This window comes from Peromyscus eremicus, chromosome 13 (genome assembly GCF_949786415.1).
Source record: "Peromyscus eremicus chromosome 13, PerEre_H2_v1, whole genome shotgun sequence".
Lineage (NCBI taxonomy): Eukaryota > Metazoa > Chordata > Mammalia > Rodentia > Cricetidae > Peromyscus > Peromyscus eremicus.
This window is the reverse complement of record NC_081429.1, coordinates 5,329,461-5,473,639: the sequence shown is the minus strand read 5'-3', so window position 1 is coordinate 5,473,639 and position 144,179 is coordinate 5,329,461. Positions and strand designations below refer to the sequence as shown.

Sequence of the window (144,179 nt, the reverse complement as noted above, 5' to 3'; positions counted from 1 at the left end):
CCTCAGAGGAAGAGAGAACAGACAGACAGAAAGAAAGGCATCTTCCACAGAGAACAGAACCAGGAGGGACTGGAAGGACTAACCGGCCAGGAAAAAGATTAGAGAATGGAGTCTAGAGACAGCCAAGGAAGAGAGGGAGGAGCTTAGAGGAGGGGAAGGACAGAGAGGGAGGAGCTTAGGGGAAGGGAAGGACAGAGAGGGAGGAGCTTAGGGGAGGGGAAGGACAGAGAGGGAGGAGCTTAGGGGAGGGGAAGGACAGAGAGGGAGGAGCTTAGGGGAGGGGAAGGGCAGAGAGGGAGGAGCTTAGGGGAGGGGAAGGGCAGAGAGGGAGGAGCTTAGGGGAGGGGAAGGGCAGAGAGGGAGGAGCTTAGGGGAGGGGAAGGACAGAGAGGGAGGAGCTTAGGGGAGGGGAAGGACAGAGAGGGAGGAGCTTAGGGGAGGGGAAGGACAGAGAGGGAGGAGCTTAGGGGAGGGGAAGGACAGAGAGGGAGGAGCTTAGGGGAGGGGAAGGGCAGAAGATGGAGGACATCAAGAGGCCCTTGGAAAAGCCCAGAAGGACTTAGCAGACAGCGGAGAAAATCCTGCAGTCCCAGAGGAGACGCAATCAAGTGAGAAGTGTGCTGTTTATAGCAAGCAGGCTCTGTTAGAAAGTACGTGTAATTAAGAAGCCAAAATGTGAATAAAATGCCAGTAGACAAGATCAGATATATATTTTTTTGAGCTGAGGACCGAACCCAGGGTCTTGTGCTTGCTAGGCAAGGGCTCTACCACTGAGCTAAATCCCCAACCCCAAGATCAGATATTTTTATCTACAAGTGTGATCCAATTTTTTCTTGAATACCAGTGATCAGTTTCCAAACACTGTCAAGGTTTTGGAAAAAAAAAAAAAACACTGAGAACTGAAAAATTCACCGTTTATATTAGGCAGGTTTTATTCCCAAGAAAATGTCAAAGAACAAATAAATAAAAGGAAAACATTTTCATCTATCAGTTTGACTCACTGGTATTTTACAAATACTACTTAGCATTTTCTATACATTGCTGAGGTTAAAAACAAAACAAAACAAAATCAAATGAAGCAAAACATTGGCCGGGCGGTGGTGGCGCATGCCTTTAATTCCAGCCCTTGGGAGACAGAGACAAGCAGATCTCTGTGAGTTCGAGGCCAGCCTGGTCTACAGAGCGAGCTCCAGGACAAGCACCAAAACTACACAGAGAAACCCTGTCTCGAAAAAACAAAAAACAAAAAACAAAAACAAAAACAAAGTGAGTTCTGGGTCAGCCAGGACTGTTACACAGAGAAACTCCATCTCGGAAAACAAAACAAACAAACAAAACAAAGAACACACATACACATATACGTATGCATACGATGTGTGCACACACATATGATGCATATTGGAAGATTCTGTCAATCATAAGTTTGGAAAAAACTGTCAGCATTTGTACTGAACACAGACAGATTTCATTTTCTTAATTTTCTTTGACAGTACAGTACACCATCTATTTACACAGCCCCTCCATTGTATTTTTATTGATCATATCAATATTGAAGGTGATCGGTAAGTACACCGTCTATTTACACAGCCCCTCCACTGTATTTTTATTGATCATATTAATATTGAAGGTGATTGGTAAGTAGTTTCACACAGGCAAAGGGGACACTTGAAGGTTCTCTGCAGACACCAGGACATTTTATATAAGGGAATGGAGCCTCACAGGTTTAGGCATCCGAGTGGGAGAGGCCCTAAGGGCCAAATCCTGAACAGGCAGGCAGGTCTGAAGTCTGCAGGGCAGGCCACAGGCTGCAGACTACAAATCCCAGCAGGCTTTGCTCTTATAGTCCCCAGTCCTTTGGCTGTTAGCAGGTAGATTCTCTTCCTCTTTGTGGGACCTTAGGGACCTCAGATTTCCCTCAAGGCCTCCAGCTGAGTGGATGAGACATCCCCTCCACCTGGAGGGCCAGCTGCTCTCTTCAAAGCAACTGGTTTCTGTATTGATCATATCAAAAAGGACCTCCCCAACCCTGAGAGGATGTTTGATCAGGCACTTGGGCACAGGTCAAGCCAAGATGTTATACAAAATTAGCCTACACTTAGAAGCATGTCACTTTATGATATTGGTGTGTGTGTGTGTGTGTGTGTGTGTGTGTATATGTGTGTGTGTGTGCAGGTGGTATGTATGTGTGTGTGTGTGTGTGTGTTCAGGTGGTATGTATGTATGTGTGTGTGTGTGTGTATGTGTGTGTGTAGGTGGTGTGTGTGTGTGCAGGTGGTGTGTGTGTGTGTGTGTGCAGGTGGTATGTATGTGTGTGTGTGTGTGCAGGTGGTATGTATGTGTGTGTGTGTGTGTGCAGGTGGTATGTATGTGTGTGTGTGTGCAGGTGGTGTGTGTGTGTGTGTGTGTGTGTGTGTGTGTGTGTGTGCAGGTGGTATGTATGTATGTGTGTATACACATGGAGGACTGACATGAGCACTCAGGGTCTTCCTTCATTGCTCTCCTCATTTGTTTGAAACAAGGTCTCTCACTGAGCCTGGAACTCACCAATTCAATTAGACTGGCTGGCCAGTGAGCCCCAGGGATCCTCCCACCTCCAGCTCCCCAGCACTTGGATTGTAAGTGCACACTGCCATACCCCCTTTTTTCCTCACATGGGTCCTGGGAATCTGAACTCGGATCCCCATGGCAAGTATTTTACCAACTAAGCCATCTCCCTAGCACTGCTCCATGATGTCTTTGATTCAATGTGCCCCATGCCTTGTTGTTGGTTGTTTTTACTCTTTGGGGGGCCTGCCACCCAGCTCCCAAATAATTCACACATAAGGTTTATCCTTAATTGTAAATACCCGGCCTTTGCTTGGCTTGTCTCTAGCCAGCTTTTCTTAACTTTAAATTATCCAGTCTCTCTTGGGCCTTGGGGCTTTTGTCTTTCACTATTCCTGTATATCTTTCCTTTCCTTCTCACTCTGTGTCTGGCTGGGTAGCTGGGTGGCTGGCTCCTGAAGTCCTCCTCTTGTTCTCTCTCCTTCCTTCTCCCCTCCCACATTTCTCCTTCTATATCTTCTCTCTGCCTGACAGCCCCACTTATCCTTTCTCCTGCCTCACCATTGGACATTCAGCTCTTTATTAGACCGTCAAGTATTTTAGACAGGCACAGTAACACAGCTTCACAGAGTTAAACAAATGCAACATAAATAAAGCTAACACACCTTAAAATAATATTCCCCAACAATATCTTCTGTCTGAATGTTTACATTTTTCACCCTTAGGAGGAAAGGCGTTTGGGAAGTGCCAGAGCAGGTGGGCTTAGGGTAAGCATCTCTCAGCCACAGGCCCCTGGATCTATTTCAAGAGACTGCAAAGCCTTCATTAGCATTTTTTATCTTGCATGCCGTAAGATCTGCCTCCTCTAGGGAACAAAGGCCATCTTAGTGTTATTAAGGTCACAAATCTACGCTGGTGACAGAACTGAAATGGCATCTTCCTCTCAAAGGGCCTTCTGGGCTCCTGGCTTCAGAGCATGCCGCGGCCACTCTGCGGTTTGCATGGCTGGTGATACAGGCAATCCTCTCTTAGTGTCACTCTTGTGGGCTTCTCCCCTGGAAATCTGAGGAACCCCCAGGGAGGAATGCTTCGTGGAGAGACTGGAAGATACCAGAGACCTGACCTCACACCCAACCATCTACTGGCCAGGCCAGCTCTGTCCCAGGGTCTCTTCAGCAGGAAGCAGCCATTGCCCAGTGCTGTGTGGATCCTCTGTCATTCTTAAGCACCAGGATTGTAGCTTCAATGTGAAAAGGCCCCCACAGGCTCCTGTGTTTGATCACTTGGTTCCCAGCAGGTGGCGCTGTTTGGGGAAGTTGTGGAACCTTTAGGAGGTGAGGTGTAATCTTCTACAGGAAGTGAGTCACTGGAGGTGGGACTTCAGGTTTTGTAGTCCGGCCCTACTTCTATCTGCTCTCTGCTTCCTAACACAGATGCCATGTGACCAGCTTCCTCCACCCCCTGTTGGCATGCCTTCCCCACTGTGATGGACTGTGTCTCCTCAAACTGTGAGCCAAATAAACCCTTTCTCCTTCAGCTGCTTCTGGTCAGGTACTTGGCCAAAGCAACAAGAAAAATAAGTAATATGGTGTCTTAGTGAGGGTTTCTATTGCTGCAGCGAAACACCATGACCAAAGAACAAGTTGGGGAGGAAAGGGTTTATTAGGCTTACACTTCAGCATTGCTGTTCATCACTGAAAGAAGTCAGGACAGGAACTCAAACAGGGCGGGATCCTGGAGGCAGGAATGGATGCAGAGACCATGGAGGGGTGCTGCTTACTGGCTTGCTTCCTTGGCTTGCTCAGCCTGCTTTCTTACAGAACCCAGGACCAGAAGCCCAGGGATGGCGCCACCCACCATGGGCTGGGCCCTCCCTTATTGATCACTAAATGAGAAAATGACTTTACAGCTGGATCTCAAGGGGGCCTTTCCTCAGCTGAGGCTCCTTCCTCTGATGACTCTAGCTTGTGTAAAGTTGACACACAAAACCACTCAGTACACACGGTGATTCTAAATTTATATTAAACCAGCCTAAATTACTAAGAGGAGCTCTCCTGGTGATTATTCCTAGATCTTGGGAAAAGCCATTTTATCTGGAAATCTTCAGGGCTGTGACCCTCTTGCCTGTCTCAAGCTGGGCTTCCTTCCATGGTTCTATCCTGGGGAATAAGAAAGACAGTAGTTGCTCTCATCTGCTACTTCAGCCCTAACACCACTGCAAACCTTATAAAATCCTCACTGGAGGGCTGGAGGCCTGGCCCAAGTGGTAGTGTTCTGGGTCTGAGGTCGCTCAGATACTCACCATGACCATAAATAAATTTTAATAAGAAGGGGCTTTTTATTTAAGATACTGGCACCCAGGCTGATTGGGACCAGCTCTGCACCTGAGAGCACTCCCAAGATGCAGCCCCTCGCCATATCAGTTCAAGGCTTATAAAGTCAAAAAACCCACAAGATTACAGGTATTCTGTCTATGTGTAGGCAGGGTCAGAATTTAACATACATGTCCTAGTCATTGAGCAGAGGAAGCAAGTTTGATTACAAAAGCAGAAACAGCAGTTAGTTTTATGACCTATTGTCTTGCAAGAACAACAAATTTTACAAGAGCAGTTAATTTAAGAATAGCCTTGAGTGTCTGGGAAAAAGGGAAGTGGGCTGACTGCTGGGGTATAGCCTGTACAAAAGTCAGCGGCCTGTGTGTTAGGGCCATTTTTTTCTTCTTTTTCTTTTTGGTCTCTCAAGAATAGTACATCTAAATTTTAAATGTAATATTAACCTTCACAGTAAACTGCTTTCTGCCTGGATATGAGACCTGAGCTCAGATCTGTAGCACCCATGTAAGAAACGCAATGGAACGTGAGCGCCTCCTCTCCTGCCACTGGGGAGACAGAGACAAGATGGTCCCCGAGGCTTGATGGCCAGCCAGGCTAGTCAATCAGCAAGCTTCAGATTCATTGAGAGACCCTGTCTCAAAACAAAAGGCAGAGAACATGGCAGAAGACACTTGACATCATCCTCTGGCCTCCACATACATGTGCATGTACATGGACGAACACACACACACACACACACACACACACACACACACACACACACACATAGAGAAAGAAAAAATATATTTAAACAAATCATTTGATGAAGGAGCCAACATGTGGAAATCAGCGAGTGTTTATTGTTTACTTGTTATAAAATAAATATCAAATGTTTTATGCTGTCTTAATCACTTTTTTTATTATTGTTGGCTACAGAATGGCTACACAAGGCTGAAGAGGCTGTGACGGAGTTCAAGGAAGCTTGTAGGAGAGGCAGACACGGGAGCTGACAGGATGGCAAAGAGAATGTCTGCGGAAGAGGGCGCTGGGTCAGAGGATGAACTGGAGACACCTCTGTAGCATGAAGCCACGGGACACGGGCTTCATCCGAGTCTCAGGTTTTAGCTGAGGTGCAGAGGTAAGATATGGAGTCTTGGAAGCCACAAAGAAAGGACAGGACTAGATCCAGACAAACAGACAACAGGGGACAGACAATGCATTTGAGTTAGCCTCTGGAAGGGCCGGATGTTTTCTGCCTCTTGGCACCTTGCCATACCCACCAGATACAGATGACAGGTCAGGGGGGCCGTAGTCGTGAGTGTTGAGTGTCCTCTTCTTCATGGGGCCAGGTGAGGGGGCAGCCCCTGGTCAGCTCTGGGGACTGGGTTTCCTGGTGGGATTTTAATCCACCCATGGGCCATATGGGCCCAGTTTCCTCTGAAGTGTTTATAGAGCGGCCCTTTTTCTACTTTTAGGCATAAGTTACTTGTTAGTGTCTCATGGGTGGCACTGGACATATGGTGGTGTTGGTGTGCCCACCAAGGCAGAGTCGTCTTGCCTGTCAAGAAGAGGGAGTTCAGCTGTTAAGGGTGCTTGTTGCTCTTGCAGAGGACCTGGGTTCAGTTCCTTGCACCCCCCATGATGGCTCACAAACATCTGTAAATCCAGTTCCAAGGATCAAATTCCCTCTTCTGGTGCCTGTAAGGGAAGCAGGCATGCATGAGTTGCATGCACACACAGGCAGGCAAAACAGTCAAACACAAAATAAAAAGAAATAATTTTTTAATGGAGTCAAAAGCTGCACACGCCAGGCATGATGGCACACACCTTTAATCCTAGCACTGAGGAGGCAGAGGCAGTGGATTTCTTGTGAGCTCCAGGCCAGCCTGGTCTACATGAGACCCTATCTTTAAAACAAAACAAAAAACAAACAAAACAAAACAAACTCTGCATGGAAAATGGGGCTTCTCAGGGAGGCACACCACCCTACAAAAGCACCCTTTGGCACACTATGGTGTAGCTTAGGGCAGGCACAGTGAGCTATACGTCTCTACTTTTCGTACAACAGAGCCAAAATTTTATAGAAAAGGTTAAACAAAAGCTAGGAAGTATTCGTTGATTAAAGATGTCAACACTGTGGGAAATCTCTTTCTGGGAGGCAAGTTCCTCCTGCTGCTGGCACCAGGGGCAAAGCCCTTCTCTACCCCCAGCATGGGATTCCTGGGGAAATTTTAATTCTTTGGGCCCTTTGTTTCCATAGCCTGATAGATGAGGGGATGTTACAATGGGATCCTGGGGAAAGTTTAGTTCTTTGGGACAGTTTGTCTGGAGAGCCTGAGGAGGTCACAGGGGCAGCTCTGTTTCCTCATTTCTGCTGGGGCCTGGGTGGGAGTTTCCAGGAAGCTGCCCTAAGGGTTCTTAAATTTAACCAGACCCCTCTGTCAAGTCCGCTTCCTCTTCTCCAGGCCTCACTCTCTTGATCTTGACGACATTAGCCCTGTCCGAGATGCCAAGCTGGCCATCTTTGTCCTCCTTGTACCCAAGTCAGAGAGTTCCCTTTAGAGCCAGTCCCCAACAAAACATTTTGATAATCTGAACATTTCCCCCAACCCTTCTCTGAACCGGAATGCCATCTAGGGCCAGTTTAAACAAGTGTACTATTCATAAAACTCAATAGTAATAGTTCCCTAATGTCCTTGGGGCCTGAGACAACTCCACAGAGGAAGAACTATCCAGTGTGTGTGTGTGTGTGTGTGTGTGTGTGTAGATAGATATGGCACAGTCATTTGAAAAGGTGAAGATAGTTTAAAAAAATAAACCTTTTAATCATTTTAAAAACATCTTCGTAACACCCCAGACAGAACAATATCTGAAAAGCTGTTGTTTTAAATGACTGCAAGCTGACCAAGTGCTGAGACGTCTGTGCTGACTTAATGATGCCTACGCCTGAATGTCCCTTCCATAGGCTGGGGAATGAGCCACTAGGTGACAGTATATGTAATTCAGGCTCCTGCTAACCTTAATATTTGTCTTTTCTTCATTTTAACAGAAACATTGCCTATGCTGCTACAGTCAACGCTGTGATCCAGTCCTTTCTGTGGATGGTAACCACAGCCATGCTGGACTGCTAGGGCCATTGAGGTTCCCAGCTTGTTCTGCACAAGATTCATCTTTAAGAAACCCCAATCAAACAACTAAAACGATCAAGGCCTGTCTTGAATTGAACCAGAAATCCACACATGTTAATTAACATGGTAAGAAGTTTCCATAAACGAGATTAGCATAAAATAAAGAAAATGTCCCAGTTTTATCATTGAAACTACTGCTGCTTGCATGCTTTTCACGGCTCCTTGAAGCTACTTGGAGCTGGATATGGTGGCACTCACAGGAGATGCCACTATGTGGGGGACTGAGGCAGGAGGATTGTGAGCCACCTTGGCCTGAATAGTGAGTTTGAGGCCAATGCGGGCTGTATTGCAAGACCCTGTCTCAAAAATCAAATCAGAACCAGATAGCAGTGCCAGAATTTTCTAGAGAAATGGCAGAATTGATTGTCGCTTTGCACATGTTCTCCCGGGACCCTAGATCCATGTACACAACCTTAAGGTGATCCAAGCAGGCCACCGAGGTGGCCCAACTGGAAAGGACACTTGCTGGGAAGCCTGAGTCTGATGTCCAGGACCTACAGGATGGAAGGAGAGCCTAACACCTCAGAGCTGTACTCTGACCTCCACAGGACAACTGTGGCATGGATGTACCCCCTGCCAACAAAAATGAAATATAATAATAATAAAAAAAAAAAACCCAAACCAAAATCCTTTACAGTGGCACCAACAGCTTACCATTGAAAAGTGCTTTTTAGACACCAGAGGCGGGTGCCACGAGCGGCCTGTTCCTTTCCGGGATTTTCTGGATTCACGAATGGGAAATGGGTGCTGAGCTCTGTAAAGAGGAGTTTAATAAACAGACTGTTTCGAAGCGTCTCCTTTCCAAATACTCCCAGCACGTGCAGCTGAACAGCCTTCAAACCTTATCAGCTCTGGGGAGCCTCCAGTCTCAAGGCCACACAGCTTTGTGGAGGAGCCTTTCTTTGGGACCAGTGCAGTAGCATTCCCGGGGGAGAGGTTTAGCGTTAGGGCCACTCTGTGCTGGAGTCCATGTGGGCTTTGCCATGTTTCGTGGGAGGTGGTGTTTATAATGATTTTGATATTCTAAAGCTTGTTCAAGGGCAGAGTCCTTCTGTCTACATGAAAGACAGAACCAATTGGCAGCATTGCTGAGAACAAGATGTTTGGGGAGTTCTTTCTGGATGGGAGTGGAGTTATTTGGAGGTCCGGTCCTTAACCAAAGAAACACACACCGATATGGCGCTTCTGGGCCAGCAGGGGGCGATCGATTTCCAGCTAAACAGTGGCTGACCACAGCAGGTATGAAAGGACGGCACTGTGATCTTGGAGAGGTGTGTGTGTGTGTGTGTGTGTGTGTGTGTGTGTGTGTGTGTGTGTGTGTGTGTTTCACTGTCCAAATATTGGCTCAAATCTAAGTCACATTGCAACCCTGCCTGACAGAGTTGCAGCTGCCTGAGACACCCTGCTGAGCGACACAGCAAGAACACCGGGTCCTTGCTGAACTCCAGTCCCCAAAGCCTGGGCAGCTCCAGGAAGGGGTGCTGGGAGATCAAGCTGGAGAATCCTAGGGCGATCAGGGGCCCACAGTGGACCCTCCCTGGGGTTTTTCCTGGAGATACAGGAGAAAAGCATTTTTAAAACTTCCATTTGGAGCCAGAGAGGTGGCTCAGCAGTTAAGAGCACCTGTTTTTATTTTATTATTATCTCATAGATTACATCCCAACCACAGTTCCCCCTCCCCCCCTGCACCTAGTCTCTCCCCCATCTCCCCTCTCCCTCAGATCCATGCCCCCTCTGTCTTCCCTCAGAAAAGAGCAGACGTCCCAGGGATGTCAACCAAACATGACATAAAATGCTACAATAAGACCAGGCATCCATCAGCGCATCAAGGCTGGACAAGGCAACCCAGGAGGAGGAAAAGGGTCCCATAAGTAGGTAAAAGAGTCAACGACCACCCTGCCCCCCCACTGTAACCCCCCCCCACACACACACACACTGCTAGGTGTTGTGGAATATTTTAACCAGGCAAAGATGTGTTACATTTGTTTATACTGAAGAATATCACTTTAACGGTGTAAAGATGTGTTACTTTTGTTTATGCTGCATTTGTTTACTCATGTAAAGATGTGTTGCATTTGTTGTGCCTTGCCTGCCTAAGGCACCTGATTGGTCTAATGAAGAGCTGAATGGCCAATAGCAAGGCAGGAAGAAAAAGAATAGTCAGGGCTAGCAGGCAGAGAGAACAAATAGGAAGAGAAATCTAGGCTGGGGAAAAGGAAGGATGAGAGAAGCAGAGAGCAGACGCCCAGAAGCCAGGTAGCCACCAACCAGTCATATACAGAGACAGCAAGAAAGTAAGAAAAACCAAAAAGCCCCAGGGCAAAACAGGGTAATTTAAGCTAAAAGAGCTAGCCAGAATTATGCCTCAGTTAGGCTGAGCATTCGAAACTAAAAATAAGTCTCCCTGTCATGATTTGGGAGCTGACCCAAAAGAAAAAGCCTGGTACAGTTAGGAATCCCACAAGAACACGAAGCTTCTCAGCCATAACATATAAGCAGAGGATATAGGTCAGACCCCTACAGGCTCTCTAATCTTTGCGAGCCCCTATGGGTCCTGGTCAATTGATTCTGTGGTTCATGCTCTCTTGGTAGCCCTGACCCCTCTGGTTCCTCCAATCCTTCCTCCCTCTCCTCCACAGGACTCCTGGAAGGAGCGCCTGTGTTTACAGAGGACTCGGGTTTAGTTCCCAGCACCCACATGGTAGCTCATAACCATCTTTAACTCCAGTTCTAGGGGATCTGACTCCAACTTTGGCCTCAGTGGGCCCTGCACAAAGGTGGTATGCAGACATACATATGGTCAAAACACTCATACACATAAAATAAACATACATACATACATACATACATACATACATACATACATATGTTTTTTAATCCTCCATGTTGCTGGGGGTCCAGTTCAGTGTAGAATGCTTACCTAGCATTCTCAAGGCTTCACATTTGATCTTTAGCACTAGAGGGAAAAAAAAAAGAAAAACCTCCATATTCTCTTTCTTTCTTTCTTTCTTTCTTTCTTTCTTTCTTTCTTTCTTTCTCTCTCTCTCTCTCTCTCTCTTTCTTTTTTTCTTTTTTTCTTTCTTTCTTTCTTTCTTTCTTTCTTTCTTTCTTTCTTTCTTTCTTTCTTTCTTTCTTTCTTTTTTTCAAGACAAGGTTTCTCTGTGTAGCCCTTGCCATCCTGGAACTCTCTCTGTAAAGCAGGCTGGACTCGAACTCACAGAGATCCCCCTCTCTGTGCCTCCCAAGTGCTTGGATTAAAGGCGTGCACCACCATCACCTAGCTTGAAAACCTCCATTTTAATCAGAGGGGAGGGCAATTGAGAGCGGGATGTTGTATTTGGGGTTTAGAGTCCAGGCCAAAGTTTACCTGTTCTAGAAGGATGATCCAAAAAACCTCTAGAACAAGATGGTCCTCGAGTCACATGAAAGAGCCTGGGTCCTGAGCCTGGGGGTTCCCCCAGAGTCACCCACCAGCAGTTGTCCTATCTGAATCGTCAGTTATCATCACTCTTGAGTTGTGGAGTCCTTATTAAGTAAAGCAGGGGTTACTCAAACACAGCACTGTGAGGCCAGGACAACTGGGTCTTTACCTGAGACAACTGTTGGCTGATTAGAAGGTGGGCAGTGGTTGAAGCCACATCCTGTGAGAGATGGGTTAGTTAGATATGAGATCTCCTCACACAACTGAGGGGCGCACACAACTGGAAGCCTAGAAGGTGTTTGTTTCTATAGTTTTCTATTTAATACTTTTGAACCTCAGCCAACCATGGTTCACTGAAACCCCAGAAAGAAAAACTTCCGGTCCATGTGAGGCTGTTGTACCGTCACCTTATTTGACAAGTGAGGACACCAAGTCCATAGACTTGGTTACACTGTCCAGGTGACATTAGAGCTCAGACCCAACCACATCCTGCTACCCAGCCATACTCTGAATGCTGGTAGGCAATGACCAGGAAATGGACAACAACCACAAGCCAACGAGGACAAAGGCCTCAGTTTCTGGGGGTAAAAGGCTAAATGTGGAGCTGACAACACACAGTCTCCATCAGCCCTTCCTAAAACAAACTCTGGCCTGAGCTGAAAACATCTACCCAGTAGCTTTGACCTCTGGGAACCACCCAGCCACCCTTCAGTTTGTGGCCCCTCCTCTGATCTGGCCTTTCCCAGGAGCACCATGGGAATTCTTTAGTCTCCGTGGTCCTGCAGGTTGGGCTGGGCATACTCGTGGCATGATGGCCTGGTCTTGTCACCACCCACAAGTTAGTTTTAATGTCAGTATTTTAGGTGAGGCCATCGGGCTGTGCAGGCGTCAAGTACGCCCTTGAGGCTTCCCTTGTTCAGCTCCAGAGCATGTGACAGCCAACATCACAAATCTCATAGTCCCAGGGGTCAGTGTCACAACCCCCTGGAAGCCGGGGCAGAAGCTTTGTGGGTGCCAAGGAGGAACTCTGTTCCCATTGGCCACTCATGCTCTTTCCCCTTTTCTGGGTTCCCTCCAGCGGCAGCCGGTGGGTCTCACCTCTGCTCCTCATTCTGCTCCATTTTTATCTGCGGTATCTTATCACTGCAGCCAGGAAGGCTTTATGCCTCTAAGGGTGACCAGCTTAGGCTCACCTCCCTATTTTAAATTCTGTCATCTCAAATGCACTCACCAAATTCCTTTTGCCATGAAACATCCCATAGTCACAGGTCTTGGGGACCACAGTGGGGACACCAGCGGGCAGGGGTGAGGTGAAGAGTTTATGGATACTGATGACAGATGATGAAATAATGTTATTTCTAAAGTGATCAAGACCTATAAAATCTCCCCATTTTCCCCGAGAGCCTTTTTCTCTAAATAGATTCCAGCCGCACGAGGAGAGGGATGGTGGGATGTGTGTTTGGGGGATGGGGGTGTAGGGTTGGGCCACAACTGATTTTCACCGTCTTCTCTTTTGGATCGGGCTTACTTCACAGGCAAGTTTCATTTGTTCAAAGCACTGTTCTACGAATGTCACCTTCTCCATGGAGACCACCCATTTCTCATCATCAACAGCTGCCCCTCCTCTACCCGCCCACTCCCACTGCTATTTGGAGTTGAAAGCTGTTCATTTTCATGAAATTCACATCCTTGAGGTGTGGGTGGGTGCTGCTTAATTCTTTCATTGGAGACTGATTTTATTTAGAAATCACTTAAAGGAGTCATTAAAAATGCAAAAACGGGCAGTTTAGGACCTCTGGGAATCTTGAAACGTTGCTTAGATATCTGGGTGTTGTGGCGGCACATACCTCTACTCTCAACCTTTGGGAGGTAGAGGCAGAAGGATCAGTTCCACCCTTAGTGGGGTCAAGGCCACCCTGCGCTGCATGAGATTTTTGTCTCAAAAACAAAACAAAACAGAACATCAACCAGTGCAAAGAACAGAAAGAGAAAGAGAAGAAAGAAACATTTCTTAGAAGAGGGTCTAGCTCCTTATTTCTAACGAGCTGTGGGGCCCAAATGCAAATGTTAGCATCTTCAGGGGCCAGACCTCCAATGAGATATTGGATTTGAAACATCGCCACCCTATGGCAAGGGAAGGAAGTGCACCTGTGGTGTCACTGGACTGGGTCCCTGAGTGCTTAGCTGCTATGCTCACATTTCATGTGTACAGTACGAGCTATTTGGGGTGTTGGGATCCCCCAAATATGTATCCTTCAAAAAATGGTTAAAAGAAGGAAAAGCTAGGAAGACTCTCAAAAGTCTAGTAAGTAGATGGACGGTTTGTGGAGGAGCAATACCCTTGGGCAAGCAAGCAGCTGTTAACACAGGAAAGAGGAGTGTATTGGATTCCCATAGTTTAAGTAGCTGAGCGAGGGACCCAGGCTGATACCTCTGCAGAGCCACTGTCTGGGGCTGGCCTGCAGGTGACATGTTCTTCTGGCTGCTGCCAGTGCCCTGGGGCCGCACCATCTCCTGGTCATAGACCGCTTCCTCGGGAGTACGCTTAGTGTACATTCTTCCTTTTCCCCCAGTGACTGCCAGCTTCACCCAGCCCCACCCCTGAGCAAAGCCCGGATCCCCAGGGGCCCAGCCTCAGTGGGACTGGTTGAATCTTTTATCTTCAGTTTCAGAAAGTCAGGTCCCAAGTCCTACTGTATGTGACATCCTTTCCCGCTACTTAAAATGTCTTGATTAGATCTTACAAGATCTTATTAGATCTTAGGTCTTATCAATCTGCAGCAAACAGAGAAGAAGCCTGGCTGGAGGCAAACTCTCCACCACAGACACTTCCTGCTCAGAGGACCCACTCTGGAAAACTCTTGGGTGAAGCACCTGGTCTCCAGAGAGGACCTGGTCTTAGGAGTCTTCTAGGAGACACACATCCAGGTGGCAATGTCTCCGAGAACAGAATGGGACCCTTGATTTTTCCTGCTTTGAAGCCAGGTGAGGGCTCCCCTGAAGCTGCAGAACTTTCTCCTAGGTCCACTCTTAGCTCCTACAGAACTTTCTTGAGGCCCAGGCATGTGGCCGACCTTCTGATGACACCATGGAGCTGTGGCTCTTCAAGGCCCCCTAGACACTGCATCTTACAAAATTAACCTGATCTGGGAATGGTGCTCTTTGCTTTGCCCCTCAATTGTCGAGGAGAAGGCACTCAACACCACGTGTCTGCTGTGACAGAGTACTCTGGGACCCCCTAGAGTCTGCTAATACACCATTCATTTCTTTTAAGATTTACTATTTCATGAGTATGATTCTTTTTTTTTAATGTGTGTGGGTGTGTTTGCCTACATGTATGTTTCTCCTTGGTGCCCACAGAGACCAGAAGGGGGAGTCAGATTCCTTGGAGCTGGAGTTATAGGTGGTTGTGAGCTGCCACGTGGGTGTTGGGATTAAACCTGGGTTATCTGAAAGAACAGACAGTGCTCTTAACCATTAAATGATCTCTCCAGCCCTCCTGTATACATGCATGTTTGAGTGCATGTGTGTATGAAAGTGTGTGTGTGTGCGTGTGTGTGTGTGTGTGTGTGTGTGTGCGCGCGCGCGCGTGTGAGTGTGCGTGTGCGTGTGCGTGTGCGTGTGCAGTGCTGGCAGAGGCCAGAAGAGGCCACCAGATCCCTCAGAGCTGGGGTTAGGGATGGTTGTGAGAAGTGCTGGAAGCCAACTGGAGTCCTCCATAAGAGCAGTAAGCGCTCTTAACCAGGGAGCCATCTCTCCAACCCCTCCATTTACTTTCAACAATATTTTTTTTTGTGGTGCAATCTTTACGTGATTTCTGATTTAAAAAAAAAAAAAAATTGTTTTTGGTGGAGAATCCGTAAAGACTTTGGCTTTTAGCGGCCCCACAGCTCTCCGGATCGATCTCTCTCATCCAGACATGAGGCAGACTCCTCTTTGAAGCTGGCTTTGCTAAGCATATTTACCCTCCTTCAGGAACGGCATGCTTGGAATGTGATTTCACCTTATCAGCCTCCTCCCCAGCTGCCCAGGCAGTAGAGGCTGAAGGGTTCCAGAAACTTTTCAAAGCCTTTCTAATGCCGCACTTGCCGGTAGCCCGCCCACCGTTCTTCTGGCTCAACCTGTTGCTTCTGGGTCCCTCCTCCCTGGAGTGACCTCTGGCCTCCTTCAAGGCTGAATGCCCTGGGGGTGGGGGAGGGAGCATACGAATCAAAGTGATTCTAGAAACTTCTTTGTGTACTTTGTTGTTTCGAAAATTCCGTGGTGAAAGACTATGGAGGTCAGCTTTTAATTAATGAAAACCCACCCCGGGGGGCCAAACTGTGGGATTAAGTCAATAAGAAGTTCCAAATCCAGGAAGCAGATGTTCTGAGGTTCGTTTATTTATTTAGCATGGACATGTGTGGGGCCAGTGATCTGGCCGCATAAGTGCTCTTACAAGACCGGAAATCCTTCCCAAGGAATTTTACACTCGAGAAGCCCCCTTTCCTGCCTTCTAGTTTCCAAGACTGTGCTTTGAAGCTTAGCACCTGGCTGGTTCCCTCTGCAACTCAAGGGCTTGGTCATCTGACCTTGAGCCCATGATCCCCTTGTTAGACAGCCTCCCTGACATCAGAGAGGGTGATAAATTACCTCCATACACTTTTGCCTGGACTATTGCGTTGTCTTTAAGAAGAAAAGGTACTTTATTCCAAGAAAATGACTGTGCACTGAGGACTGAGGTACCCTTCCACTGTGAACTAGCCCCAGGTAAATTATTTTATCAGTGTAATAAATAATGATTTTCGAAGGCTTAAGGGATTGGGAGGGAGTCTCGGGGCTCAGTTCACAGAGCGTGCTTTTTGCTTTTGCAGATCTGGATTTACAAAATGAAACTGATTCTCTGGCTGCCTCAGGGGCCAATGCTTTGGTTAATTTAATTTTCTGGATACATAAAGCTAATCCAGAGGTTTGTTTCCGCTCCTGCAGTTGAAAAATCTTTGCTCAGTGTGACTGCTGGAAACGTGGACTACTTACTCCTTTTCTGACGAAGAATGTGTGGGTAGCCCTGACAGGAATGTTTGTTAAGCTGATCAGGAGGGATTGAAGGACCAGTGTGATAAAGGCATTCTAGGGGGTCTGCGTAGCCCACAATGGACTCCTTAAACTGCCTTTTAAACTAAGGTAGGTGCTGGCTTCTTGTGCAAAGTGATCAGTCCTCTGGCTCTGCAGGGATGTCACCTGGCTCCACTGAGTGGAAAAATTGGGGACTTTCTTCTAGATATTGGGAACTAAACACAAGATGTCAGTTTCTCCTCAGGGCTGAGATCATAACACCTAAACTTGGGATCTGGCATGGGCCCCTTCTTATTTCATTTCATCTATTTATTTACATTTTGTATTCTTTTCGGGATTAGGGATTGAACCTAGGGCACGGAGAATTTGAAGCAAGCACTGTATCACTGAGCAGTGCCCCGCCTCTCTGTCTCAGTTAAGTTTTCTATTGCTATGACCAAAAGCAATGTGGGGAGAAAAAGATTTATTTCAGCTTACAGCTTGTAGTTCATCATCCAGGGAAATCAGGCCAGGAACTGAAGCAGAGGCCGTGGAGGGGTGCTGCTTACTGGCTTGTTCCTGGTGGTTTGCTCAGTGTGCTTATATAACTCAGGACCACCTGCCCAGAGCTGGTACCGCCCACAGAGAACTGGTCCCTCCCATTTCAGTTGTCAGTCAAAACCTACATCCCAGCTTGCCAACAGGCTAATATGGTAGAGGCATTTTCTCAGTGGATCTTCCCTCTTCCAAAATGACTCTAGCTTATGTCAAGTTGACATAAAACTAGCCAGCACACTCTTTCTTCCCTTTTTAAAAATCTCAAGATGGGGTCTCCAGAGACTGTCCAGGCTGGCCTTGAACTCGCCCTGAAACCTGGGCTGGTTTTGAACTCATGATCCTCCTCTTATCTAGCTTCCCAGATTGCTAGGGTGACAGGCCTGAACCGCCAGGCTGGCAGTCCACATTCCATATACTAGATAGACGATGGAACAGAAGAAGCCTGTCTGTGAAAGAGTCTCTAGAAAGAAGAATTCAAAATGGAAGCGCTTTGGTTGAGGCAGTTAACCACGGAATCAGGAAGCCATCAGGCACACCCACCCAGAAGCAAGCTCACCACTGCTGACATTCCCCCATGCCCCTCCCATGCACTTCCACCCACCAAGTGAGCCCGAGGCTAAGCCATCCCCAAGCCCTTCTTCACAGCTTAACTTCAAATTCCTGACTAATGGATGATGTCATTGCCAACCCCTTTGAGGTTCAAAGCTAAACACAGGGCGTCCTTTTCTAGGCTGCTGGAGCCTGTGTTTTCCTAGACTGCAACCCTAATTAGCCCCCAATAAAAGCAACGCTCTTTGTTTTTGAGTGGGTGGATTTTCCCTTTTCTGCATCTGCTTTGGGTGTCAGGTCTAAGATGACATCTCTGACCAGCCCCCTACCCTAAAGCTTCTCTCCTCTTCTTCTTTCATCTGAAAGGCTCCTGTTTGATATTTAAGCCCATGAGCTGCTTGATTGGTTGTATGTGGTATGAGGCGCAGGGCTGATTTTTTTTTTTTTTTTGGTCCATAGATACTCACAGTTGCTCTGTGCTGGCTGACTTTTGATAATCAATCCAGCCTTCCCTGTGATTTATTTCATTTTTGTATTTTGCTTCCTCAGGAGCCCCAGGCTAGCCTGAGGGTTTGACGCCACAGAGCAAAAGCATGTTTGGGTCGTGTAACTCGGTACAGCCTTCCTGCTGTTTTTCCTCCCAGCTCCTCTGGCAGAGTTGAGAGGACAAAGTGAAGGCGTGTTTGAGAAAGAAATGGACAGTTGCAAGTCCACAGAGCTGATGGGGGAGGCATTTAGGAACAGGCTACGTTTGCATGTGTCCAGGGTTGGGACAGCGTGGGATCGAGTCCCACACAGGGAGAGTACAGCCCTTTGTGGCTCTGGCATATTTTCCGCTGAGGTGCTTTCCAGCACAGGCTGCCTCCCCTACAAAATACTGATCTGGTTAGTCACATATCCCTTACCACATAAATCACCCAACACTTTATTTATGCTCAGAGGGACAGGTAACAAAGTAAAAACAAAGATATTCATTTCATTTTTTTTTCTTTATTTTTATTTTGAGACAGAGTCTCTTTATGTAGCCCGGGCTGGCATGGAACTCACTATATAGAGTAGACTAGCCTTGAATTCAGAGAAATCCACCTGCCACTGCCTCCCAAGTGCTGAGGTTAAAGGTATGCACCATCATGCCCAGATACTAAATTTCTTTATGATACATTATTAGTAAGTGTGTGATGTGTACAACTACGCCTGTATGTCTTAATATCTGGGGTCACACAAAAATTTCCTGGGTAGAGAAGTGGGTTGGGAAGGGTGATGAGCAGAAAAAGCAGAGGCCCGCCCGATAATAGCTGCTCTGGCTTGGGCAGCTGAACTCCACATAGTTACTGCAAAATCCGAGGAGCTCCGGCAAGTCTTGAACCAGAAGTAACACACAGCGCATCACCGTGACTTTCTCTAGGACGCACGCTCCGTTTCAGTGCGCTGTCCGGAACTCACAGGCCTCTTATTTCATGTGGTCCTCAGTACCATCCCAGAAGGCCAGCAACCCTGTCTGAACGGCACAAGAAACAAAAGCCAGCAATTAAAAAAGTTGCTGCAGAGGTCCTGAGGTCACATACGATTCCCTCCTCCAGGGCCAGCAGCCTCCTTGTGGCCTGGGGGAGGAGAAAGGGGCCACAGGATGACATCAAGTAACCCACCTGGGAAGTGTGCATGGGCGGGTCTCCAGCCACAAGAGAGTAGCAAAGAATCCTGGGAGATAAGTGCCGGGCTCCGCTGGGCCTGGAGGACCCTTGCTGTGGTGGACAAACGAGAGTTCATGCCACCAATGGTGACACTGTTAGTGTTAATAAAGGTAGGCTTCCCCACCCCCTTGAGCAATCAGAAGTTCAGAAGTGGCTCCCACCAGCTTTCCATCCTCACCTGAAGAGTGGCTGCCCTTGATGAAATGTGACTGTCTGAGGTCTCTCCTTTTTGTTAATTGGTACCATTTCACAAAGACGGCCTGCCTCTCTACCCTGTCTAAGGTAATGCTTTACAGTTGTGCACACATTCAAATTGCCCCACATGTAGCCAGCAGGAGCCCTTTCCTGCCAGCTGTAGCATGAACCTTAACAGTTCTTATTAATAAAATCAAACCTGGAGCCAGGTTTGATTGGGGTGAATGCTGGAAGATCAGAGAAGCAGAACAAGCCACAGCTTCCTCACCTCGCTAGTTCCTCAGCTGATCCGGTTTCCTCAGACTGGAAGCCTCTGTGTCCTCATCCAAATGGGTCTCAGCTGAACTGCTGCTCAAAAGCCTAAAAGCTTAACCAGCCTAGTTCCTGGTCCTCACGCCTTATATATCTTTCTGCTTCCAGCCATCCTTCCTGGGATTAAAGGTGTGAGTCACCATGTCTGGCTGTTTCCAGTGTAACCTTGAACTCACAGAGATCCAGAGGATCTCTGCCTTTGGAATGCTAGGCGTGTGCTACCACTGCCTAACCTCTATGTTTAATATTGTGGCTGTTCTGTTCTCTGACCCCAGATAAGTTTACTAGGGTGCACAATATTTTGGGGAACACAATATCACCACAGCCAGCCATTCTTGCGTGGTTCCACATCACCTTTGGGCACATCCTTATTCTGAGACCGGAAGACACTTCAAGCTGACTTTGTCACATCTCTTGAGTTGGTCTGGATCTGTCACGCCTCCTGTGGTAGAGACTGGTGTTTAGAACTCAGACTCCAGGTGCCTGTCTGGTATCACTGGGGAGACGAGAACTGCATTTTTACTATGTGTCTACCTGGTGATGTCCTTACCTCCTCCAACCCAGTTCCTGTGGGATCTTCCTCACATCTCCACACCCCCAGTTCATTTCTCTCCCCCATCCTGACATTTCCCAACGCCTGTAGATGTATGCAGTCACCCGTTCTTACAACGGCAGCATACAACAAGCCACTCTACTGCTCCTGAAAACAAAGACATCGAGCAATACTCAACATGTCTTTGCAGCTCCCTTTTCTTAAGATTTATCTCTCTGAGAAGAGTCCAGAGGAAACCTCAAAAGCCTGTTGAATTGCTTATGTGCCTGTGGGGTGATACCAATACAACAGAAAGCTACCTCTCTCCACCCCATCTGCTTCTGATCAAAAGAAAATAAGTAAATACGAAGCAACAAATAAATAAAAATGGAAGAAAGTGTCTTTGCAGAAAGCATGTGGAGAGCTTCGAAAAGACGGGGGCTGTTTCCCAGGACATTAGGATAGAGATTTAGTTTCAGCTGGCGAGATAGATGCAATGTAAACTTCCAGAGTGCAAATTCTTGGATTTTTCTTCACTGTTCTTCTAAGCAGTCTTAAGAAAGAGTGGAGGTGAACCCTGAGATAGGTTCTGGGTGAACTGAGGAAGTAAAAATGTTGTCTGGTAAAGGGGCGGTGGAACACCTCGTGAGTTCAATAGACCAAAATACAAAAGGAACACTGAGTGTCCCGATTGAGTGTGTTGAGGGCTGAGGCCTTGCTTGACAAATGGCGGGGCTTTGGGGGAAGTGAAGGACTATTGAGGCTCTCTCTCTCTCTCTCTCTCTCTCTCTCTCTCTCTCTCTCTCTCTCTCTCTCTCTGTGTGTGTGTGTGTGTGTGTGTGTGTGTGTGTGTGTGTATGTGTGTGTGCAGGTACCCTCAGAGGCCAGAAAAGGGTGTTAGATCACACTTGAACAGAAATTCTAGGTGGTATGAGCCACCCAATGTGAGTGCTGAGATACGAATTTTGGTCCTCTCGTGGAGTGATGGAAACTAGGCGGTGTGTTTGGTCAGAGGAACTGGATCACCGGGATATGTGTTAGGGGTGTGTTTTTTTATCCTAGCCAGTTCTGTCACTGTTTGTCTCCAAGCTGAGTTGCTTTGCTCTACCATGGCCTCCTGGCCCTGGAGCTCTGACTCACCATGGCAGGTCCAGAAACAAGAGCAAGAGATCATGGATTGAAACCTTTAAGACCATGAGTCAAAACAAATCCTTCTCCCTTAAGTTGTTCTCAGATACTTTATCACGGTGATGGAAAGTACTAGACCCCGGGTATGGGTATGTTTTCTGTTGCTGTAACAAAGTTCCTGAGGCTAGGTACTTTACAGAAAACAGGCTTATTTGGCTCACTGTTCTGAAGTTTCCAGAGCAGAGTGACAGCATCTGGTTGGCTATGGCAGGGCCATAGCAGATGGCCTCATGACAGATGGTCCCGTGGTTGTGGGAATATGTTTGGAAAAGGGATTCAGGGCAGGTGCCAAACTTGATTATATCAACCATTTTCTCCAGAACTAATCCAGTTCAACAGACAGACTTAATCCATTCATGAAGCTAGAGAGGCCATGACCTAATTACCTTTCAATGGTTCCCATGTCTTAAATGTTTCACCACTGAAGCCCCCACACAGGAAGAAGCCCGAAGCACCTAGCCTCTCAGGGACATATATCCAAATGATGCCAAAGCCAGTGTCCCCAAGCATTTTAAAGTGGTGACTACAGGCACTGTGCCTGTTGAGGGGGGCTGTCAGAAGCTTCCAGGCTTTGGCTATTTCTCTCTGGGATGGTTGTCATTATCCCATGCGGACTCTGCAGCTGTGTGTGGTTGGCAAATTATTGTGACCCAAGTTCGGCAGCCACTGGGTTGCCACTTCAATCTCGGTTTTCCCCAAATGTAATAACACACAAGATCAATTAACATTATGTGAATCCCACTATTGTAAAAAGATCTTAGTTTAAATTATGTGTGTCTGTGCACGTGAGTGTTAGTATCTTTGGAGGTCAGAAGGATAGGATCCCCTGGAGCTGGAGTTACAGGTAGCTGGGAGCCACCTGACATGGGTCCTCTGTTGGAGCAGTACATGCTCTTAAGTGCTAATGAGCCATCTCTCCAGACCCAAGTTTCACCATTTTCAAACACCGTAAGATTTCTTTAATTGAGATTCAAATAATGCTACCTCCTCCCTGAGCAGTGGCTGTGTTTAAAGCTGATTGGGCAACAAAATGAAAACATCTGAGCTAAAGTGTCTCTCCAGCTCTGTAAACAGCCTGTGTCCTGTGGATTCAGTCTGGTGCCCCTGCACCCCCCTGCTTCTTGAACCTACCTAGCAAGGCCGCTATTCATCATCTCGTGTTTCCTTGGAAACCATTGATAAGATTTCAAAACACTTCAAAACAATATAACTGTTCTCTGGAGATGTTTCCATGGTTGCTGAGAAAACATGGTTCTCTTTTTGGCTGCAGGAGGGGAAAGAATGGAGACTCCCACGCCACAAGCAAAACTGGATCTCCAAGACAAGCTCCCCTCAGGGGATGTGGACCCTCAGGTAGGCCCAGTGTTGCAAAGTGGAGTTCAGCCTCTGCCCTCTTTTTGCTTAATGTACAGGACCAAAGGCTGTGCCCTCATTTTCCACTTCCTCCAATACAACTAAAGACAGAAACTTTGGGGAAACACGTGGCCTTGCAGTGTGTAGACAGAAACTTGGGTTTCTGTCTCTGCCTAACTTCTCTGTCTCTGTCTCTCTGTCTCTGTCTCTTTTGTCTCTCTCTGTCTCTGTCTCTCTCTGTCTCTGTCTCTGTCTCTCTGCCTCTCTCTCTCTGTCTCCCTCTCTCTCTCTCTGTCTCCCTCTCTCCTTCTGCCCTACTCCAGTCTATGTCTTGTAGTTATCCAAGATCAAGGAGAAAATGAGCAAAGACTTGAAGAACTGCAGGCCCAGGACTTTGGATTGGGCTCCTGCAATTCCTCTGTCTTAGTTAGGGTAACTATTGCTGCAATGAAACACCATGACCAAAAAAGTAAGTTGGGGAGAAAGGGGTTTATTTGGCTCACACTTCCACATTGTAGTCCATCACTGAAGGAAGTCAGGACAGGAACTAACATGGAGTAGGAATCTAGAGGCAGGAACTGATGCAGAGGCTGGGGAGGGCTGCTTGCTAGTTTGCCCCCCATGGCTTGCTCAGCCTGCTTTCTTATACAACCCAGGATAGCACTGCCCACAATAGGCTGGACCCTCCCCCATTGATCACTAATACAGGCTTCACTACAGCCCGATGTTACGGAGGCATTTTCTTAATTGAGGTTCCTTCCTCTCAGATGACTTTAGCTTGTCTCAAGTTGACATAAAACTAGCCAGCACACCCTCCAAATGAAAAGATGCATCCTGTGTGCACATGTGCGTGTTTGAAAGATGAGCAGGTATGGGGCCGGTGTCTCAGGGCACACATGGAACCCATACTTCTCTTATTTCATATGTTGTCTTTTGAGGCTGAGCCTCATAGGAATATAGCACCCTAGCAGATAGTGAGGCTTCTCTGCATGGGGGAGGAGGGTAATTCTCACTCCAAGGAGGGAGGCTTGTGTGACACTTCATCATCTTCCATTTTGCCCCCTCACAAAGTCTGTCCCGAAATTCTCCCTTCCCTATACCAACCTCTACCCCATCAGACTGTTTTCATGGAGCAAACTAGAGACCAAGATGCAGTACAAAGGCCTCATAAGGAGGAAGCTGCATCACGGAGGAATCTCCTGGGATGACGACAAGGTACCGAGAAACACCAGCTCACAACAAATGAACAAGCCAGACAACAAACAAACAATGTAATTTCTCAGCTACGAAGTATCAGCAAAGATGTGTTATAATTCTGAGGAAATTAGATGACAAATTGATGGGAAGCTAAGTAATAGATGGATCAGGCTGGCCACCTCTCGTTTATCTTAGCAGCCTCACTGCTGTGCTTGGATATGACTTACACCCCCTCGGGTCTCCAGAGTGGTACTGTGGGGGGATGGGCTTACACCGAGGCCTTTAGGTCACTGGGGTATGAGGACTCTCTTGTGCAACCCCAACGGTGGTTCTTCAAAGAATCATGTCATAAAAGCTTCTCCAATACCCTGCGCCCCCCCCCCCCAACTCCTGTTCCAGAAATGACCACTTGCTTCCACCATGATGTAGATTCACCAGGGGATAGACCAATAGAACCGCCAGTCTTGGATTTCAAAGCTCTGAAACCATGAGCTAAATAAACCCTACTTCTTCGTAATTAGCCTGAGTCAGGGATTTTGTTACAGTGACAAAAAGCTGGTTAGCACACCTATGAAAGGTGAGAAATCCTGAATTCATGGCTCCTGACAGCTGCAGGACTGTGAGGCACAGCCCGAGCCCACAGGCCTTTCTAGATCCAACCCTCTGCCACAGGACATAAGAGGACGAGACAAGCCTGAGATCATCCCCAGCCACTCAACCAGCCAAATCCAGGAGTTGCAGAGTCAATGGGGACAATCAGGAAAAATGAACAGAGGTGGGTTGTTAGAGAGTGTTAAGGAACTGCTGCTAATCTCTTAGCTGTGACAACAGTATTGTGTGTATGGAGCCTTTAATCACTTATTAGTTAGAAGTAAGTCCTTAGATTTTTTTTTTTTAATAAGATGAACAGACATCATTTGTCTTAAATGTTCCAAGCAAATGAAAATCAGTTTTAGAAAAACAGAGGAGATGGAAAGAGTAGAATGTGGATGACCGTTGGAGTGGGGTATGGTACTGGGAATTCTTTATAGTCTACACTTTTGTGTACATTTCTATGGGTTTTTTTCCTATTAAAAGGTAAAAATAATAGTCCTCCTGGGCAAAGGTTCAGCTTTACCTGCTGAGCCATATCACCAGCCTGAGCTTTTTACTTTCGATATAATGTTTTCCTCAGTTTATTCCTGGTGTTTTATGGTGTTTGTGGTGCCATAAACAGGATCTGTTTTTTAACTTTCTAATGGCTTGCCACTACCCATAAGATGATGGGCCTTTCAGCAAATTAACCTAATACCAAGCAGCTTTGAGATACTCACTCTTGAGGTCTAGTAATTGATTTAATAAATTCCCTGGGATGTGCCCCGCAAAGAAGTCTATCACTTGAGAATAACAGCAGCTTGCCTGCTGCCTGCTTACCTTCCTCCTTTCTCTGGTTTTTCTTTTTTATAAAGTTTTTTAAAATTTTAATTCTGTTATTATGATTAATTGTGCATGCATGCATGTGTGCAATGTGTGTGTGTGTGTGTGTGTGTGTGTGTGTGTTCATGCTGTGGTGTGTGTGCATGTGCATGTGTGCATGTGTGTGTGTACATGTGTATGTATGCTCATGCTGTGGTGTATGTGCGGAGGCCAGAGGACAGCTTTACGGAGCTGACTTTCTCCTTCCACCTTGAGTTCTAGGGATTTACCCACAGACATCTCTCTGGATATATATATCCAGATATCTCTCTCTATATATCCTTGCCTTGTTTCCAATCCCAGGAGGACAACTCAGTCTTTTCTTTAAGTTTGATGCTCATTTTCACAGGGATCTTTTTCACTGATTTGAAGAATATTCCACTGTTTCCAGTATTGAGTGTTCTCCTCGGCAGCTGATGTCAAATTTTGTCAGATCCTTCTGTTGTGGCTGTTGACATTTCCCCTTATCTTGCATAGCTAATCCATTGCTCTGCAGATCTCCAAACAGTATGGTAACTGTATATTCCTTTTTAAACATTTTTAATTTTATTTTTTTGCCTATGAGTGTTTTGCCTGCATGTATGTCTGTGTACCATGTGCACACATGGTGCCCAGAGGTGCCAGAAGAGGGCTTCAGGTCCCCTGGTGCTGGAGTTAGAGATGGTTGTGAGCCACCATGTGGGTGCTGGGCATAAACTCAAATCCTCTGCAGGAGCAACAAGTGCTCTTAACCTCTGCACCACCTCTCCAGCCCCCAGCTGTATGTTCTAGACATAACTCCTACCTGAATGGTGGTTGTCTTAATTTCTCTGGTCAGTTCTAAGTCCCTTCTTTACCCCCTTGACAGTGTTTCACTATGTAACCCTGGCTGGCCTGGAACTCAAAGAAATCTGCCTGCTTCTGCCTCCTGAGTGTAGGGATTAAAGGCAGGTACCACCATACCGGGATGCTTTTAAGTTAGTTTTTTTTTTTTTTAAATCACCTACTTTCATTATTGTCATATAAACACATAACAGAATTTTCCCAAGGACCTGCCCTGAGAAAATCCCTCCCAGGGTCCTGGCAAAGACACTACGTCTGGCAGGGTGGGGGTTATCTGAGGGAAAAGAATCTATGTACACCTGCTCTTTCACCCATTTAATTTATTTCTCTAAGACAAAATTCTATCTACAGAGCTTCAGCTCCATCCTCACATTCAGCTTTTCTCTGTACCTGCTGGGCCTGCCCTGTCATGGTCCTAAGTAAGCTCCTATGCTTTTGACCTCATCTTCGTTCTCTGTTCCTTCATCCTCCATCTTTCCTTCCTTGCTCCTTACCCCTGCTCTGAGAAAACTCTACAAAAGATCCGCCTTATCATCTACAGAATCTCTGCCTTTTTCTCTTCTCTCAGGCCACGCAGCTCTGTCTACCCTCTATAGAAACTGCCTTGTTCTAGTAGGTCTGAGAAGCTTAACTGTTTGCCGTATGGCCTAGTAGTATATGGGCACACAAGAATTTCATTGCAGAAGACAGCTGATATATATTAATAAACTAAATAACACCAAATATTCCTTGATAAATGGCTTCCTCTTGAAGGACTCCTTGGTCAGTCAAGGTATCGCTTATTACATACAGCTGAATCTCTATAATATATTCTTGTAGCTCAATGCAACCATAGACAGAGTCACAAGGGTTTGATGTAAGTGTAGCTACAGAGGTAAGAATGGCCCAGATGCAGTCTGGCATTTGTAGGCTTTGATACTATTTTTGTTGTTTTTCACGATTGAGAGCCATTGTGTTTCTTGGCTGTGTTTCATTTGAGAGCATCTCAGCCATCATCTCCTCAGAGACTTCCCTGCCCACCTCCCACAGAGTCCTCTCGCCGGCTTTGTTTGTGTGTGCACTGGACTGCTCAGCCCTGTTCGACGGCTCACTAAAACAGTTTCCCCTGCCTGGTCTCCATTTGGGTCACTCCTCTCTATCTTTAAGCTCGTTAATCTTTTCTTCCCTGGCATCCACTCTGACTATAAAGTCATCAATTTCTGTTTCAAGCACTGTGTTTTCTTGCTCCCACAGTTCCCTTGAGTCTGTTTCCTGTTCTAATTCTATCCTCCCTTCTCCTACTTTTCAATTCATTTCTTACTGTTGTTCTCCACAGAATTCCTTTTTAAAAGATTTATTTACTTTATTTTATGTCTGTATGGGTGTTTTGTATGCATGCATGTGTCTGTATCATGTGAATGCAGTGCCAGAGGAGGCCAGAAGAGGGTGTCTTGTCCTCTGGAACTGGAGTTACAGACAGTTGTAAGCCTGATGTGGGTGCTGAGAATTGAACTCAGGTCCTCTAGAAGAACAAGTGCTCTCAACCATTGAGCCATCTCTCCAGCCCCATAACAGCTGTTTTTAAAGTCTTTCTCTGCAAAATCCACACTTGCTCCATCATTTATTTCTTTCCTAGTCATGTGAGATGCTTAGTGTTAACTGTCAACCTGACAGACTCTAGGATCACCTGGGAGCCAGGCCTCAGGGCATGCCTGTAGGGGATCTTCTTGATCACATTCACTGAGGTGGGAAGACCTGCCCACTGTGGGTGGCACCACCATTCCCTAGGCTTGGGATCCGAGACTGTATAAAGTAGAGAAACCAAGCTGGCATTAGCAAGCATTTATTACTCTCCTCAAATGGCCGACTTAAGGTGACCAGCTGCTTCAATTCCTGCCACCTCGACCTCCCTCAAATTCCCTTCAGACAGTGAGGTAGCACAAACCCTTTGTTATGTTGCTTGTGACTGGTCATTTTTTATCGCAGTAACAGGAAAAGAAAATGAGGCTATCTGTTCCTGTAGCTCTGTATCACCTTCTCTCCCCTCCTCAGGTTGGATGCAGGACATTGTGAACTGGACAATGTTGAGGGTCTACCTTCTGTTGTCTTCCTTTAGGTAGTGACTCAGCATTTGTAGCTGGCGTTAAACTGTTTTTGAATCAGGCTGATCTAGTTGAGACTCGTCTTAACATTTCTCAGGGTAGGTGTAGCACAGCCTTAGCCCCTGGCATGGTCCCTGCCTGTGACTAAGGTAGAACCTTCTGAACTGTTTACTGAATGCCCTGACTGCTTGGTGAGGTCTTCTGCCTGGCTGGGCAGAACCCTGTGTTCTAGCAACTGTCCAAATACTGACTGCCACAGAGTTCTTCCTTTCCCAGGTAGATCCTGGGCTGTTCAGCACAGTGACGATGCGGCCCAAGTACCTGCGGGCCCATAAAGCCCTTTGCTTTGACAAAGTTGAGCCATAAAGCTGCAGGTAGCAATGTCAGACTCTTGCAATTTTCCATACCAAACCAGACATTCAGCGCTGGGGTATGAGATTTTATATAATATAAAATATAATATGATGGCTGTTTTGATCCTCTAAGCAGCTGTACGCATTGCTGCTACCGTTGCTTTAAAGGACATTAATAATATAAACAGAAGACTGCAGGGACAGCTCAGCAGTTAAGAGCACTGACTGCTCGGCCAGGCTCAGGGGCCACACAGCAGCCCACAACCACCTCTAACACCAGTTCCAGGGGGTCCAGATGCTCTCTTCTGGCCTCTGCGGACACTACACACATGTAGTACCTAAACATACATGCAGGCAAAACATCCATACGCATAACAATTTAAAATGATGAAAGAGGTGAAGAGGTGAAGAGGGCTGGCTGAGTTCTCTGGAAGAGGACACTCTCCGGCCAGTCAGCACTGGCTGTGGCCAGTTCTTTGCATTAGCACAGTGGTTCTCAACCTGTGGGTCAAGACCCCACGGGGGGGGGGAGCTGGCCCTTTTCACCAGGGTCAGAAAACACAGATATTTACATTATGATTTTAACAGTAGCAAAATTACAGTTGTGAAGTAGCAATGAAAATTATTTTATGGTTGGGGTCACCACAGCACGAGGAAGGGTTTTAAAGGGTCGCAGCATTAGGAAGGTTGAGAACCGCTGCTTTAGAATATAACCACTGTTCAGGCCTCTCAGTGCAGACAGCCCAGACGTGTCTTCTTCCATCCTCTCTCACTCCTTTCTCCTGTCTTTCCTTCCACTTCCCTTTCTTCCTATTCACACCCTGCCCAATGCCATGTTTAGTGCGCCCGCCCCTGCCCCTTCAACTGGCCACCAGAGATGTGATGGGTAGCAGAGCCAGACAGAACCCCACCCAGAGTCTTCTGGGGACACAATTTAAGGCGACAGTCCTTGTGTTAAGAGACAAAAACCGGAAAATGAGGTCACTTCCCATGGAGCTAGGAGGGTTTTACAAGCAGAGTTGACCAAGGCCGAGGCCGGCGAGGTACCCTAGGGAGCTGTAGGAGAAGTCACCCACAGGAGGGTGGGAGTAGATGGAAGAGGAGCCATCTCCGTGGAGGTGACTGCCTCCTTCTGCCTTCAGGGTGGAGTCTGAGGCCCAAGAATGGCTTCCGGAATTGGTGTTCTCAGCTCTCAACTGTGACTCTTGTGGCTTCACCGGGTCCCCAAGGAGGCCCTGCTCTGGAAGAGGCATACAGGATGACAGACATGCCTTTGACTCCTGTGTTATTTGATAACAGATTCAGGACACTTCTTACTGAGTGGCTGGAGTCGCTCCAGGCACCATACCGGACTGCATGTAGGCCGACTTCCACAGAGGCGCGAGGACCCTTACACAGCCCATCTAACCTTTGATGCAGCCCCATCAGACTCTTTAAGCTTCACAAGTCGTTGGTGGAAAGCCTAGCATATTCTAAAGACTCACACTACATGAAATATACCTTCTTTAAGATAGAGCTGCGATAAAGATTTGTGTGAGAGAGATCCGGATTCCAATTCACCCTCAGAGCCTCAATGAAAGGCTGACAAGCCCCAGAGTTACAGCTCTTCAGAAGCGCACAGCTGTTCCCTTGGCTGTGCAGAAAACGTAGATCAAAAGTACTTTGGGTGATTTAAAAAATACTGTCTTGTGCAGCCATGAAAGGGATGCTGGGTCTGAAACTATTCTCTAATAATTTCTAATGAAAGATGAGCCAGGAGTCATGCATTTTGAGTTTCTTCTCTCAGAAACAGAGGAAATTTTACTGTTTTTTTTTTTTTAGACTATTTTTCCAAAGATAAGCGCAATAATTTTTCCCTGGTACGTTATAGCCTAGGCTGGATGATCTCCAGTGTGCTCAGGACAGGCATTATATTGTAATAAGGGGACATTTGAAGGCTGCAGTGTCCAGCTATATCTCTTTAAGACTAAAGATCTTCCAATTAAGATTCTGTAGTTAGTGTAAAGAACATGGAAGGGAGACGGGGAGAATGCTTTTAAGTTCATGTTTTAAATAGTTTAGCCAGGCCTGCTGGCACGAGATTGTAATCCCAGCCCTCAAGAGGCTGAGGCAGAAGGATGGTTGAGAGTCAAGGATGCCTGAGGCTATAAAAACAGAAAATTTCTGTTGAAATGTCTATTAGTTAACAGTTTCTTGGTCTTTGGGAAATTGTCACATTAGACAAATTTCCCCAGAAAATATCCCTAAAACCTTCTTCAGAGAGTGGCCCAGCAGAGAAGTTCACAGGCAGTTTGTGTCTGAGGTGACGGAATCGCCAGGATCTCAAGAGGCAGGCTGCTGTCACAAAGAGAGGCTGCAGTGGGAGCTGAGAGCATCATGGGGACAGGAAGCAGCCTCCCTCACAGACTGATGTTAAGGAGGGGCTTGTGCCGATGTCCTGTGTGCCTTAGACACCTGTTCAGTCGCTTGGAGAGTTTTCCCAGCTGCCCTACTGCCAGGGAGGGGGCCTTCTTCTTGTTAGGAGACAATCCAGCATATGTTCTGGGACCCTGGGGGTACCCAGTAAAGGACTTGAAGAAAGACCACCTGGCTCTCCGTGCCCTAAAGAACATGAGCAGAGCGAGGTCTGCCTGGGGATGCGTTTTTGGAGCTGTTTGTTGATAGCAAAGACAGGCTGTGCCCAAGACTGGGACTTTGGCTGCCTGCTAACGGACCGAGCACATTTGGTTATTGTATATGTTCTTCTCTTGTGTCTTGTGTTTTTGTTTTTAATACATTTTGGGACTGGCAAGATGACAGGTAAAGGCACTTGTCACCAAGCCTGACAACCTGGCTTTGATCCCTGGAATCCACGTGCTAGAAGGAGAGAGCAGACTCCTGAAAATTGTCCTGTGTTCTTCATGTCTGTGATGTGGCACAAGCTCTCTAGGTTAATTAATTAAAAAATTTAAAATACACATTTATATCTAAAAAGTCTTTTTTCCCCATTTGTGTACTAGGCAGGGGGGAGCTTGCCTATAGATGCAGCACTCAGGGAAGCTGAGGCAGGAGGATTGCTTAAGCTCAGAAGATGGAGACCAGCCTGGGTAACACAGTGACATGCCATCTCAAACAAATAAATAAATAAACAAGTAAATAGACATGGAATAAAATAAAAGTAAAAAACGCATTTTGCTTTCGTTGGGAATCCCTTAGGATGTCTCAGGTGCCTCTTTCCTTTTTGTATGAACTGGACAGGAACAGTTAAAAGTCACGTATTATTCTCAACAGTCACGAGTGAAAACCTGAGTTCTGACCTCTGGCCAAACATGTGACCTCTTTTCTCTCCTGGTTGGCCAGGGAAGCCGATTTGTCCTGCTGTCCCCTGCCCCCCTGCTCTTTCCTTCCACACATGCATAATCCCTAGTAGTTTGTGGTGACATTCGGAACCTACGCTCCTGCCTGAGAGGCTCTGAAGACCCCAGCTTCCCACTGCATGGCCCTGTCAGCAGCGATGCCACAGGGCCTCGGCAGAGCCTCTGTGGCACAGTCCTTGCTTCCTTGGGAAGGACAGATGGGGCTCCTGTCTGGAGGTGCTCAGCCACCTCCACCATGGAAGGAAGCCATAGCCTGTGAATGAATGAGCATGTGGGGAGAAACAGAAGGCTGGTCCCTTAATCCAGACCACTCACCCTCAGAGACAACCAGTTAGTTGAGAAAAATGAGTCCTTTCATTCACACAGCTGCTCTGGGTACCAGTGCCATCCTGACAGCTGGCAGAGGGTGTTCTCCATGGGCAGGGGACACAGATGTAAGGCTGGAAAGTCAGGGGTGCAGGTGGACTCAGCCATCATGAACCCCAGATGCTTCCAGCTGCTTCTAACTTCAGCTGGCAGTACGACCAGGAGACGGTAGCCTTTCTCCCAACACCTCTGCCTCTTCCCCAGACCTCAGCTAGCAGCTAAGTTTTGTGGACGTTGAATCTGTTTGTGTCTCTAAAAAGCTGTGAGTATCCTCAGAAGACAGAGACCAATGTAACATAAAATTTAACATAAAATACATGCACCATTTGGGGTTTTGCAGACCCCTGAAAGCCATGCATGGGCCCTAGATAGGGGAATAAAAAACCTTGTTCTAGGCGAATACACTTGATTTTGATTATCTGTGGATAGCTGCCCGCTTGGTTGATTAGCAGCATGTAAATTAGATACTTTGATTTTTAATTTTGCAAATTGGGGTATTCGTTCTATTTCCTGGGTACTTACAGCCAATTCCAAATTGCTGTCATTTCATAAATTACTATCTGCCATATCTGTAGGATTAGGGAAATAGCATTGGCTCAGAGTGAGACACTAAGGAGCACAAAGGAGGTACAAAGGAGGCTGGCTCCCCTCAAGATGCTGGTCTCTCACCAGGGCCGAGTACCGCAGAGGCCCAGGGCCCTTGTGTTCCTTTTCATATAAGCGGGAATTATACACTTACCGCTGGATTAGTTCCTCTACTGCATCTTAGTGAACATTGACCCCACACCCCTTCCCTTGTCATGGCCAAACTGTTCTGTGGCACAAATGTGCTACAGCCAATTTTCTTGCCCAGTTGTGGGTGGATGGCACACTCCCCAAGTCCTAGGAAGTCCCCTCAGCTCAGGCAGCCTTATGGTTGTCTCCTTGTCAGCCACCAGAGTGTGTGAAGAGGCATTAAATCTGCCCCACCAGAGGAAATTAAAGTCAAAAAGCTGGAGGCCTGGAGAGATGCCTGAGCGGTTAAGAGTGCTTGTTACTCTTGCAGAGGACTGATGTTTGATTCTCAGCACCCCTATGATGGCTCACAACTGTCCGTAACTCCAGGTCCAGGGGATCCAATGCCCTCTTCCGACCTCTCTCAGCCCCAGGCACACGTGTGGTGCTCAGGCACACATGCAGGCAAAACACAGTAAAATAAATAAATAAATAAAAAATTAAAATAAAAAAGCCTATGGTAAACCCTTCTTTGGGGCTGAACTAGATGATTCAGTAAGTAAAGGTTCTCACTGTATAAGTCTGGCAACCTGGGTTTGATTCCCAGGAGCCCACATAATGGTGGTGCATGTGTGAGCGCACACACACCCCAATAATAAATAGAAACTTAAAACCCTTCTCTGCTCACCCTTCACATGAAGCATGCCAAAGCTGGATGTTGCCATTTGCCATCTACCTTGCCTTTACCTTTGCATGAAGTACTGCTTGCGTGTGTGTGCCTGTGTGTGTCGTCTGTGTGTTTGTATGTGTGCGTCTGTGTGCCTGTGTATGTGTGCATGTGCCTGTGTGTGTTGTCTGTGTGTTTGTGTGTGTGTCTGTGTCTATGTGCCTGTGTGCCTGTGTGTGTGTGCTTGTGTGTATGCCTGTGTGTGTGCCTGTGTGTGCTGTCTGTGTGTTTGTGTGTGTGTCATCTGTGTGTGGTGTGTCTGTGTGCCTGTGTGTGTGTGCTTGTGTGTGCTTGTGTGTATGCCTGTGTGTGTGCCTGTGTGTTTATGTGTGTGTCTCTGTGTGTGGTGTGTCTGTGTGTTGTCTGTCTGTTTGTGTGTGCCTGTGTGTTTATGTGTGTGTCTCTGTGTGTGGTGTGTCTGTGTGTTGTCTATCTGTTTGTGTGTGTGCCTGTGTGTTTATGTGTGTGTGTGTCTCTCTGTGTGTGGTGTGTCTGTGTGCCTGTGTGTGTGTGCATGTGTCTGTGTGTCTGTGTGCACATGTGTGTGTGCACATGTGTGGATGTGTCTTGAGGTTGGTGTTAGGTGCCTTCCTCTGTCACTTTCCACCTCCCACCTTCAGGCAGGGTCTTTCAGTTGAACCCAGGGCTCAGCCTTTGTGCTAGCCAGCTTGCTCCAGGTATTCCCTGTCTCCACATCCTTTGAAGGGAGAGGCCAGGTGAGCAGCCATGCCCTCCCAGCTTTTTATGGGAGCACTGGAGAGCCAACTCCAGTCTTCCGGCTTGTGTGGGAAGCACTTTGCTCAGTGGGCAATCTCTTTAAGCCAAGGGCTTCTGAGTCACCAAAAACCACGGCCTGAGCACGCTGGCTGTGGTGGTTTGAATAAGAATGGCCCCTGCAGGCTCATATATTCGAATGTCTAGTCACCAGGGAGTGGAACTGTTTGAAAGGATTGCAAGGATTAGGAGGTGTGGCATTGTTGGAGGAAGCTGATCTGCGGGTGGGCTGTGAGGTTTCCAAAGCCTAAGCCAGGCCCAGTATCTCTCTCTCTCTGCCTGCAGATCAGGATGTAGAACTCTCAGCTCCTTCTCCAGCACCACGTCTGCCTGTGTGCCACCATGCTCCCTGCCATGATGACAATGGACTAAACCTCTGAAATGGTAAGCAAGCTCCCAATTAAATGCTTCCTTTTATAAGAGTTACCATGGTCATGGTGTCTCTTCACAGCAATAGAACAAACAGTGACTGAGCACTGAGAAAGGAATGCAGCATGCTGTGAGAGACAGGCTGTCCACGTTTGAACTTCATACTTTCTAGCTCTGTGAGCTTGGGAAAATTGCTTAGCCTCTCTGTTTCCTTTTTTTTTTTTTTTTTTAAAGATTTATTTATTTATTATGTATACAGTGCTCTGCTTGCATGAATCCCTGCAGGCCAGAAGAGGGCATCAGATCTCATTACAGATGGCTGTGAGCCACCATGTGGTTGCTGGGAACTGAACTCAGGTCCTCTGGAAGAGCAGCCAGTGCTCTTAACCTCTGAGCCATCTCTCCAGCCCTCCTTTCTTATATATGAAACATGGACAATAATTGTGCCTACCATACAGGACATTGTTAGGATCCAATCAGCTAATGTCTCTGAAGTGCCATGGCCAAGGATGGGCGTTAAGTAAATGCTAAGCAAGTTTTTATTAGTCTGGGTGCCTGTGAATAAAACTCAGAGGGGTGTAGGGGAGAATGTAGAAGAAAGTGCAGGTATGTCCCGGCAGTCAGCCTGCTTGGCACACTGTGCTTCTAAATAAGAAGCGTGGCACACCGTGCCCCTGACGTTGGAACACTGAATTCTGAAATAGTGTAAGTGGCTGGTAGCTGGCCTGAGGATGAGTCTGCACTCTGCACGTCTCCCTTAATGTGTTTCTTCCACATAGAGACCCTGGTGGGAGGAGCGCTCACTGTCCAGTCCGAGGTAATGTGCTCACCAATGACAGTCAATAGACATCCACTACATAAGTGGTTGCTCATGTGAAATAAGGAGGATGCTGGTCCTCTAAACCATCTCTGGAGTGGTTTATCTATCCTTGCTCTTTACCAACCCACGGGCATTGCTGTCTTGTCGGGGGATGCCCTTCTGAAGCAAGTGTGTTGCCCACAGTAAGAAGCCAGCTTGCCTTGATTCGTCCTGCAGAGCTGCATAGACCAGTTCCTCCCTGAAACCGAAGGCCTGCTGAGCCTTCCCCACTGTGGGCAAGTCCTTCCTCCTCAGAGGACTGGTCCACATCCCTTTCTAGACCTGTACAGCTGCGCACACCAGGAATCTAGTGAGAGGCCTCTGTTCCCGAAAATAGCCTGTCTCTCAGTCTCGTGTTCACACCCTGAGGTGGCCTCTCTCCTCCCCTGGCTTGGCTGGACGTTCACTGTGCTGATGGGAGTCACCGGCAAAGAGGATAAAGGCCCTGTTGCCAAGCACTGGGGCCATCTCTCCCTCATGTGGGGGCAGCCCCCGAGGCACGGTTATGTAGTTTGTATCAGAGGAAACTCCCAGAAAACAATGTCCTGGGTGTAATTAAAGCTCAGAGGCGGTGGCTGTAAGTGGCACAGGGAGAGAGGGCTGCAAGAGCTGTGGCTGAACCAGGAATCACAACAGAGCGCGTTTCCCACTCCCACCTAGAAATGCGCTCTTTAGCCTGCTTTTCCACCCAGGGTCTTAGTCCTGAGTTAGAACCAAACCTGTCCTCACACCTCAGTGCTCCTAAGAATGGGATGGAAAGCTTGCCCAGTGCAGATCCCTGCCCCCAGACTCCAACGTCATTGCTTCTTCTCATGTACCTCCTTGTGGGTCTAATGGCCATCCGTGATCGGCACTGCTCCATTAACAAGAAAGATAACGGTCTTGGTTGGAGTCCCTTTGTCTTCTCCAGGTTACCAGACCGGTGCCCAAATCTGACTCCTCCCACAGCGGTGAGAAGAAGCCATCATAATTATATTTTATGTATTTATATATAGCCGGAGACCTGTTGTCATCTGAATGTCTAGCAAAGTAAGATCAGATATTGTAAGCGGATTTTGTTTGCTTTTGAGACGGGGTCTCTGGATGTAGCCCTGGCTGTCCTAGAACTCCTACCACACTAGCCTTGAACTTCCAGACATCCACGCGCCCCTGCCTTCCAGAGTGCTGGGATTAAATCCTCGTGTCTGGCCTTATATGCAGGCCTTTTGTAAGTATTTAAACAGTGCAAAGAGAGGTAGTGTGTGCTGACTGCATCTTGAAGACAATCCTGTCAATAACTGCAGAAAAAGGCTGTCTGTTTGAAGCACCACATGAGCGCAAGGCAAAGCTCACCACTTGGACCATCTCAAAGTCACCCAGCAATATTTCAAGCAGAATTCTGGAATACCCTGCATGCGTGACACAACTGAGTTCCTTTGATTAGTGTCACTTTCTGGTTTTGATTTTGAGACCTTTTGTATCTGAAGTATCCATTCTCCATCAACAGGCTCGTCAGGGTGCTAAGGGGGCATCTCCGCCGGAGACCCTCCCTCTAGCAAGCCTTGGGTTCTCGGGAAAAGATGCACTCTCTTGATTTTCTTGAAAAACAAGGAAACCCGAAGAGCAACTGCCTGCACACACATGGTCCTGTGGTCTCCATCGTCCCTGAGGCTTCATGGTCATGGTCACCATCAGGCCTCATTTGGCACCAGAGAAAAACAGCTATGATTAATGTACTGGCTAGTTTTATGCCAACCTAACACAAGCTAGAGTCGTTTTGGAAGAAGAAACCTCAAAGGAGAAAATGCTTCTGCTGGATTGGCCTGTGGGGAATTTTCTTGATTGATGATTGTTGTGGGAGGGCCCAGCCCACTGTGGGCGGTGTCTTACAAAGCAGGCTGAACAAACCGTGAGGAGCAGTCTCGTAAGCAGCACCCCTCAGTGGCCTGTGCATCAGCTCCTGCCTCTGGGTTACTACCCTGCTTGAGTTCCTGCTCTGACTTTGAAACTGGAGAGCTTTTTCATGTGAAATATCCATTCTCAACCAACAGGCTGGTCAAAGTGCTAAGGGACACCTGGGCTGGAGGTCCTTCCTCTCGCAAGCCTCAGGCTCTTAGTAAACTATTCATTCTCTTGTTTTTCTTGAAAAACAGTGAAACTTGAAGAGCAACCACCTGCACATATGTGGTCTTTGGTCTCCATTGTCTCTGCCTTGATTTCCCTCAGCAGAGAACTGTTACCTGGATGTGTAAACAGAATAAACCCTTTCCTCCCCAAGTTTGTCCTTGGTCATGGTGCTTTATCACAGCAATAGGAACCCTAACTAAAACAACGGACAAGGGAAGATGTAACAAAAGGCCTCTGTCAGTTCTGCAAAAGATGCTAGAGGCTTCATGCAGAACACATTTACTCTTGTTTTGGTAGCTCAGGATACTGTGCACATAGCAGAGTGAAGCTAGCCATCAGAACATATCTATGTATTTTGTACAGATCTAATATTTGAGAAACGATAGTGTCTCCCATGGCCTGGAAATCATCCATAAATCCCCAGGTCTGTGTGAATTATTTTTTAACTAGGTCAAGTACTCCGGAGTCTGTGGCACACATTCATCACCTCTTCTGCCTTCAATTTCTCAATTCATCTGTCACATGGAGAATGTGATAATTAGGGTTACATACAGGTGTTGTAAAAATGCCTCAGAGAAGGGTAGTCTGATCTTCTTAAGTTTTTAATGCATAATTACATTCCTAGGAATTCACTGGCTGTGCGAAGAATCCGCCTCCATAAAACACTTTGATTCTCGTGCACAGGGGTTCGAAGAATCCGCCTCCATAAAACACTTTGATTCTCGTGCACAGGGGTTCGTGTGTAGACGTCAATGTCACCAGTTGTGAGGCTGACTTCTCAGTGTGGGCTTCACCGCAAATTTATCCTGTATCGTTTTTTTTTTCCAATCAGGAATGAAACAGGAAAAGGACTAAGTTCTCTAGCTCTCTTTTTTTTCATAGACAAGAAAACAGGCAGCCATGCTGGGGTTGCTAGGCAACTACCTGCGCTCCCACCCCACCCCACCCCATCTCTTGATTGTTTGGATATGAGGGGTCAACACTCAGAGAGGGTTTGGCCACTCAGAGCGGACCTGAGTCGCAGGGGCTTACCAGAGTAATCACACCTGCTGTTCACACCCCCAAAGGATGATCTGCACCCTGGGTGTGAGCTGATTTTGCACTAGGAGTGCAGAAAACCATGTGGGTGTGTGAAAACTAAAGCAAACACTTGCTATCCCAGCCTGCGAACCTCAGGTGTGCTGAGCATATGCAGTATTACAGCGGAAAGACCAGGGAACCAAGACAAGTAGACACAGAACTTTTTAGAAACTGTCTAGTTATCCGCACCCCCCCCCCACACACACAACTTACACCTGTTTAACAAAACAAAAAGCACCACCAGGTGTACCCAAAGGTCTCTGGGCATGATAAGATTTTTATTTTATTTTATTCATTGATAAGATTAATTAGATTTATACATCAGTATCTAGCCTCACTCTTCCTCAGAGCAGTTGCCTGCTGTGACTGTTCAATCATCCAAGAACTGACCACATGTGTTTTTAGACTCACAATGTGGGTCGCACCAAGTTTCTGTGGAACAGAGGCAAAAAGGCTGTGGAAAACGAAGGAAGGGACTTTCGCCTGGAAAGGGCACCACGGAAGATGCCCTCAGAGGAGCCTGACCAGCAGGGCTGAGCTGGAAGCCCACAATCCACAGGCGACCCTAGTGGCAAGGGCTGACTCACACTGGACCTCCTGAAAGGACACCCCCTCGTCCAGTGTTAAATAGCCAGGAAATGTCTGTAACTGTCCTCGTGAGGAATGTATTTCTCTGGCAGGCCTGCCGTGCACTGGGAAAAACTGTAAATTGCCACAGTCTCGTGTGACACCATGGCAGAGTCGCCTCACCCCTGTTGGGAAGCCAGACACTTCTGCCAATTCACTTGCCTGCTCCTACGATTTCTGGCTTCCAAATCAGAGCTCCACACAGTGGAAGCTGGGAAGGAGGATGTATTTAGCTGCAAGGGAAGCCGAGAATCTGTTTTGAGGGTTCCAGATAGAACATAGTGTTTGCAAGATGCAAGGCATACATACAGCCGGCATGATCCAGACCGTGGAGAGTTGAATGAGAGGCTCAGGGAGCCATCAAGAACCAGTTGTGCTCACGTCCCTCCTGATGATCACAATCCAAATCTTGAAAGATGTGTGATGCCTGCCCCCAGCCAGCCTTCCCCATTGCTGGGTAAGGCATCAAAACAACTGCCATTACTGCCACCCACTGTCAACCAACATCAGTCCCCAGATAAAAGGCACGCCATCACCAAAAATAAACAAACAAAAGGCTGCATCTCAGGATGAGGGCCAATTTGCCAAAATTGTGTTTCAGTGAAAATTACAGTGTGATGTCCAAACTCTCTCATTTTATGTGCGCAGGTGGAAGTCACTCTGTGCCACCAACTCCTGTGCTGGAGACAAGGGAGCAAAAAGAGACAGAGGAACACAGATTGATTTTCAGAAGGACCATTCTGTTAGAGAATGAGCTGAGGGGACAGGGCTAGGGTGACAGCCACAGGGAAGATGTGGTAGCTGAGAGAGAGTAGAAAGAATAGTAGCTGATTTTGAAGCTTAACAGCCACTGTAGTAGTAGTGACAAGAGAGTCCTGCCTGCACGCTACTTCCTACGTAGGGTTACTGGCTTTCCTTCGGGTCTAAAGTCTTCCAGCTTTGCTGCCTTCAGTCTTTCAAAGTGGAGCTGAAATTCCATATACATGATGCCCCTAGTATTTATATCTCAGCCGGATTTCCTCCCCAGCCACTGCCTCTGGCCTTGCTGTCCCCGCTTTCCAGGAAACTCTGCATTGATGCTGGGACCTTGCCACTCTTTCAGAGGCCCACAGCTGTCTGTCTAATGGAGCGAAGATGGAGTGGATTCTCCTCCCACATCCTCTGTGGCTCTCCTGTTCCCGAGCCTCTCTGCCCAAACCAGGTCCTCCTTTCATAGCCCCATGGCTGCCTCTTCCTGTGCGCAGATGCTGGGCATCTGCATCTGATGTGGGAGGCTGTTCACCACTTCCAGATGTTCATCTGGCGGACTTTACTCTTTGGGGGACAGCTATGACAAAATACTGAAGACTTCCTCACAATTCTGGAGACTGGAAGTTGAAGGTTAAGGAGAAGATCTTGTCTCTGCTTCCAGGATGGAGCCAGGAGTACTGTGTCCTGCAGAGGAGAAGAACACTGTTTCCACAGGCTGAGGACAGAGGAGCAAGGGAGCTGAATGGTATGTGGGGAGCTCTCATGATCCAGCACTTCTTAAAGATGATTAATACCATCACATTGGCCATTATAGTTCACATCTATTTTTTATTTATTATATTTATTATTTTTAATCGTGCGTGCGTGCGTGCGTGCGTGCGTGCGTGCGCGTGCGTGCGTGCATGCGTGCGTGTGTATGTGTGTGTGTGTGTGTGTGTGTGTGTGTGTGTGTGTGTAGGTGCCCATGGAGTGCAGAAGAGGACACCAGATCCCCTGGAACTGAAGTTACAGCTGTTCATGAGCTGCCTGATGTGGGTGCTGGGAACTGAACTTGGGTCCTTTGCAAAAGCAATATTCATTCTTAACCAGAAGGCCATCTCTTCAGCACCATACCCAAATTAAAAAACAAAACAAAACAAAACATTTTTTTGAGATGGGGTTTCATTATTTATCCCACACCAGCCTCAGGTCCATGATTCCCTCTCCTCAGCTTTCTGAACACCAAAATCATGGGCACGGACCACAGCTCTTGGCTGACTGTTTGACATTTGAGCAATGCCTTCAAACCACAGCGTGTCACACCTGGTTTCCACTTGGCCATTTACTGACTTGTTTTTTGGCGTGTGTTCAATGTGCACGCATGTATGTGTATGTGTGTGAATTTGGGCATGTGTTTATTTTGTGCTCACATGCATGAACTCAGGTCATCAGGCCTGATGGCAAGTGCCTTTCCTGAGATATATTGATGGCACCATTTTTTAAGTTCCCTCAGAACTGTTTAAAATATTATTTTTTTTATCGCGTGTGTATGTTCCCTGTGTGGGTATGTGTGTTTACACACCAGCAGTGTGCCGGTGCCTGCGGAGGGCAGAACAGGGTGTTGGATTCCGTGGAACTAGAGTTACAGGCAGTTGTGAGCAGCCGTGTGGGTGCTGGGAACTGAACCCTGGTCCTCTGGAAGAACAGCCAGTGCACTAACCACTGAGTCAACTCTCCAGCCCCACCTTGAAACTTCTTTGACCCAGAGGTTTAAATGGTATATTGTCATTTCCAAGCATTTGGAGTTCTTTTACAGGTGACTTTTGCATAGTTACCTCTTAGTATCTGCAGGGGGCTGGCTCCAGGATCTGATGACACTCAGACCCAGGTCTCTTCTGCATAATGGACCAGTAATCCTAGTTGCTCAAGAAACTGGGCCAGGAGGATCAGAACCTCAAGGCCAGCTTGGATAATTTAGTGATACCCTGTCTCAAAACAAAAAGGCCTAGGGAGGGGCCAATGAGTTGCCTCAGTGAGTAAAGGTGCTTGCTGTCATGCCTGATGATCTGAGTTCGATCCCTTGGACCCACATAGTGGAAAGAAAGACCCAAATTCTCCAAGTTGTCTTTTGACGTCCACACTTAAGCCACAGTAGATATCTCCACTGACAAGGAACCCCCCCCCCCCATATACAACACACACACACACACACACGCACACGCACACGCACACGCACACGCACACGCACACGCACACACACACACACACACACACACACACACACACTGTCTTAGTTAGGGTTTTTATTGCCATGAAGAGACACCATGACCATGGCAACTCTTAGAAAGAAAAACTTTCATTCGGGTGGCTGGCATGCCGTTCAGAGATTCAGTCCATTATCATGACAGGGAGCATGGCATGGCATCGTGCAGGCAGACGCGGTGCTGGAGTAGCTGAGAGTGCTACATCTTGCAACAGGAAGTCAACCGACTGTCACACTGAGGGAAGCTTGAGCAAGGAGACCTCAAAACCCACCCCTACAATGACATACTTCCTGCAACAAGGCCACACCTCTTAATAGTGCCCCTGCCTTTGGGGGCCTTTTTCTTTCAAACCACCACACACACACACACACACACACACACACACACACACACACACACACACCAAAAGCTGGAAGGACTTGGAGAATTTTCACCATAACGTAGTTTGTGTGAAAGCTGGGTGTGGCGGTGCACACTGTCAATCCCAACAGCTGACGGTAGAGGCAAGAAGATCAGGTGAGCCCAGGGATTTCCTGCCTACATAGTGAGTTCGAGGCCAGCCTGGGGTACATGAGAGCCTGTCTCAAGAGAAAGATGTTTGAGATAAACACTTAACTGCTTCAACAACGCAGTGCAGACATTTACCAAAACCGCATGGTATTCTCTTTCTTTTTAATTTCTAAAATTACATTTATCTATTTTGTCGTGTGTGCCCATGGGGGTGGGTGTGTTTAGAGCCATCACTTTTCCTCACACAGCGCCTCCTCAGAGGCCTACCCCCTCTATTCTTGCCCTGGGTTGGGGTCTCTCTGTCCAGCGCTGGCTTCTTTCTGACCTGACCCTGGATATTGATCTGATAGACTGCCGGCTCCCTACCAGCTTGTGGGCTCCCTGGGGACAGCACACCCCTTGGGTCTAGAGCAGTACCTAGCAAATGGCAAAGGTTACTCAGTGCCCGTCACTAAAGCACCTCTCCCTTTAGATCCCTCAGGAGAGCCCTCTGCCTTAAGTCTCCTCCCTGGGCTCCCCCACACCTCCTCTCTTTCCTGCTTCTCTGTGGAGAGGCCTCTTCAGTGGGCTCCTCCCACCCTCTGCCTTCTCTGTCTGCTCTGATGACAGCAACCTTTGAACTTCGCTCCTGTGTAAGATCTTCCCCCAAAGTTCTGACTGTCCCCTGCCGGGACGCCCTTGACTCCTGTGTTGGTGACAGGCACCGTTCGACACATACGGACTCCATCTACCCTCAGAGCTCACAGGACCGTATGATGCTCTCTGAGAAGTTCTTGGCTGCCTTCTGAAATGAAAAATACACTCAACACTACTCACACACACATATGTAGATACACACATAAAATATAGATATGTATGTACACTTAAAAATATAGATATTTTTAAGACAAATCAATTAAAATGGAAAATTAAGAAAAATGACTTTAGATACTTAAAATGTCACCTTGCACACTAACTAATTTCTTTAGGTCTTCCTCTCTCTCCTATTAAGCAGAATATTAAATTAGATTTATCAAAAATTTAAAAATATCATCCTTCCTAGCCTGGAGCAAGAAAAAAATACTAAGGTAAGAGATTTTAAAATGAAGCGAATAGCTAATATGTGGGAGGCTGGCTTCTTTAGAATGAGTGGGGTTTTTTGATTATGAGGGGGAAATTGCATTTTTATTTTCACTATCTTCTGCATTTCCGTGAAGAGTTTATATAGGCAAGAAACTAATGTTTTGGATACTCCAGGGAATTCTCAGACTTTTATGGCTGTGAATGTTTTTGTAGATGTCTAAATGCTTATCACTACGTTGAGAGTCTGGTGGGATGCGACCCTCCATTATTTCGTGTCTGATTGGATAAAGTCTCCAGCAGTGTATTGTCTAGCGTGGATGAGACCTTTCATTACTGTTTGGAATGTCTGATTAGGTGAGACCTTCCTTCACCAGTGTGTTGAGTGTCTGGTGCTGTCGAGACTTCCATCATTGTGTGTCTGGTTGGGTAGACCAACCACTGGGTGTTGCTGGGTATGGTTCTGAGACCTCCAATCACCGTGGTTAGCGTCTGGTGTAGATGCATGCTCTCACTAGGTGGTGCTATTTAATGGATAAAGAAGCATGCTTAAACTCCTCGATTGTAATCTTTGGTACTTACATGTAAAGAACGCCTTTCTTTGTTCTCCTAGGTTTTCTTTTATGCATTTATATAATTCTGAGGCGTCTCTTGCCTTCATCAAATCGTCAAAGGTTCCATGGCACAAAGAGCTAATTGAGTTCCTTTCAAGCCAGTTTACAAAACATCGAATTTTGTGACAGCATCAGGTACAGAATGAAAATGTTTCCTTTGTGCGACTCTTCTTGGGATGCACTTCGCCGAGTTCCATTCCTGCAAGGTTTTTTGACCTCTTTGGATCTGAGCCGTTCTGATGCATTTATGATTCAGGTTTCCACTTGCTTTTACGCTGGTGGTAAACATAGCGTGAAGCCCCAGTTATCCACTCCAACACCACATCCACCTCAGCTTAAAGTGCATTTCTGCTGTAGATAGAATGACTCCCTCGCGCAACGAACATCCTGGGGTTCAGAGATGGCCAGGCTGCTTCCGTCAGGAGTCAGTGTGTGACGCAGCCAGGTGGAAGGGAAGGGGGAGGCTGGGCAGCAAGGAGCCCTGCCAGTCAGGGGTCCCAGCTATGGGCAGAGGAATGCAGGAAGGGCAAAGCCTTGGCTCCACAGGGAATTCAAGGATGACCTGGGCAAGTTAGCCTGACTCATCTCAAAAAGTGAAGAGAGAGAGCAGAGATATTAGCTCAGTGGTAGAGTGCTCAGGCCTAGCATGTGTGAGGGTCTAGGTTTGATCTCAGTAACTCCCCCAAACAAGGAAGACTTCTGTGTTCCATTGGGGAGGACAGAGGTAGTAGGAAGTGTAGAGGAAGAGGATTTGGAGGATTTGGAGGAGAGGGGGGATGGGGATGGAGGTGAGAGCTAAGATCTCACTTCTGGCCACACTGCGTGGCTTGTAGGACCTGGTGAGAACTAGTCAGGAAGGTCCTATGACCAAGTTTGAGTCTGGGTGCTGTGGCCAGGTGGTAAGTACTTGAAATGGGTGAGAAAGAATTTCAAAAGAAATGACTCAGTGCGCATCGCACCGGAGGTGACAGTGGCAGCTGGGGAGAGGCCAAAGCAAGAATTTACTCTGAGCCCGTGGTGGCGCACGCCTTTAATCCCAGCGCTTGGGAGGCAGAGGCAGCTAGATCTCTGTGAGTTCGAAGCCATCCTGGTTTACAGAGCGAGATCTAGAACAGGCACCAAAACTACACAGAGTGAGTTCCAGAACAGCCGGAGCCGTTATACAGAGAAACCCTGTCTTGAAATATCACTACCCCTCAACTACCACCACTAAAAAAAAAAAAAAAAATTTCCACAGTAAAACTCATTTTTTTCTTCTTGGAAATCAGAGCCTATTTTTAAAGAAGCTTTATTATTTTATTTGTAATTGTGCATGTGTGTAGATATGTGTGTGTGAATGCAAGAGCCCATAGAGGCCAAAAGTGTTAGATTCCCTAGAGCTGGAGTTACAGGTAGCAGCAGTGAGCGGCCCAATTTGGGTGCTGGGAAGTGAACAAGAGCAGTTCATACTCTTAGGAACTGAGGATCTCTCCAGCAACCCCACCCACACTGCTTTGTTGTTGTTTTGTTTTTTTGAGACAGGGTTTTACCATGTAGACCAGGCTGGCCTTGAACTCAGAGACTCACCTGCCTCTGCCTCCCAGGTGCTGTAATTAAAGGTGTGTGCGATCATGCCTGATGCCTAATTTTTACATCTTCTCTGCTTAGTGTTCGGTCCCAGAGGACACCGGTTTCCAAACTGTGTGTCAACAGCTGAACTAAAACACTGCTTTTCACCGAGCAGCTTGGAAGGAGGGAGACGGCATGCTGGGTGGTACGGGTGTCCAAAAGCTGAACTGAGTTGAAGTCCTGCTGCCTGGGAGTTAGGTGAATTAGAGTTAGTATAGATGAAACCACATTAGATTATTGTGGGACCTAAATCCAGCGATTGGTGTCCTAATAAGCGCGAATGGACTAGTTAGGTCATTCAGTACCTTCATTTTAGACTTCTGGCCTCCATAATGGCGAGAGAATGCACTTTTCAAGTTCAGCTGATTGTTATGGCTGCTCTGGGATAAAACCCTACTTCTGGGCTTGGGGGGGCAGGGGCATGGTTCTGTAGCACAGCACCTGCCTGGCATAATAAAGGCCCTGGTAATTCCCTTGCTTAGCACTAGGAGAAAAATCCATTTTCCTATTAGCCATGTGTAATGGGTAAGTTATGGGGCCATATCTTCAACTACAAAATAAGTGAGTAGTCAGCAAATCATCCTAAAATAGGAACAGGGTTCTCTGAGCTCATGAATTAGGCGTTGACGTCCAGGACCAACTGATCCTGCTGCTATGGAGCCTGCGGAAACCAACATCTACAGTAAGGAATGCATACAAGAGGCCATTCACCTCATGGCCAAGTACAAAAGCAAGAGGAAGAATCTGTTCCCTGACTCACACCAAGGGCACACTCCCAGTAACCTAGCCTCCCCACCTCTTAAAGGTCCCACCCCCAATAGTGCCCGGCTGGAGACTAAGCCTTAAACTCCAGGGCCTCAGGGGGACACTCAGGGTCCAGAATGAACATAGGTGTAGAAGGTGGAGGGGGCTGAGCTCACAGGGGACTCTGGCCCATTTGACAAGCCAAGGCTGTACAGACTAGGCCTCCCATCCTGTCTGTGCTGCCCAGGTGTCAATGCTATAGACACTGTACCCAGGTCTGTCCTGTCTTTGGTCCAGCTGGCTCCTATTCAGCCTGTCGATTGATTACAGTCTCTCAAGCAGGCTCCCCATGGGCCAGGCTCCTCCCCACCTCCTCCAGCTGGAGTTGGTCCCCCAGGCAGTACCGACACTTCTTCCTCAAATTTTTTCTGACAACAGGAAGGGTATACCCAGAGGAGGCCACTGCTTGCTCCCATCAGGAGGCCCAGGAAGATGCCCAGCACATCTGGAAACTGCTGGGTCTTGAACTCCGTGTTGGGGGATGGTGGTAGTAGTTCCAGGTGGTAGAGACCAGGAACAAGGAGAGACATAGACACCTGCCTGCTTCCTTTGGGTGCCCTGGGTGACACTGACTTCCATTTGGTTGTCATGAATGATCTACCCACTCAAGAGCAATAAAATTAACAGCAAGAGAAAAAAAAATCCCCTACTCTAACTGCCACCCTGTCACTCAGGGTGACAGACAGGAACCTAGTCACTGACTGATCTTTATGCTGGGTTTCATTTAAAGTCTGGCTAGGCACAGAAAGACACATCCACACACACTAACCAGTTAAAATATCCAGGTAAAATTTACTGCAACTTTTGAAGAATTTCATTTGTGTGCTATAAGACTTGTTGCATAGGAAACTATTCAAAGCCCCTGAGGAAAAAATATCCGTGGTTTAAGGTGCAACTGGTTTTGTTTCTTCTTTGGGGAAAAAGGTAAAGAGCTGTTCTCTGGGTAAAACGGAGGTGCAGAATGACGGGCTTGTCAGTGCCGATGGGGATTCGTGGGACCTGGTTCTTGTGGCGTTAATACCTACTGTTTACTTTTAAGTCTGTTGGTCTGCAGTGTCTGAGTCGGAAGCCAGGGGACATTTCAGCTCAATGTGGGGTTGGTACACTGGTCACAAACGAAGTCATTAACTGTGCCAGGAAGGCAGATGGAGGGCAGCCCCCAGGGTCTGGAACTGCCCCTGGAGACAGACAGCCTGAGTCCCGCCCACTGCCAGGCTTACTTAACCGCTGATCTTTCTGGCATGAGTTCTACTTCCTGCTTCCTCCCCAAATGCCACCGCTACTGTGTGACCCACCACCCTGAAGCTGAATACAGTCCTCTGCAAACACCCACCTTTCCACAGGGCATCACTTAGGGAAATCTTCCCCGTGCTAATATTTATGCTGTTGGATAACCAGTTAGTTCCCATTCCTAAGGAGATGGAGCGCCCCAGGGAGGAGAAGGTTAAATGTGAGAGATGAAGTGTGGAGTTTGGCAATGGCAGACGGCACCTCGGCACGCCAGCATGTGACATAGCCTGAAAGGTGACCACGGTGATGGGCACAGGAAGAGTCATGGCCACCAGGGCTCTGGCTGGGTGGTGCGGCTTTCCTCCCACCTACTACCGAGGCAGAGCCACACTGAGGGAGACAGCATTCAGTGCCCGGCGTGGCAGGGACCACCTTATCCTCAAGGGAGCACTGTTCTTCTGAATGGTGACCGCATACACCCAGGGTGACAGGGACCCCAACTCCAGTGATTTCTTATTTGTTGGCAGAATCTCAATGGCACTGAGCTGCCACATGGGGGCTTTGCTGCTCACAAAGCACACAGACCAACAGATCCTGTGGTTGGCCACTGAGGACAGCAAGGTAGGAGAAGAAAGGAAAGATAGGACTTGGGCCTCCCCAGGGTCCACCTACTGAAAGCCACCAGGCCCATGGACTTGCCGCCTCACAGGCGACAAGTGGAAAATGTCCGCATGGAGCAAACTCCTTCCCACTCTGAGTGTCGAAATGCAAAGTGTGCCTGGGCCTCAGAAACACCGGTGGCCTTTAAATATCTATATACACCTGGAACATAATTTAAAAAGGCCTTTAAAGAACATAAAAACCTCAACGGCGTTTGCCTTTACTAAGGAGATTTTTTTTTTAAAATAACTTTTACAGTCCATTAAAAAATTAGATACCACCTTTCTTATGTCCTGTCTAGTCTTTTGTTAAAAAAGTGATTTTAAATTTAAACATACATTTCAACAAATAGAAAGTAACACGATTGGCAACAACCATAAGTAGAAAGTCCCTGGGACCTGCCCCTGGATCCAGGGGAGGGGCAGAGAGTCAAAGGTCCTCAGTCCCTCCTGGGCGTGGCTGGCAGATGGGCCTCCACCTGAGCAGCCATTCCCCCCCTGCACCACCCGGTGATGGCTCGGCCCCCACTGTGGACAGACGATGGTGGGGGGGGTCCAGCTCTGGTGAGCCGTCCAGCAGGGTCCCCCGACTCAGATCACAAAGTCATCATGGTCCGAGGGGCTGAAGGCTGCTGCCCTCAGGATGTCCAGCGAATTCACCAGGATCAGGGTCCCCGTGAGGTGCTTCCAGCGCCTGGTGATGGGGTTCTTCATCTTGTCCAGGCCTATGTGCAGCTCCTGGATGACATCTCGGTAGCTGTCCCCAATCTGGTGGCTCCAGGTGAGTAAGAAGTCATAGGCGGGTTTCCACATGGCCTGGGTGATGGAGTTACCAAAAAGAGAAAGCAAGGTCAGAGGACAGCTAGCTCCGTCAGTCAGTCAGTCAGTCAGCCCTATGACACTCACGTTACAGTCACAGCAGCACTGGAGCCAGCTGCTCTGGTCAGCCTACCGTGGGGAAACGGTAGTGTGCTCGTGATTCTGAGCTATGGAACAGAACCTCTCCTTCCTTACAGCACCCAATTTCACCTGTGCTGCCGTGTGCTAGAAACTGATCATGCAAAGAAAGAACACCTTCATGCTTGGGACTTCCCTGTCTTGTGAGTTTGAATCAGCTTCCAGGAACACACCACAGTCACCCTCCGGACCCACCTTGGCCTAAGTTAGGTAACACAGCAGCCATTCAGCCAATACAGGGAGCTTCCCCCGCCCCCTGGTTCTGTTGATACATTTATTGACCTTACAAGAGGCAATTTTAAAGTAAAATTAGCAAGGGAGGGCAGCCACCCTTCCCAGCTTGTGGCACAGCGGCCCTGATAACTTCTCCCGCAGGTTCTCAAGGCAGGATCCTTGCCCTCCTAGAGTGCTAGAAAGTTCAGCGTTTATGACTGTACCCCACGGGTCCCAGGAACTGAGGGACAAAGTAAGTAAGTAACCAAGGGGTTGGAGCCCCACTTACCTCACTGTCCACCACCCCATTCCTGTCTCGGTGGGGAGACTCATACGCATCCATCTGTTGCTTGGAGACCTTGGCCAGCTTCTCAGCCAGTTCCCTCCAGCGCTGGGCCACCTCAACAGCGGTGGTCAGGAGCACAAAGTCCTGGATGAGTCTGACCACCAGGCCCTGACAGTCCATTTTCAGCAAAGCCTGGGAAGATGAAGCAGAGTGTGAGGCCAGGGTAGGCTCGGCTTTTGGGGGAGGTCAACCTGCAGGTGATGCTCTTTACGCCATGAGTTCAGTGCCTATGCAGTGTCCAGGGCCCTTACCTAGCACGCTAGTACCATCCATGCACAAGAGGAAAGAGATGGGCTGACAGGGCGTATGGGCTGGCACCATCTCTAAAACTCATGTTCAGGACCCCAGAGAGTGACCTAGCTCGGAAAGAGGCCTCTTCAGATGTACCATGACAAGTAAGGCCATGGCAGGCCACCATGGCTAATGTCCTTACAAGAGCCACCCACTTACGGAGCAGGGCTGAACTGATATTTTCTCCCGAGGGAAGGTGAGTGGTGCTCCCAGCCAGGGGAAGACCTAGCTCAAGCTGGCCAAGCACATCTGTTGTGCAGATAGCAACACACACTGGTAGACACGGAGCAGCTAAGTCCAGAGCCCCTCAGCCAGAGACGGCAGAGGCAGAGGCAGGCCCCGGCTTCTGGAGGCTCTTTCCATGCTGCTGGGCACACGGCCCCAGGAGCTAAACCAAACACAGTGTCATTTCAACTACTTAAGGGATTTCACAAAGTGGCTGGTTATAATTTGGATTTTGGTATCTGGAAAGAAACTTTAGTTTTTAAGAAAGCTAAATATGTGTTTATGTGGCAGAAAAAAAGGCATGATCATGTATGTAGTCACGTGTGTGTGGGAGTGGGTGTCAGGTTTAAGCTTTGTTTGATGTGCTGTGAGCTTAGGGATAAACTGAGGAAGGAAGGGTCCCCTCAGCTCTATGTGTTGTCCTGGATGAGAATGTGAATGAGCACAGGGTTTAACAGTGAGTCACTCAGTCATAGCAAACAAACCCTGGTGTCTGTGCACTTGGCTGCCTGGCCCTGAGGTGGCCTCGGGTTCTAGGTAACAGCGTGCGTCAAAATCACCTGCTTTGGATTCAAGTCACTCTTGGCAGGAGTCAGCTAATCCGTTCTCTCCCCAGGGGCCCCAGGCATAGACTACAAAGGTCCTGGGACATTCAGGCCACTCTGGCCTCTGATGGGCCACTGCTGACCAGGAGAGCACATGGCCAGGTCCAGGGCAGCTGGGGGTCCATTTCTGGGAGTGCTGATGTCAGGAACGAAGGTGTCGCATCTCTCCTGCGCTCCACTCAGCTTCCTCACACCACTTCTACTAAGCCCAGCACTGGCTCTGTCTGTTACCCAGCTGCTCATACCACACAGTGTTTGAGCGCTTTCTCCAAAAGGGTGAACTTTGGATACATGTAAGTTCTAGCAATGGGAAGTACACCTCAGGATTCCAGCTCTGGGGATTCCCAACCCTTGTGTAGATAGCTTACTGAGGTATACACAGGCGTACTGGAAAATACTGAAGGAAATAAAACACAATCCGGATTTCAGATAGAATCCTGCTAATACAAGCGAAGGGACAGACTTAAATTGTGGCTTGTAAGTTACATGTTTTCTGTCCCAACTTCACGGCTGGGATGGGGGTGGGGGGGGGGAGGGGGGTGGGGGAAGGGGGAGAAAGACACTGCCTAAAGGCAGTCTTCTAGTTTCATTCCTGTTGCTGTGATAAACACCCCGAGCAAAAGCCACATGGGAGGAAAGGGGTCTTCCAACTCCAGGTTACTGCCCATCACTGAGTTGGGAAGTCAAGGGAAGAGCTCAGCTGGCTAGCGACACCACACAGTCAACAGCAGAGAGAAACAGATGTGCTCATCCTGTCTGCTTGCTTCTCTCTACCGTTTTACACAGTTGGGGTCCCGTGCCTAGAGAATGGCACCACCCACAGTGGGCTGGGTCTTCCAATCAAGACCGTCCCCTGCAGACACGGTCAGGCCAACCTGATCTAAACAATTCTTCAGTTGAAAATCTCTTTATAGGTAATTTTAGGTTATGGTAAGCTGATTTTAAAATTAACCATCACAGCCACTGTAGACAACCGGCAGGTAAAGGGACATGGCCGCGTCTCTATTTACAGTGACAGGTGGCCAGTAACAGGCTGTGTGGCGCTAACCTGTTTTTACAAGCGCTTAGGAAAATACAGTAAGCTAGTATTTGGGCTTTTGCTGTTGTGGCAGCTCTCTCTCTGTGGTCTCCTGGCCTGTGAGATAAGGCGGGTCTTCTCCTGACCCATTCTGAGCCCCCTTGCCATCCTTCCAGTCTAGACTCTTCTGTCTTCTTGCTGGCCGGCCACTTTGATGTCTTGGGGCACCTCGATCCACTCCCCTCCTAGAGACACAACTGCCTTCCTGGCTTGCACCCTACAAACCCACCCCCTTCTTTCTCATGCAAACTCCTCCAAAGGGCCCACTGTAGCCCACGTTCTGTAAGTCCCACGCTGTGACCCAGGGGACTATTGGAGGCTTGGTTCTTGTGGTAGCTCTAGGACCACAAGAGACAGCCGGGAGGGGCTTTCACGGTCTTCCCAGTGTTTTAGTGAGGCTACCATGGTTGTTTCTAAAAATCTCTTTTGCTCTTTCATTTCCAGCCAATGACTTCTCCCTCCCCACAGGAACAGAGACCACAGGGCCCATTCAGGGTGGGGTCCTCAAAACGGGAAACAGCGTGTTCCACCAATGGTGTGCTGTCTGGGACTGAAGAGACGGCTCGGTAGCTGAGAACATTGTGGCTCTGTCACGAAGAGCAGACTTCAGATCCCAGCACCCACATCAGGTCGCTTGCAAACGCCTGTCACTCCATCTCCGATGAATCTGAAGCCCTCCTTTGGCCTCCAGGGGTGCCAGGGCATGTGTGTGAGTGAGTGTGTGAACACACACACACACACACACACACACACACACACACATACACACACACACACACACACACACACACACACACACAGACACACCCCAAAAAAACAAATCTTTTTTTTTTTTAAGTGTATTGACTTAAATTAAAAAGCATATTACTGGATTAAACCCATCACCGTCCCTAAAGAGCTGGTTCCGTGGGGTCCTGCCTATGACTCTTTTCTCCCCAGGCCACTTCAAACTCATGCTCGTGAGACGACAGTACCTCAGATTTAGAAGGTGCACATGGGCCTGCAGTCAAATCCTTCCCCTCACTCAGCGTTTCTGTAAGTCACAGACTATACATGACCATGTGTTTCCTCCTGAGCTTTCAAATACACTTAGAAAATTCTCCTTCCATGGCCCACACAGTACAACAGAAGACGCACCAGGATTCCAAGCCCTCAAAAACAGAACACATTCTGCATTCCCTCCCCTTCAGGACCCCTCCCTCACTCTGCACACATCCACACCAAACCCCAGGCTACAAATCAAGTCCTCCACCCCTGCAGGCACTGGGCCAACGGCTTCAGGGACAGTGCACGTCTCCTGTCACCCTGCAGCCAGCTGACCCAAAGCGACACTCGCTATCTGTGTATCCAACGGTACTTTCTGCTCTCTGGAAAGAGCCTGTGAGTATGACAGACAGGTTTTACAGAGGGTCTCGAACTTCAGTGGTCATCAAAACCGTCAGTGCCTCCAATCAAATAAGGAAAGGTACCAGAGAGCAGGCTGTCCCAGAAAAGCCAACTGTGGAACAGCCACCATAGAACCTACCCATTGTCAAAGGGACACAAGAGGCCCTCAGTGGCATAGGCTGCTAGATCTTGTCACACACAGGGAGAGAATGGACGGCAGCAGAGAAAGAAACAATAGTGTGACCTCTGAGAGCACAGAAGACTCAGATCTTCTGAGCTCAGGCCATTGCTCACACATCCATTCATTCATTCACTCACTCATTCATTCATTCATTCACCTTCTCTCTCTCCCCACTTCCTCCCCATCCCCCATCTCTCCCTCCCTCTCTCCCCCTCCCTCTTCCATGGTCTCCTCCAAGCCCTCCTTCCACCATGGAGTGTAGATCTAATGGAGGACAGTAATAAGAAGCAAGTGTGCCCCAATCCTGACTCGAGCAAGCACTGTGGAGATCCAGGAGCACAAGCTTGCTTCATCAAGGGCAGGAAGCGACATCGGAATGGGCATCTGAGAGAATGCATCACCAGGAGCTCTGGGCAGGAGGGACACCAGCTGTGGGACACGGCAAGCGGGGACAGCTGGTGCATGCAGGACACAGAGAAAAGCCCATAGGCAGAGGCATCTGCCACAGGCCTGAGGTGCAGGGGAGGAGCCCAGTGGCCATGGAGAGGAGCCCCTAGACCTTCGTGAGACCCTTCCCTTCCAATCTGCACAGTCTCAAACCTCCCCACTTCCTCTAGCTATAGTTGCCAGAGCAGGGATGTTGATGGCACAAAGGCAGTTTGCAAACAGAAGGGGGCGCTGGTCTACCCGTGTCCTGCTAGGTGAGGCAGGGGAAAGCTGGGGCCAAGGCTAGAAGAAACCTCACTGACCCTCGGTCGGTCAGGAATCCATGAAAACGAAGCAGGTTGCCGATGCTGGGGTTAGCCAGCTGTGGGTTTTTGAAGTTTGGCCAGCCATTAAAATTCAGCTATTCAGGAGGCAATGCCCGAGATAGCTGGGGAGAACAGAACACGGAGGAACTTGTTTTCTTTTTTAATTACAAAACTGCCTTTGCCCCGGGGCCAACTCTCAGCCAAGGTCCAACTGCATCTCCTCCAGGCAGGAAGGCAGAGGGGACCCAGAGGTACACAGGACCCTCCTGACCCCTCCCATGGACCAAAGAAACAAAACTCCTCTCCAAACTTGCCATGCTGAGTAAGAACCTGACTGTGAACAGTAAATAGGAAATGGGCATAAAGCCTCCATTCATGATGTTTGCCCACAGAGGAAGGAGCTGAGCCTGGTCCAGGTAAGCGTCCTTCAGCAGTGGGAGGGACACTCCATGGAAGGGACAAACCACGTGGTTTACGTTCCACGGAAGCACCTGATTCTGCAGTCAATGAAGTATGCTGACGGAGGGTTCCCAGGAAACACGTGCCCCTGCCCTGGGGAGCTCCAGTCAGCCAGGGAGGCCAAGGCGAGCGGGCTCTCCATGACCTTCAGGAGATCTGTTTCACACGGTGACAGCTGAGGGGAGAGACCTGTTGACCCCTGTGGGTGACCTACATGCAGAGCCCACATCGTCCCACTCACTTCTGTCTTCTTTCCCAGTGAAACGGCCACCAAGGCCTATTGGGGCCTAACTGTCAAGGGCCCTCATAATTCACACTGCAATTCACACTGTCATCTCCCTTTCTGGGGAGCCTCAGGCCTGTCGGTCCCATGCTGTGGGACAGCATGTCACCACGGGCCACATTCAAAGGGTCTCAAGTCTTGCTGTTCCTCAGAGATGCTGGACGATGATACAGAGGGGGCAGGTGGGGATGGGATGTGGAATAGGAACCAAAGAGCTGGGGACAGGAGGGACAGGAGTCAGGAAGAGGTCACCAAGGGTTTCTATTGGCAACAGTGATCACCAGAACCACACAGCTGGGGTGGGTTGCCTGCAGGAAACCATGGGGCTGTTCCACTGCCTTATCCTCCAAAGCCCAGGTTGCTGGAAGAACCGGAAGGCCTCAAAAAATGCTCCTAGCTGGCCTGTGGTCAGTGTGCCTCAGAACCAAACATTGAACTTCTCTTTCCCAAGCATTTTTTAGAATGCCTGTTCGTTTTATACCAGCCAAGAGCCCCCGTGGACTCAAATGAACCTCAGGCAGGAAGCAGGTATCGCAGTAGAGACAGATGTCAGAGGCGCCAGGTAATACAGAGCAAGAACTCACATCAAAGCAGACCAGGCTTTGGGACAGAAGGCTTTTGCCACTAAGTCCCAGAGCTTGCTGCAGACCCAAGGACACACGGGTCCCCTCCAAAGATGCAAACAGAGGCTTCTGGATCACAGCCCTGCTGCCTTCTCCCCTCGGTGTCCTGGTTTGCTTCATTGCTGTGATAAACCTCATGACCGAAAGCAACCCCCCCACCGCCCCCAGGGGGAGGGGGAAGGGAGAAAGGGTTTATTTGGCTTACACATCCCGATCACAGTCATCACTGAAGGAAGTCAGGGCAGGAACTCAAGCGGAAGCAGAGCTGGGAACCACAGAGGAGCGCTGCTTATGGGCTTGCTCAGTCGGCTTTCTCATACAACCCAGGACAAACGGACGGGAGGAGCGCTCCCCACAGTGGGCTGGGCCCTCCCACATCAATCATTAATCAAGGAAATGCCCCACAGACTTGCTTGAAGCCAATCTGACAGGGGCGATTTCTCAATTGAGGCTCCCTCTTGCTGGGGGACTCTATTTGGTGTCAAGTTGGCAAAAACTAATCAGTGAACACAGGTCCACCCAAGACCACAGAGAGGCTCATCAATGTAGAAGAGGGGAGAGACACCTTCCTTGGGGTTCCTTAAGTACTGGACAGCTACCCTTCCAATACTGCCCCCTGTGAGCTGGCCCGATCTGACCCACGATCCGATCCACGCTTGTCTGCCTCAGGAAGCTCACCCCAGGCTTGGGCATCCACCGAGCACTCACCATCACCAGCTCCTTCTGGAAGGACTTCCGGTCCTTGTTGTCAGGGTTGTTACAGTCTTCCTTCAGCTTCTCCAGAACCGACGCCACCCGCTCCGCCTCGCTGTCCAGCTCTGCCCGGCAGAAGAAGGTGAGCGGCAGGTTCCCGTAACCCAGGGCGTCGGCGAAGGCCCGCCAGCTGCTGATGTTCTCCATCAGCAAGGTCCGCACGGAGGCGTAGATGTAGGTGAGGAACTTGCAGGGCCGGAGGATCTGCTCCAGCAGCACCGACGTGCTCAGCTCAGGTCCCGAGAACAGGCTGGGCCGGGCCTTGCCCACCACCAGCACGTTCTTGGTGTGCACCAAGCCCACCTTGCCCTGATAGTAGCCGATGTACCACTCCTTGGTCCACAGCTGTCCCTTGAGGCGGATGCGCTCCTCACTGAGCAGGGCCACGGCATCCCCCTTCTTGTACTCCAGCAGGTAATGGCTCTTGTTCTGCCGCACCACGGTCTTCAGCAGCTTGCCGAACTTGAGACTAGACACGGGGCGGTCCTGAAACGTCGGGTATTTGGTGGTGACAACGAACGGGGACAAGATGATCTTCCCGACCTCGTTCTTCTTAAGGAACCTCCTCTGCCCAGATGGTTTAATGGCGCTTTTGGGGGGTGGCTGCGGTGTCTGGACACAGAACTGGGTGAGGATGGTGTCCTGATCGTCCTTGACCTGTACCCTCAGCGTGAAGTCGGACAGCTCGTTGGGGTTCTGGGAGATGACGGAGTAGATAAGACGACTCACCTTCCCGAGTTTCATCTGGAAGCCTCTCACCACCTTGGCTTGCTCGCTGGCCTTGACCTCATAGTTGGTCATATTAGAGAACATACACACTTTGAGATCCTGGGGTCTGGACAAGACGAACTGGTGCTTGCCCCAGAGCTGTAGGGCCACCGGGGCAGGACCGGGAGCCTGCCGAGTAACCTCGCTGACCAAGAGGGTCTTGGGGGCACAATCATGTCCAAAAATGGTCACCACTGTCTTGAAGGATGGATGGATGTGTTTGGGACCATACAGACCCACAGTGACCCTCTTATTGATGAAATCCCACACGGTGGAAGGGTAGAGGATGTTGGGGCCCTGGGCAACAATAGCTAGGTACATGCAGGGTTCTAGGTTGTCCAGCTGTACCTGTATCGTGTCCCCATAGCTGTAGGCGAGGGGGATGGGGACATAAGGCCCCTCCTTTGAGTCACTTCTCAGGCACTGCAGGACCACTGTACTTTTGCTGAAGATGTCGGCCTTCACCTCAGCAGAGACCTTCATCTCCAGGATGATGAAGGTACTCACCTCTAGGTTGCTCAGCTTCACCTCTACCACGGGGCTGATGCTGCTGGATCTATCACTGTTGAGCTCCAGTGGAGGGTCCAGCAGGGCTTTCATGGAGATCTGCTGTGTCTCCCCAGGGCCTACATGGCCCTCGGGCACGTGGATGCTGATGTTGGTGTCAGGGAGCTGCACGGAGCCCCCGGAACTATCCAGCTTGCACACGATATTTGTTTCCACTGCTTGGGTCTGGCCCCAACCTGGGCTTTGGCCGAGCAGATCCAAGTCATGGCAGGATCGGGCCAGCTTCCGGTGATTCAGCCAGGCGGTTCGGAAATCTTCTCGGCTTTGAAACTGTTCTGGGGCAGGTGACTTCAAGCCTGTGAAGAAACTGGATGTCGTGGGAGCATCCGATTTGGCTTGTAGGACGGAGAGTTCCGAAAGGCTGTAGGAACGCTTACTTCTGAAGAAGGGATTGTCCCGCTTAACCGGCTGCTCCATGTGGAGTCCATTGGTGGCTGGGAGCTCGTCAAAGATGTTGCCGGTGCTGTTGGTGGTTGCTGAGCTGGATTCAGTGAAGGAAGATGTGCCCGTATCAAAGAGGAGCAAATCCACAGTGCTCTTGGGGTTTAGCTCATCCATGCTGGGTTGTGCGTTCCCGTTTAGAAATGGGTTCGTTCGGACTCCATTCCAGAAAGGGTTGTTACTATAGGGTCTGCCAGATTCTTTCTGGTCATCTGTCCAGCCTCCTAGCAGATCCAGTTCCTTGGCGACTTCCTCAGGGCTATCTGGGAGATTGTCGATCATGCCACTGTCACTCAGGGTAGAATTCCGGTAGTTGAGTGGCTGCACGTAAGAGGAAGGGATGTAGCCCATCTCGGTGGTGTTGTGGGCATACCACCACTCTCCGCCAGACGTGTCCAAGACGTAGAGGTGGTCGCCCTTGGAGAACTTCAGGGTGGTGAAGTTGTTTGGGCAATAGTCTTTGATCGCAATTACCTCCTTTGCGTTTCCAAAAGGCGTGGGGTTGTCTACCAGCAAGGCACTGGGGGAAGGCACTGCACAAAACACAGAGAGAGAGAGAGAGAGCGTGAGGCCAGGCCTACAGGCCCAGGAGACGCTTCCAAACTGAGGGTAGGGTGGGGGGATGATGGGTGGGATGGGCTAGAAATGGATGGTGCCATGATGTACCATCCCAGTTGGGTGACTACCAACCCAGCCAGGAAACAATAGAAACTATCTGGGTACAGATTCATGTGAGCCCCACGTAGCCCATGCAATGACTCAGGAGTGCTCAGGTGCTCTGCCACTCAGCCACTTTCCAATTCAACCTTCTGAATGAGGCAAAGGACCCAGAAGAATGTCCCGAAAACCATCATAGAAAGGCAGATCACATGATAGGAAATGGACATGTACCTGTGTTCTGAACACCTCATTTTGATAAATTTTTTTTTTTATCTGATTTCTGACCAGGACTGTCACTATTATGAAAGGGAGGACAAATGTAACATGCTGGAGAGCATACTGAGACTATGGGCTAGGCAGTGGCCCAGGGATGCTACAGGTGAGGCAGTGGCCCAGGGATGCTATGGCCTAGGCAGTGGCCCAGGGATGCTATGGCCTAGGCAGTGGCCCGGGGATGCTATGGCCTAGGCAGTGGCCCAGGGATGCTATGGCCTAGGCAGTGGCCCGGGGATGCTATGGCCTAGGCAGTGGCCCAGGGATGCTACAGGTGAGGCAGTGGCCCAGGGATGCTATGGCCTAGGCAGTGGCCCAGGGATGCTATGGCCTAGGCAGTGGCCCGGGGATGCTATGGCCTAGGCAGTGGCCTGGGGATGCTATGGCCTAGGCAGTGGCCCGGGGATGCTATGGGCTAGGCAGTGGCCCGGGGATGCTATGGGCTAGGCAGTGGCATGCTGCATGTATGACTGAGAATGAGGAACCCTCAGATTCCAGCGACAGATCACTGAGTCTTTGTTCTCTTTTGGTATGGAAGACAGAAAAAGAGGGGCAGGTCTTTGACAACCAGGACTAGTTCAGTTTCAAAATCCAACCTATTCCTCACTCCTCTTCAGCTGACAGTGATGTGTGCGTGTGTTGAACCATTTTAAATATTATTTGACGCACAGAACCCCCACACCTTGATAATCGGAGGTTTGTCTAGCCATGCATTGTATTACTACCCAATAATTATTTGAACACAGCTTGAAAAGCCATCACTTTAAAAACAAATCAGGGTAAAGCATGATTCTCCCCATCACATCACGCCTGTGAGTACCACAGACAACACCTGGAACACACAAAGTAAGTCATCTAAGCAGAGTGTGTGCTTGGAAAAATAATGGATGTGTTCACATGAGCCAGCCCTCGGTGAGACGATTGTCAAGGGAGAGAGCATTCTCTCCTTGATGGAGGCAGACATGGTACATCCCCTGGGCAAGCCCTCCAGCACGGCCTTGCTTAGTCTGTAGACATCGGGTCTCTGTAGCAAACAGAAAGAAACATTCTTTCCTTTTAAATGAAATTAAACTGTGCATGCTTGCACGAGTGTACACACACATACACACTGGTGTGCACGGCATGGATGTGGAGGACGGTCACATTTAGGACTAGGTTCTCTCCTTCCACTGTGAGATCCAGAAATTGATTTCACGTCCTCAGGCTTAAGGAACAAGCTCTCTTATCCACAGAACCATCTTGCCAGCTCAAATAAAAACTTTTTCTAAAACCAAGTGTACACAGGAACAAGCAAAAGGACTAAAAACTTCCCAGCTAAACCCACCTGACAGATGCTCAATACAGGATGAAGCCCACGGCCACTGGGCCATCATCTATCACACTGGCGGCACAGACACCATTTCCTGCCAGGTTCCTTTCTCTCTGAAAGGGGAGCTCAAAGTCTGTCTCCCTGGCCAGGCTTGGGAAGCAGACAAGGAATCGCTTCACTTACATTCACAGCTGGCAGAGGTGCTCTTGGCTTCCTCGGGCCCTGGAACCCGCCCTCCCACTCCTTTGGAAGGATGCGAAGCCCCGCTGCGGTGCCCGCTGCTGCTGGCTGGCCAGACCTACGCTGAATCACCTTTTGGAGCCATGTAAGCATGGGGCCCCCTATTCTTCCCCATGGAGAAAAGGCATCTTTCTTAGTAGGCTGTGGTGAGGTCTGATGGTGTACCGTCTGAAGTCAGGAATGTAAGGAGAGAGCATCAGGTGTAGAGTCCCAGGAGGCATCCTCCTTGTGCCTGAGGCAAATGTGGCCGGAGACAGGGGACTCACGCAGTTGGGCTTCAGTACACTTAGCTCACACCTGTTGCCTTTCCCTACGACTGACTCCTCATGTATCATCAAACCTGCCTAGAAACATTCAAGTTTAGCCTTGAATTTGGGGTCTTCACTTCCTTTCAAAAGACTCCCGTGTCATGATAGCATACATGCAATCAGTCTGTGTACATTCTGCTTGTTAATCTGTCTTTGTTAAAGAGGCCACGTCCGCAAGGGTGGAGGTCTTCATCCCTCAGAGGTATGGTACGTGCCGCAGGAGCCTGGCACACAGTAAGTGGGCAGGGGACGTTCATGAGCTCACAGTCACACGTTGGGACTAGAACCACCGAATCAAGGTGCTGGCTGAGGCGTCACAATTCCCCGGCCTGTGGCCTTCTGCCACCAAATCACAACAGTGAGAAAATTTCTGGTGAAGGCACCTAAGCAAAGGGAGGGTGGGGTTCGGCTCACAGTTTGAGGGAAGCATGGTAGAGATCGCAGGGCTAGCAGAGTGTGAGGAGGATGGTCTGCCATCAGGAAGCAGGGAGAGATGAATGTTGGGGCTCGGCTGGCTTCCTCCTTTTCTCCTGCATTATCCAGTCCCTGGGACGAGGCTCCTCACATTTAACTCAATTAACCCAGTCTAGGAACTGCCTCCCTGGCTAAATCTGTCTCCTAGGTTGAGTCTTGACTCTGTCAAGCTGGAAATATTAACCATCACACAAATCCTGCCACTGGAAGGACGGGGATGAATAAAGACCCGGCAGGGACAGGCCAGCTTCCTCTCTGGAGGTGTGCTAGGTGAGTGCTGCAGGTCACAGGCAAAGGACAGGCGAGCAGGACGGGAGTTCACCGTTCCACATGAAGATGCGAAATCACACAAAGCCCTCAGGCTGAAGAGCCCCCACCCCAGGGAAACAATAACTGCATAACCCTGGGTGGCCACGCCGAGAGATGCCACTGGACAAGAAGAGTATGAGCCAGAGAGGGCTAGGCCCTGGCAAGGCTCCTGTTCTTCCTAACTTCTGGCGGTTTCCTCTCTCCCTGAGGTGTGGGGCAAGGCTGCTCTGGAATAAGTGTCTTAATCCCCTCACTGACAATAAGCAGAGACTTGGGGAGCTTAGGTGGGACTGTTGGCGTTCTGGCCAGCTCAGAGCTTTCCCTGACTTTTCATCTGGGAGGAAGTCTTTCCTTGATGTGTCAAGAAGGGGTACAGACAGGAGGGCAGGTCACACTGTGCTTCTGAGGACTTGTTCTGAACCCCAAGAAGCTCTGGAGGAAAAGTGGGGAAAGGAAAGGTGAGCCGGGCAGGGTTAGAAGTCACAGAAGCCCTGCTCCCCCACATCTGTGGCCAGTCATGTCCTCTAGTCACAGAACACACATTTTCTTCCCCGATGCATATACTAGAAATAAAAGCAAAACCAAATAACCAAAATAAGAAATCCCCCCAAACCAAAACACAAGTGAAAATTAAATATCGTGTGCCAGCCATTAAAACCTTGTCGAAATTCCTCCAAAGTCATTTGCTGTTGTGTTCCCTTCAAATAATTAATTCCCTTACAGCAATATTTTCAGCTTTAAGAAAAGCCAAAGCACTGGAGATGCTTTGTATACAGTCTGAAACACAGCCACACAAATTATCATTTTCGGTTTAGCAGGCTGAAGAATCAGAATGGTTTTACTTAACATTCTGCGCGCCCTTCTTCCAGGAGATGTGACAATATATTTCACTTGAAGATCTGTCTCCTCCAAGGGGCAGCAGTCTTCCATCCCTTGGGGATCCACCATGGTGGAGTGTGTCATCAATTCCCTTCAGGAGGACAAGTCTACATCATCTCCTCAACTGCTGACACCAAGCATGGGGAGGGAACAAGAGGGGGCGGGGACAGAGATCTACCTCACCAAATCTTCATCGAATCTGCTCCTAATGAGATATGGGGAGTACTGTCCAGACTGACAACCACCTTGGTTAGAACACAAAGAAAAATATTCCCTGGGTGTTTGCAACCTCAGGGTTCTGAACAGTACATTTTCTATCCCCTGGCCTAAGATTTTGTGCAAGCAGTAGAGGAGTCTGCAGTGGGGGCTGAGACAAGACCCACGTGCCCTCTGATGCACACAGTCAGAAAGCGAATGTGATGCTGCCGACTGGGGTAGTCCAGCATCGAGGCCCAGGGATCACCTGTGCAGACCAGACTAAGACTCCTCAGTCCTGCGTGACTTCGGATTCTCAGACCCCCTCTCTGAACCACACTGGCTCTGCAAGCTCTTTATGCTTGTTTGCTTTCGGGTCATTACTGTTACTTTTAAGCCCTCAGCTCTCATGTCTGTGTTTTGAGCATAAACCACACAGGTTCTGCTCACCTTTTCTAGCCCCACCCGCCCATCCCCTGCTCCCCAAAGCTAGAAATAAGAACATGTTGCCCATTACCCGACTGCAAAAAAAAAAAAAAAAAAAAATTCTCTTATTTATAGCAACACCCACTAACTCTGTTGCTATAACACCTTCCAGTTCGTTCCCTTTCTTTTAAAGAACACGTGTAATGGAGCTCAGGACTGCACGCATAAGCCAGGGCCGGGGAGCAGGTGACTGATACAAAGGATGAAGACACAGGGGCTGTGGCTTCAGTCCAGCATCACTTCGTTCTGAGTTTGCCAAGGGAGAAGGAACAGAGATAAAGTTGTGAGTGCCCAGCGTGAGAGGGGACAAGGAGTGACTTCAGAGTAAGCTGTCACTGTTATCTCCAAGGACGTGTGTGTGTGTGTGTGTGTGTGTGTGTGTGTGTGTGTGTGTGCGCGCACGCGTGCGCATGTGACATCAGCAGTGAACTGCCAATGCTATAAGAAGGCTGACCACAGAGACACAGAGGACCATGATGCATCCCAAGGCACAAGTGACTAGATATGGTCCAGCAAGATCTGAGTAGATTTTCAGGAATCAAATGGCATCCTGGTATCCATGTGTGTATCTGAAAGATAGGTTTGCTCAACAATCTGATTCTGTGAGCTAGCCAGCCAGCCTGCTGTGCATGGTAAGTTCCAGGTTCAGTAAGATACCCTGTCTCAAAAACCAAGGTGGGTGGCAGCTGAGTGTCATCATGTGGCCTCCAAGTGAACTTGTGTTCATGTGTACCCCCACCCATGTGCATCCCTGCTCCTATAAATCAGTAAGTGCATGGGTGTGCACATAACCTTCTTCCTATACACCCCAAATTGAGATAAATGACATTGTTTCAGGGAGGAACCAATAGCATGGTAAGGGTTGGAGGGCCGGATATAAAACTGGCTGCCTCTTACACCCAAGAAGCTCCAGGGTTAGGGAGACATCAATATCCCACTGTCCCCTCAGCCAGGGAATGGCAAGGATCTTACCTTTGACATCATTAAAGCTTGTCTCTGAGAAGCCCTCGCTCAGGTCAATCAGAGTCCCCTCTGACTTGCACCGAGGGAGGCCACTGGAGTTGGCCGCCCGGATGCGCTGGGCCGCCATGTTGAAACTGTTGGGTGGATGAGGCCCTATGGTCTCATGTCTTCTCCCCCAGTTCCAGCAGGGACAGCAGCTGCTGTCTCATATAGTCACGCTGCACGGGAGGGTCAACTTGGCAGTGTGCTTCTTCCTGAACAGAGAGAAGAAATAATTTCCTCTGAGCAAGTGGAGCATGGCTTTGAGGGTAATCTTACAGGAGGAGGGAATCCTCTTTCTTCCAGATCATTCCAGGGAAGAGAGGAGCAATTCATTGCTCTGGCTTGGGGGCAGAAGCGGCATGCTGCCCGGACTCCGTGCCCAGCGAGCACGCAGAGACGCTCTTCCTAGGGCACAATGGGGTCTGTGAAATGTGTCCCAGCACCTGGATGGCTATTCAACGCAGTCAAAGAGGACAGCCTGGGTCTGTGGAGCACACTGCCACTTCCAGGACTCAGGAAGAAAACAGCCTCTGTCTGTCCAGAGTGGTGGACAGACCACTATGGGAGGGGCAACTGTGGGAGGCTTGGCAGAGGCAGTTGTGACCCAGGGGCACCATTTGTTCTCGAGGCCTTTCCACAGTGGCTTGGGGGACCGCTCCCCGCCTGTGCATATCCATAGCCCCCACTGGACCGCATCAGCCATCATAAACCCAGTCCTCGGCGGCCACCAGGTATCTGATGTATAGCTAATACATGTGAAATTGGGCCCACTATTGAATTGCTATTAGGTGTGGAGGACATTACTATGAATGAGGTTTGCTCTGCATGGGGAGAGAGAGACAGAGAGACAGGGCTTAAGCACCTGTGGTGAGATGGGGGTGGGTTTCATTGGTTTGGAGCAGACCCTAACCCAGGACTGATGGACAAGAAATAGCAACAGCAAAGAGTTGGTTTCAGTGTGTAAATTTCACAGCTTCTTGAATAGAAACCAATAGATACTGCCTCCGCTGGTCACCATCAGCCACAGCTGGCCTACCATACTGGAAGAGGAGATAGCCAGATTTCACCCCCAAACAACTGGGCTCTTATGACATGACCTGAGTTCCTTATGGCTCAACACTCCATCTAGAACATGAGTGGGAATGTGGCCTCTGACGCAGGTGTGAGGTCCTCACACCACTCTCTATGAGAAGGTGGTACCTCATGCTCACTAGCCCCAGGCTCTGCATCCCCAGCTCAAAGGTCCCATGCAGTAAATGAGCAGGCTCCGCACCTATTTCCTGATGACAACCTGAATCCTATTCAGCCCTAGTGTTTGTGTGCATCCCCTGGGGTTAAAACCTCTTATGACCTCAGAGCCACCTCTCCTACCTGCCTCAGGGATTGATGGGGTGGGATATCTCTCCCCAACCCAAGTCACCACATGACAGATGGGTAATAGGGACAGCTCTCCCATGCTCACAATTTCGGGTTGGCTCACCTACACCTCTGCCAATGGGGCTGGCTCTGTTGTGCCCATTAACTAGACTTGATTTTTTTTCTTTTTAAGGAATATGCATGATGCTTCACATGGATTTTCATGAACACCAGTTATCACCACCAAGCATCAGAGGCCAGTCCCGGCTCCAGTGACCAGTGGGCAGAGGTCCAAGAAAGGCTTTCGGCTTCCTATCCACCTTAAGACCCCAGAAGATCACTCTTGGCAAGCTCTCTATGCCAACGACTCTGGGAGAATCATGGCAGAGGAAACAGAGGCTTGAGAGTGGAAGGGGGAATGTCACTTCAGGCACGGTTTGGAGTCCATACATAACCTGAGCTTGCGGCGGGGGAGGGGGGAGGGGGTTTCCAACTGCACAACGCCAAGTGTGCCCTGAGACTCTAAGGCTGGGGTGCCCAAGGACAGGCAGCAGAGTGTGCAGCCAATGTGGAAGAGAAGGTGAGGTTGGGGGATGTCTACTGGCTGTGACAGCTGATGGTAGACTTGGCTTGTCCGGTAGATGCTGGTGCAGCCCAGAGCTGCTCTGGGGACCCCATGCAAAAGAAGGGTATGCTTTGGTCCCCAATCTGCTCTAGGGACACAGCTATTTACTACTTGTGCCTGCCTTCCTCTTGTGTCTAACATGTCCCTCCAACATCAGAAATGAATCCGTCACCTCTGCCATCCCTCCCCGCTTACTCCTTCAAGGAAGGGGTCTGATGGACTGTTCCACTCTTAGCCACGAGGACTTTATAGAGGGTTGAAGAACCAAAGCCCAAATGGCATGGAAAAGGGGCATTAGTGACGAGCTCTGAGGCAACCTCTTGGCTTTGGAAAGCTATGGGCAGAGCCTTGTCCAGGCTTCCACGGCCTGGGATGTGATGGACCACAGGAGCTGGAGTTCAGTATAGCCCCGCTCAAAGGTACCTGAGCCTGGTACTGTAACGGGGGTAGGTCCTGGAGTGCTCAGTGAGTGGGCACCAGGGCTGGACAGGTCAGTTACATCTTTCCCCGAGGACTTTTGGTTTGAATGAGAAATGTCTCCCATAGGCTCCGGTACATGAATAAACTTGGTCCCCAGTTGGTGGCCATGTTTGGGGAGTTTTAGGTGGTGCAGCTTTGCCGGAGGAGTACATCAATCACCAAGGGTGGGTTTGCGATGAAAAGGCTCCCGATACTTCCGGGTCACTCTCTGCTTTTGTGGTTCTGGTTCGGTGTGTGAGCTCCCAGCTCCCTGCACCTGCCACTATGCCTGATGCTCCTGTCCTGCCTCCCTGCCGTGAGGAACTCTCATCCCTCTGAACCCTAAGTCCAAATACATCGTTTCTTCCATATGCTGCTTTTGGTTGTGGTGTTTTATCACAGTCACAGAAAAGTAACTAATACTCCTGGCTGGGAACCATCATGTGATGGAGTTGAGCAAAACACTGTTTCCTTTGAGAATGGTTACTGGGGGGTTAGGAAAGCTGGATGCTGCTGGCCAGGTGCAGGGGCAGGTGACAATATTGAGGGATCAGCCGAATGACTTCTCCTCCCCCAAAATCTTCAACAGAGGGCCAGCTTACACAGAGGTACTGGGATATTTCTAAGGGGGCAGCTTTATCGGGGCAGGCCAGGGGTGGGCACCGGTGTGTACCATCTGCAGGACTGAGGCTCTGCAGTTTCCCCATAATCACCACAAAGGTCTCAGAGGTCAGTGGGGAACACAAGCCATCAATACAGAAAGGTGGTCCCAGACCCTCTCATGACCATGAGACCTGGGGTCAGATCCAGGCCTCAGGAGTGGGCACAGAATTCTAAGAGGATGAAACACAGTTGTCTTTTATGGAGGGGACAAGCTAGTGCCCTGAGCCAGGGGAGAGACAAATGGGGTGGCAGCAGTTACACAGAGACCAGCAGGATAAATAAGGACACCCTCAGAGGCGACATTCAAGAGACAAATAAGTCACCACCTACGGATGCTCCATCGCTCTGTGCCAGGTGCCCCGCACTCTGTACCCTCACCCAGAAGATTTCCCCTTACCTGGGCCTCTCACTGGCCTGGCCTGACCTTCCAATTCTGCTGACAAGGCATGGGTACCAACTCCCAGTCTCTCAGTCACCTTGTGGAAGCCACTGATCTCAGGAGGCCGTGTGACAGCCTCGAGGCTGGCCCTTTCTTCCTGAACGTCACAGCCAGTGCTGCGAGCTTACCGATTCTTCCACTACCTGCTGGTGAGCGCCTCGTTTTCTCCAAGGTCACACCACCTCGTTCCCTCGAACCTCTGGGGGTTATTTCTAGTCTCTAAGGAGGCCAAGTCAGCTTTCCCAGCCCAGCGTGCGGAGCCCTCGTGGCTGAGCTTCACCTCTCCTCCAGGTGTGTGGCCCGCCTCCCTCTGCTGCACGCCCATCCCGACTACATTTGCACCTGCTGTTTCTCAGGCCTGCCCAGAGCTGCAATTTCATTTTTCATTCCAGGCCCAAATGAAAACCATGAAGGCTCACCTGGGCTTCCGAGAAGCCAGGCTTCTCTGCATCCCCTCCCTCTTGGCTCCACCCACTTCCCGGGGTTCTGCAAGTTCTAGGTGACTCATGGGCACTAGCACTCATCAGATCAACTCAGTTAACCAACGTCTCCAGAACTCTCATCCCCAGTTACTACCATGTCTTTGAACTGTTTATTGCACTCTGGGTCCATCAAGGCTCAGGTGGACACGGCTAGGCTCCCATTCAGTACCAACCTATCTTGGATACAGGACCACAAAGGTGTCTAGGGTTTCCTGGGTCTAAATCCAACCCAACACCTTTCCCCCAACCACAGAGAGAGAGAGAAAAAGAGAGAGAGAGAGAGAGAGAGAGAGAGAGAGAGAGAGAGAGAGAGAGAGAGAGAGAAGCAGGCAGCTCCATTAGACCAGCCAAACATCCAGAGGACCCCCTATATCCTTCTGTCACACACACACACACACACACACACACACACACACACACACACACACACACTCACACACACTCCTCCACCATCACAGTCACCTCTATCTGACCTTTCTCAGCACAGGCACATCACCTCAGCTCAGCTCAATTACAGAAATTGGCGCCTTCCCGCCAGGCTGCTTGCATCCTGTAGTCCACACCTCAATCAGCAGCGGGAGGCTGCCAGGCCTCTCCACCCACCCTCTGCACTCTTGGGAGTGTTTACACTACCTCCAGGCACTCACTACCCGCCCTGCTGTCTCCTGGGTCAGCTTCCTGTATGTCTTGCTCTCCTCCCACCTGCCTCCAGTCATTCCCACAACAGGACCCAGCACGCCAGCATGTGCTGTTTTGATGGGTGGCCTGGAGGGTTCTTCCAGGCATTCACTAGACTCTATCCCCCCCATCCATCCACCCATCCACCCACCCACCCATCCATCCATCCATCCATCCATCCATCCATCCACCCACCCACCCATCCATCCATCCATCCATCCACCCATCCATCCATCCACCCACCCACTCATATATAACAGATCCATAGCAAGAGGAACATCTTCACCCCACACTCGTCCTGGCCTTTTCTCATCACCACTAAAGCCCTACTCTCTCATAGCAAGATGCCCATGGAACATAAACAGCCTTTCTGTTCCTGCTGTGCAAGAAGGCAGGAAGTTAGGGATTTCTGAGATGATGGGTCAGAGGTATTTTATAGGTATCCTGAATGATTTTATAGAGCCCAGAGGCTGCTGTGATTTGATGACACACAGCACGTTGAACTTGGAAAACCCACCTATTCACCCTGTACCACCCTGTTGACTTTCCCCCTAAACACTGACAGACTGCCTGGGTGGGCACCTCAGACGTCCTCAGGCAACCAGGCCGAGCAAAAGAAGACATCCACATTTCTCCAAAGAAAGATGCCTCCGTTTCCCAGGTTCCCAGCCCTCCTTCTCCAGGGCAGCCTGTGGCTGCCTACCCTCTAGGTGAGTCTCAGGACTCTGAGAGGGGCAGGCGGTGCTTGGGCATGGAGGCACCCCTTGGTGAGTCTCACTCCTAACTGAGTTTTCCTTGTCTGTGTGTCAAGGCTGACTTGTTCAGAGACAAGACCCCGGGAGCTGGGAGGTTGGCGAGCACTCTATACAGACAGACCTGCTGACAGATGCCGCTGGCAGCCTCAGGCGCTCCCTGCTCCCCCCACCCCCCCTGCTGCTGCCAGCCTGCTTCCCTGCACCTCCCAGTCACGGGATTTGCATGTGGCGTTCTTTCTGCCAACACCCTGGCTCCAGGAACAATGAAACAACCCAATCCAGAAAAAGGCACCAAGATGGGGAGTGTCTTGGGTTCATAGAACTGTGTGTGACTTGGGGCAGGAACCAGGAGTCGAAGAGAGAGAGAGAGCCAAGGCCAGAGGAGACCAGGGCGTGAATGCTAGCGGCACCTCCCTTACCAATTCCGGTTGGATTGAGGCGACCCACCTTTGACATCTACCCGCAGTGTGTGGAGTACTGGGCTGGTTTCATCAGATTTCTTCCAGGTTTAAACAACAAGTAAGAGTTCTGACCTGTCCCTGTGACTCCCATCCCCAGCCTCTATACAAAGGTCTCACTGGCCCCCTTTCTGGTTCCCTCAAGAAACAGTTGTACTGGGAGGTCGCTTGGTTTCCTAGGAGTCACTCTGAGACTAGAAGACTACTACGGCCTTAGTACCCTAGCACCTGGACTCACAAGGGAGGCAAGCCATGGGAACTTGCCTGCAAGCCTCGAGCAGACTGACCTAGGCACTGTCCCAAGTAGAGACAGCACGGCTCCAAGGAAGTGCTTCTGAGAGAAGCAGGTGAGGAGAACATACTCAGATGTCTCCTCCTGACTCCTGAGGGGGTCAACTCTGCCCAGGAGGATGGAAACGCTGCCCACAGCTTGGCAGACAGGCTTCTGTTCCCACCTGCTACCTGTAGATAAAGCAAAGCGCTGCCCCGTGGCTTCCAACGGGGATCCGATGATCAGACTCCTGTGCCAGCGCCTGTGTGCTGTGTTTCAGGAACATGTGAGTCAGTGTAGTAGACAGCAGCTCCAGGAAGCCTGCGCTCTGCCACTGAGGGAGCGGGGACGGGACAAGAGAGCGAGGCATGCACGCCAAACAGACTCGGTCTCAAGATCTAAAGACGGGATGTCCTTCTTCTCATGTCCTCCTCAAGCACGGCATAAAGTCACCACAGTAGACACTGCTCAGCATCAGCTTCCAGAAAAAAGGGTCCTAAGACTCAGAGGAGAACTGTGTCCCTTGGGGATGAGGTAGTAACTTGAAAACACTCAAGGACTGTAGTTGGCTGTTTTTATTCTTTTACTTTCTTAGCTCTTTGGGGGGCCTGCCACCCAGCTCCCAAATAATCACACATGGAGACTTAATTCTTACTTATAAATGCCTGGCCTTAGCTTGGCTTGTTTCTTGCCAGCTTTTCTTAAATTATCCATCTACCTTTTGCCTCTGGGTTTTTACCTTTCTCTATTCCTGTATTTCTTTCTTTCTTACTTAGTTGCTGGTTGTGAGACTGGCCCCTGGAGTCCTCCTCTCTTCCTCCTCTTCTCGTTCCTTGATCCTTTTCTTCCCAGATTTCTCCCCCTATTTATTCTCTCTGCCTGGTAGCCCCACTTATCCTTTCTCCTGCCTTGCTATTGGCCGTTCAGCCCTTTATTAGACCAATCAGGTGTTTTAGACAGGCAAAGTAACACAGCTTCACAGAGTTAAACAAATGCAACATAAAAAAATGCAACACAGATGTTGCATCATTAAACAACTATTCCACAGCATAAACATATGTAACAGATATTAAAATAATATTCCACAATGAAGGACCATCCCTGCAATGCTGTAGGATTCACCAGAGACTTGAAGGGGATCCCAGGGGCCAGTGACAGCTGGGAAGCCTTGCTCGCTCACAGCAATGGAGACCAAGCAGGCGAGAATGAGCTGGGTCAGTGACAAAAATACAGAAAATTGAGTTGGGAGAGCAGAGGGCGGTAGTAGGGATCAAGAGTGCTTTCTAGTCACATTGATTGTTCTACAGTGGACAGAGCACTCCCTGTGCCCCATGCTGTTGAAAATCTCAAAGAGTTTGGAGCCCAGCCAATGAGAGTACAGCAATGCCTGTCTCCTACAACCTCATAGCCACTCATCATAACCAAGTCTGTGGTCTGCTCTACTGTGCCACTCAGGAGACCAAGCTGGTGTGTGGTGTAGCTGATGGCAGATGGGGGATGAGGAAGACTGCATATACTTCCAAGCTCTGATCTCCATTCAGTGACAAGGAAGAAAAGGCACAATTATCTCTGAAGTATGGCTTCAGCATCCAGAAAGAAAGAGGTTCATTCATCTAACTTGAGTCCAGACTCCATCGGACACATTACTCAAGACCGCAAGCCAGCAGGATGTATGATTTCCAACACTAGTCACATACTGGAAAACAAACGAAAAGCCAACCAATGAACCAACCAAAAAAACAAAATAGCTAGATATGTTGACACATGCTTACAATCAAAGAAATTGGGAGGCTGAGGTAGGATTTCAAGTCCAAGGTTGACCTCAGCTACATAGCGAGAGCATCGCCAAAAAAAAAAAAAAAAAAAAAAAAAAAAAAAAAAAAAAAAAAAAAAAAAAAATCAGAGAGCCCATCACACATGCATAATTTAATAGCACTCTTTAAACACATCGATCCACTTGGGTTAGAGGAGAGGCTCAGTGGTTTAGAGAACTTGCTGCTCTAGCAAGAGAAGCCATGTTCAGTTCACAGCATCTGAGCCTATAAACACCTGTATCACCAGCTTCAGCCTGTAACACCTCCTTCAGGACTCCATGGGCAACCACACACATGTGGTATTCTCTCACAGACCATACACATAAAAAAAAAGTTAAAATTCTTTAAAAAAAAAAAAACCCAAAAAACAACCCACCCAACAGCTGGCTTTGTTTAAGGACACTTTCTGAGTCTACCCAGGCAGACTGAAAGCATCTTTTCTACTACCCACTGATCATGGGATTCTTAGGAAGGTCTTGGGCATTACTCTTGAAAGCTCAGGAATGGCCAGTCTGATCACTCCACAAGTGAGGAAGCCCAGGATCAGCTTGGAAAGGATGTCCCTGAAACTAAGGGGAGGCAGCTACCTTAAGCAGCCCTCAGTCTCCTGCATATCCTCAAGAGTGGTCCACATGTGCCATGTTTGAGACTCAGGTTCAGGACAATTAATTCCAAGGGCACAAAGCAGAAGTCACCACAACCCAAGCAGATTCACAGCAGCCCATTACAGTCCCTGCAAAAAGCCAGGGCAGACAGCAGAGCTGTGCCCACCAAACGGAGTATGAGAAAAACCAACATGGGCCACACTGCCTAGTGCTTAACAGCATGCCTACTAAGATGCTGCTCCGGCAAGGTGAGGAGAGAGTGCCCAAGGGCTCCCTCCTTAGCCTCAGTTATTCCTAGATTAGTGTCGGCCTCCTGGCCAGAAGGCCTCCAGCCAACATGTTACCTACCAGCTTTACTAAGTAGCTAATACCGAGCTAGGTCTCTATGCCTGAATGCACAGCACCAGGGAGGCTGAGGCAGGAGAATTACCTCAAGTGCAGAGGTCAGCCTGTGATACAGAGTAAGACCCTGTCTGAGAAAGAAAGCAAAAGAAGGACCATTTAGCATAATGAGCGACTGATAAAATTCCTGGGATGAAAGCACATTTCTTTCCCGGAGAACAAGTGCCCATGAATCACTGACCAGATATCTAAGAGCAATGAACCAATCAGAAACTGAGCTTTGCCAAGGCTTATTGGGGGAAATTGAGGAGCACAGAGCTCTTGTCCCTCCAGACATTCTACTGTTCTTCCTGCCTATTTGTCCTCAGGAAATTAAGGATACAGACAAAATGTCCATGATGCTGTGGAAACAGAACCCCCTAAGTGCCCAGCATGAGCTAGGGGGTAGCATATCTCTTTAAAGGCACCCTTAGCCTGCATCTCCTCAGGATTGCTCAAAGAACAGAAAATCCATACAATGGATTTGGAAATAAACCAAATCAGTAAATTTAATGGTAAGATCCTAATCCACTTCATTTTCAGAGGCGTACATTTGACAGAAAAGGAAAATGTTGACCTTTGGCAGTAAGGGACTTTTCCCTTTTACAATGTTAAATGTCCTTGTTTTCTTACTTTTGATCATTTAAAGACACACTTTATTAAGTCCCATTCCCAGCCTCTTTATCAAGCCTCGGCTTCTGCAGGCCTTCTATAACTTGGCCAAGCCACTCCCTCGGCACAGAGGACGGCAGTCTGACCAGTGAGTGGACCTGCGACATTTCAAACTCTCATGACACGTGTGGAGGAAGCTGAGCCCAGTGGCGGGAACCTGAGGCACCCAATTCTGACACTGTGACCAGGGGTGAGTCAGTATGACGTTTTGTTTACACCCCCTTCTCCTTGCAGACCCACTACTTAGATGGCGGGGGGGGGGGCTCCCTGAGAGAAGAGGGCAAAGTTAAAGCCAATGCTGAAAAAAGTGTCAGAAACAAGCCAGGCTGACCAAGTGCACAGCCTCATCTCCAGGTCCGCAGAGGCCTGGCTCTCGTGGCCTTGAGTCTTCCACTCACCTCCAACTCCTGCAGTGCCCCTGACACCTAATCTTACTCCATTTTGAATTATTTTCTTCCTCTGTGTGTGTGTGTGGGGGGGGGGGGTGCGTTACAGGATCCCATTCTGTAGCCTAGGCTGTTCTTGAACACATGGTCATCCTCCTGCCTCCACTTCCCTATTGCTGGGATGACAGTTGTGTACCAGCATACTCGGCTTCTAAATGATTTTCTTAGGACAATTTTCTAGGTAAGAACAATGAAGACTTGCTTTCCTGGAAGGTTCTGGAAATTCAACCTCTCAACGGCAGTGTGAGTTCATTTCTCGCCCTTCTGCAGCAGTTGAAGAGACACTGTGACTTACTAAGTAGGAACAGAATATTCAAATTTGAGCCACTTTCCTTCACCACCACCCAGAACTCAGTGTCATGAACTGTGACAGTGGCATCTGGTGACACTATAGCATCAGGTTTCTGTCACTGTTCTGTTTGAACAGTGACAGGTTGGTCTTATGTTATATGTCTCAGAATAGACCCTGTCATGTGGCAGCCTCCCCTTTCTTTCTAAGATTTATTTATGTGTGTGTTTGCCTGCATGTATGTATGTATGTATGTATGTGCATCCCATGCATGCAGTACCTGAGGAATCCAGAAGAGGGTGTCAGATACACAGAACTGGAATTACAAAGATCTGCCACATGGTGCTGTAAATTGAACCCAAGTCCTCTGTAAGAACAGCTAGTGCTCTTAGCCTCTGAGCCATCTCTCTGAGCCTATTTCCCGCCCCAAGGGCTCTCTCACTGAGTCCTCTGCTCAGTCTGTTGCCGATATCTCTCCCACCCTCCCTCCCGCTCGCTCGCGCTTCACCCATTGGCTGGCTTGAACTCTGAATTATGCAAACATATCAATCTTTCCCTGGATGCACTGCACGGCCCCTCTTAATGAAAAATTTGATGAGCACTTCCATCTACTTCCCTTTACTTAAAAAATTGGTTTGTGTACTGACATTAATGTACAAAGAATTTATTTTGCTTCTCGGTGAGGAATGTCACAAAATTAATTAGCAAAGAACTGAGTAATTACTTCTACATGGTGTTCCTGAACAACATGTCCCCTACTGACTAATCCAATGTCACCGTCACACACTTTAATGCACACAGACATGAAGGTCTGCACTGGAGCCCTTCTGTGTCAGCAGCCTGCCAATTTTTGTGATAATTCCCTCTGATGTAATTGTGACGGCACTTCCAGGGGCCACCCTCCTGCAAAATCCTATGTTTGTTTTTTTAAATCTATTTTTTCCTTCTATGAACTTCAGAATAATTTAATAAAATGTTTCCCTACCACTTAATTCCCTCCAAAAGAGAAACCCCAGTAGGATTTGCTTGACATTACATTGATGAGAACTAACATCTTTCTGTATTTCATCTCTTCATCTAAAGGTGCAGTGGGTCTCCATTTATTTAATTTTCTGTAAAGGGGCAGAGAATAAATTGAACTTTGGGGACCACATATTGTTACAAAGACTCAATTCTGCTCTTTGGGTCCAAAAAGGATCACAAACAATACAAAGCAAACATCTGTGACTATGTTCCAATAAAGTCTTATTACTAATACATACACGACAGGCCAAAGTTTGTTCTCTCCTAAAGTCAGGCTTCAGAGCCTGGTACTCACCAAACATCAGTCCCTGGCTGGGTGTGTTAAAGGATCCAGAAGTCAAGGCCAGCCTTGCCTAAACAGCAAGTGTGGGGCTAGCCTGAGCTACATGAGACCTGTCTCAAAGAGCCAACTCACCTTCTGTCCGGAAAACATCTCAGGAACAGTTTAAACTGGGTTCCGGTGTGTTTGCCACTGTTGAGTACAGTTTTTTTCTCTTGTATATTCTAGGGGGTGTTTCTGGAAAGTCACTGACTTCTATATCTACCCACTTTAAATGCGTTAGCCGAAACTCTGCTTTAGAGAAACCGGTGTACAGTAACAACTTGTGTGGACCCAGGCTTGGTGCCCTGGCCTGCCCGCCTGTCCTGAATGGCATGGCCACCCTCCCTTTATTTCCTCATCCATCACAGTCAGCCTCTTCCCAGGCACACTGATTCACCCCAGCTTTCTCTCTCATAGTCTAGTCAATAACTGATTTAAAATGTTACATTTGAAGCTGGGTATGGTGACTCATGAATGTAATGCTAGCACTTGGGAGATGAGGTAGGACAAGTTTGATATCAGCTGGGGTTACATAGTGAGTTCCGGTTTCCCTGTCTCAAAACCCAACGCAAACAAACAAAATATATGCGTGGATGGATATCATATTCCACATTTCTAAACAGAAATTTAAATTTGCCATTCTTTCTTTAAAAAATTCTCTTGGGGCTGCAGAAATGACTTAGAGTTGAAGAGTGCTTATTGCTCTTCCAGAGAACGTGGGTTTGGATGTGGTTTGGTTCCCAGTGCCCACATGGCAGCTCACAATCAGCTGTGACTCCAGTTTTAAAGGATGTGTTGCCTTCTCTGGCTTCCATGGACACTGCACACATATGGTACTCATATACACACACAGGCCCATACTTACATATTAAAACACAGGCAAACCCAAAAACTTCGAAACTCTCATTCTTAGGTCAGTGAGATGTCTCAGTGGACAACCTGAGATTGATCCCGGGTTCATAGGGTAAAGGACAGAGGCAACTCCGGCACCTTGTCCTCTGACCCCCACATGAGTAATGTATTGTTGAACACTGGATGAGTGGAGGTGGGGCAGGGCTGACCTCCTTCTAACACTAAATCTTTTGACTCAGTGCAGGCCCTCTTCCCTAAGGAGAAGGGATGCAGCCTGGGAACTCGGGCCTCAGACTGCTCACCTGGAACACAATACTGCAGGATGTGATTCCTGGCACACTTGGGGACCAGCCTCTTCCTACTGGCAACAGTAGGTCTGGGAGGGGTGACAGTAAGTTCTGCCCTGCCTGCCGGGAGCGCCACGTGCTCCAACAATTCCCCGCTTTCCTCCCTGTCCGGGGCCTCAGATACAGCCCTGGTCAGGCTGGAACCTCCACCTGACCTGGGTTCTATCGGTCCCTGATTCTGACAAAGTACCGGGCTCTACCTGGCCTCACAGCGGGGACCTCTCATCTGCTCTCTCTCAGCCAATTCCCTGTCCTTGGACTCACTTCGAAACCAGTCTCCTCTGAGCACAGAGGCACCTCCCTGTGTTTTTAACGAACTCTTGCCTCTATAACAGAGACCGCTACCCCTCCCTCACCCGGCCACAATACCCCATGCTCTCCTTAGCGCAGTTTAACTTCTTTCTGCCCCAGAACTATGCACTGGCAGTTCCCTCTGGCAGGCAAGCTCTGCCTCACACAAACTCACTTGCCTCAGTTTCTGTGTTTGAACCTCAATTCAATGCCCATCTAGGAAGATCCCTCAACCTCCCACCAAGGCAGCTGCGCTCACCCCACTTCGGTGTTTCCTTTCTATCACCTTAGTCAGTCTGGCTTGTTTCCTAGCTCCCCCAGAGTGCTTGGAGCAAACCCTGCTCCTGAGGCCTCTGCCTCCCAGAACGGTGCTGAGAGTTACCCGCCACTCAAGAGAACAAGCTAACGAAGGTGGGGTGGGGAGCCGGGAATGACAACGGTGCAGTCCAGTGCCTGAGAACAAGCTATAACCTCCCAGGTTTCTCCACCTGAAGACAGCACCCTACCCCTAACCTGGGGACGCCAGAGCCTCTGCGGCCTCGGGGTACTCTGTGGTAGAAACTTTGAAAGGTACCCGAGCCACTCCCATTAAGAGCATGGCTCACAAACCCCAGGAGCTTTTCCTTGCCAAGACCATGAGGCTGGAGGAGGAAATTCTTGTCAGGTGACAGTTCAGGGCGAGCAACAGGCTCTGGAAGTGTACCCAGCAGTCCAGAGGAGGAACCTGGGAGGTTGTAGCTCATTTCTGACAAAATCAGGAGGGTGTGGGACTGCATGTTGTCGATTCTGCATTCCCACCCTTACTCCTAGACGCATGCCTTGTTCATGAAAGCCCCCATGGCTTCTTGCAAAACACACTCACTACACAATTATCTTTTATCCACTCCCATCTCTACCCCTAGGGTTTGGTACCAAAGCATCTAGACAGCTTGATGCAGATGGCCTGAGTTTTCTCTCCCCCTTTCCCACGTGAGATATGTTAAGAATTTAGATGTTGGCTATCTTAATAATCTAAGATGGTCTGTATTTCCTTCTTGTGCATTTTATCCAAAGGAAGATAGAGAAGACCACAGAAGTGGGCTCCGGGTGACTGTCATTTCTCTGTGTCCCCCAAGTCCATATCCTTGTGCTCTACTCTAGGAAGAGGTTCCATGTGCCGCTCCCCAGAATCACAAGTGCTTTTTGTGGTCGTGCTGAAATGGTAATGGCTGCTGGGGGGCTGCGGACGGCCAGCCTTGGCCCCACAAGGTCCGCAGCCCTCCTGGGACCTTGGGTCAGAACAAGCTGCTCCTACTCTTAGCAGGAAAACTCTCTTATCCTCACGGAATGACCTTGACTTCTAAGACACAAAGCAACATCCAGGGCAATTCTTACTTCCAGTTCTCAAGACATGTCAGGGCATGTGCATTCCTCCTTACTGGCTTCCTCTCAGCCCTGCAACCTCTAGGGTCCAGGCTGCCCTGCCTTGAAACTACCCCCACATTCGGAGCTTCTGCCAGGGGCTAGCCTCAGCATCTAGGGAGCTCAGCCACACCTTTGCTCCCCACCCTCCAGATGTCAGCAATCTTCCCCCCTCACCTCTAGGTATGAGGACATCAGTGTTGCAAAAGTAAATTCCAAGCCTGACAAGTGTCCTCAGTAAAACTATGACTGATGCTTGCCAGTGTGAGAAGCCCATGAAGCTGCCCGCCTGCATCTCCCACAGCCCTGAGCTGTGACAAAATGACACCATGAGGTACCCTGGCATGGTCTCTCCTTGCAGCACTATGCAGGAGGCGTGCCTGGGCCCAGGGACTCAGAGAGGCTCACGGGAAGTTCTGCAGCTTGAGATGGGCTTCAAATCACCCTCGCATCCCCTGGAGTACCCCAGAGAGGACCCCCAGGATGCACCACATTTACCACAAACTCTGGCCAAGTTCATGCTCTTTAAGTCTTAGCTGCGTGGCCCGAGAGGCAGGCAGACCCCGGCGCCCCAGGGCCTCATATGAGCCATGGGTGGAACAAGAGAAGACAGGTTCAATGCCTGAAAACGCAGCCTGGTGTTAAGCTCAGGCCAGGACCGGGAGCCTCTGCAGAGGGCAGGGGTTGTGCTCGTCAGTAGGACAAAGACTATGGATGGGCTTTCTGCTTTCCCCCATGCCCAAGTGCTGTGGACTGCTTTACAGGGTACTCCCAGGTGCTGTAGACTGCTTTACAGGGTACTCCCAGGTGCTGTGGACTGCTTTACAGGGTACCTGCTACCTCCCAACGGCCTCGCCCCACTGTGGTTTGAAAAAAAGGATTTAAACTGGATGCTTTCATTAAACAGGCAGACTGACTTCATAAAGCATTAGTCACTTTCTAAGTGTGACCTCCTGTGGCCTTTCTGCCAGGGCAGGCTGTGTGCACTGAGGGTTTAAAGATACTCAGTGTGCCCGCCCCCTTCTTAGCTGCTTGGGATGTTTAAGAACTGGCTGAGAGGGCTTCAGACTTAACAGACACACAGCTCGAACAGCAGCCCTGGCCAAAATGTAAACTCCAGAGCGAGTGTGGAGAGGCTAGCAAGTGCACATTGTTCTGAGGCCTAGTACAACCTTCCTGGTGAGAACCAAGTGACGATGTCATTAGGGTGGCCCTAATCCAGTATGATGGGCAATCCTTGTTTATAAAAAAGAGGCAGAGGTGGAACCACACAAGGAGGAAGAGAAAAAAAACCCGGTTGAGTCAGGAAACCTCCCTCCGCGTGCCAATGATGCCACGATACTGGAGCTGGGGATGTGGGAAGGCTCTCTTCCTCAGTTGCCAGGCAACCAACTTTGCTGGTACCGGGCTTTGAACTTCTGAGGACTATGGGAGTCAGAGAACACTCCTGTACTGGTTAAAAGCCATCACGTGCTATGACCACACGTCATGCAACATTTTGGGGTCAATGAAGGACTGCACATGTGATAGTGATCTCATAAGGGCTGGTGAGATGGCTTGGTGGTGAAGAGCACTGGCTGCTCTTCCAGAGGTCCTGAGTTCAATTCCCAGCAACCACACGGTGGCTCACGACCATCTGTAATGGGACCTGGTACACTCTTCTGGTATGCAGATGTACATGCAGACAGAGCACTCATATATTAAAAAAACATTTAAAAAAAGAAAGAAAAAACATGTTACCTATACACAGATGGCCTAATTTATGGACACACACGCTACAACATTCACACACGTTGTCACACTTTGCAGAACCACTTTCCTTGTTAAGCAGCCTGTGCCTGGCTATTCCCTGTGCAGTTCCAGGAGCCAGCACAGCCTGCTCAGGGGCTAAAAACTATAATTTGTCTGCAGAACTACATTCCATATTCCATTTCTGGGACCCTGGGTGGCCCTGCTCCCCAGCAAGCTCCTCTCCGTCAGTCACGATTAATTCAGCAGAGTCTCCCAGACACATAACCCCCACACGGAGAGTAAAACTTCTCCTTGCCCATACTTTCTGAGTGTATTTTCCAAAACCACCAGCCACTGCCTGGTCCTGCTTGGCACATTCTTGAGGGATGAGTCTCACACGGGAAGGGATCCAGTAATTACACTTCTAGGCTTGGAGTGGGATTTAAAATATCTTGCTATGTTACCTCAAGAGTCACAGAAGGCATGTGATGGTAAAAACGAGTTAACTGGGCCTCTGAGGATGGCTATGGGAAGATATTGGCTGCATGCTGTGATTCATTAGGAACATACCACTCTACTAGAAATTAGGATGGAAGGGGGAGTAACAGGACCAGAGAATGAGGTTCCCCAAACCCTGCAGGAATAGCTAGAGGGTATTCTTTTATCAGAAGTCCTATAGGGCCCAGCCAGCTGCAGCAGGACAGTCAATGACCAACAAAGCCCTGTAAAGGGACTCCCACACAGGTACTGCACCAGAGCATGCCCAGGCAGACCCACAAAAGGAACCAATGGCACAGGCTGGAGAAGAAGCCACACGGACCAGGAAAAACTCATCCCTTCCCAGCCTGGCTAGTCATGCCCTACAGTGGACACTCAGGGTCTTAACATACGCCTCCTGGCATAAACTGAATCTCACGACTGTTTGAGAGACAGAAATTCGGGGAGACCAGAGAATTGGGGAGCTGGCTACAAACATACGCCTCTTGTCTGGTTGTCTCTGAAGCCTCCTGTGTGATAAGCAGATTATGTCACCACCACTCTATGAAAAAGGCAAGACTCTATACACTCAGCCCGGCCCCCAGCATCGTGGTCTAGACCCATCAGGGTCCATTCTGGTCCAAGGCCAGCACGGTCTTTTTGCGTGGTCCTCGGCTTCTTCACCTTACTGCCAGTGGAATATAAATTACCACTAGGAGCTTCCTCAGACTCTAGTGGGGACTGAGGTGGAGAGGTGGCTTGGCAAGAAAAAGAAGATGTGGGAGTTGGAGTCGACTTGCGTGTGAACACATCCCAGTGAGCCAGAGGGGTGGCGGAAACTGGTAAGAGGTCCCCCGTCACCATGCTCAGGGATATGGTCTCCTCTCACACAGAGGTGTGGACTCTCCCAGGCTGTCTTTTGGTAGACATGAGTGCAGGAGGAAACAATCATGAGGAGGGGAGTAGCAAGTGGCTCTGCTCCCCCTCACAGCACTTTATGGAATAGCTAGTTATCCCCGGTGTTCTCCACGGTGCATGCAGAGCCTGCTCAGCGGGACTGTCTACCACTGACCAATGATGAATATAAGAGGAACCCTGGGAACCTGTCCAAGAAGGTCCAGGGCCATTCATATCTCCTCTTGGCCAGCTGTCCCCAGGGTGCTCTGAGTAGCAGTCAGCATCCCGTGACACTCTCTCTGCAGCGGACAGGAAAGTGCCAGGGTGCATGGAACATTTTTCAAGCTGCTCTGGGTTGACACTGAGGTTGTGGTCACCTGCCCCGGGCCCTGTGCTGTACTGTGAACCTCATTGGAACTGCTGATTTCACTCCAGGTCTCTCTGGCCACAGCAGGATATGTCTGCTCTCCAGCCCCTAGCATCCACCACAGCACCTGGGACTCAGCACCAATCAGCTAGCAAACAGCACATGCAAGTCTGGGGCCGTGGGTGATCCTAACACCTCCTCAGATCAGGAGTGCTTGTGTGCCCAGCTGACCGGCTCCTGTGTGGTACAGGCTCCAGATCTAAAGACACAAAGGCTGTCGGAAGCGGGGGCTCACTGAAGTCACAGCAGCTGGACTGGGAATCCACCAGACACACAGAGAAAAGCAAAGGCATGACTTTTCCCCTCTTGGTGGAAGCCACAATATAGGTGCAGAGTCACACTCATAAGCTGCACTGTGCCTCTCACCAACAGGTCCAAGTCCTCCTCTGTGGGCTGTGCATGTGAGCCTACTTGGAATCATGTCTTGGTCAAATTCAGGCAAGCGCATACTGAGTTAGGGTGGAACCTCCATCCACTCATGGACACCCCTTTAAGAAAAAGAGGCTGAGATGCCGAGAGAGAAAGGGGATCGCAATGTGAGGGTGGAGACACGAATTGGAGGGATGCAGCCACAAGCCCTGGAGGCCACTGGGGGCCATCACCTGCCGCCACCAGAAGCCAGGAAGAGGCAGAGGTACAGAGGCTCCCCAGGATTCCTGAGAGGGAGGGCGACCCTGTCAACATCTCTGGTGTAAATGTCTAGGCACCAGACTATGAGAGAATGCATTTATGCCATGGTTTAAGTCTTCCTTTGGCATCTTAGGGTACCGGTCCCAGGACCTGTCAGACACTCAAGGCCCCTATATAAAAGGGCATATAAAAGGACGTAATGTTTACATACAAGCTATACATGCCTTCTAGTACCCTTTAAATGTTGTTATGTTGTATTATTCAGGGAATAATGACCAGGCTAAAACTCAGCACAGTACAATTTTTTTTCCCAGAATATTTACTCTGAGGTCAACTGGATCTACAGACAAGAAGAAAACAGGAGAGTAATTTTTTTTTTCCAGAACTAGAGATGGAACCTAGCACCTTGCGTTTACTACTAGCTCAAGCATCCTACAACTGATCCACACTCCAGCTACAACTAACTGCTAGAGCAACCACCTGCAGGGTGGGTGTGCATTGGACTCTCCCCCACATGCTTCTGTGTGCTAATATGCATAAACACCACGGCCACCCTATACCACAGACTCACTCCACATCCACAGATGAGGAAATGGAGGTGCAGAAGAACCAGGCCACCTGGCCAAGGTCTGGCAGCCTCAGTGAGGCATGGATAAGCCACTGCAGGATCCACTATTGGGACCTCGCTCCCCCACCCCATACGCACAGAAGCAGGCCAAGCTGAGCAACACTGAGCAGGGAGCCTGGCCTGGTGGCTGTCTGCACAGGAAGGGCAGCCTGCAGAAGCATTCCATGTCATGTGGCTGAAGGGCCATTGTGGTTGAAGGGCCAGGCAACCCTCTAGGGGTCCGTCCGTCTGCCCTCTCCCCTCTCAGGGCTCAGGTCTTAAAACACTCCAGAGATCGGTGGATTGTAAAGGAATCGCTGCTATTTAAACAAACGCAGCAAAAGGTCAGTTGTGAAGACTTGAGCTCTCAGCTATGGGAACGAAAATCTCATGCAAATCGGATGGCTTCCGGTCCTGGAGGATAAATTCAAGCTGCTCCTTCCAACGGTCCCTACCTCACTGGAGGAAGGGCTTTGTTGCGACCAGGACTGGGACCCCAGGGCTGTGTTGGTACAGGGGCGCTAACAGGACACTTGGTAAACAGACAGATACCTTCCTGCCTTATCTTCTCTCCTTAGAGTCAAGGCACCAAGTGATCCCTGTGGGAACCCGCCTGCTTTTCAGGGGAACCTCTGCCACAGGCTGGAACCCTGCAGAGGTAAGCAATGGGCAACCTATCCAACAGGTTTTCCCGGGACAATGGGCCCAGCCAGGCCTGGGGCCTTCTGGGAATCCTGACTTGTTTTCTTACAACTCTTATGGAAAGGAACAAGGGGAGAGGTTCCCGGGACTAGAGCCAGGGTGACCCAGAGCCAGAGGGCACAGGGCAGTTTCTTTATAGCTTTAAAGTGCCTGAGGAACAGGGCTATCCCAAACAGGGGCGGCAATGGGTCCAGCAGAGATGCAGTCCCCAAAGGAGCAACACTTAAAGGTGGCTCCACCCCTGCCAGCTGCTCCGCGGTCCTTTGCTTTAGGATCTTGTGGTCTCTCAGGTCCTTTGGACCCTCCCCTTGGGCCCTCGGGGTAGCTGGAAGCTTGCCAGCTCCTTCGGGCCTCCCTCTCACCGGCTGTCCGGCCCGGCCCTGCAGTCTAGCACACTGACTGGAAATCTCCTTCCTCCGGGCTCACAAACATCCTCTTTCCTGCCTTTCTGAACCAAGTGTCCACCTCAGGCCTCATGAGACTGGGGAGGAGAGTCAGGGGACATTTGGAGGTTCAAGGACATCTTCCCGGTGCGCTTCCTGGGGCCCACATGACCTTCAAGCCATACAGTGGCCTCTCTCTGCTCCCTCTCGCTGTTGTTTCGAGAGTTCATCTCACAAGTGTCTCCCCAGCACCCTTCCTGGGAACCCCTCATCTGCCTTTGGTGACTTCCCTCTCCTGCCTGCCTTCAAGAGTTCCAAACCCATGTCCATCCTGGTCCAGCCTGTCTCCTCACTGGGGGCTGGATCACAGTTGGGAAGCAAGCAGCCCTAAGGTTTCCTGAGCACAGGCACGTGCCCTGGAGGTCAGGCAGGACACCAGGCAGCTCCCCACCTATCTGGTCCCGGAGTCCTTTTGCACCATAAATATAAACAGGAGAGGCTGGGGCCAGCACGTGCTCTGGGCACAGAAACAGCACCACATTCGCCTTTCCTATGCACCAGCCGGCCTAGCACAGGGCCAGGACAGGTGGCTGCAGCCAGGATTAGCCATGGAGCCGGGAGGTCCAGAGCTAAACAGCTGCAAAGGCTAAAGTCTACTTCTCCGTCACTGGAGGCGCCTCTACGGCCAGGAGCCCAGGGTGGACAGACGGTGGGACTCCGACAATAGACGCTGCGAAGAAGTGGGATGTCTGCATGAGAGGACCCTGTCCGGAGGTCCTAGATGTCCCATGCAGCCTAGTGCCAGAGATGGGCTCATCTTTCCCCTCATAACACACTCACCCTCTCTTCTTCCTCCCTGCAAGAAAGTGTGTGTCAACCTCTGAAGCCTCAACACTTAGGCAGAAGGCTGGCCTGGCCTGCTGAGGAGCCCAGGGTGGCAGACAGACTCAGAATGTCACTCTCAGCGCCACCTTGGAGGACTTTATCCAGTAAGGACAAGAACAGCCATCATCGAGGCCCAACAGGAAAGGAATGATTTACAAGCTGTGGGTGGGGTGGAAGGAGCTATGGGAGGGGGGCGATGGAAGGGACAGTGAGAAGGGGAATTAGCTACAGGAGATGGGGACCCCCAGGAGAGAAACCTGGGTAGCCCCTGGTGTGCCTGAAGGGAGGCCACCATGATTCCTTGATTCCTTGATTCATTCATTCCTTCCTTCCTTCCTTCCTCCCTCCCTCCCTCCCTCCCTCCTTCCCTCCCTCTCTCCCTCCCTCCCCCCACTGAGCAGCCTGGGAAGTCTTCTGGAATGGGCCCACAGCCGGAGCAGGATAGACTCAGATGTCACAGCTCAAAGGATGTCCAGGAAGTTGTTTCCCTGCAGCTTCCTGTGTGATTTGCCTTGACGGCACACCTGGTCTTGGGTTGTCCTGACACCCCTGAGGCTCAGTTGGAGATGGCTGCTGGACACTACTGTGACGCACACAGTATACTGAAGACAACGGCGAAGGATGTGTGACTGACCCACATGGGTCACAGGACAGACTAGGCTCAGACCTGGGGGAGGACGCAGGGGTCAATGGCTAAGGATCTCAGAGAACTTGGACGTGAGAAGTCAGCTCTTCAAAAATAAAATGAAAACAACTTATTCTGCATCACTTGCCACTGCCATTAGCTGAAAACGACCGCTGACCATGGCAGAATGAACAGACCAACAACTCTATTATACAGCCGCGGAAAGAAATGGAACGTTCATGCACACCACAATATAACTGAATCCCGAAAAGTCACGCTAAGTGGAAGAATCCACTCACCAAAGTTGCAGGCTGTGGCAGAACATATTCTCACATGTTCTTGGACCTAGGCCGTCCTGAAACACCCAATGTAGGCCGAAAACACGAGTGCACCATTCTAAAGCTTTACACCTCTAACAGCTTACAGTGGGGTGAGTCCGATAAACACATCACGGAGCCCAGAAGTCCTAACACAAACGTGATAAGATGGGCTTAGCACACCAAGCAGGATCCTGAAGAGGGCGAGCGCCTACGGCATCCCTTCAGGAGTGCATGGCAAATGTGCTGGGGGGGAAACTGAGGCAGTGGCTACTCTGTGACTACACTGACCATCCCTTTTAGATGGTTAACGAAGTGATTCTCAGGAGGTGCAGTACCACCAGGACTGTGATGGGTTAGCGACTGTCTGTCCACGCGGCACACACACGGTCTGAAAAGTCGCCGGGACTGAGAAGTGTGTGCCGTGAGAGATCAGGATTGAGGCACTGATGGGCAGAAAGAAAACCTGTGGCCGGATACAGAGGTAGGCCCTGTTGGTCTCAAAAAATACACTGCACTGGTTACTGTTCGAGAAGGTCACTAGGCACAAGGCACGACAAAACCCAGTAACAGAGCTTTATTGGGGGGGGGGGGCAGAAGAGAGCATGGCCAGGCCTGGGCAGAGACACGTGCAGGGGAGGGAGAGTGGTGGGGGAGGGGAGGAGAACAAGCAGAAGAGGAAGGAGGAGTCTGTGTCCGGCTTTTTAAGGATTCCCCTGCACATGCGCAGGTGGGCTTATGGAGCTATGCCACACATGCACTGATTGCGTGACCGTGCTGCACGCATTTGCGCAATCACGCAGCGCACTGATGACATAGACCCCTTGCTCAGCTACTGAACTGCGCATGTGCGGTCATATAGCTGGAGTGGCGAATCCTAACAGGTCCTACAAAGAGAAAATGCTGGATGCGGGAGGTCAAGGCAAGTGTCCCTAGGGTGTCCCCAGCAAGCAGCAACTGGTTAGAGACACTGACTAGGAGCCACAGTGTCTAATGGTGTCCCCAGAACAACACACTATGAAGAGAGGCAGATTTCCGCAGTTTCTGCACTTGCTTTCCAGGATCCTATAAAACCAATTCAAAGGCTGAGCAAACCCTGACCCAGCTAAGAGAAGGACCAGAATCTGGCCCAGAGCCACCTGGATACAGACATTTAAGAGCGGCAGCCTCGGGCATCTTGTTACCTCACTGTGGTGGGTTCAATGTCTTTTTACTCGAGGTTCATCTCACCTGGGCTCTGAGCTGAGCTTCTCGCTCTTGTCCAAGAGGAACAAATGAAGGCAGAGAAAGTCAGTGGGACCACTCAGTGTCGGAGGCCAAGATCTGAATTCGGACCTAGGCTTGACCCCCAGAACCACTCCGTGGGTAGGAGAAAGGTCCTCATAAAATAGTTGTGGGAAGTGGTGTTGGAGGGGAGGGTCTTTCTCAGCAGATAAAGACAGCATATACCACACACCCAGCTGCTTAGTGGGGATTCTGCCCCATCCATCAAGTAATACTCTGACCTCTATGGCCTGAGACCGTAGAATCCCAGGCTCTGAAGGTCCCAGCCAGAGCACAGTTATGCTAGTCAGCTATCCTTGGCCCCTGGGTGCTTCCTGGACCACTACTGAGGATAGAGCAAGCCCACGGGGCAGCCCTGGGCTGTCCAGAGGGAGGTAGGTGTTCAAAAGACCCTTGGGGTGCTCAATTTGAAGCCCACTCATATGTAGCACCCGAAGAATTTCCAGGTGTTATCTGGAGTAAGGCTAAGTTAAACAATCCACCGAAACTTAGCGCCTAGGTTGGGTCAAGGACTCCACAGTGACTTGTATGCAGATTGCCCTGCAGAGGATGCCAAGCCAGTCTGAGATCAAGGATTAAAGACACGCAGGAGTGAGGTGCTCAGCATCCCACCACAGTCAGAGGCTCATGCACACCCTCTCTGCATTCTGCTATTGGCAGACAATTTCTTCTTGTGCTGGACCATTCTAGAACCTTCTTTGGCTTTGTAACATCTGAGCTCATGGATATTTGGGGGATCCTGGGTAATGGTGCTGAGCTCTGATGACTCAGTCTGGATGGATCTCTCCCAGTCGCTGACCTTGGTTTAACTGCTTGCTGTTCAACCTGAAGGAACAAGTTCCTCCTATGTAAAATGCAGTTTGAATGAATGCTAGGCCCAAGCCACCCGGCCTTGAGAAGATCAAGGGAGATAATCTATTGGAAAGCACAGTGGCAAGCTTAATCATAACCCAATGGCAGAGGAGTTTCCCAACACTGAACAAAACCCAGGCTGGCTTTCCACGTTCCGCTTGTCAAGTCTGTAGAGAGCATCACTTAAACCTCACCTCCTTGGCAAGTCCCCTCACAACTCCTCAAATGACACTCCACCACTTCAGCACTAAGAGCTCAGTCAGCTCAGAAGAACTTCTGCCTGTCACCTGTCCAGGAGCCACCTTCTAGTAAGCAGCTGCTCCCGGACCTGCTCCCTGGGTCTGCATTCATCACTGGCAAGCACCTCCACATGCGAGTACAACCAAGTTCAACAGCTCTCTACAGGGATTCACAAGGCAGGTGGTTCCAAAAGTGAGCAAATTAACATGTGCGCTTTAAAATGCCAAAGAAATAAAATCTATCAAGGACACAAGCTTGAAGGGCTTCTGTCGGTGGCTTCTGGGAGACATTCAATCCCTTTGAGGGGACTGGATCATTCATGCTCAGCTAAGCTCCATAGTCCTGCCTGGGAGGCCTCCTTCTGAGACCAGGCTTTAGCTACTTATACAGCCAATCCTTCAGGAATCTGGTACAGGGGGCTGGAGAGATGGCTCAGTAGCTAAGAGCACTGGCTGCTCTTCCAGAGGACCCAGGGTTAGTTTCCAGCGCCACACGGCAGCTCACACCATCTGTAACTCCTCCAGTCCAAGGAGATCTGTTTGACATCCTCATTTGACCACAGGGTTCTGCACTTACATGCTGTGCAGACACCCATGCAGGCAAAACAGCCACACACACACACACACACACACACACACACACACACAAATAATAAAATACAAGTTTAAACTGTTTTTTTAAAGAATCTTGTAAAGGTGTGTAGGAAATCACTGTGCCTGTGAAGGCGTGCAGGAACAGCAATGTTTCGAACCTTCTGTGAACCACCCTAGGGGGTCCTGAGCCCAGGGCACACCACATGTTCTCTGTGTGGACAGAGTGTGGACAATGTCAAGGGAAAAGGAAGAGACCCAAGGTGTGTTCACTGAGTGTACAATCCAGGGCTGCTGGCAACACTGGCAGGGCACTGGACAGGGACAGGAGAGGTGACCCCTCAGGGAGACTTTGGACAAGCCACCAATCTTCAAATCTCTGCTCCTTCTACTGCCAAGCGCAGTGTGGCTCTGTGGCCTTTTCAGCACATCTCACAGCGGGCTCCAGGACCGACCTCTGCCCAAGGGAAAATGCCAGTCACAGCTGGGGGCCGCACAGCAGGACAGCAGACCACACTGCAGGGGCCGAAGGTCCAAGCTTGTCCCTTACTTATAAGCCTCCGCAGCTTCCTTGGGGAACTGAGAAATCCCCAGTGGCCAGGGCCACGTCCCACAAAGAACTGCTGTGCAAGGGGGGCTGGCAGCCATCCCTGGGTCAGGCGTTCCTTGAGTGAGAAGAGAGACCTGGAGACAGGCAGGATGCACAGGCAAGGGTGGACATAGGATTCTGAAATTCCTGAAGGGCAACCTCACTTCTTAAGGTCTGGTGCCCAGGCCCTGCTGTGTTAAGACTCTGGATCTTACCAATTGCCTAGTCCCTTTCTTCTCCATCAAGTCTGAGCACACATTCAATCCCCCTGAAGTCCTTGAGAATCTTCCGAGATCCTGGCTTCATGTTTACTGATGGGGAAACAAATGTGTGTGGAAACTAGTCTATGCAAATGCTAAATTAATCTATGTAAATCCATACTAATTTATGCAAATGCTATTGTGGCTAGAACCAAAAAAATGCCTGTGCTTAGAGGATAGTTTGTTTTGTTCTGTTTTTGAGACAGAGTCTTACTATGTAAACGTACCTGGCCTGAACTTTCAGTGATCCTCCTGCCTCAGTCTACTAAGTGCTGAGATCATAGGTATGTGCCATCACACCTAGCTTTGAGAAGATCAATTATAAAGTCTTTACATCAATAATTTTAAGAACTCAAGAATGAGATACAGGGCTGAGTATGAGCTCGGCTGGTGGAGTGTTTGTCTAGCATGCACAAAGCCCTGGGTTCAATCACAGACCCCCAGTTCTGCATAAACCAGTCGCAGTGGCGTGCATGACTATAAACACAGCATGCCAGTTCAGAGCTAACCTGTACTATGTGAGGCCCTATCTAAGCAAATAAATATAGTCTGTCTTTCTTACCAGAGCTCCTGCATCCATGAATCCAAATGACCACAGATAAAAGTATTTAGACAAAAAATAATGTCTGGGGCAGAGGTTAATTCAGAAACTCATAACTGGTCAATGTGCTGAGAGTAACTGGCTATGAGAAACACCCATTTCGATGAGTTTTCCCCAAGGTCTGGGAACAGCATGGAAGAGAGGGGCAGAAAGAATGTATGAGCAGGGGAATGGAGTGGGGTACCGTGAAACGCTGCTTTGGGGCATCACTCAGTGTACCCAGGGGTTCACAGAAGTTACGGTTACCTCTACTGACAGGCTGGATGTGCCCCAGGGGCTGGCCTCACACTCACATGTGCATAGGCAGCACTGACTGGGCTCAGTAGATTATAAAAAAAAAAAAAGAAGAGGACTTGACGTTCGAAAGAGGATGTGGTAGTGGTGGTCCAAGGGGACCTGGAAGGGGTAGATGTGATCAAAATACACTATACACACGCATGCAGTTCTCAAAGGACAAACGAAATATTTTAAAAGTATGTCAGGGGCTAGAGAGTGGTTAGGAGCCCATAAGACCTGAGTTCAGTTCCCAACACACAGGCCAGATGGCTCATAACCTCTTACAGCTGCAGCTCCAGGGGAACCCAGCATCCTCTTCTGGATTCCAAAGGCACTCACATCTGTATCTACCTACACACACATACAATTCAAAGGAAAATAAATCCTTCTATAAATCATGTCTGCACCAAACATGTACAGAGTCTGTCTTCACTGTTGCTCCCTCAAGAATACACTGTGTAAACTAGACAGCATCAGCCTGCATCAGGGACTAAGAGCCACGCACGGCTGCAGTGGAGTACGTAGGCAGATGTGGGTAGGTTATACAGTAAATATGGTACTGAGGTACAGGACTGGGCAGCCTGAGGGGATCCTGGGTCTCATTCCCCATCCCTGTGACTACCAGGGGAGCTGTGCATATTGTTCATGTGCTTTTCCCAAATGTCAGTCTGCTAGAGGGGACTTTAGGCACGGGGCTGGGGAGTGAGTGAGCTTTTCTGATTGGACTGGAAGGGTCTTCCAAAGCCAAGTGTATTTCATGAAGACATTCCAAAGCCCTCAATATAAACAACACTGGAATTCCCTTACAACCTGCCCCCGCCCTCCCAAAGCCTCAAGTATGATGAGAATGTCTTACCTGTCCCCAGGGCCACATCGCTTGAAGGAAGATAAAGAGGCCATTAGGCGCCACTTAAAAACCAAGAGCAGGTTCAGGCTCCTTTCTCTGTCCTGGCTCCCCAGGTCCCCTTCACTGCTGCTGAACTTGCCCACCTTCGACTGAAGCCCTTTCTTGAATGAAGATGCACAGACTTCATGGCTATTTCAAGGCAGAGGTTTTGGAAGATGCCAAGAACAGCCTCCTGTAGCCACTGTGGGCCATGAGCCTCCTTAATCACTGGCCAGAAACTATGAGATCACACATGACCCCAGACAGGCAGGCCCACAGGCACCCAGGGAGAGACTCAGCACTTGAATGTCTCCTAGCCAGCAGGGGTTCCAGGCTAGTCAGGCTGTGGGCATTAGTTACTATGACTCAGTCTGCAAGCCAGTGTCTGGGGTCCTATGTGTGACTTGATCCTAATTCACCGCTCATTAGTGGGCCCATAACTTCCTCCCATAAAGCCACACCTCCTAACAGTTCTGTCGCCTTCCAGTGGCACCCCAGGATGATGGCCTCTCGGGGTATTCCAGTTCCAAGGTAACACAGTCAAAATGTATTAGTGACACTCTACAATATCCAGGCAGGTGGTAGCTGCACAGAACGGCTTCACCTGGCCCCCTAAAGAAAATGTCTCACCACCACCACCACAGATTGATAGAACCTTCCTTTTAGACCATTTAATTTCTTAATTGTATATTTGATTTTTAAAGAAACTTATCATCCTAACATGAAGTTTGCCCATTAATTTCTACTTTGCGGCTCATGTTTGTGGTTCTCCCTAGAGGTCAGTGAAGGGATCGGGGATATGGCACATGCCCAATGGCTCATACCTCCCAGGCACCAGCTAAGGAATGAGTCGGCAGGAGGTGGATTGGAGGGCACACAAACCTGGTGGAATTCTAGGCCTTAGCTTTGCTATCCCATAATAAGCCTCTGGGCTAAATCTGAATGAGGTCCTCTCAGAGGCTACAGAGTGCTCCTGGGGAGTGCTTCTGGGGCCTAAGACAAGGTGAGAAGAGTTGGTGATCATGGACGCCGCCGCTGTGTGCTGGAGCCCACTCAGGCTTGGAGCCTGGGGGCAGGACACTCAGGACAAAGAGCTCAGGCTCGCCCTGACCTTGGGCTTCCTACTTAGCTGCTGGGCTGCACTCTTAACTGTCTTAGGTGAGAGACTAGGAGTTCAACAGACGCCCTGAAGGACAGACAGGGGGAGGGACCACGGTAGGTAATAAAGGTGGTGAATCTCTGGCTTCTTCCTCACCCTCCTGACTTGAGACAAGGGCCTGGCAGCTTAAAACAAAGGCCTGGGGGGCTTTCGTCTCCCTGGGCCCCCTGCTGAAGGTCTGGGTCAACAAGTCCAAGGCTGGATCAGGACATGTTACACAACAGCTGTGGGCCCATAAACCATGCTAGCTTTCTTCAAACTGACTAACTCGAAATCAGGGGAGGAAAAACTTCAGAGACTTAAAAAAAAAACAAAAAAAAAAAAAACAACCCAGCCCTAAAAAGACCCACCTTTGCCTATGCTTTGCAGAGGGCCCTCTTCCCTGTGTGTCTGGGTGTGTTCAAACCCTCAACAAATGCCTTTCAACTGTTGATTCTGTCTGCTCCTGTTTGCGGTGCTTGAGATTTCTCCCATGCAACTTGTGGTGCTCAAGATTTTTCCTGCCTTTTAATTCTTTAACTTGTAGAGCACTTACCAAGCAAGACCCCTACACCATATCACAGGTACATGGGCCAGTCACTGTGGTCTCAAAGATGACCAGACCCCTGAGCACCCTCACACGGTCCATGCATGGGAATAGGGCATAATATTTCCAGGCTAAGCTTTTGAAACTGTATTTTAGGTGCTCCAAGCAAACCACAGAAATGGCCACCAGCAGAGCTCTGGACATAGAAATCCTGGGACGCTCTGTCACAACGACCTCCAGGCTGATCAAGTTGTGAATTTAAAGACCAAGAACGTGGGACATTTGTTTTCCTGGAAAAAAAAAAAAAATCACAGGAACTGACCCCAAGGTATCACAGCCACCGGGTGCTGGGTTCTTTGAGTGATGTGACAACTGACATCTAGTCCCTGAACTCCACCCAAAGATGTATGACCTTAGGGTGAGCAAACAGAGCCCGCCTCAACTCACTGAGTTCCCAGGTGGGAGACACCAAGTCCCCGGTGGCTCATTTGAGATGGCAAAGCCACCCTAGGGCACCTCTCCTATTTCCTCTTCCCTGACATCTCGCTGGCCCAGTGAATCTGGCAGAGTGCCAAAAAAAGCAAACCATACAAATGCCACCCAGGGCAGGGCTGGGTGCTATGGTGTTGGTCTCTCACAAGGCGGCCAAAGAGCAGTCTCTTTAAGAGTCTCCTTTAATAAAGATCAGGATGGGGCCTGCTCAGCCAAGCTCTTCCCTATAGCCAAGACCAGTAAGTCTGAGGTGGAGGAGGAGAGAAGCAGCCCCCTCCCCCATTTCCTGCTGCACAACCCTCTGGAATCCCCAAAGTTCATCCACAGAGAATCACGGGCAGGGACTGATAGTAATTTCAAGCCCTGGCCCCCCTCTGGCCAATGCCAGGCCAAAAGAACGTGAGGAATGTGGATGGCTCTCAGCTTGTTTCCACAACCCAAACAGATCAACGCCTACAGGGCAAGGAGCTGCACTTATAAGGAAAAGTCTTGCTGCCGGCCACTTCCTGGGCATTAAAACCTCAGGCCTCAGGAGCCTGAACACTGACCCCGGGACTGACGGCGCCTGCATACTTTGTGGTATCCCAGGACGCCCAGGCATTCTCTCTACTCTAGTGCACTTGCGGACCTGAACAGAGATAAGACAAAAATGATGGGGAGAGACACAGAAAAAAAACAGCAGCTTACTTGGCTTCATTACAGAAGGCACTGTGGATTTAAAGAGAACCCCTACCAACCCCTGTGGTCAGCGGTAGGCTTTATTTAAACCCATACATGCTCCAGAATGGAAGATGACATGACCCAGCAGCTGTTCCTCAAACTCCCTTTTCAGCCTTCAGAGCAGCAGTCTTGTGCTCAGTGGTAGCCAATGTTTCCCACTGGGCAAGGAAAGACACAAGGTACCTCCATATCATATGGAAATTCCTCCCCACTGACTTTACTGGGGACAGCAGTCCTACTGAGAGCCAGAAGGGAAAGATCCGAACAAACAGGAACTAATCCAAGCACCCACTAATCCTCTTCCTCCTGACACCCCTGGAAAGGGGGTGGAGGGGTGATCTATTACCTGAGGGCCAATGGAACCAACTGCTCAGCACTGGGCTTGGGAAACACATGTCAGAATAACGGCTCCTTTGTGCAAAACCCAGGACAGGCGACTGGCCCTGCCCTCTGCTGTCACCAGGGAATAAGCTGCTCCACCGGTCTGTCCACAGGACATGAATGGGAATTCACAGAAAGTAAACGGGAACGTGGCCATCCTGGAAACACACAGGTGCCAGCTTCAGACACCTGACCTTTCCCAGCTGGTCACACTGTGAGCTGACGGTAACTTCTGGAAGTTATTGCTCCCTGCTCTGGTGAGGCTTTGTGTGCTGGGAGTCTTCTCTCCTCTCTACCCCTGACATACACTCACTGGTCTGGGCATCTCAGGCACCAAATGCTGCTGCTGGGCAGCGGGAGAAAGGTAGCAACTTCATCCAGGGCCTGCTTACCTGCTGGGGGATGTTGGCCTCCTGATGTCAGAGGAGGAACTCCGAGACCTGACCTTCCATTCCCGAGAAGAGGGATGCCCTGCAAGACAGAAAGGGCTGTGTGAGAAGATTCTGAGGGTGGGCTCTGTTGTAAGGGTCTTTGCAGGGGTGAAATGGGGAGACAGACACTTAGACGGCAGATCCTTCACTGTGGGCCTCCCAGAGCTGCCCTGCTGGAAGGATCACAGCAGCCCCCTCTGGGCTAGCCTGCCTCTGGGCTAGCCTGCCCTTGCTTCTGCTCTAGCCACTGGCTATTATCAGCAGCCAAACCCAGGCAGATTCCAACCCAATGGAGCAGGGTGGTCCCTCCCGACATAGTGGAGAGGAGGGGCCATCTTGGTGACACAGTGAGACAGCCACAGAATGACCACCAGCAAGATTAGACTTGACCACCAGGTAATATATAGTGGGGCTAAAGGCTCGAGTCCCTGGCGCCATCCACCCCAGGCCAACGTTGGAGAACTGAGGTGGTTGTACTGCTGTGGGCATTTATAGGAATGCAGTCCTGGGCAGGGTAGGAAGAGAGGAGTCCATTCTGGACACCTACTTCCTACTTCAAAAGCTACTCCATCTGCAACAGTGCTCATGCATACAGACTCATATCCATGCCCCATACCTTCACGGACTAGCATCTGTGTCCCTGACCCACATCTATGTGACATACAACCCTTCCCTGTGTAGCCAGGGCACATGCTGAGATTTCAGAGCACAGACCTCACCCATGAGGGCTTCAACAGAAATACAAACCTCACATGTACCAAAAGGTAGGAAGCAGAGGAAAGCTAAAGCACCCCAGAAAAATGCCATGAGCGAAAACAGATGGGCCGTGTAAACACACAGGCAGTGTTTGACATGACGGACACCAGAAAAACATCCCTCAAAAAGGACAGTGTAAGAAGACGTGTTCATAAACAAGAGAGACCACAATCCTAAAGGAGACCAACGGGAGGGCCATGCAGGCCCTGGAGCAGGCACCACAATCCAGCCATCAGGCTTGCTGGAGAACGGCCAGCCATACGGTTCTTAGGTCAAACAAGTCCTCAGAACTGGGCAAACCCTGTCAGATCACTTACAGGACTCCACAATCAGGAAGATCATGTCAAAAGGGGAAAGACCCCGAGCACAGCAAAACCAGGCTGAGTCAGAGTACCCCACTAGCCATCTGCCACTGCGGTGCTGAGGAACGGGAGGGAGAGGTGGCTATGCTGGACGCCCATCTGACGGGACCAGGTGACCCCGTCCATCTTCCTGCTCTAACTCTCCCAAGGTCTCTGCATAACGAAAGAGAAGGTGTGACTAGGGAGCCAGGGCCCATCAGTAGCCATGACTCAAGGATAACCATACTGAGTGGATGGAGTCATCATAAAGTCCAGAAGATTCTACATCTCCAGTAGACTCAAGAAACACCATTGTCATCCTCGGGAAGAATCTGGGGGAACTCCCTATAGATCCAGTGCGGAGAGGACAACATTACCTTGTTTTCAGTAGTCTCAAAGGATCAGTATTTTCTCAAGCTGCTGAACAAGAGGGTGTCCAGGCCACCCTGGTCATCTCTCATGGTTCTGGAGGACATGAAATCTTACAGCTTGACCCTAGCTGAGTGCTAGAAAGCTAGGTAAAGACTCATGTCCACCATCCCACCAATTTCAAACAGTAAACTACAGAGAGACAGACTGTCCACACCCCATTCCAGGACGCTTAGCAAGTCCCTCTGTTTCCAACACTCTTAGATGACCTCCCCACCAAATTCATAGGCCGCAGTATCTCAGAATATGACCTCATCTGGAGGGAGAACCTCTAAGGAGGTAAAACGAGATTAAGGCTCAAATCCAGTAAAAGCAGGTGATTTGCTAAAACGGAAAATATGGAGAGGCCCTGCGACCATTACAACAGATGGACGTGATGACGGCAATGGCCAAAGGCCTCCAGTAGCCACCAGGACTGGGGCGGGGCCAGGGGCAGCCCCCCCTACAGTGACCCCTGAGGGAACCTCCTCTGCCTCCACTCCACCTCCATGCTGGACTCCAGGTACCAGAACTGCAAGACACATAATTGTGGTTCTGTGTTAGAACTGCCCATCGAATAATCCACCACATCTCGCACTCTAATCTACCAAACAAGGAGAGTGAGTCTCAGGGCCTTGTCATTCTGGATGCTGCTGAGGGAGACAGACTTGAGGTGGCTAACGTCCTCACCCACCTCACCTATTACAAGTCTTCAGAAAAGGCCCCACAGGGCTCTCTATTCCAGCCAATACCCCAAAGTCTGCACTCTGTCTCAACATCCTGAGATAGGGCTCCAGCAGATAGCTATGGATCCAAGTAAGTCTCATACCTGCACATCCAGCCCTCCCATGGGCAAGTGCTGAGATTCCAGAGTGAACACACAAGACAGAAACAGGTGAATCCTTGCCCTACACCGGAAGCAAGCGATTATTAGCCTGTGGGCTGAACCCAATGTGGTCATCTGCCTCTGTAGGACCCACAAAAGGAGAGTTTATGTGTGTTTAAATAGTTGGGGGATGGAGTGGAATAAATCGAAAGACCAGTATCTCATGAGGTGGGCATTACATGAAATTCAAAGGGCATTACATGAAATTCAAATCTCCGTGTCCTTACACTGACGTCTTACTGAATAAGCCAACGTGTCAGCTAATGTCTCCTCTAGGGCTTCTGGGCTAAACCACGAGGCAACTTCAGAGACTTTCTGGCCCACAAAGCTGAAAGACCTGTTTCCTGGCTTTTCAGAGATGTTTACAAGCCCCTGTTCCATGCCAGGCTGCTTGCGCAATGGGCACAGGGCCAGGCGGCTGCACGCTCAAGCCAGAGGCAAGTGGGCCCCCACCCACAGGTGCGGGCTGGAGGCCAGAAGCGGTGCCAAGGGCAGCCGGCGCAGCGAGGGCAAGAGAGGCGCAAAGATGAGGATGTGGCCACAGAGGGACACAAGAGCCGACCCAATCCAACTTCAAAGTTATTATTAAGAGCTGGTTCCACCCTGGAAAGAGGAAAAGCACCCCAGGGTTCCTTCACAAAGCAGACGGGCAGTCCTGGCTCCTTCAGTGGCATGGTGCCTCCCAAAGCCTCCAAGGGCAGGCAGGTCAGTGCCACCAGCCCCTGTGGCATCCAGGAGTGACTTGAGATCTCAGGGCCTGGCTGTGCACTTAAGCCCTGGACCACTCTGGATGCTACTAGCAGAAGAATTCTTATTTATTTTTGGTTTCTTGAGACAGGGTCTCGTGTAGCCCAGGGTGGTCTTACGTTTGCTATGTAGTCAAGGGTGGTCTTGAACCCCCGATCTTCCTGCCTTCCCCTGGGACTGAAAGTCTTTAACCTGCTTTATCTGTGACCACCATCTAAAAGCTACTGAGGAAGCCACTTCCTCAGGCCGGGGGCAGCCTGTGCCCTGACTATGAGCTGGAAACCTTCCTGGGGAGCCAATGAAGGACCACCCATGAGGACCATGGGAATCAGCAGTTTATCTGCAGGACTTGATGTGTGCATGTGTAAACAACGTGGAACAGAGGACTGGCGACTGTCAGTCACACATGTATGTGTGCATTCAGGTAAGCCTGATGGGTTTAGTTAGCATCACCTCGTTTCTCTGGACCTCCATTTCCCTGCCTGTTAAAACAAGACTCTCCGTCACATGTGAAAAACTCCTTCCTATGTGAGCTGTTTCCTCTCGGCTTTTCAAAAACCCCATACAGACCATTTGGGAGAATGGACCTTGTCTTTTATTCCTTTGAAACAGAAAATACTCAGCACAGCACCAAGTACACAGCAGAAACCTCCCCAAGTGTTTAGAACTTCATTTCTTACATCTGAGTAAGGCTGGGGTTCCCAAACACTGGTGTCTATCAGAGAACTGATTACCACAGACCAGTGCCTGTTCCCAGCCTGCCCAGGTTCCTGGTTCTGCAGTCTAGGGCAAGCCTGAGAATGAACACTACTCACAGGGTCCCAGCCAACACTTTGGAAGTCATTGGTGTAGTGAACCCGAACTGTGTTTTTCCATCCGTCATCTCAGTTACTGTCCTCGGCAAGCCTGAGAGGCAGCTTGACAGGTGTCCCCAGCACACGGAGCAGAAAAGGACTGGAGGCAGACCTCATCAATGACCTCATCCCCTCGAGCAGGACGGGGAAGAGCAGAGCTGGGATGGTGTTCAATGCTGTACAAAGCAAGCATCTGTAACCCTGATAGTTAGAGGAGCGAAATGTAAAGGCAAGAGCCCTAGACAAAGCAGGCTGCAGAGACCGGATGTCTGCAAGCAGGGACATAATGCAGTCCCATGCTGTACTTCCTTCCTTCTCTGTCCCTTACAGGTGACAAAATCCCCCAAGTCTGAAAGTTGGATAAAGTTAAATATCCTGCAAATGAAGGCAGCCGTGGCGGGGCCTTGAGAGAATTCCTGCCTCCACAAAACGTGGAGGGGGCTGTAGAGACCGAGAAAAGGTGAAGGTGCTGAAGACTTGGCTTTTCCAGGAACAGAGACTCAAATCCCAGCTCTGCCATGGAATACAGAGAAATCCTCCCTCCCGGATGCTGGGCGGGGCAGTAAGATAACATCAGAGTCCCGGCCCCACCTTTCACACCGCCTACCAGCCCACTCTCCCTGCGGGGGCAGCAGGGAGAGCTGTCCCCTGCTGACCAAGGACCACCAGCCTGGGGCTGCCAGCTGACCTCTCCAGCGCTCCTTCCTACAGGTCAAATCTACTCCTTGGCAACCTCTCACCTTGGCAACAGTCTAAGAGGCGAAGGAGAGAGAAATGCAGCCAGAGGCCGGAGCCTTTCAACAAGACCCAAATTCTTTCCATGCCTGACTCACTGTGGACCAAGAGCTCTCTTCCCTCTTCCGCTTTGTGTGTGCATGTGGGGTGGGGGTGGGTAGAGGGCTGGGGTGACAGTCACAGTTGAGAAAGCCCAGACAGACAGCAGAGCAAAGTGGGTAGGGGGAAGCTGTCCACTTCCTAGGGACTTGTGGTTCACTAATCCAAAGGGTAATCTCAGACACTCCTTTCAAATCCACCACGCCCCCGAACAGATATGGAAACCTAGAAAGGAAAGCCAGTGGGGGATGTTTGCTGGAACTCCAAACCTGCATCGACTTATATAGCACCAGTCTGTGTGTCCAATATTTTTCCCAAATGAAACTTCAGTGTCTAAATCCCTCGGAGATGACCACAGCGTTATCCAGAACATGAAGCCACGCCCCCATCGCAAGAAACACCTTTCATTTACTTGTTATCATGTGTGTGTGCCTGTGCATGTGGAGGCCGGAGGTCAACCTCGGGTATCATCCCTCAGGAGCTGCTCTTGGCTTTTGAGGTAGGGTTTCTTACGGGGACCTGAGGCCCATCAATGAGGCCAGGCCCACTGGCCAGTGAGCCCCAGGTATCTGTGGATCTCCACCTCCCCACACACCACACCCACCTTTTAAACATGGGTGCTGTGGACTGAACTCAGGTTCCCGGACTTATAGTCTAAGTATTTTAAAGACTAAACTGTCCCTCCAAGCCTGTAGGAAATACCTTGTTTTCACTGGTATTTTTTTTTTTAACCTCATATTTGAAATCTTCCTTATCTCCACCCTCTGGAGTGTTGGGATTAGAGGTGTATGCCAACATACCGGGCAATGTCTTATTTTTAAGCACACATAGTTTAAATAAAAAAATAACACAAACTTGAGAAACAGTCAATATGACTGCCACTCTGTCGGACTGTAACGCATTTTGGGAGGTCTTTCAATCTGTGATACAGGGCTGAGCGACCACCCAACCTGCCGGCTGGCTCCACTGCCTTGATCTTACGGCCTCCTGGCTTCGGTCAAGTTGAAGCAAACACAGACAGGGTCTCGATCCAGCACACACCTGCCCAGAGAGGCAGTGTAGCTATGAAGATGGGCTCTGCCTTAGTCTCCATCCCATGTCCTACTGTTGTGCGTATCTGTTCATTCCCGCCTTCCTCCCTCACAAGCCCCATTAATTAGGCATGAAAGGAAGGTTAGCAAGCTGTCAACCCAGTTCCCGCCCTCCATGGCTAGGGCTCATTTGGCTCCCAGGGATGTGAAGTTACGGGATGCCATCAGCTCTCTGTGTCACCTCGCCGTCCCCATCAGCTCGTTTTCCTCCTTGCCTCCGTGAAGCAGCAATTTGGCAAGATTAAGAAGCGAGCTAGAAATCAGAGAGAGAGAGATGAGGTTGAATACAGAAGATGAGCGTTGCCTGCATGCTTTAGCACAAGACAGAATGGCACCCCAGCCTGGCATGACAAGGACCGTGGGACCAGCAGGAAGGCAGGCTCCTGTGAGCCTTGGCACACTTGAACTCTCCCATGTTCTTCTCAACACTGTCACAGCAGTAGTTTTGAGTCACCTGTCTCCAAGCTTGTTGGATGGAGCAGAAATACGTCCTGTGCTGGCTATGATTCTTGGCTGTCAACTTGACTACATCTGGAATTAACTACAACCCAAGTACCTGGGCACACCTGTGAGGGATTCTTCTGGATTGAATTGTTTGAAGTGGGAAGACCCACCCCAAATCTGGCTCCTTTGAGGTGGGAAGCTCTTCCTTCAATCTGGACCACACCTTCTGCTGGCAGCCTATCATGGAACATGGAAGGTGCACTCTTTACCTGCGTGCCCTTACTCTCGACAGCAAGTCTATCCCTTCAGTGGCATTAGAGCCTACTTCTTTGGGATTCCAGAGTATACTGAAGACCAGATGAGACATCCAGCCTCATGGAATGAAAAATTACTGGGTTCTTGGACTTTTCCATCGGACGACAGCCATTGTTGGAAGAGTCACACTATAACCTATAATCTCTAATAAATCCCATATATATTCATTCTATCAGTTCTGTTTCTCTAGAGAACCCCGACTAATACACTTCCCTTTCTTGTAACACTCAGGGATTAGAAAAAAAGCCTTACAGAAGCCCACGCTATAAGAGACACCATGCCATAATAGATATCACACCATAAAAGACAGATCCCTTTCAGGGGGCTGCAAGGATAATTCCAGATGCTGGGTGCTCCCTATAGAGGGTGTTCCCCATTGCGGCACACCAGTCTTGGTAGATACCCCAAGGCAAACCTAGGATCCATGCTCTTTGCCCCCAGGGCAATTCCAAGGCATATTCTCATAGCTCCTCAAGAAGGCCCCAATACCGTGCAGCCTCAGTAGTCCACAATGCCGTTCCTTCTACAGTTCACCCACTGCTGTTTTTCTCTCTCCTCATCTCTCCTCCTGGTACCCCAAATCCTGCTCCTGAGAGCAGTCACCATCTAAAATAAAGGCTCTGCCTTTGGGGGTCACAGTCCAGAACAGATGGGACATGTACAATTGGCTCTCGGTCACCGGCTTGGTTTTTTGCCAAGACGCAAACACAAGGCTGAAGGACAGAAAGGGGCCCTCTACTCCTGGTTGGTTCTGGTCAGAGCTGGAGGGTGACCTGGCATTGTTGGCACAGAAAATTCCAGTTTAGAAAGCCAAGCAAACATTTTGTCCCATCACTATGATGCACTGACACCCAGCTACATCTGAAGAGGAGGGCAAAGGACATTTGTATTCCAGTAGAGGGTTTTTCATCAGTACTTCATAAAATCACCATGGATTGCTCCTAGGCTGAACACAGGTCATGGGATTGGGGCTCTCAGCTGGGTCTGGGTACTAATGCAGGTGCCCTGGTCCCAGGCCAGTCAGCAAGGAAGCCCGCCCTGGGTTGAAAGAAAGCAGGGCTCTGTTCAGAGGTCACTTCCTTGGATTCCCAGATACCATCTCTCCTCTTTCTGCTGCAACACAGTTCTACAGATCACAGCTTAAAACACAGACGGATTTGATGCCGTTCCAGGGGCTAGAAACCCAGGTCCTGGGTTAAAGCCAAGGAGCTGGGGTCAGCAGGCTGGAGCTAGAAACCCCTCTTTTCAGTTTCTAGTACTCGCCGGTGTCGCTGCCTCCGCATCCAAAGCATCCCAGTTCAGCCTGTGTCTGTCATCAGCGCCTGTGGTCACACCTCTCTGCACCACCTCTTACAAAGACGTGTGTGTCTGAATTTAAGACGGAGGTAGGAACCCCACATGCTATGGTTTGGGTACAGTTTGAGTCCTGAAACCCTAGTCTCCCAGACTGGAGATGCTGAGAAACGGTAAAAGCATTAAGAGACAGGGCCTAACAGAAGGCAATGGAGTGGTGGGGGCACCCCTAAAAAGAACAAGCCTCATCCTATCCTAGACTCCCTAGTTTCCTGTCTCTTCCGGTGATCTCACCACCTCACAAGGTCCTATCATGGTGCCATGCTCTAACCTGTGCCGTAGACGCTAGTGGGGGCTCTTGAATCTCTTCTTTACCAAGTAAAACACCAAGAAATCCTGAAACCTCAAGCCCCTTCGATCTGCAGAGGCCCCTTTGCCCTTTCAGGTTACAACCAGGTTTATACCAGGGTTTGGGTATCTCTCGGGACACACACTCTATCAGACACTGTATACTTTACCTGCCCAACCCCCACCCAGCTTCGTCTGCTTCTCCTGGTACACACATCTTCCCTTGCCCCCTCCCCCATCTCCAGAATAAATGCTCTATGAAGACAAGACCTTTGTCCTGTTCACTGGAGCACTGGGAACCTCCTGGGTCCTGGCAGGCACTCAGTAACTGTGTTGTATGGATGATTCTAGAATATTCACAATGCACACGTATGGACACAGACTGAGACGTCCTCCACTCCACCTGGTACCTGAGAACTCAGGCTGATGAGTGTGTTAGCGGTGATCCCCTCCTAGAATAGGCAGAAAGTGGAGGTCAGTAGTTAGACTTAAAGAGTCATTTGAAAAGAGAGGTGCTCTGCTACACCTTTATAGCTACCTTCTAGAAAAAAAAAATGAGCAAAATTACATTTTTCTTGGAACCTATCAAAAGGAGTTGTTTGACAGCATTTTTCCATTCCAGTATCATTCTGCAAGGGCTCAAAGCGGGAGACGCCCACAACAAAAGTCGCCATGGAAACCGCTCACCTCCCTCCTGAAAATCATGACTTCACCTCCCATTCCTCCCAAAGCCACTCCAGATTGTTACCGAAGAACCTTTGTGCAAACAAACACCAGAGACGTGCCTGAATGGCAGGAAATGTGGCAGTTTTTTTTCTAATTTTAACTCGCTCCAGGAATGTGTGTGTTCTGAACACTCAGCCAGGGGCCCACATTCCTTTGCAGCCACCTCCAGAGAGCCCAGAGAAAAAGCAGCTCTCAAGCAGAGCTCCTGAGGGGCGGGGGTGTGCCACAAACCCCACTCCACCTCGACAGAGCTATGCTCAGAAAGCGGAGTCCAGGACCTGAGCACTCAGGTCGTAGCTCAGAAAGCCCGGAAAAACAATCCTGCCAATTGTCCCCTGGGAGAGGAGTCCGGTGAGCGTCAGTCAGTTTTAAAGCCCTCCATAGGGGGTGGGGATCCCTCCAGTGAAAGACAGATGAAGAGCCAGTATTTGCCATGTTCTAGAAAATTCTAAGACTTTGTAGGGTTCAATGAGAAAAGTGGACCAAAAAAACCACGCAAAGAACCTTCTGGTTGGAACAAGCCAGAATAATAACATGAGTTTGGGGGAGGGGTGGCAGGTGTACCTGCATTGAAAGCCTATCAGATACACATCGCCCTGGGCAGACCAGCTCTAGTATCACAAGGTGGTCAGTGTGCAGCTCTGTGCACAGGAACGGCTGGGGGTTGGGGGTGGGGTGCAGAGGATCCGATTTCCACTGGCAGTTTGCATGCTGCAGTGGAAGACGGGACAAAGCTCGCCATCCTTTAGGAGAAGTCAATCAGGGACCAGGCGCATCACAAAAAAAGCCACAGTGAAGGTGGAAACTCAGTTATGCACAGGTGAACCCACGCGCAGGCTGGTGGGCCAAAAGGAACCCGACACAGCAAAGGACCACAGACAACAGGCTGATCATCTCTCTATTTCAACGGCTCGGGAATCAGGGCTGGTTCAGCTGAGTGAAGAGACCCTCTTCTTCTGGGGTCTCAGCCTCTCAATCAAGGCCAAGGTCTCATCAAGGATCAACAGGGAGGAGTTAACTTCCCAGATCACCTGGTTGGAGCAGACAGTGGCTTGTGGCTTCCCTGCTGGCTGATAGGGTGAGGGCACCCTCATCCCAAACACATGGCAGTTTGTGAACAAAGCCAACAAGTTATCAAGCAAGCTTACTCACCTAATCACAGAGGGACATAGACAGAGATTCATATAGCCCAGGCTGGCCTCAAACGCCCTATATAGCTTAGGATGACCTTGAACTACTCTTCCCACTTTTACCCAGAGTGCTGGGATTATGGACATGCCCCACCATGCTCGGCCTAATGGTGCTCAAGATGGAACCCAGGACTTGTCCGTGCTGGGCGAGCACTCCACCAGCAGAGCTCCAGTGTGGAGCATTATCACTCTGATGAATTTTATTAGAGGCAGAATGGAGGCCAGCCAGAGACAGGACGGAGCAGCAGACTGGACTCCATGTGGTACAACTGCAAACAGAGGAGGATCACACAGCCCAGGACAGGGACAGCTCTTGACACTAACTTAAGATCCACCAGGTTAGAAACTGACTGAGGCTGGGGAGATGGCTCAGTGGTTAAGAGCACTTGATGCTGTTCTAGGGGACCAGGGTTCAACTCCCGGGACCTACATGGCAGCCCACAACCATCTGTAATTCTTACTTCAGGTAATCTGACATCCCCTTTTGGCCTCCATGAACAACAGGCACACACATGGCATACATACATGCGGGCAAAAACACTCATAGGTATAAAAGAAATTTAAAAAATTTAAACTGTTTTGAAAATATACAAATAAAACAGCTGAGACAGGGAAGACAATGGGGCCTGTCAAAGTTAGGCTTGAAGTTCTCGGTCTGGCCTGGCAGTGGCCACAGGAGTTCTTTGTTGTGATTCTTCAATGACTATATATACATCTATATATATATACACACACCCCAAAGTTTAAGGAATCACCTGTCTTGGTCAACAGGTACTGAGCACACTGAGAGCCTCAAAAACCTCAGCTTGTTCCTGCTGGGCATCCCTGATTCCTGTTCATATTGCTCAGAAAAGAATCAAGTCAGCTCTAGCCCATGGCACTGCCTGGAAATCCTCTTTGCACCCTCAACAGTGGCCTCAGATTCTACTCTGAGGTGAAGTTGCTCCTCCCAGGCAGGATTAGGGTACTCAAAGATCGCCCCAGCGTTTGACTGTCTATTAAATACAGGTGTCATAGCTATAAAACTCAGCTTTTCATTGGTTCAGGGCTACCCTGAGACCCTGAAGCATTCTACTGCTGGGGTGTATGCACCTCTCTGGCAACTGTCGGAAGCTGGAGTCACACAAAGCTGCATCTGTTTGGAAGAGTATGGAGTCAATCATGCCAGTATTGCCTCCCAAAACAGGCTTGAGGAGAGACACCAGTCTGCATCGATGAAGGAGAGCAGCAGCGTTCACCAGTGAGTGCCCTATGAACCAGGTGACGGGCTTGGGAGACTCTTTTGTCAAACAGAGGGTTTGGTCCCTGCACTGAGGGGCATTTGTGCCTGCCTGCCCCTCACACCTCAGCATCATCAGACACTGGCTGAGCCAACAAGCAGATGAATGTGGTCCTTCTCTGGGTCGTTGAAGGGGGGTGTACACACAGTTCAGAGGAGGAACTGCTGCGGAGCTGGACCACCAGACCTCTGTGACCACGGTGCAGGGCAGCCCAGCGAGTGGAAATCCTCGGGAGTCCCCACCCCACACTCCATCCTTCTCTAAAAACGTGCTCCACAAACCTCCAGGCTCTTCCTGAAGGGCACAGCAGGTAAGTGGGGTGGGAACACGAGGTGCATCTGACTGACGGGACCTCAAATGTAAATGTAAGCTCAGAGAGCAGCGTGTCGGCAGGAGAAATGAAATGTGATGTGAGGGCCCTGAGAGAAGCCTTCAGGGGTGGGGGTGAATGAGAAGTTGGGGTGCAGCCAGCACAACAGAGTGGTCCCAGGACAACAATGTCTGGAAAAGAAGGTAGACCAGGGGTTGACAAGTCCAGATGCTTATCTGTCACAGTGCCTCTGAGGAACACAAGGACAGAACCGCAGTCAGCTCCCCTTTGTGTGACATTCTATTCTGTGGCTCTCCTCTAGCAAGGCCAGAGCCCAGTATGCACGGAGGAGTCACAGGAAGGCCACTGGGGTGTCTATCTACTGATCCCCGCCCCCAACTGCAACACCTGAGAGGCCCAAGACAGGTGGCCAGCCACCCTGACTTGTTCTCACCCAGCAAAGATGTCAGCGTGGACATGGAAGCTATGGGCTGTCTGCTGTCTGTCCCACCTGAGAAGCTTCAGAAGTGGAGGTCAGAACAGACCTGTCCAGGGTCAGAACCCAGTACCACCTCTCCCTCCCTAGGGAACCTCCCACAGGCCACAGGCCTGCCCATCAATTCTTCAGCTCCTAAAAGCGCAGACACTATCTCACCTTACAAGGTTACTATGGATGGAGAGCACCTGAGTGGTACCCAGAACTCTGCACAGTCCACAGTCAGGGCATGTAAGTGTTTTTTGCTGTCCCCCATCCAAGACCTGCTGGGCTAGATGCTGCATTTTGACAATATCACCTAGGTCATTTCTGGGCAGGCAAGAGAGAAGTGCTGGGCTGGAGGATTCCAGCATGTGTGAGCTGGGTCCTAAAGGAAGCAGTCTTCCTGAGACTAAGACCTGGAGTGCAAGGTCCTGTCTCATACACGCATGCACGCATGCATGCACGTGTGCGTGTACACACACACACACATACACACACACACACACACACACACACACACACACACACACACACACACAGCTCACAAACACTCCCAAGACCTGGGCTCACTCTGTACACTGACTAACCCCATTTAACTCAACAGGTGCCTTGATGTGACTCAGTATCTGGGCAAAGTTTAGCCGTTCAACTTTGCAGAAGAGCTAATCCCATCCCGCTCGCTCCCCATCCACCCACCCCTAACCCTGGTAGGATCAGTGAGAACCTGACAGATTCCCAATACACCCACCAACGCACTCCGAGGCCTGGTGCCCCGGGCTCCGAATTTCCGAGCAGTTTATTAATGGCCATTGTCTTCACCACTCCTCTCCCTTTCTCGAGTTCACTCTGCAGACAGATAACCTGTGTGTTGCTTCAGAGGCTCCATCATTGCTGAGGAGGTTGCTCACCCCTAAAGGTCCAGGCCAGGGCACAACAAAGAAGCTTCCGATGGGAAGAGGCCTGAGGCCCAGCATGGAGGGGCCCAGGCTGACTGAGCATGGCTCTGCAGAGCAGGGAGATGCTGGACCTCCCCACTGTCCCTTTGTCTGCTCCAGGGTCTCATCCGGGATACCATACATCATCTTGCTGTCACATCTTTTTAGGTTCCTCTTGACTGTAATTTCCCCACACATTGCTGCTAGGTGACCTTGCTAGGTCTGAGGACCAGCCGGGTGCTTGGAAGCTGCTTACAGCTGGGACTGGTCTTGTGTTTTCTTCAAAGGTTATGTGTCATCGGCAGGCTGATCCCCCAGGGGAGGCGTCCACTGTCATCTCGGACGGTTGGCAGGATTTAGCACTGTGGGCACCTGTCCAGCGTCTCTCAACCCCTTCTCCAAGCCCCTGTCCCTCTCTGGCTCCTACTCCTTTCTGCTCACAGATGTCCCTGGGCCACTACCAGCCAGAGGGCCCCAAGTCCCAGGTCTCACGTGGATTATGCAGCAGGAAGCACAAATCCAGAGGGTGGAAGCCCTGGCTGAACCGCAGGCGGTAATACACGTGAGACCTTTAGTTCCCGCACACCTGCCCTGACATCTGGATGCACTTGAGGTAGCTACTCGGTACCACTGGAGCGGGCTGCAAGCTCACTGTCACCTCAGTGGAAGTGGTGGAAAAAATGGCCAAAGGTGATGATCTGGCCTGTGCTGATCACAAGACAACTTCTGGAAGAGGAGCTTGAATACCACCTGCCTCCACCAGACCTGTTCACATCAACCTAACCAAGTGGGTAATACGGGGGTGTTCTCACTTCATTCCTGCTGCTGATAAAAATGCCCCGATAACACGTCACTTAGGGTAGAAGGGGTCTATTTTAGCTCCCAGTTCCAGGTTACAGTCCATCCTAGCAGTGAGGTCGAAACAGCAGGGATTTGAAGCGGCGAGTCACATCATCATCACCTCCACCATCGAGAGCAGAGAGCAATCGACACACACACATGCTTAGGGTTCACCTAGCTTTCCCTACTCTCTTACAGTCTGGAGTTCCAAACCAAGCTGGCCTTCCCCTATCGGCTAAGGCAATCGAGGCATCACCCACAGCCATGCCCACAGGCCAACAGATCTAGAGGAGTCCTCACTGAGATTCTCTTCTCTGATGATTGTGTAGCCACTGACAATTAAACTAGCCTTTCCCTGATACATGCTCAGCCTGAGACGGTCATTAGTGGAGCTTTAAATCTGCAGGTACCCTTTACAGGGGTAAACTGGGACCCTAACCACTAGAAGACACTGCCAACCACAGACCCTCTGGGGCCCTGGACTCTGCTGAAGACCCCTGGGCTTTGGGAACAAGGTCCAGGGTTCAGAGAGCAGCTCCTCTGGGGATGGACTGTGCTGAGGATGAAGACGACGGAGTGAGGAGCAGAACAGACCACACACTCTCTCACACACCGCAGCTAGGAAGACTCGGGTAGCAGGATCTCCCGGCTCCAGGGCAAACGACCTGCATCCAGCTGCTGACTCTCAAGGTGTGGGCAAACTGCCTAGTGTCTCAGTTTCTCCCCATGCTGCGTGATGCAGATGCCTTGCATGTCAGACTTTAGAATTAGGAGAGTCCCTGGGCAATCAACAAGAGACCAGTGACAGTGGGTTCCAGGTGGGGGAGGTAAAGGACACCGCACTCAGGTGCAGCCAGGGTTCTGGGCTCATGTCCTGCTGCTGTGACTTCAGTGGGGGCTGAAAAGCGCTGGGCCTTGCAGAAGGGGGTAGCAGCAGTGAGGCAGAGTCCAGAGGCCTTCAAGCTGCCTGGCAGCTGCCACGGGGGTTTTAGAGGCAGGGAACCAATTCCATTTCACGATAACAATCCAACCCACAGTAACACCTGCCTTCTAAGGAGCTCTCTAATGCACACACCCACCCCCAGGAATACTCCATTCCCACACACACTGACTGCTGAGACTCCCTGGCCACCACCTTCTCTTGCCAGCTCCTGAGCCCCCTGAAAAAAGGCAGCTGCTTGAGCAATTAGGCACAGCGGACTCCCAGGGGCAGGCTCGTGCTAGGCACACCCCACACCACTTCTAATCCGGGTGCTTTCTTATGATATCCATTACAAATCACCATCCCCGTTACAAACTGCCCTATGTCACGAGCAGGCAGGGCCTGTTGTCATAAAACTCAACCTCAGTGTGAGAGGCACACCGGCTCAGATTCCTCCCTCTCCTCGGTACTAGCCAGGGAACAGTCTGAGGACGGACCCCATGCTTTCCCCACGTTATGAAGCTTGCCATGGGCTGTGGGCAGCAGCTAAGTGACAGTGTAAAATACAGCAAGGAACAGAGCCCCTATCGCCACCCCAGATCACCAAATCATAAAGTAAGTCCCTGTGGGGCTGCACGAGCCCATCTCTAAGCCAGAAGCTAAAATCCCACATAGTTCCCTGGGTTTCTATAAGGGTCCCACACAACAGGGGATGGGACTTTGAATGTTCTTCTTTATCCTAGGGCTGTGTCCCCTAGGCTGGTGAGAAGCTGCTGAAATCTGAAGCCCCAGCCGACCTGGGAAACCATTCGGGGATGCAGTCCCTGTCCGCAATGTGGTCCCCAGACCCTAGGCTGGAGAAAGGCGGGTAGGGCAGTGAGAAGGCATGAAGAGCTCTGCTGTCCAATCAAGGAGGGGTGTTTGTCCATTTTCCCAGAAATGCAGAGGCTTTGGTCACGATTCTGCCCCTGTGAAAGCGGCCAGGCAGAGTGAGTGGTGCAGCTCTGTGCCTATTCCAACCTTGAAGAGGAAGGATGGGCTGAAACTGTCAATACCCAGAGTGCACAGGGGCAAGGCAACCTGGTGTTCTAAGCCAATGACGAGCCTTGGTGGTGCTCAGAAGATGACTCCCCCAGAACAGCTGTACAGCTGGATGGCCTGCAGGGGACCTCAGAGTCCCTAGTGGATACTGTCCTTGTACCTTGGCCAGAAAAAATAGCAGGTTGTAAAACTGATCACAAAGGACTCCATTTTGAAAATAATGCCTACGTGATTTATCTCTCGGCAATAGTTATAGATTTTCAATTCCTTCTGCCAACTTGTGTTTTCTAAATCTTCTACAGTGAGTTTAGATCACTCAAACAAACACAGTGTCTCGCTGTGCTTCACACCACCAGAGCCTCAAGTTCTCAGAGCTTGGGTCTGAGCCTCCATGTCTATATGTCCTACGTGCTGTCCACCGCCACACCATTCATGTTGGCCCTAAACAATGGCTCAGGCCTGAAATTCCAGCACTTGGGAGGGAGATGCTGAAGGATCAGGAGTTCAAAGTCATTCTCAGCTACATGAGATCCTGTATCAACAAACAACAACAAAACCCCAATGTGCAAGGGTTCCAGGTGGTCTGGAAGGAAGTTTGTTCCAACCTTCCATGGAACGTTGTGTCTACGCGGAGGCTGCAGGGAAGGCAGGCTAGAGCTGGAAATCCAGCTGCAGACTCTGCGTGCCATCCTAGAAGTCTGGGCTCATTTGTGACACTAAGAGGCCCTCAGCCACCTGCAGGTCAGGAGGAGGCACTACCGGATCCATATTCTTGGCTCTTGGAAAAAAGGGCTAAGATGGCCTTGAAATGTCCACATGGGGAGGGTACTGAGAGTGTCTGCTGGGTGAATCCAGGAAGTAAAAGCAGGAAGAACAGCTGAAGCTGCAGCTCAGAGGGGTGCCTGACAAGGATGCTCAGCACACAACATGCAGCACAACACCAATTCATCTGCTCTACGCTAAGTTACCCACAACTGCTTTACATGTGCCCGAGAGTTACCACAAACATTTTCAACCCCAAATACCCTCTCTGAGCAGAGTTTAAAAAAATATCCAGAACATTCCACCAGCCATCACCATTGGGTTAGAAGAAGAAAGGTCATTCTAGAACATTCTGTCAGGCATCACTATTATCATTTGGCTAATTTGAGGGCGAGTTTCTGGTAGGCTACAGTCCAAACAGCCCCCACTCTTCACTCCTTCCACTGAAGACTCGTGAAGAGAATCAGGTGGCTCAGGTCACCCACACTGATGACAATGGACTCAACCTCTGAACTGTAAGCAAGCCACCACAATTAAATGTTTCCCCGTATAAGAGTTGCCATGGCCATAGTGTGTCTTCACAGCAATAGTAACCCTCACTGAGACAGTGCTCCTCAAACTGGTTTCAGTAATGGCCTGTTCACCCTGGAATCTGGAGGGGTGGTGCCCAGACCCGGCAGAAAAATCGGATGAAGACAGCCTGGCCTTCACTGCTGGCTTCTGCACACCTCAGCTCTAATGGCTCCCTCGACCCTGAGACTTAATGTCTCTGTTACACAAATGCAGTTAAGAGCCTCCACTCCCTCAACTGGGTCAGAAAAATAGTTTCCCAGCAAAACACTGAAGACACTGGACAGCCTGTCAGAAATGTCAGAGGCCCTGTCTATCACTACAGTTATCCCGGCACAGTAGAGATGGGAAGGGCACGAACACCCAAGAATTAGGAGGCGAAGACACACAAGCTTGGCCTCTCAGCACAGTGGGACCATGGTTTCCAACGGTTCTACTCTCAAGTAGAAAGCTAGCTCAATGAAGCCAAGCTTCGTATTCTCTGATAGACGGGCAGTGCTCACATTGGTCGATATCAAAGAACCTGCCATCCATAAAAACGACTTAATTCCTGAAGTTTCCGCTGAACCTTGAAATCCAATGGAAGACAAGACATTCAAACAGGAGCCACAGCTCAGGGAACCTCAGAAGCCGGTTGTGAGAGGCAGAGAACGGCAGGGAGTTAGGCACAAGAGGCAGGCGCCTAGGTTAGCCATGACTGCCTGGCGTTTTCAGGCACAATACTCTAGGTCCCTGCATCATCATCATCTGGCTTCAGTTCTTTCTCAATAAACCAGGGTCAGGACCAGTTAGCCCTGTGAGTGTCCCCGGAGACTGAATAAATCAAAGATCCGGCTGTAGTAACGACCTGGCAAGACCTTGCAAATACCAGCCAGCGCTTCTCTGACCCTCTCTGCTCCCATTTCAAAGGCACGCTTTGCTTTGTTTCCTTAAATAGCAGGAGGAGAGACCCAATGCCTCCATGTCAAAGCTCACACCAAACCCATTTTTTGCATGTTCCTTTCCAGGCCATGTTTGCGAGCTCTGTGGAATGCCTGCCAGCAGCACCACCTGAGACAAAAGACAAGTGCAAACAAATGAACAATCTCAAAGTCTCAGGCGCCCCAGATTTTCCCATGATGCCCAGCTTCCCACTGTCTGCCAAGCAGTCAATGGGTATTTTGCTCGGTTGTGTCAGTCACCTATTTGTTACTCAGTCTCCAGGCATAGCATTGACTGTAGAACTAATCGCTGCCATTCTCATTCCCTTCCTGCTCAGAGGAAATCATTCCTTCTCTCCATTGTAAGAATCTAACTCACGCTCAGCAAGCAGTCAATTTCCAGATGAGTTTTTAAAAAGGCGATTATGACATCCTTCTCCGGTTTCATGGCAGCATCCCCCGAACCCTAGAAACATTACAATTTTACCCCAGGGATGTGTAAGACCACGGCTTTCTTCTTGGAGCAGGCTGTATTCGAGATTCCCAAACAAGACTCAAGACTATCTAGGTGTATGTGTACTAAACAGACATTACTCCGGTGGTCCGTGAACTACCAGTGAACGGTAAAGTTGGGTGCAGAAGAGATGGTCTTTTTAGGAGACTGGTGACCTGCCTGATCAACTTCACATAGGCCAGTTCACACACAGACTCAACGAAGCTAATCCCATCAGCAGAGGCAATCGGGCTATAAAATGTAGAAGAACTGTCCGGGAAAGGCTCTTCCTCAACAGAGGGTCATTTTATGAACATCTCACAAGGGGACTGGAGGGAAATGTACCACTTGTGTGGCATCCATGTGAGGTTGCAGGCAGGGAGCCAAACTCCTCCGTAACACAGACTGTGGTGAAGGGACCCGGGGTGAGAAGGGACCCATGGGCTGAGTCCTTTGCCAGGTCTCCTCCCACGCTTTGTCACCCCCTGGACTGCTTACCCCCTGGGCAGCTTGCCCTCTGGCCTTTCAAATCACGCTCACACATCTAATCAAATTTCCCCAATGTCCTCAAATAAAATTTAAAGGGGATGGAAGCCCAGAAGGGACTCTCTGGCCAGGCACCTTCCTCTGGCATCCTTCCCAGGTATTCTGGAAACCCTGTCACTGCTGTATCCCTTTCGGTTCTTTGGATTCTCCAAGCCTGGAACCTGCCTATCCACTGTCCCCCAGACTCCCTACCGTACCTATCCTGCCTACTCAATCCTTCTTGTCACAAACGTTCTTTGAGAATCTTCTCCTGCCCCAACTTTAAACTGCGAGCCCCACTGTGTACTTTAACACACTCTCCAGTGATGGGTAGACACCCAGTTAGAGCCGTTTCTGGGGTCCGGACACCTCCTCCACTTACCTAGTCAGGCAGTGAGTGAGTTAATGTCAAACCCAGCAGTGGAGGGAGCACCTGGCACTCAGAACCAAATAACAAAGCTAATGAGCCCTGAACGTTCTGGACTGCCAGCCAAGTCAGTCCGTGACCCTCCCTACGGTTTTCCAAAGCCCCCAAAATGCTGCTTCATGTTACCAATAGGTAGATGAGTCACACAGACAGGCAGTGCCAAAACCACTCTCAGGAGACAGGCCAAAAAAATATTCCACCTATAAATTGGTTTTCCTGTCTTGCCAGACTGGAGCAGTCCTGTGACACCAGACCGCAGTCTGGAGGCTGGCCTTCAGCAGCCTGGACCAGGAGCTTCTCTCAATGAACTCAGAGGCTCCCAAAGTCAAGTCAGTACAATTCATGATGCAGTCTCCAATCAAAAGCCCATAAACGCCCCCAGACGTGAGGGCATGACCTGAAGAGCTCAGGGCATGAAGCTGAAGGCATGGAAGTCACCACCTAGCCCCTTCCTCGGTGCAGTATCCCCCCCAACCCTCCCCCCAGGTTCCAAGAGCAATGCACCATGGGAATTAACCCCTAAAAAGGGAGGGAGGCTGCTTTTAGAGCAAGCAGAAACTGCCCCCAGTGGTATTGCCTGCTGAGGGGCTTTACTGTACAGGGATGACAGTCACCAATAATCAATATGGTTGAGAAGTACTTTGTAGACTTTGGACAAAATAAAAGTCATCCTAAGAGAGGTTTATACTAAGAGACACATGCTTACATTATGTTTATGAGATGTTCCCTGAAATGCAGCTTATAACCAGGGCAACTATGAACTATGTGGTCACATGGTAAGCATGCCTTTAATACCAGCACTCAGTACTCTGGAGACAGTGGCAAGACGATCTCCCATGAGTTCAAGACCAACTTGGTCTATCCAGCATATTTTAGGCTAGAGACAGGGCTGTCTCAATAAAATAAAACAAAATGTATACGGTAAACCCCAATACAGACCTGATGTCAAAAGCAGGAATACAAATCCTGCTTACTAACCTGAAAACATCAACTTCAGACAAGCAGTTTTTTTAAAAAAAGTGCTTGTTTGTTTTTTTTTTAATCCCTGTGTGCCAGAAGCACCATGGAGAGCCCCCCCCCCCCCCAGCCCACCACTCACATAAAAGTGTGAATGGCTCCATCATCAGGTGTGTGGACCACTGCTGACCTGAACTTCCTCCCTTGAACACTTTCTTCTAAAGGGAGCAAGCAATTGTTGACTAATAGTTGGAATTCAACGCAGACACAGGTTTTGGTTTTCTGTGATAATCTTTAGAAAAGCAAAGCATCTATTTTGTCAACAACTCGTAACGTATTCACAGTGGCCCAGGATGCTTCCCAACCCCCCACCAAACAAAGCGCAGACGCCTGTAGCAAGATGCTTCCCTCTTCCTAGGCTCGTACTATACAGAGCAGACCCATCTATGTCTAGGGCCGGGAGAGCAAGCTGCAGCATCTCATCTCTCTTCTTCCTCTTCCTACCCCCTCCTCTACCTCTACCCTGCTCCTTCTCCTCCTCCTCCCGGAACATTGAACAAAGGGTAAGGCAAACATGCTTGCTCTTTAAAGGTCAGATGGAATGCCCAAAGAATCAAAACCCAGCACTCTGTTCTGATGACGAGACATCCCTGACCAAGTCACCCCGGACCAGGTCACTTCCTTGGCCGTAAAACACTCTATTCACTCATATTTATGAACCAACTCCAGTGTGCACACCAGACTCACGAGAGATCCCCTCCTCCAAGCCAGAAGGAACCCCAAATCCACCTCAGACAGTGTGTGGACATTCCTCGTGATCTCATTCGAAAATCCCAACAGCAGGAGGTCAGCACTTGAGGTCACCACTTACAGACAAAAGGAAGCCTGAAGGTTTGTGACGGGCCGAAGCCCAGGTTCTTCTGCGCTGTGACACTCCTCTCCTCAAAACGAAACAGGCCCCGCGAAAGGCCACTGGAGAGGCCCCTCGGGAAAAGGAACTTCTCAAATTCTAGCTCACCAACGTCTCGCTTCGGCTATTGTTTGCCACAATGGCTTGGTGCAAATGCAGCCTGCGAGGGGAACCTGATAGGTAGTCAGTTACTGAATTCCCAGCCGGGATCTTCGGGATCTTCCTGGATGACTTCGGGTGATGCAAACTAGCCTGTTTCAGGTTTGACTGACCACAAAGAAACGGCTACTGACGGACACGTTGCAATGCCCAGGAGAGGGAAAAGTCCAATAAATTCAGAAGAACCTGAAACCACAGAAAAACTCTTATGTTAAAACACGCAGTTATTTCAAGTGGGTGTAAGGGGTGTCGCCAAACAGTGACAAATCCTTTGCTTCTATTCGAACAACTCTGATAAAAACATGAGAGAAACTAGGTGTGCAGGCGTGAACAGCAAGGATCTGCAGTGGCTGATGGCTGTCGGGGATGGGTCCTGATGTCCTCCACAGCCTTACCTCCACTATGGGCTTGGAGAGGTAACACATTCAAATGGCATTTCCTGGCACCACCCCCTTAAAGGTATGGCTCCCCAGTACCTGCCAGGAATAGAGCTGTTCTTGCAAAGGCCTTACGGACAGATTTCTGAAATGAAACACAGCAACAAGAAAACACCAGTTTTGTGAGAGGATGCCCAGTGAGAAATGAGGCTAGGGGCAAACTGTAGCAGCCAGGACTCCAGGGCTGTGTCCTGCTCACCCTCCAAGCACCACTGGACTGCACAGGGACACTGTGGGCCAGCACGCTGCATGAATTTTTTATGTGCACTACATTGACACTCATGAATTGTTTTCTGCTAGATCGTTACATAGTACCTTGACTTTCCAGTTATGCACGGGCCACATGTTAACTCTTGACGCTGCTGCCTCTCGGGACATAATTCTCGGTGAATTTCAAATGATCAAATGCACTTGGATTTTTTTTAGGGTATTCCATGGAAAAGCGACTGAACAGTCAGATTACTTTACAAAAGAGCAACAATGTAACACGGGTAAACAAAGGCAAGGTACCCCTGTCTGGATTAAAAATTAAATTGCATACAACTTTGGGACCGCTACTCGACAGTATTTATAAGTAAGCTGATTATTATTCATAAGCCAGAATACTAAAGCCAGAAATTACTCTGGTCATATATTCTAAGTTTTAGAGTGCCAAGATGCCTAAGAAGAGAAAATTAGGCTTGTCACTGCATGGTGGGACAAAATCACCACTGTTTCACTTGGCCGGTATACACACACACACACACACACACACACACACACACACACACACATATGCTGTGACTGAAAACCTACTGTACATGGAAGAGGTAAGGAGGGCAGGGAAGAAGCTCCGTCAGTAAAGGACACACTCATAATGGCAGTACTGGGCAGCCAGAGACAGAGTGAGCTTACTGCTGAGTTCCAGGCTGGTGAGAGGTAATGTCTCAGAAAACTAAAACCAAGGAATAATACCCAAGACTGTCTTCTGGATTCCACATACACATGCATGGTCACTTGTACAGAGATGTGCACCCACACATAGGTATGTTTTACACACACACACACACACACACCCGCCGAAGGCACATACACATAAAGGCAAAAGGACACTGGAGAGAGACAGATAAACAGTCCAGGGCAGCTCTTGACCTCAGGAAGCCAGGGGACCTTGGGGACGGAGGTATCCCATGAATGATGTCTTTAGAACAGGAGCTCCCTGCCAGCTCCCCACAAAGGTTATGTAAAAAGCTGCAGATGTAATACCTGGGCCGGTACTGGGGGGTTGTTCTTAGCCCGCTGGTCCCAAAGAGCCTCTCTCACTCCTTTCCGGGGACCCTCAATCCTACCACCCCTGTGATGCCAGCCCCTGAACATCTGAGAGCCCTTTGGCCCACCTCTGGCTCCTGCTGTTCTGTCCATCAGCTCACGCTGAAGTGATGGTCCTGCTTCTCTTACGACTAGCTATTGTTCTCCTTTGTGCTGGAAGTCTCCCCAGCTAGCACAACTCAATCACTAGCACAGCTCCTTCAGGCCTAACCCAGGCACTTCCAAGCCTTCACCCTGGGACTCTCAGTCCCCTTTTCCCACATAGTACCTGATCCCCACCGGCTTCTGCATAGGCACACCCTTAGCCTGCCCGTCCACCTTCACCAGTGACCCAAGGCAGCAGTTTTATAGTAAGACTCCTGAGCCCTTCTTCCTACAAATCAGAGAAGAGCCCAGGCCTGTTCTTCTCTCCCCTGATTGTGACCTGGTGTCTCCTTCACTACTGCACCCTGGGGACTCCAATGCCTCTTCCCAACCAGACCTGCTAACCCAATGCCTCTTCCCAACCAGACCTGCTAACCTTAGCTGGCTGGGGCTGAAGATGTCTTGCTAACCACAACTGGCTGGGGCTGAAGATGTCTTGCTAACCATAGCTAGCCGAGGTTGAAGGACACTTCTCTCCCGTGTACATAATGTTACTAAAGAAAGCTATTAGGTTTCACAATAATTATACTGCTAATCGTGGTGGAGAAAATATAGGCCCCTTATATATGTGCTAAGCCCAGCAATTAAAAAAAGACCCTTGGTTGAGCCTTGGACTTTCTCCTTTACCGACATGGCCCAGGGAAGGCTGCTGAGTCTCTCTACCTCTGCTTTCACATGCAAGATCCCCTCATCACACACACCCAAAGACCCAATCTTCCAGTCTTCTTCCAAGCCCAAACAAGAAGGTCTACCACTGCCTGGTGATGAACGGCCACTTGAGACATCAAGAGGCAGCTGGGGAAACTGGCCTCTGCCTGCCTCCCCCAAGTCCACAGCCCTTCCCTGAATAATCTTCTATACCAGGGGAAACATCAACTTGCCCCACCCCCAAGCACATACACAATGCAAATTCAGGATTTTGGCCATGCCTCACCCTAAGCTTTCTGCTCAATTCTCTTCTCCCACAAATTCCTCATTGTATTGTATCAGTGATGCCGAAGCCTGGGTTCATGTGAGCATTACCTGGGAGTTCTTGAAAGCTACAGATGGGTGGGAGAGATGGCTTAGGAGGTAAAGTGCTTGACTTGGAAAGCAGGAGGATCCACAAAAAAGATCATCACAGTGGTGCACGTTTACAATCCCAGGGCCAGGGAGGCCCACTGGCCAATCAGGCCAGCCTACTTGGTGAGTCTGAGGCCAGCGAGAGACCCTGTCTTAAGATGTAAGGAGGAGAACTGGAGAGATGGATCAGCAGTAAGAGCACTTGTTGCTCTTGCAGAGGACCTGGGTTCATTTCCCAGCACCCACGTGGTGCTACTACCTGTAGCTTCACTCTTCAGAGGATCAGACACCCTCTCTTCTGACATCCTTGGGAACCAGGCACACATGTGGTGCACATACATACATGCAGGCAAAATTAATAATTTAAAGTTTGTAAAAAGCGGGTAACTCCTTCGAATTACAGCAAGGTTGATCTCTGTCTGGCCTCCACTTGTATAATTCTCACATGTGCACACACACAAACATGCACACACATGCACATACACACACACACACCAAACTCTGGAGGCCTGGAGGCCCACACCCAGAGAGATAACTACTGGGTTTAGCGGTGGGAGTGGAAAGCGAATTTTTAAGCTCCCAAGCGACTTTAAAGCAGTCTGGGTTTTGAAGCCCCCTTGCTGGTTAAATCAGGTTGCACAGTGTCCCCCAAAACCCTTTGCAACATTTGCTTCTAGGCAGACCCTGCCCAAGCTAGGCAACATGTCACCTCACTAAAAGGGTTGGTGGAGGGGTTTGGCACATGCAAGGTGAGCTGGCACCAGGTTTTTCTTTTTCTTTTTCTTTTTTTTTTGCTGGCTCCTACATATGGTTAAATGTGTAGGAATTTTGCCAGCCCACGCTGGGAGCTTAAAATCAGCCAGGGTGGGAGTGTTTACACCACACAAATTGGCAGATGGTGCCATCTAGGTTCTTTGTTTTCTCCCCTGGAGCAGGTTCCCAGCACACACCTGGCTCCTAGCCTCCTACACCGGAGGCTGGGTAAACAGGCGCTCAGATTTCAGGAGGGTCCTGAGAGCTGACATCTTCAGGGTGGCCAGGAGAAGACTGAAAGAATTTGGAATCATAAAATTCTCTCGTGGTGGCGAATGCCTTTAATTAATCTCAGCACTTGGGAGGCAGAGGCAGGTGGATCTACAAAGTGAGTTCCAGGACAGCCAGAGCTGCTACACAGAGAAACTCTGTGTTGGAAAAAAAATTCTCTCAAAGAAAGGATTTTTTCTTTTTCCTTCTTTCCTTTCTTTCTTCCTTCCTTCCTTCCTTCTTTCTTTCTTTTTTTGTTCAATCAGTTCAGAAGAGTTGGGCTATCGACATCCACAAAGTTCTCCTGGGACAAGTATCCACTGAGCAGATAAGAATAATCTCATTCGTGTGTCATTTGCTTGGCTGTAAAAAGGAAGGTGGAACCCTTATCTCACGTTTGCTTAACAGCCTTCCTATAAACTTAATTCTTGTGACACCATCAGCCCAGAACACCTCTCTCAGTGGTACAAGGACAGGCTTCTGGTCGACTCTGCCTGACTTAGCCCAACTGCAGAACCCACATCTTCCAGATACATCAAGCTCTGCCCTGCAGACAGGCAGTGAGGACATCGCCGCAGGAGTGAAGGTGCACACTGGCTGCCTTCCGTGAGGCTGAGGTTTCACCACCTTCAGAGTGTGAGCTAGTTTATAACTGTGCAAGAAAAACAGCATCCAGCTATTTCCATGCCTGTTTCTTAACACTCCCTGAATGCATGACTGGGAGTGTTTGCTTCTTTAATTTCAGGACTCTGTGGGGGTGATGGAAGCCTCTGGGATACACAGATCCAGGTTCAAATCCCAGCTCAATCACGCATCAGGCATGTATGTGGAAGAGTTAGCAAAATTCTGCGGCCAGCCTTCCAGTCAACAAAGGTTATTTGTGCAGGCTCCCTGAAGTGCATACAGGAAGACTCCAAAAAGGCACAGGAAGCGTCACTGGAGGTCTCAGTGTGATGTTGTTATGTGACAAGACTTTTCCTGGGGAGATACTACACACGTCCACTCACCCCAGATAGGAAGCCCACAAGAGACCAAAGTACAAATACCACCAAAGTCTGACTTGGCAAACCAACGAGTTTTATTGGGGCTACTTACAGGAGTGTGGGTGTAGGGTTTCTTACAAGAGAGAAAATGATTCAAAGACAGATGCATCACCAAAGACCGTCCTAGCATGGGTGAAGCTCACAAAGCTGGGGACCTGGAGCACACTGCACAGCCTGCAGGCAGCTCAACTGCCTGGTGAGTGTCCTTTCTAAGTAATTCAGTTAGTCTAAACCTCTTTCAGGCAGCTAGGGTGGTTTCTATTTCTTCCAAGCAGCTAGTCTGATCTCCTTTGTGACTCCCACCTTTTATTGCTTACTCTGGAAAGGGGCCTAGTAAATCTGATCAGTTTCAGGGACTTCCTGAAGCTATTTGGAGATGCTTACCTTCCTGTTTAAGGAGCTTCCCTTCAGGATGCAATGGAGGAAACTGTTAACACAACAGATGTCTAATTCTCTTGAGTGGCATCATAGCTCAGGGACAGTTGAAAGGGCGGAGTACCTGGTCAGTGGCCGAGAGACTAGATGGTCTACAGGATGTCACCTCTCCCTCCTTAAAACTCAACCCCAAACGCTTCACTTCTGAAACACTGTGCAATCTCTGTCCTCTAGAGGCTCACTTCTTCTCCCAGGAGTTGGCCTCCATGCCTGGGGTGTGGAGTTATGCAACACAGATGTCCTGGGACCTGCTGAGTAGCTGGCCAAGGCTTCTTGGAGGACACTGAACGTATATGCATTGTTCCCTGGGTGTCTTGGGGTTTGGTCAATAATTTTCCTGTCACTTCTCAGAGAGGGGCAGCTTGTGTTGTGCAAATCTTTGTGGGGCCAGGACCTATCTGAAGCCACTAGAAGCTGTGTTGGAAATGGGGTGGCCCAGGGCTGTGGGAGCCAGTCTACTTGTGGTGAACACAGCTATCTGCTGGTTATCCTCATCCCTGGTTGTCGGATTGTAACCTTGGGGCAAGGAAACTTTGGGGCTTATCTCTAGGGCCCTGGGAAACGTCCCAGAGATCTGGTTCCAAGTCTCAGGAGAAAGCTGGTGACACAAACCCATGCAGGTGTCAAGCCTGCAGATAACAGAGCAGTGGGGGGGGGGGGGGGGGGGAGAGGCTGTCCGCTTGCTGATCCCAACAGCGAGTTACAGTGCTGTGCCCTGAGCCACGACTGCAAGTCAGGAACACGGTGGCTCTGGCCTCCTTCCGGTCAAGGGCTCTCAGAGAAACACCAATGGCCCTCTCCCCCAGGAGGTGCACACACACACACACACACACACACACACACACACACACACACGGTTTCAGAGAGCCAAGGGCTCTTAATTGGCTGGGAACAGAGGACTCAAACCCAGGAGGCCTCCCAGGAATCGAGGGCGTAAACCCCATTCATCATTCATTCTCCTATCTCATTATCAGACTAGAAACCAACACGAGAATAAAAAAGAAGTCTATGCAAACAGCCTGGAGGGGAGTAATTCCAGCCTGCTGCTGGATTAGCAAACAGCAAAGGAGAAATTCCAGGAGGATGCCCCCCCCCCGCTTCGCCGCCCCCCCCCCACTTCTACCTCTGCCCAGAAAATTAACAGCACAACTTCTATTAACAACAGCAGGAATGGAGGATGTCTTATCAACAATTTAATCCAGCCAGGTTTCTGGACCCTTCCAAGCCCCCGCCTGAGCTCCCATCTGCAACCAGACCCAGGCCACATCAAAGTGCTGGGGGGAGCAACCACTAAAAACGAAACTATCAGAGGGTCACCAGTAACATGAAGAGAAGCTTCCAGCCCTGCTCTTGGCGGGGAGACAGGGTGAGGACAAAAGGCAGCCTGTGCCTCACCTCTCTGTCTGGGTCCCTAGTAATTGTTATTTAAGAACATGAAAGCCTGGTGCCAGGACCTGGGGACAACAGGAAAGAAAGGAAAGTCCACAGAGACCTCGCTGGCATTTCTGCAGCCAGCCTCGGAGCTGGTCATTGTTCGGTCGGTAAACACGTGAGACATGAAACAAATCGCTGGGAAACCAGGTTGTTCACTTCATGCGTCCTCCCAGAACCAACTGTTCTCTCTTGCAGGATGGCCTGGGCATGCACCAGGCACCCCTGACTTCAGGACATCCACCCATCCTCCCAAGTCCAGAAGGAGCTGCAAGGAAGCAGCCTGGAGAACCCCAGCTACTCCCGAGCTTCCCACTTTGAAGGACTTGGCCTGCACCAACAGGGAAATAGGAGTGTGTTCTGGGATCCCTGGGGCCTGCCTGGATCTTGCTTCCAGGGCAGGGTAGCCAAGCTCTAGGTAGCCTGTTTTACTGGATGACACCGTAGAACAGCTAAATGCTCCCCAGCACATTGAAATACAGCCGCTGTCCATCTAAGGATGCCAAAACGCTCCGCAAACCACCCATTATTTTTTATGGTGGCCTAGGAAGCAGATTGAGAATCATTACTATCATTTTTACAAGGCTCGGCACCAAAACCACAGACAGGGCTGAGGTACCGGGTCTCCCCTTCCCTCCATCTGGACCCACCATCTCATGGAAAACCCCAGCACATCAAAAGGGGACTCGTGACTATCACAAACAACCTCTGTGGTGAGGCACGCCAAAAAAATCTAAACTTTGGACACAGGAGAGACAATCAGAGGGTGGGAAGGGGATGGTTTCCTACAAGGGTTTTTTCGGGATTATGCAAGAAGGTGCCAGGTATAACTCAATGATTAAATCTACAAGGCTGTGACATTCCCAACCCCCACGAACATGGGATCAGCGTGGGTCTCTTGTTTGTTTATTTCTGCTCTGGACACTCATTGCTTTTATAATCAGAGCAAAAGTTATGCGAACTTTATTTCTGCTGCTAAATCACAGAACACCAATCAGCTGCGCTAGCAAGGGAAGAATAAACATGAATCAAACCCAGCACGGTATTCCCTTTCAAATCTCATTGATCCACGAGGCTCCACAACCTTCTGCGCACACAGAGCGGCCAGCCAGCCAGCTCTCCACTGCTCCTCCCGTGCGGCATCTGCCGGCGCCCCACACACCCGAAAAGGGCCAGCACCAGTCAGCCCCCCAGTCCACACCGCGAAGCCCCCGAAACCTGTACACCGCACTTCCAATCCCAGCTAGGAGCCTCCTGGCACCTAAACTGGGACCCTCTAAAAAGAAACACTCGGGGGCGCAGGGCGGCTTCCCGGTAAACAGTACTTGCAGAACAACGCTCCTCTATCCGAGCCGCTCCCACCCGTACACCCTGGCGCTGTCACCTCGAGGGTGCTCGGTCACTCGATCTCCAAGACAGAAATCGGAGTTTTCAATTTCATCCTCCGGGAGGACTCTCCGAAGAAGTTGAAATGTGCATTGTCACCAAGTTTAACCGGGAGCCGCGCGCCCTTCGCTCCTCCCCAGAACTGCGCGGGTGGCGCCGCGACCCCTCTCAGCCCTCCCTGTGCCCCAGGCCCTAGCGACCACAATCGGCAGCCCGGGCCGGGCCGTGACCACAGAGGGCAGGACCCACGGAGCTCTAGGGGTTCGGAGCTGCTTAGGGCTGGCCGCGCCCCTGCGCCTGGGATGCAGCCCGAAGCCACCCGGCGCGCTGGGGTAGGGTGCTCCGTCCGGCTCCGGGCTTCTCGCCGCGCCTACCTGGCTCGCATGGCGCCCGGCGGGTCCTGCGGCTCCCTCGTCGTGTGGGGCTCGCCCGGCCGGGGGCGCGCGCGGCTCCGGGAACCACGGCTGTGGAGATCGAGGGGCGGAGGTGGTGAGGTGCCCGGACGCCGCGACAGCTCAGAGCGCTTGGACCCCGCCCGCGGGCGCCGAGGTGGTCTGGGCCGGGGCGGGGCGCGAGTGCGGGCGGGTCCTGGTCGCAGGCAGCGGGCGCGAGGAGGGCGGAGCGCAAGCAGAGACCGCGGGAGGGTTGGGGCCAAGGCTGGGGGCGGAGCGGGAGCGAGAGGCGGGATCAAGCCCAGGCTGGGGCGTAGAAGACCCGGGGCGGAACTTCACGCTAGGGGCGAGTCTCGGGCGGAGAGGCGGGGCCTAGGTGAAGCTGGAGCTAACGTGGGCGGGGCGTGCTGGGAGGGGCGTGGTCAATGCGAGGCTGGAGCGAGTAGGGGCTGAGCCTGGAGCTGGGGGAGGGCAGTGTTTCGCAAAGGCGGGGCCTGGCTGCAGGGGGCGGGGCATCGTGGAGGGGCGGGGCCAACCGAGCGGCTGATCTCTGAGAGAGGCGGCTTGGCGCCTCCACCGCCCGGGTGCGATTCCCGCCAACGCTCTTCCTTGTTTTCCTCCTTAACAACGCCAGCTAAGGAAACGGGGTTGGGGCTTCAGGGGGCTTTGCCCCTGGACCCAGAGGATGCGCAAACGACTGTCTGTCTGATGGAGACCTCCGGTGCTCGGTTTTGGGGGAGCCTCCAGTCCTCCCGCCCAGAATCACGCTTATTGAAGGCAGTGGTTAAGCAGTTAGACGGAGAAAAAACTCGGCTTAGGGAACAACCACAAAGGGAGGAGAGCTGCCCGCTAGGCCGACTGCAAACACAATACGTGTCAGCATATTTACACTTCCTCTGCCCAGGCTCCCCTGGCGCAGAAGTAGACGCACGATGCGAGCTCAGTGAATTAACGCACTGCGAGGCAACGGAGCAAAAGCCAACGCTTGGCTGCTCTCATGAGTCATCTCACGAGAGTGGACAGTGGCTTGTAGAATTGGTTGCCTCAGTGAGGTCGAACCAGCCTTTGGCCGCAGTGATGAGTGGCAGGGAATGGAAGCTGCAACTTGGAGGTTGAGCAAGCATGTCTTAAATGTCACAAATCCAAATTCAGTAACCCACTGAATCCATCCTCACTCTCATCGCCGGCGACAGATACTGGGTTGTTTGTTTGTTTGTTTTTTCAAGATAGGGTTTCCCTGTGTAGTTGTGGTGCCTGTCCTGGATCTCACTCTGTAGACCAGGCTAGCCACTTCAGATGTTAATGCAGATTGTCGTATCTGTCAAGATCACATGGGGTGCGTCGGAGTCGGAATTCCAGGGAGGAGTTTTGCATCTCATCCATGTTCTTTATGCTCCCCTTACTCTCAGCCCTTGCACTCAGATCTGGGAGCCTCTTTTGAGAGAAATTAGATCTTTTCCCTCTCCAGGTACAGTCCTGGTGGATTCGGGTAGACAGATAGGTCAATCTAGGGCTCAGGGTGGAATTTAGTATTCTCTTAGAACATGGAAATGATTACAATTACTTCTGAAATGTAGCCGTAGACCTTAAAAGGAAGCAGTCTCCTGAAGGTTCAGATAAAGCCTAGCTTAGCCTGGATGGAGGGGGAGGGGACAAAAGCATGCAGATTGTGGAGGGCATGTCAGGAACCAGCCTGCTGTTCTGGGAAGGCTAGGCTTCTCTGTGACTCACTTATCTATATGAGTATGAAAATTAAACACAGAGCACAAATCTCAGCAGACTGCCTAGCACAAAGTAGCAGTCACTAAATTAGCCACTTTGTATTACTGCTACTCCAAATGCCTAACGTCTATTGGAGGGAGAATATGAATGAATATGGGCTGGGGATAAAGCTCAGGGTGCTTGCCCAACATTCACAAAGCCCTGTGTTCATCCTCGGCACTAAAATAAACGGGGATGGTGTGATGGATCAAGGCTGCACTCAAGGATTGAAGTTCAAGGAAGGTGGAGGCAGAAGGATCAAAAGTTGAAGGTCATACTCCACAAATAGTAAATTCAAGGTCACTCTGTGGTGCATCAGACCCTGTCTTGGGGGCTGGAAAGATGGATCAGAGGTTAAGAACACTGGCTGCTCCTCCAGAGGGCTGAGCTTCAATTCCCGGCCCCCTCGTGGCAGCTTAGAACCATATGTAACTGGAGTTCCAGAGGCTCTGATGCCCTCTTCTGGTTTCCATGGGCACCAGGCACAGGAGTGGTACATAGACATACATTCAGGTAAAACATCATTTACATAAAATGAAAATAAATATATCTTTAAAAAAAAAAAAGATCCTGTCCTGGGTGGGGGGAGATCTTTTGGGGTAGGTGTCACATACCTAACTGGTATCCCAGTATTTGAAGAGATGAGGCAGGAGGATTGTGAATTCAAAGACAGCTTAGGATCCATAGCAAGACGGACTCTGTCTCCAAAGAAGAAATGCTTATAAAACATTGAGAAACACAGGGGAGCTGTAAATGATCAAAGGTATAAAAAGATGAGCCCTGAAACACTGCAAATGGCCCAACTCGTGAAAGGCTCCTCAGCTTCGTGATGAAAAAGCTCAGTGGATACAAAGGAGCAGTGAGGTGAGGAAGCCCCAGTGTGACCCAGGCGATGCTCTGGCTGTTGGGAAGCAAAAATCGGAGACACACCACCAGAGGATGGAGCTGGGCAGAACTTCACACTGCAACACGAATGAACTGAACACTGCAGAGCGTGTGTGTCCGCCCGGCCAAAGAGAGTATGTGGACAGACTTCCAGCCTGCCGGCCTCCTGGATGAGGAGTGGACCGAATCCAGGGTCTTGAGGCAAAATAAGAAGAGAGAGAGAAGCGTGCTTCTTCCTGCCATAAATTAGATTTGACTTTGGGAGAACTAAACCGGGAGAGGGAACACTGTGTTTAGGTCAAGTCATCTGTGAAGCATTGTGTGTTCTGGAAGGAATGAGGCCTCAAGATATACTTCCTGCTGAACTGATGCTTTGTGCTTCCGCCAGTTTTTGTGACTTTCCCTTATTTTAAAGATCTCTAGGACAAATGGAAGGGAGAATGAGCAACCCTGAGCAGTCACCACGTTCAAGTATTCGTTGAGCTAACGTTACTGGTGCAAATGGGACGGCACAAGTCGGTAACTCACGTGTCTCAGTACAAGAATAGTGATTGTTTGTCTTGTGAATTAAAGAATTTCAAGAGCTGGGCACAATGCCAAACACCTATAGTCCCATCAGTTGGAAGATAGAGCCAGGAGGATCAAGAAGAGTTCAAGGTCAGCTTCTCTTAAAGGGTTGGTTCCAGGCCATCTTGGACTCCATGAGACCTTGTCTCAAAACACAAACAAAAGCAAAAAGCATTAGAGAGCAGTGTGGCATAAATGTAAACCTTGATCCTAAATCTCTTAAAGTCCCATGATGAAGGTGGATTGCTTGTCTGTAGAAGCTCATTGTAAGCTTTGGATGTGGATTAAGACTTCGTACATGCATATACATACATATATATGAATTTGATATATTTACTTATATTTATAGATGTATGTAGGCAGAGTTTTTGTTGGGACCACTGGCTCCAAAATAAATGCACATAGACTTAATATTAATTATAAATGCTTGTGCAATAGCTTAGGCTTGTTATTAACTAGCTCTTACAACTGAAATTAACCCATCCTTATTAATCTTCATTCTGTCACGTGGCATTACCTCTCTTTCATCTAGCACCTCCTGTTTCCTCCCTGTGCCTCCTCGCTGGCAACTCCTCCGACTCTGCTCATCTTCTTCCCAATGTCCTTAGTCTGGTTCTCCCGCCTAACCTTACCCTGCCCAGTTATTGGCCAGTCAGTGACATATATTCACGCAGTGTAAAGGAATATTACACAGATGTATTCATAAAACATGTACTGAATGACAGAGTGGTGGGCTGAAAAATCTGATTGTCTGGGCTCAAACGCCAACTTGACCACCTCATGGCTTGGTAACATGAAGCCGTGCCATCCTGTGCCCATTTTCTCATCTTAGGATAGGCGCCATTGGGCAGGGGAGATGGCTCAGCAGAGAGAAACACTTGTTATGCAAAGCCTGACAGCCTGAGTTCAATCCCAGGAACCCACATGGTAGAAGGAGCTGACCTCTGACCTGTATACTTATGCTCTGACACCTCCGTAGCCCTCTTCCCATAAATAAATAAATAAATAAATAAATAAATAAATAATTGAGAAAAATAGAGATAGATGATGCTTGACACATGACAGAATGTAGATAGTGATGCTTGAAAGGACTAACTGAGATAATGTGTGGATATTGCTTAGCACAGTGCAGACACACAGTACATCACTTACAGATACAGCATATTATTTGCATACATGTATTCTGACAAATGATTCTTAATTCACATTAAATCCAAGTGAATGAGTCTGGTTCTTAAATAAACTCCAGATAGAAATGTCCTTTTCAAAGGGATGTCCTTGTTGCTTTCAGGAAACATGTCAGTGCCACTGCCCAAGACAGTGACTTGAGTGAGTTCTGCATCGGTTCCTGCAGACATGTACTCAGTGTGCTGTGAAAACTGCCTTTCAGGGATGTCTCATATGTCGTTAAGTTTTGAGTCTGAAATTTACCCCACAGAATCACATTTTGAACCCTTGTTCTCAGGCTTAGTGGCACTATTTTTGGAAAGCTATGGGATCTTTAAGAACGATGGTCTAGCTGGTAGAAGTAGGTCATTAAGGATGGGGCTTTCCCTGTGAGAGCCTGGCCCCAGGTTCTCGTCTTCTGCTCTGGTTCCTGACCACCCATGATGTTAACAAGCCTCTCCCATAGCTCCTCCACCAGGATCTAAGCCACACCCCCTTTCTGAACTGAAACCCTCTGAAACAGTGAGTCAAACTTAACCTTTCCCCTAATCACTCATTCTCCCCATTAGGTGTTTTTGGATTATCAAGTAACTGGCTTCTGACTTCTGGGTCCAGGAAAGTGAGATGCGGAGAAAAGACACTGGACATAGAATGCCTATTACTAGCCCAGCAGTGTCCCATCTGCTCCAGACTCGGCTGCCCGTGCTCCATGCTAAGTACTCAGCAATTGGCAAAGCAACTAATGCACTCCCAGGAATGCCGGCTCAGACAAGGGCAGCGCTAAGTGGCTCTTGCTGCCCTGAACTCTGCAGACACTCTGTAGTGTGCCATCACACTCTGGCCACCTGTAAAACATACTTCACAGCAGGGAACGACTGCTCAGGAATCAGAAGCAGGCCCATCAATAAAGCATCTCTCCATCTACTAGGAGACGTGCCCAGCCATGAAATAAAAAGGATAATATTTCCTTAGAGGACTGAAATCGATAAGGACTAAAACAGCACTGGGGAGGGGAAAACAGGGTAAGTTGAGAGCTGCTAGGGAAGGACGAGTCATTCTGCTTTGGGGGTGTTACCTAACCACTGGTAGGTTGCCCCTTTCTCATTGGATGACCCCATACCCATAAACAGGGAGGCAATGCTCACTGGACTTAATTTCACTTAATTTTGTGAAAATACAGAAGCAGAGGGCATGAAGTTGGGAGGCAGATCTGAGGAGAGTTAACGGGAAAGGGAGATGGATATGATCATATTTCCTTGTATACATGTGTGAAATTCTCAAGGAATAAATAAAAATATGCATATATAACCTAATTAAAGATGGGCTGATACTTTTCCAGTGGAAAATATGAGTCGTAGAATAATATCTGGGGAGAGAGTTATACGTACAACAGCCTACAGTTGTTATCCATCATGTAAAAGAAATTGATTCACCTGAATGAATGAAAAGAACTTCAAATTCGGGCATGGAGAGATGGCTCAACAATCATGAGCATGTACTGCTCTGCCAGAGGACGATAGTTCAGTTCCAAGTACCCACAGCAGGCAGATGCAACCCCTACAACTCCTCCACAGGTACCCCTACAAATGCGCACGCGCACGCGCGCACGCGCACACACACACACACACACACACACACACACACACACAGATCACAACCTCTGTAACTCCAGCTCCAAGGGGATCCAACATATATGGCCTCCATGAGCACTCCCACAAACATGCACATTCACATGAGCATGCTCGAGCGTGCGCGCGCACACACACATAATTAAAAGAAATATTGTTTTTAGTTTTTGTTTTTGAAAAAAATAAAAATTCAAAGCTGTTGCCTCTGGCTTTGAGTGTGAAGAGAGATTGCCTGCCTTCAAACCCCCCAGAACACCAAGCAGAACCCCACATCCACTCTGCAGCCAGCATGGGGAAGGAACACTTCAGACAAAGTGTTCTTCTTAAAAACTCTGGCTTTCCATTGGTAACAAATGTCCCTCCACCTAAAATTCACCTTTAAGAGATTGTCTATTTAACTGAATCTGCAAGAAACCCCATCTATTTCATTTGTGCTTGTTTCAAACTGAAAATGCATCTACATGATTCTTGGGTTTAATATTTTAAGTAGAAAGTTAGATTTATAGCAGTCTAATGTTTGTAGTTTATCCTTTGTTAATTACTGTACAGAGTCGGCTGTGAGCTAGGTGTGTTGGAGTTCATATGTAATCTTAACACTCAGGGGTTGAAGCTGGAGAACCTCAAGTCTGAGGCCAGCCTGGACCATACAGCAAGTCCTTGCCTTAAAAATTCGACAACAAAATAAGCAAGTAAACGGACTAGGAGACATAACTCAGTTGGTTAAGTACTGGCATGCACAAAGCCATAGGTTCAATTCCCAGTACCATATAAACTAGGAGTCTGTAATCTCAGGCAGGGATAAGTAAATAAATAAGCAAATAGCTGACAAAATTAAAACATTAATATTTTGAAATGGGCATGTGGTTCCTGCCTTGTATCCCAGCACTCAGGAGGCAGAGGCAGGCAGATCTCTGAGTTCGAGACCAGCCTGGTCTACAGAGCAAGTTCTAGAACAGACAGGGCTACACAGAAAAACCTTATCTCAAAAAAAAAAAAAAAAAAAAAGAGTATTTTAAAAAGCAGTTCTCTCTCTCTCTCTCTCTCTCTCTCTCTCTCTCTCTCTCTCTGTCTCTCTCTAACACCCACGCTTAAATCTGTGTTAAACTTTTTCTTAATAAACTTCTACTTCACTTCCAAAAATAAAACAATGAAAGTCAGCTGTGATTCTAAAAAAGTAATAGCCACGGCAGTGAGGTCAACCCTATATGTGACTCCAAGGAACACAGCTGAATTCTCAGACTTCAGAACTGAGACTGCACTGCCCCACACTACTTAACTTTTCTTGCTTTGGAAACAAATTCTGTAAATATTTTAAACATGAATCCAATATGAAATTCGGCCTAAAACGTTACATACTTTATTGTCATGGGATGAAAGACTAAGACATACTGTTTGTAACAAGTTGCTATGACTATATGTTCATTTCTTAAATCTCTTGCTCTCACATTGTGTGTGTGCTGGGGATCGAACCCAGGACCTCCAACATGCTAAGAAACCCTTCTACCACTGAGCTACTTCCAGAACCCCCCTTTGTATGTTCATTCTTAAACAGTGAGACACTGATCCGTAATTTAGATTTTAACACTTCCTCATTTTCTTTACACTCCAGGGATGCAAGGGAAAATGCATATTTCAGAATCAAGTAAATATATCCTCCTTTCAAAAAAAAAATTCCACAAAACCAGAAAAAAAAAAATGTCTTACTTGGGCTGCCAAATACTACCCTCTAAAGAGCAGCAAGGGCTATTGAGGAAGTATTTATTTACCCCCTACCATGTGCTGACCCCTGGGCAAGACCCTGAGAGGGGACGAGCCCCAGAGAGGCAGGCAGATCGGCTCATACCACTGGGATTTTAGGATGGAGAAGGAAAGAGCCCGTGATGGATGCTTTAAAGAAAGGCCAAGGACCTGTGAAGAACAAAGAGGTTGCTCTGGGCAGTGGGGCTGGAGCAGGTCCTAGAGAAGTGAGGTCAGATACAGTGGGGAAGGGGAAGGGGGTGGGGGCAGGGGCAGCAAATGCAGAGACCCTGAGGCCGGAAAGAACTGTGCACCGTTATAGAACCGAAAAGAAATCAGCGCGGTGGGAGAGGATGAGGTGAAGTTGGAGAGGCTCCAAGGGGACCAAGAGTCACGGGGCCTCCAGACACTTCTTCATTCTTTACCACTTCCTCACCAGCTCGGAGACCACCACTTCACCAAGACGGTCATAGGGCACTCCTATAGGAAAGAACATCTGATTTAGTCAGAAAACAATGGGTCACCTGCTTCCCATTCTGGGAAATGTTTATTCTTCAAACTCTAAAATAGAGGGTCCATCTGTCCTGGTGGCTGTCCTTACACACACACACACACACCCACCCACACCACAAAGAGAGAGCGGGGGTGGGTGGTGGGGTGGGTGGGTGGGCGTATGGAGGCACCAGACTCTCAATGCAGAATCCCGAAGGTCCATACAAAATCCAGAAAAGATGCAGGCTTTAAGGAAACTTCTAGAAATAACTAAATATTTATTACATCTCTCCTTTATTCCGTTAGCAGTCAATGGCTGTATCTGGAGTGCTTACCATGTGCCAAGCAGTGTGCGAAGAGCTATGGAGCTCAAGTTCTCATTGGCAGGTAAACGAAGCGCAGGAGAGAGAGGCGCATGCGCAGCTCGAACGCTACCCAGGTTTAGCAGAGAAGGAAATTCTGTCATTTCTGGCAATCTGGATGAAACTGGAGCACGATTATGCTAAGTGAAGTAAAGCAGGCCCAGAAAGACAAATACCACATGTGTTCACTCATTTATGGAATTCCAAACAACAGACGCAGAGATTAAAATGGCAGTTAGGGAATTGGAGTGGGGGTAGGGAGATGTGGATCCAGGGATAGAGAGCCTCACCTCATTCTGGAGAAATACACCGAGCTGATTTCTTTTCCAAGCTCTATTGCACAGTGTGGCAAATATAGCCCTGTTGATGGCTAGTGCTGATTGTCAACTTGGACTGATCTCAAATCACCCAGGAGATAACCCTCCGGTGATTAAGTAAGTAATTAACTAACCTCTTAATTAGGTTAGCCTCTGGTCATGTCCCATTGGATTTATCTTGATTAGGTTAGAGGTGAGAAGACCCACTCTAAAAGTAGACAGCACTATTCCCTGGCCTGGGATTTTGTTCTGTGGAAAGAAGAGAAAACTAGCTGAACAGAAAGTGTTCACTTCTCTCTGCTTCCTTAGTGCAGATTTGATGGGGACCAGTATTGGCGAAATTATTAAGGCCACTCCACATAGTTAAAAGGGAGGTTTATTTTGTGGGGTAACTTACAAGTGAAGGGACAGGTAACAGGATCTGGGAAAGGTGTAGCGCAGTCCAGCGGTGTTCTCTGGAGAACTCTGCTCGGTCTACCTCCAGCGTCCAGGGTCCAGGAACCAAGAGAGCTGGCACATCCAGATCTCGGGTCTTCAGGGTCCTCTCTTGGCCCGGCCATGTAGGCATGACAGTTACCGAAGCCTCAATGGGGGTTGGAACTTCCCGATCAAAGCTGGAATGGCTACCCACTACAGATCAGCCGCCTCCTCAAGTTCCTGCCACCAGGATTTTCCCGCCATGATGGACTGTACCTCTAAGTGTGAGCCAGTAATAATCCTTCTTCCCCTGAGTTGGTTTTGCCAAGTGTTTCATCATTGTCAGAGGAAAAGTAACTAAGAGATGGTAAATAACACTGTCTAATATATTTCAAAATTACTGAGTACAATTTCAAGTATTCTCACCACACACACACACACACACACACACACACACACACACACAAAGAGGAGCATTTGGGAATTTGGGATGGACATGATAACTAGCTTGATTTAATTGCATATGTATCCATATATCACACCAGCAATCCATCTGTAACTCATAAATACATATAATTATAATTTGTCAGTTTATATTAAAATGGTAGTTGTCTGTGACTGGAAGACAATTTGCATTTTTAAGTACTACAGACTTCTCTGGATGCAATTTCTTTAAGAAACTCACTTGGTGCATTACTTTTTTTCCCCTGCAAATTAAAAAATGTGTGTGTGTGTCTATGTGTGGTTTTATGCATGTGGATGCAGTACCTGCAGAGACCAGAGGAGAGCGTTAGATCTCCTGCAGCTGGAGTTACATGTAGGTGTGAACTTTCCATTGTGGGTGCTGGGAACTAAACTTGAGTCTTCTGCCAGAGCCGTGTGTGAGCATAAACACTGAGCCATCTCTCCAGCCCCCTCTTGTTGATTTACTTTTCCCAGGGAGAAATAAACATGTTTTCACCCTAGATAGAGCACCAATTACAGCCCAAAGAAGCGATTCAACGAGGTCTAGCTTGGTGAGCCAAAGAACTTAGTGAAACTATATCCAGGAGCACGGGTGTCTCAAAGGCAGCTCTGAAAAGCTCCCCAGTATGAGTGACCACTCCCAAAAGCTTCGTCTCTAGAGCTCCCTGACCAGCTTCAGGAAGCTGCACTGAAGACGTCTCCCTGAAGCCACGGTTCATTGCTCACCTTCCCAGAGGAGCCTGGGAATCTTGAGACTTCGGAGGCTTCCCTAGCCTTGCACGTTTTCTTTACTTCCCCAAACCTCTCTCCTCCCCGGGGAGAGAATGTTTCAGTTCAGAGGAAATAGCTGCACAACACCATCTGCAGGGTTTTCTTCTGTTTCGCTGTTCCACCACTGGTGGGCGGAGCTCTTCCCTCCACGCTTTTGGCTGCTCATGACACTGTAAAGGGCATATTCATAATCCCTGGCTCCCTCTCTCCTTCCCACTGGTCCTCTTTCCTGCCTCCCTTCCTCTTTTTCTCTCATGTGATAAGAGGTTTCTCTACCTTCCGGCCACCTAAACCACGTTTATATTTTCATTTCCCAATCTGGGTGGAGTCTCGGGGAGACAGATGTGAGATTAGTGTTAAATGGACCGATTTTGTGGGTGATTCTGGAGCACATGTGGTTTTGGTTGTTGTTGCTTGGGTTTGATGTGTGTGTGTGTGTGTGTGTGTGTGTGTGTGTGTATGTGTGTGTGTTTAGAAGTCGGTGTATTTGAGACTGGCCTCCACTCTATACATCCAAAGATGACCTTGAATTAGTGATCCTCCTGCCTCCATTTCCCAAGTGTCAGGGTTATCGCTACCACGCACGGCTCCTCCAGTGGTTTTTAACATCTAAAGAGTTAAGGGTGCTGTGCAGTCCTGGACTCTGGTGGGTGTGGGTGTCTCACTCTTGATAGAAACCTTTTTTTCATGTTATTATTCTCATTACTCACCAAGAAAGTACTCTAGTGAGTGTGTTTCTGAGGGACTGACAACATCCAACTCCAGGCAAACAGGATGGACATCCCAGAATTTAGACTCTTATAGTGTAGGGGTGCAGCTAACATGTGAGAGGATCTTTTAGTCACCAACAGAAATCTATACTCCCAAAGTATGAACAACAACTGTGTCAAAAGCATGTAATTACATACTACATGATTTAAAGGCTAATCTTTCCTGCCTTCTTTTCGGCAGTTTCAATGTAGCACAAGCTGGCATCAAACATGCTACGAAGTGCAGGCTTGCCTCAAATCCGCCATGTTCCTGTCTTGGCGTTTGAGTGCTGAGATTACGAGCATGCATCGTTGTGCCTGGCAAAAGGTGTCTGCTGCCGGGTGATGGTGGTGAGCACCTTTAATCCCAGCACTCAGGAGGCAGAGCCAGGCGAATCTCTGTGAGTTCAAGGCCAGTCTGGTCTACAGAGTGAGAGCCAGGACAGGCACCAAAACTACGCAGAGAAACCCTGTCTCGAAAAACAAAACAAAACAAAAACAAACAAAAAAAGGTGTCTGCTACTGGTTTGCAGTTCCCCGTGGTAGGGTCAGTGGAGTGGAAGTGTAGGAAGCTAGTTTCTGGGTGTCTTCTTCTCCCGGTAACCTCCCAGGGCCCCGTTGACGAGTGCTCTGTTGAGACACTTGTTTTAAAGTCTTGGTGCCTCTGCACTCCAAGTCTTCCTCAGGAGTTCCCACAGAAACCTCTTTCTGACACTGTAGCAGTACCTTGAGGCTGGACTACTCAGCCTGACTATGTGGCTGTTTGTCCCCTCTGGATCCAGCTTCTCAGGTCCCTGCGTACAAGGTCATTATGTGCAGGCTCCCCACTCCCCCTTTTTTAAAGGACTTAAAAAAAGATTTATTTTATTATTTTTATTAAATGTATCTGCGTGTGTCTGTCTGTGTACTTGACTGCTGGTGCCTGGGGAGGCTGGAGGCCTCAGATCCCCTGGAGCTGGAGTTACAGATGACTATGGGCTGCCTGATGTGGGCACTGGGAATCAAACTCCAATTCTCTGCAAGAGCAGTATATGCTCTTAATCCCAGAGCCATCTCTCCAGCCCCCACCCCATTGTCTTAGGGGACATACATACTTTTCAGAATAGCACTTCCTAGCTAATGTGATCTTGGGCAAAAGTGTTTTCTCACCAGGAACAAATCCCTAGTGAGAACAGCACACTCTCTGCAAACACTGTGGCCAATCTCACTCACAGCTCCACGGGGCTTCTAATGAGCGGGAGTCATGCGCATGCGTTGATCATGTCATTCTCAACTTTCCAGAGACTACCCCGGGTGTAACTGCCCTGCCTGTGACACTCACTGTACAGGGCTCAGTGACGCCCACATCTGGAAGTGAGGGTGCATGGGGCTCAGTGACGCCCACATCTGGAAGTGAGGGTGCACGAGGCTCAGCGACGCACACATCTGGAAGTGAGGGTAGACTGAAGGGAGGCTCTTCTTTTAGCACGTTATATTTTTTATTACATTAGTCTGCTTATCTGTGTGTGCAAACACACGTGTGTGGGTGTGGATGCCGCAGCACTGGGGTGGGGGTCAGAGGATGACTTACAGGAATCTGTTCCCTCCTTCTATCATGTGGACACCAGACGTAGAACCCTGGTCCACAGTCAAGGTGCCCGGTGCTGATACCTACTGAGCCTTTTTTAAAAAGAAAAGAAATGTTCCTTTAGCTCAATTTAGGCACGTGTGTCTCTAAGAGGGATTTGGCTATTGATTATTAACACTAGGTCATAAAGCCTTTTCAAAGAGCTCAAATGTTTAAAAACCTTGAAATAATAAAGTAAGATTTTTTTCTAGTCCAACAATATCTCACTGAGAAGAACACACCCTCTTTTTTACCCTGAGATCACTGGTAATTCCAGATAAAAAAGAAGCTTGGCGGACTGTGAATAAGTGTCCTGTGCAGGGATGTGAATTTATCACTTCATCCAGAGGACAAAGTCCATCTTGTGGAGATAATACCTTTCTCTTCTTGTTCTTAGAAATTTCTCTCTGTTCCTATGTTTGTGGCCTTGATTCTCTAGACTTAAAGCACAGACACAAAACAAAATATGGCAAGATCTACCATTCAAAAGTCCCTTTATCCAGAATAAGGAAGACAGACCAGAAGGAGACAAGATGTTTCAGGAGACATTGAGGTACTTCTTGCTGACATGGAAACAAGATGAGACCTATGGCCGTGTGATCAAGCAAAGGACACACTCAGCAATGGTAATGTCACTGAGGCAGAAACTGTTCATTTCAGAGTCTGTGAGGGGATAAGTGAGAAGTCTAGAACAAGGCCTCCAGCTTGCAGGTGGATGACCTAAGGGGTGATGGCTTTTTCTCAGGAGGGGACCAGCACTGAGAAAATGCTGTGCCACAGTTTCCTCCAAGATTGAAACATTCCATCCAGCAAGGGAGCTCCTTAAACAGGAAGAACAACCCGAAATAGCTTCAGGAAGTCCCTGAAACTGACAAGATTCTCTGGCCTCTCCCTGCCAGAATAAGCAATAAAAGCTGCAAAGAAGACTCAGAAAAACCAAGTTGCAAAGATGACCAGCTGCCTGGAAAAGAATTAGACCAAGTGAGGCACTTGGAAAGGATTGTCTCCAACCTGTTGAGCTACCTTCATAGAGTGCAGTGTGCTCCAGGTCCCCAGCTTTGTGAGCTGTCACCCATTTTGGGGTGGGCTTTGGTTATTCAGCTGTCTTTGAGTCATTTCTGTTCCTGTAAGTCACCCCAATAAAACTAATTGGTTTATCAAGTTGGACTTCGGTGGTATCCATATTTTGATCTGTTGTAGGGTCCTTATCTGGAGTGAGTAGAGTCTTTCCAGGAAAAGTTTTGTCACACAATAGGAAACAATGAGGTCAGTTCTAGACACTTGAGTCTGAAATATTTATGTGACATCTAACTGTGGTGGTTTGAAAGATAATGGCCCCATAGGCTCATGGGGGGTGGCATTATCAGGAGGTGTGGCCTTGTTGAAGTAGTGGGGCATTGTTGGAGGAAGTGTGCCACTAGGGGGTGGGCTTTGAGGTCTCAAATGCTCAAGCCAGGCCCGGTGTGACCGTTACTTCCTGCTGCCTGAGGATCCAGATGTAGGACTCTCAGCTACCTCTCCAGCACCATGTCTGCCTGCATGCTGCCATGCTTGCCACCATGTAAGCCAGCCCCAATAAAATGCTTTCCTTTATCAGAGTTGCCATAGTCATGGTGTCTCTTCACAGCAACAGAGCCCCAACTAAGACATTAACCAGAGCCAGTGTATTTTCTACCGAGTCTTTCCAAGATGGGGTCACATGTAGCCCTGGCTGGTCTGGAACTTGCTCTGTTCACTACACTGGCCTGGAACTCAGAGAGATCCACCTGCTTCTTCATGCTGTAATGAAAGGCCACCGTGACGAGTTCAGAGTCTGATTCTTATAAAAAAGAGTGGCCTGGGTTGAATTTGTAGGCTTGGGTCAGTCAGGACAGGAGAAAACTGTCATTTGTTCCTGAGTACCTTGGCTTTCACCCTGCCCTATATGTCCCCACCTGCCTTGGTGCCTCTGGACCCACTGTTCTTGTTTCACTCCCTGGTGCATGCAGGTTTGCTATCCTACATTTCCATTCTGAAAACCATCTCCTGTTCTCACTGAAGCTCCTTAGGCTCTCTCCCTCTGCTACAGGCTGCCAGCTCCGCCTTGCTCTGTCTCATGCTTGGTGTGTATGCCCTGTCAATTGTTTAAGCCCCTGGGCACGGCTGTAAGGGAATGTCTGGCTTGGGGTAACGGAGGTAGGAAGGCCTATGCTAACTGTAGAGAGCTCCATCCCATGGACTGGGGTGCTGGATTAAATAAAGAGAAAGTAGCACTGGAAGAAGCAATCTCATGGTAACACACGCACGCTGGTGGCTGTCGATTAGATTATCTTGAGCACATGTGGGGTGGAGGAAGGCTCCACACACACACACTCCTTCCCTTACAGAAGGCGATTTATCACAAAGCATATTTCTTGTTGACTTAGACGGTGAATCTCCTTTAAGAATGGCCCTTTAAATCTTTCCTGTAGCCACTATTAGCATTAGGAGACTGAAGTCCAGACAAGGAAAGAAAAAAAGGGGGAGATGAGGATGCTGAGCAAACAGAAAATAGAACAGAGAATAAACAACCAGCAGATGAACAAGGGGATGGGGGTGCAGGGGGCCATTCTCCAAGGCAAAGGAACAAGGTTGAGTTAACAAAATCAAAAGCAGGTGGCCCATGAGTCAGACCTCCCAGGAGACAGCAAGGGAAAGGTCACAGCAAACCTTATCGGGTGTGGATACCTGGGGGAGGCCACCTGAGCCTCAGAGACGAAGCTGAAATACCACCTGGAAAGGAGGCCCCGCCCACTCTGACTGACACCGGGGCTAAGGGCACCTTCTCAGTGGGGAGCTCCCTGCTCATCCTTATCATCTGTGTGCTAAAGAGCTCCTCTTTGTGTATCAGGCCAGTTGCCATCTCCCGACCCTGGTTACGGTTGAGTGTTAGCCACTCCCCCCTGTCTGGCCACTTCTGTCTGCCAGTGACCAGCTCTTGCTGTTGGCCCAAGACTAAGGGGTTTCAAGGCATGATACACAGCACAGATGGGAATGTCACCCCACTTCAGTGATCTCTCTCTCAGAGCACAGGGAGAGCAAGCCTGGGGTGGGGGGCGGCATGTACCTCTGCACTTCCTCCATGGTGTGACTGGCACACAGTAACAGTGGTGTACAAATGCATGATGATGTAACAGCCAAGCCCCTGCCCATGGCCCGGTATATGTAAAGCAACTTCCCAGTATTTGGCTGGTTTCAATATATTTTTTCAAAAGCAACTTAAAATAAAAACACACAAGTGCATTGTGTCTGTGTGCGTTTCAATTTGGTTGTCTTTTCTACAGCAGTCAGTTGGAAGGGAGCATCAGCTTATTGGGGTACAGGAACAGCTCCCTCCTGTCACCTTCAGCTGCCCTTAGAATTTTAGGGAACCTCAGCTCAGCCAAACCCCTATTTGTGACTTGGATGCAGAAAGGAATTTCAGAACTAGGCAGAATGAAGTAGATTTGGGATTTGAGGAAGATATTGGATGGACTTCAGCATGAGGTTAGAGAGGAGGCACTCAGAAGACACATCCGGGAGTGTGGCTGTGGACTTCTCGAAGAAGTGAGTCTCAATGTGAGTCATTCTCCAGTGTGGGTACAAGCTCTCCAGGGAGAGTCACAGCTCATAGCATGTTGCTGTTGTTTGTTTTTTGCAATAGTCATGTTTAGTGTTTTGGTGGGGTTTGTAGCAACTGTAATCAAAAAGTTGCTAAGAAAGCTAATGAAATCACCTGATGGTACCTAAGGGGCACCCGATGGGATTAATGGGCAGGGGCACAGCAAGTAAGGCTATTTTCACTGTAACAGTTGTGTTTGAGATTTTTCAGATGTCTTGGGAAAGGAATGAGACACCATCCAAGGTTCTCTATATCCAAGCTGTAAGCCTGGGTCACTGCTGTGGGATAATCCTTCTGTACATTGTGGATA

General features: G+C 49.4%; 1 protein-coding gene across 1 annotated transcript; it reads right to left on the bottom strand.

The window, feature by feature from the left end:
- Nucleotides 1-49,426: 49,426 nt before the first annotated feature.
- Sh3bp4 (SH3 domain binding protein 4) lies at nucleotides 49,427-127,540 on the bottom strand. The gene is made up of 6 exons (XM_059278025.1): nucleotides 127,309-127,540; nucleotides 96,865-96,943; nucleotides 65,274-65,518; nucleotides 57,348-59,701; nucleotides 50,700-50,888; nucleotides 49,427-50,056 (listed from the first exon to the last, which is right to left on the bottom strand). Exons 3-6 carry the CDS (start codon nucleotides 65,389-65,391, stop codon nucleotides 49,832-49,834), a joined length of 2,886 nt encoding a protein of 961 aa, XP_059134008.1. The 5' UTR covers nucleotides 65,392-65,518; nucleotides 96,865-96,943; nucleotides 127,309-127,540; the 3' UTR covers nucleotides 49,427-49,831.
- Between the last annotated feature and the right edge of the window lie 16,639 nt (nucleotides 127,541-144,179).

Bases quoted from the DNA above. Each gene is read 5' to 3' on its own strand.
- Sh3bp4 (XM_059278025.1), bottom strand. From the start codon at position 65,391: ATGGCGGCCCAGCGCATCCGGGCGGCCAACTCCAGTGGCCTCCCTCGG. The intron at 59,702-65,273 runs GTAAGATCCTTG...TGTTTTGTGCAG, and splicing joins AAGCTTTAATGATGTCAAAG to TGCCTTCCCCCAGTGCCTTG. The intron at 50,889-57,347 runs GTGAGTGCTCGG...TCATCTTCCCAG, and splicing joins TCCAGAAGGAGCTGGTGATG to GCTTTGCTGAAAATGGACTG.